This window comes from Lotus japonicus, chromosome 1 (assembly GCF_012489685.1).
Source record: "Lotus japonicus ecotype B-129 chromosome 1, LjGifu_v1.2".
Classification (NCBI taxonomy): domain Eukaryota; kingdom Viridiplantae; phylum Streptophyta; class Magnoliopsida; order Fabales; family Fabaceae; genus Lotus; species Lotus japonicus.
In genome coordinates this window covers 113798174-113938996 of record NC_080041.1, presented here as the reverse complement: position 1 = coordinate 113938996, position 140823 = coordinate 113798174, and the positions used below count along the sequence as shown (strand labels likewise).

The 140823-nt window shown below is 37.1% G+C and overlaps 16 protein-coding genes and 3 long non-coding RNA genes across 30 annotated transcripts in view; 8 read left to right on the top strand and 11 right to left on the bottom strand.

Annotated features, from left to right (window-relative positions):
- Positions 1 to 1451, top strand: part of LOC130729466 (uncharacterized) — an 8484-nt gene extending 7033 nt beyond the window's left edge. Inside the window, exons 4-6 of the mRNA XM_057581243.1 lie at positions 471 to 629; positions 740 to 848; positions 1054 to 1451. Coding sequence (XP_057437226.1) covers positions 471 to 629; positions 740 to 848; positions 1054 to 1250 — 465 coding nt within the window. The 3' untranslated portion in view covers positions 1251 to 1451. The remainder of the gene's footprint in view (positions 1 to 470; positions 630 to 739; positions 849 to 1053) is intronic.
- Positions 1452 to 1545: 94 nt separating this feature from the next.
- LOC130729467 (uncharacterized) lies at positions 1546 to 4441 on the bottom strand. Of its 2 annotated transcripts, none has more exons than XM_057581245.1 (3): positions 4130 to 4438; positions 2167 to 2237; positions 1546 to 1931 (listed from the first exon to the last, which is right to left on the bottom strand). In XM_057581245.1, the coding sequence occupies exons 1-3, from the start codon at positions 4328 to 4330 to the stop codon at positions 1913 to 1915; spliced, it is 291 nt and encodes a 96-aa protein (XP_057437228.1). In that variant the 5' UTR covers positions 4331 to 4438; the 3' UTR covers positions 1546 to 1912. The 2 variants fall into 2 exon arrangements, with proteins under 2 accessions (XP_057437228.1, XP_057437227.1); XM_057581244.1 differs by having other exon boundaries at positions 1684 to 1934; positions 4130 to 4441.
- Positions 4442 to 5627: 1186 nt separating this feature from the next.
- LOC130729465 (putative pentatricopeptide repeat-containing protein At5g43820) lies at positions 5628 to 8544 on the top strand. The gene is made up of 3 exons (XM_057581242.1): positions 5628 to 7501; positions 8006 to 8072; positions 8174 to 8544. Exon 1 carries the CDS (start codon positions 5711 to 5713, stop codon positions 7403 to 7405), a length of 1695 nt encoding a protein of 564 aa, XP_057437225.1. The 5' UTR covers positions 5628 to 5710; the 3' UTR covers positions 7406 to 7501; positions 8006 to 8072; positions 8174 to 8544.
- Positions 8545 to 9654: 1110 nt separating this feature from the next.
- Positions 9655 to 11721, bottom strand: LOC130720008 (B3 domain-containing transcription factor VRN1-like). Its single transcript, XM_057570595.1, has 4 exons — positions 11629 to 11721; positions 10996 to 11302; positions 10004 to 10143; positions 9655 to 9912 (listed from the first exon to the last, which is right to left on the bottom strand). Exons 1-4 carry the CDS (start codon positions 11719 to 11721, stop codon positions 9655 to 9657), a joined length of 798 nt encoding a protein of 265 aa, XP_057426578.1.
- Positions 11722 to 31291: 19570 nt separating this feature from the next.
- LOC130732471 (uncharacterized) lies at positions 31292 to 32112 on the top strand. The gene is made up of 2 exons (XR_009017045.1): positions 31292 to 31532; positions 31750 to 32112. It is a non-coding gene; the product is annotated as an uncharacterized LOC130732471 (long non-coding RNA).
- A 14838-nt stretch (positions 32113 to 46950) lies between these two features.
- LOC130732470 (histone-lysine N-methyltransferase, H3 lysine-9 specific SUVH5-like) lies at positions 46951 to 48628 on the bottom strand. The gene is made up of 2 exons (XM_057584511.1): positions 47864 to 48628; positions 46951 to 47335 (listed from the first exon to the last, which is right to left on the bottom strand). Exon 1 carries the CDS (start codon positions 48620 to 48622, stop codon positions 47885 to 47887), a length of 738 nt encoding a protein of 245 aa, XP_057440494.1. The 5' UTR covers positions 48623 to 48628; the 3' UTR covers positions 46951 to 47335; positions 47864 to 47884.
- Positions 48629 to 48635: 7 nt separating this feature from the next.
- LOC130719994 (histone-lysine N-methyltransferase, H3 lysine-9 specific SUVH5-like) lies at positions 48636 to 49543 on the bottom strand. The gene is made up of 2 exons (XM_057570582.1): positions 48695 to 49543; positions 48636 to 48641 (listed from the first exon to the last, which is right to left on the bottom strand). The coding sequence occupies exons 1-2, from the start codon at positions 49541 to 49543 to the stop codon at positions 48636 to 48638; spliced, it is 855 nt and encodes a 284-aa protein (XP_057426565.1).
- Positions 49544 to 68938: 19395 nt separating this feature from the next.
- LOC130729464 (uncharacterized) lies at positions 68939 to 74515 on the bottom strand. Of its 7 annotated transcripts, none has more exons than XR_009015998.1 (12): positions 73981 to 74515; positions 72991 to 73095; positions 72562 to 72695; positions 72406 to 72477; positions 72076 to 72294; positions 71588 to 71692; positions 71426 to 71508; positions 71094 to 71164; positions 70743 to 70939; positions 69953 to 70018; positions 69664 to 69865; positions 68939 to 69549 (listed from the first exon to the last, which is right to left on the bottom strand). It is a non-coding gene; the product is annotated as an uncharacterized LOC130729464 (long non-coding RNA). The 7 variants fall into 7 exon arrangements; XR_009015995.1 differs by having other exon boundaries at positions 68939 to 69663; positions 69791 to 69865; XR_009015999.1 differs by having other exon boundaries at positions 69791 to 69865.
- A 1081-nt stretch (positions 74516 to 75596) lies between these two features.
- On the top strand, positions 75597 to 78409 carry LOC130729463 (PKS-NRPS hybrid synthetase cheA-like). The gene is made up of 4 exons (XM_057581241.1): positions 75597 to 76555; positions 76642 to 76949; positions 77022 to 77890; positions 77985 to 78409. The coding sequence occupies exons 1-4, from the start codon at positions 75642 to 75644 to the stop codon at positions 78177 to 78179; spliced, it is 2286 nt and encodes a 761-aa protein (XP_057437224.1). The 5' UTR covers positions 75597 to 75641; the 3' UTR covers positions 78180 to 78409.
- Positions 78410 to 79626: 1217 nt separating this feature from the next.
- On the bottom strand, positions 79627 to 82447 carry LOC130729462 (protein MAINTENANCE OF MERISTEMS-like). Of its 2 annotated transcripts, XM_057581240.1 has the most exons (4): positions 82362 to 82447; positions 80843 to 81829; positions 79997 to 80757; positions 79627 to 79908 (listed from the first exon to the last, which is right to left on the bottom strand). In XM_057581240.1, the coding sequence occupies exons 2-4, from the start codon at positions 81822 to 81824 to the stop codon at positions 79642 to 79644; spliced, it is 2010 nt and encodes a 669-aa protein (XP_057437223.1). In that variant the 5' UTR covers positions 81825 to 81829; positions 82362 to 82447; the 3' UTR covers positions 79627 to 79641. The 2 variants fall into 2 exon arrangements, with proteins under 2 accessions (XP_057437223.1, XP_057437222.1); XM_057581239.1 differs by lacking the exon at positions 82362 to 82447 and having other exon boundaries at positions 80843 to 82202.
- Positions 82448 to 88681: 6234 nt separating this feature from the next.
- LOC130719985 (uncharacterized) lies at positions 88682 to 89689 on the top strand. Its single transcript, XM_057570572.1, has one exon. It carries the CDS (start codon positions 88682 to 88684, stop codon positions 89687 to 89689), a length of 1008 nt encoding a protein of 335 aa, XP_057426555.1.
- An 8207-nt stretch (positions 89690 to 97896) lies between these two features.
- On the bottom strand, positions 97897 to 99001 carry LOC130719964 (FBD-associated F-box protein At5g38590-like). The gene is made up of 2 exons (XM_057570554.1): positions 98501 to 99001; positions 97897 to 98328 (listed from the first exon to the last, which is right to left on the bottom strand). The coding sequence occupies exons 1-2, from the start codon at positions 98999 to 99001 to the stop codon at positions 97897 to 97899; spliced, it is 933 nt and encodes a 310-aa protein (XP_057426537.1).
- Positions 99002 to 104027: 5026 nt separating this feature from the next.
- LOC130719956 (F-box/FBD/LRR-repeat protein At4g26340-like) lies at positions 104028 to 105955 on the top strand. The gene is made up of 4 exons (XM_057570550.1): positions 104028 to 104606; positions 104720 to 105108; positions 105222 to 105264; positions 105641 to 105955. Exons 1-4 carry the CDS (start codon positions 104028 to 104030, stop codon positions 105953 to 105955), a joined length of 1326 nt encoding a protein of 441 aa, XP_057426533.1.
- A 922-nt stretch (positions 105956 to 106877) lies between these two features.
- Positions 106878 to 114433, bottom strand: LOC130729461 (uncharacterized). Of its 4 annotated transcripts, XR_009015988.1 has the most exons (6): positions 113965 to 114424; positions 113722 to 113791; positions 112694 to 112874; positions 110191 to 110310; positions 108065 to 108134; positions 106878 to 107215 (listed from the first exon to the last, which is right to left on the bottom strand). It is a non-coding gene; the product is annotated as an uncharacterized LOC130729461 (long non-coding RNA). The 4 variants fall into 4 exon arrangements; XR_009015989.1 differs by lacking the exon at positions 112694 to 112874 and having other exon boundaries at positions 110191 to 110919; positions 113965 to 114433; XR_009015990.1 differs by lacking the exon at positions 112694 to 112874 and having other exon boundaries at positions 113965 to 114422.
- A 2799-nt stretch (positions 114434 to 117232) lies between these two features.
- On the top strand, positions 117233 to 118095 carry LOC130719947 (F-box/LRR-repeat protein At4g14103-like). Its single transcript, XM_057570540.1, has 2 exons — positions 117233 to 117931; positions 118048 to 118095. Exons 1-2 carry the CDS (start codon positions 117233 to 117235, stop codon positions 118093 to 118095), a joined length of 747 nt encoding a protein of 248 aa, XP_057426523.1.
- A 4641-nt stretch (positions 118096 to 122736) lies between these two features.
- On the bottom strand, positions 122737 to 124089 carry LOC130732469 (putative FBD-associated F-box protein At5g38570). Its single transcript, XM_057584510.1, has 2 exons — positions 123407 to 124089; positions 122737 to 123308 (listed from the first exon to the last, which is right to left on the bottom strand). The coding sequence occupies exons 1-2, from the start codon at positions 123971 to 123973 to the stop codon at positions 122859 to 122861; spliced, it is 1017 nt and encodes a 338-aa protein (XP_057440493.1). The 5' UTR covers positions 123974 to 124089; the 3' UTR covers positions 122737 to 122858.
- Positions 124090 to 125721: 1632 nt separating this feature from the next.
- LOC130719930 (probable FBD-associated F-box protein At1g32375) lies at positions 125722 to 126854 on the bottom strand. Its single transcript, XM_057570526.1, has 2 exons — positions 126270 to 126854; positions 125722 to 126171 (listed from the first exon to the last, which is right to left on the bottom strand). The coding sequence occupies exons 1-2, from the start codon at positions 126852 to 126854 to the stop codon at positions 125722 to 125724; spliced, it is 1035 nt and encodes a 344-aa protein (XP_057426509.1).
- Positions 126855 to 128362: 1508 nt separating this feature from the next.
- On the bottom strand, positions 128363 to 131900 carry LOC130719922 (bifunctional protein FolD 4, chloroplastic-like). Its single transcript, XM_057570518.1, has 6 exons — positions 131789 to 131900; positions 131197 to 131633; positions 130908 to 131069; positions 129168 to 129251; positions 128916 to 129083; positions 128363 to 128787 (listed from the first exon to the last, which is right to left on the bottom strand). Exons 1-6 carry the CDS (start codon positions 131898 to 131900, stop codon positions 128617 to 128619), a joined length of 1134 nt encoding a protein of 377 aa, XP_057426501.1. The 3' UTR covers positions 128363 to 128616.
- Positions 131901 to 136218: 4318 nt separating this feature from the next.
- LOC130719913 (sm-like protein LSM3A) lies at positions 136219 to 137724 on the top strand. The gene is made up of 3 exons (XM_057570510.1): positions 136219 to 136341; positions 137020 to 137115; positions 137644 to 137724. The coding sequence occupies exons 1-3, from the start codon at positions 136231 to 136233 to the stop codon at positions 137722 to 137724; spliced, it is 288 nt and encodes a 95-aa protein (XP_057426493.1). The 5' UTR covers positions 136219 to 136230.
- The last annotated feature ends 3099 nt before the right edge of the window (positions 137725 to 140823 follow it).

The window sequence follows — 140823 nt, the reverse complement described above, 5'->3', positions numbered from 1 at the left end:
AGTTTGGGATGAGATTTGTTCATAAGATGAAGTGGTTGTAGGAAGACTGTGTGTCACTTGAGTTTAGTCCTTCAGGGGTCAGCTCATTGTCCCGTTAAAAATATAGGGGTGAAATTCAGTAATGAGTTTTGTATGAAAAGGAAAATGTTTTGTACTCACTTAGGCAAAGGGTGAAAGGAGGAGAAGATAGATGAATGATAGTTGTGATATTTTCTATGACGTCATAAGAACTGAAAGACATAGAGATAAATGAGGTGTATGTAGGGTGTCGTTACTGTCTGGAGAATGGGATTCATATGAAATGTTGTTTGAAGAACCAACCCATTGACTACTGCTGGAAGTGAAACTCTGATGTAATGTGGTATATGCGGATTTGATGATCAAATTTGACTGACAAGTGCTGATCTCTTGTGTTGCACGACTGCAGTTATTTAAGTTGCTAAAATTCTCTCTCATTTCCACTACTGCAGGTCTCTGTTGAGTATGGACTATCTGAAATGATGAATAGCGAGGCTATCCGCAACAATGTTGCTCCTAAAGATGGAAATTGGGGTTTTGATGTATCAGAGCGTGAAGCCTTGCTCCCAGCTGGGACAGTGGATAGTAATGCTGAAAAGGTTTATAAAAAGGTATAGAACTTCATCTCAATTTTGTTATGAACTTTCTTGCAGTTAAATATGCTTACAAACATTGCTGGAGCTGATGAATTAAAACTTCTGTTTCCTGATAAAAATTTCAGTTGCCCCAGTGGGAAGAGCCAGTTCTTGAAACAAGGGCTAGGTATCACAAAACAATCAAGGAGCTTGCAGATAAATATCCTACTGAGAACTTGCTGTTTGTTACACATGGTACAAAAATTATTTCCTGTCTATGTAACTTTTAATCTGAAAAGGCAATTTTTAATTGTGATACTGCTTTCTAACCTTTGTCCCTTGGTTACATGAATAGGATCAGGAAAAAAAATTTAAACAAAGCAACTAAGACCATCTAATTATTGTGTTTGATCTATATGGAGTTGCATTATAAGTTTGTAATTGAATTGAACCTTTGCAGGAGAAGGAGTTGCTGTGGCTCTTACTACGTTCAAAAAGGATGCTGCAGTAAATGAAGTGCAGTACTGTGGATATGTAGAATTTAGACGTCCAATTTACCAAGAAGATCACACATTTACTAGTGGAGACTTCGATTTACTTACTCAGAGTGGTCAAACTGGTGTGACCTATTTCACTTCCTCCCAACAAGGCCTTTGAGTGAAGAAAGATATCAACCAAAAACTGATCAGGAATTTCAAGTTTATGAGCTTTTACTTTGGAGTTTGAAGAAATAACTTTGTTGTGGACACAATGCAATTAATGAATAATATGGAAAGTGGGGTTTAAAATGTTGGGATAATATTTATTATTCTTTTATGCAAAATTATTTATAAATTTGTCTTTTTTGTTTGTTGTAAAGCTGTGCTACAAAAAATCGTTTTTAGTTCCGTGGAATGCTAAGATAGGCTTACAGCATTATGCCACATAGAATCACATTTTAGAAGCGGTTACCTTCCTTTTAAATTTTAGTTAACTTAAAAATATATTTTTTGATGCGGTGAAAATCAATAAGATATATGTGTATACAAAATTTACACTGGCTCATGAATTTATGAATTAGGCATGTCTAACTATATTTTACAAACTATCGAAAGGAATGTTGCATTTTCATTCTTCAAAAGGTGCCAAAATGCATTGACACACACTAAGGCATATAAAAATTTACCAAGATCTCAAAGCAATTCATTTCTCCCACTCCACCCCCAAAATCAAGATAACATCAATGAAAGATGGTCTGCATCCCAACTGCTCACTCTTTATTTGTATGAATTCCAAGGATATTGCTAACTTAAGCCCATGTGGAACTGATTTGCAAGCATTCAAGACCCCTCATCAAATCTGCTTAAAGAAGAAAACAAAAAATGCTTATTGAATTAGATGTTATTTTCTTTCATTTAATGCTTCCATCCAGCAACTAGAATCCTTAATACTCATTAGCAAATTCAAAGTTTTAACACAACCAACTGTGAAAACCCCATGGTTGGTAAACTATGAATTATACTTTGGCAGATACTGTAATTTACACTATTCAGATTGCAGATACTTTTTCTTTGTAAACCAAAAACATGCTTACTTATTCTGTGTACGTCGAGGTAAACCTAGCTTTGCTCTTAAATTTGCACCTGCTTTGATGAGATCTTCCACCTATATGCAAAAATATGAAGTGCATCAGAGTAGTAATATGTGCATATAAAGCATCTGAGAATAACAAACAAGTATGAAGAGCATTAATATAGTTCTATTGACATCTAGAATAAGATTTTTCCATTTCCTATTCCGACAACAACAAAATTATCTTCAAAATAAGAATGCAGATACTGGAACATGAAATGGGTTGTGACCTGACTTCCTTAACACATCAATCATAACCATCTGAAGTATCATCCATTACAAGCTCCCAAATAACTGAGTTATGATACTTTAGGTGTCCAAATTGGTTACACTATCAAAATACAAATTACAGGTTTGGGGTGTTTCCAAAACCCCTCTAAAACCCTCTTCTAGTTATATACTTTTAGTTCTCCCACATTAGGGGGTTTTGGAGCATATGGAACTCCCAAACAAATGAAGGACTTACCCCCCCCTCCCCCTCTCTTGCCTTCCACTCAAGCCCGGCTTAAATGCATTCTATACCTTCCATCAACTGAACTAATCCTCTCAATTTAATCTGTTTCACATAATTTCCTTGTATTTTTAATAAAACTCATCAAGCTTTTCACTTCGAGGATAAACATAATACTCGGTGACATACTTACATTTTGCCTTTAGTCATAGATTTGTGTGTGTGTGAGTCCATGGCTATCGGTAAGGATAACTCAAACTTTTTGGCATTCATCACCACACATTTCTATTATGCCCAACGCCTTCACGATACTTCATATTGAGAAGTGCAACATGGAAAAACTAGCTTTGACATCAATATTATTACATGTGCACAGTATTTAAGTCAAGGAACTCTTTGATTGTTCCAAAATACCAAGGAGAGACTCTTAGGCTCCCATACTTAGAATCCCTGGAACAAAAGGAGTAGTAATATATCCTAAACTATCACCATATTTAGGCCCCGTTTGGATAAACAGCTTAATTAAGCGCTTATGGTCATAAGCGCTTATGACATAAGCGCTTATTCATAAGCTATTTTTAAAAATTTACTGAAATAAATTAAAAATAAGCTGTGTATAAGCATAAACTGTTTTTCATAAGCTATCCTGAGTAGCTTATGAAAATAAGCTGAAAATAGCTTATGGCAGACCATAAGCTGTTTGCATAAGCTCTCCCAAACACTGGCATAAGAGCTTATGCTGTCAGATAAGCTCAAATAAGCTCTTCCAAACTGGACCTTAGTGTAGAGGTTCAATAAGATTTAACTGGTTTGATTTCATTTATAACTATAGTTAATAATGGCTATGTTCCCTTGAAATAATTCTTGTCTACTGTTTTAACCACATGAACTTGGTCAACAAAGAAAGATCAACATTCAACAGCGGTTCAATTTGGCACGAACTACTCAACATGATACTAGAATAGTTTCAACTAAGCCAACATTACCCATTCCATCCTGTTCATTTTACAAATTTTGTTCAAATATCATATCATTCGCCAATAACGAGGCAGTTAATCAAGACCTAGCTACAATGGATACCATCTCTAAGATTTTCATGGAAGCCATTGCAGAACAATGCACCATCATGATGCATTCACTACTACTACTTAAAAATTATGCCAAACAGTGCTTAGTGCAGGGTTAGATAAATTGATTATGGTAAAAAACAAGTTGCAAGTAAAGTGATTTATAAGGTAACATTGTGAAATCAAGTTGTGAAATTCCACATTATAACACCATCCCAGAATTGATATTGGAGTTAGAATCAATTGCCCCAAAAATTGATTATGACAATAGAGAATTAATTTTGAAGCTTCAATTGACAAGCCTAATGTGTATACCACTGTTACAAACACGCACACAGAAAAATCCCCAATATCCATTTCAATAAGTGATAGAAACGAAGGTGAGAGAGAGAGAGAGAGATACCGACCCCGTTGATGCCGTTAACTTGGAGGAGGAGGAAGGAGGCGGAGGCGGCGCTGCCGACGAAGAGAGAGGCGACGGTGAAGGCTTTGAGTGGCATGAGGCGAGCTGAATCTTCTGCACATCCTTTAGCGAAAGAACGCACAGCCAATCCCATTTGAGCTGCGCTTGCAACACCCCACCACCATTGAATTCCGGCTTCCTCCATCACGACTCAATCACCCACCACGGTTTCTGTTCTCTATCAGATCCTTCCAAGGTTACTTAACGGTGCATTCATCTTGTTTTCATCCTTTTTCACTATCTTTTTTTCTTTTCTTGATTTCTTTGTTTTAATTTCTTTTAAGGATTTCTTTGTTTACTTTGTTCCTAATTAAAAAATATTTTAATGTCTCGTTATATAATACCTCTATACTTTTCCTCTTGTAAAAAATATAAGACCTCTATAATTCTACTAAATCTTTGTAGTCCAATGTAGGGTTGTTTGTGGTTTTGATTGATTCGGTTTTGAAGGAAAAAAACCATTCGATCCAATTTCACTATTTTTATGATTTAATTATCCAATGAATTTGTCTCAAAATTCAAATTTGGTCCAATTTATAGTTGTTTGGATTGGATTGAAAAAAAGACTCTTAAGTTATGATTAATTCACACTTTCACTTAATTTAATTTATATTTCACCTTCTATTTATCTACCATCCTTTTCAATCATATCATTTGTTCAAGTTGACTCTAAAAGTTATACGACTTTACGTCCTCATTGAGTTACGCTCTTAAGTAGGCACCGTGCGGTCGGCTAGCACGATTTGGTATAGAAACGTACCACCTGACGCAACCAACAAACTGTGCGACCGGTCTAGAAAAGCATATACTTTAACACCTATTTGATTTGTCCATTTTTGTTTTCATAAAAAACAGAAAATATAGCTGAAAACACATTTGGTTGATATTTTGATAATGTTTTCTTTGAAAATATTTTGTAAAATATGACCAAAACAAAACAAAAAAAGGCGTTCAATGAAAATGAAAACAAGTTGTCACCACCTTCACCTTTACCTTCACATTCACCACCACTGCCACTACCATCATCAAAGCCAACACCACCATCATCGTCGCTACTACCTTCACCACCACCGTCGCTGCCCAGTGTCGTCATCGCCACCACCGCAGTCGCTATTATCTACACCTTCGCTATCACCCCACCATCACCGGTGCTAATCTCACCACCGCCACTACCACGACCACCAACTAGTGAGATGGAAAGCGATCATGATGGAGGTTGGTGGTGGTGGCGATGGTGGTAACGGTAATGAAAGTGATGATAGCAGCAACAATAGTGGGTGCGACTACAAAAGGTAGTGGGGAGGCAATGAAGGTGGTTGGGCCGGTAACCACGATAAAAATGAAAAAAAAAAAGTCAAAGCAAACATGTTTTTCAAATATTAAAAATTTAAAAATGAAAATTATTTTAGAAAATATTTTTTCACACCAAACAGATCATAAACGTTCCATTGAGAACATTCACTTTGGAGCATCTCAATTTTCTTACCTCCATGGTAGGAGTACTCTGCCCCGCACCACTTCATCCATGGCATTTCGATCATTCCAATTTCTCGTGCGCTTTGCAAAACCCAGTTACCCTTTCTCCTCCACACTCGCTTCCATTCCCTTTTCCCCATTCTCATCTCTTCACGCTCCCCCAAATTCTTCACACCACGGAAACCTCATCCACAACCAAACAACCACCCATTCCAACCTCGACGAACGCTTCATCCTCGACCAAATCTCGGAGCTTCTACCAATACCCAGTTCCAAATCACAGATACCCATTTCCAAAAACCGCGAATCACAACCAGAATCAGCACCAGAAGCCAAAACCGTTGATGGGTTTTTGTCTCCGGAAGAGAAACTCCGAGGAGTTTTCCTCCAGAAGCTGAATGGCAAGGCTGCGATTGAACGAGCTTTATCCAACGTGGGTGTTGATGTTGATCTCGATATTCTTGGTAAGGTGCTGAACTCTGGAAATCTCGGTGGTGAAGCCATGGTTACGTTTTTCAACTGGGCAGTTAAACACCCAGCGTTGCCTGAAGACATTGGTAGCTACCGTGTGATTGTGAAGGCACTAGGAAGAAGAAATTTTTTCAGTTTCATGATGGGTGTGTTGCGTGACATGAGGGTGAATGGCGTAGAAGCTGATTTGTTGATGTTATCTATTGTTGTTGATAGTTTTGTGAGGGCTGGTCATGTGTCTAAGGCGATTCAGGTGTTTGGGAACTTGAATGAACTTGGGATGAATCGTGACACAGAGGCTTTGAATGTGCTTTTGAAGTGCCTTTGTGAACGGTCTCATGTGGGTGCTGCGGGTTCTGTTTTCAATTCAATGAAAGGGAAGGTAGCTTTTAATGTTGCTACATACAATGCTGTTGCGGGTGGTTGGTCTAAGTTTGGTAGAGTCAATGAGATTGAGAGGGTTATGAAGGAAATGGAAGCTGATGGGGTTGCTCCTGATTGCACCACGTTTGGCGTATTTCTTGAGGGTTTGGGCAGAGCTGGTAGAATGGATGAGGCTTTTGAGGTGTTTTGTTCTATGAAGGAGAGAAATTGCCAGCCAGACACTGCTGTCTATAATGCAATGATTTTCAATTTCATATCGGTTAACGATTTTGATGAGTGTATGAAGTATTATAATGAGATGTTGAGTAATGACTGTGAACCTAATCTTGATACGTATACTAGAATAGTCACTGCTTTGCTAAGAAGAAGAAAAGTGGCAGATGCGCTTCAAATGTTTGATGAAATGTTAAGGCATGGAGTTTTGCCTCCTACAGGGACTATAACCTGCTTCATCAAGCATTTGTGCAGCTATGGTCCACCGTTTGCTGCTTTGGTGATTTACAAGAAGGCGAGGAGATCGGGTTGTACGATATCGATGGAAGCTTATAAGATACTGCTCATGCGTCTTTCGAAGTTGGGAAAGTGTGGGACATTGTTAAATATCTGGGAGGAGATGCAAGAGGGTGGGTATAGTTCAGATGTTGAGGTTTATGAGTACATCATCAGTGGCCTTTGCAACATAGGACAGCTGGAAAATGCTGTTCTTGTTATGGAGGAGGCTTTGCACAAAGGGTTCTGCCCAAGCAGGCTTGTATATAGTAAGCTGATTAACAAGCTGCTTGATTCAAACAACGCAGAGAGGGCTTACAAGCTGTTTTTGAAGATTAAACATGCCCGTTCTCTTGAGAATGCGAGAAATTATTGGCGTTCCAATGGTTGGCACTTTTGAACAGGCATGCTAATCAGCAGCTCCAGCGATAGAGCCTCTTGCTTGATTGTCACAAAGCTGTTCTTTAGCTACTTCCTTGAAAATATGACAGAACTAGTATGTACTTTTGATTTTTAACAACATATTGCCTTAAATGATTTACCGTTCACTTGCTAGATTTGTGGTTACCGTTCATTATTCCTCTATATGGGTATATTCTCACAAGATTTGGGTTTCTAGGAATTTTAGATTTGAATATAGCTCTTGTGTTTAGGGTGAAGAAGAAGAAGTTGTCCTAGTAATTTTTTAGGCATAGCTTCCTCACTTATTAATTGTATATGGAAGGTATCAGGAAACAAGAGTAAGAGAGTAAATCAAAGAGACAAAGAAGATGAAAAGGGAAGAATTGTATTGGATGACTTACCTACATCATGTAATACAATAAATCAGATATATACACTCATGTAAAGTATTTACAATGTTGGTAACTGTATCATAATTGATTAACAACAAACAACTAGAGTAGCTTAAACTGACTTCAAACTGAATAACCAATCTTATAACTAACTTCTTATGCTGTCAGTTTACTTTGTGTAATTGATAACTTTCTTCTATTTGCAGTATGAAAATCGTTCTTAGGAAGTGGAAGCATCACAAACTTATTGTAAAGGGCCCTTCCTTCTCAAAGGTAGTATGTTTTCTTTAATCCAATACTTGCTATTTTTTCAAGTAACATCCGGTTTTCCAAGTCAGATCTATCTTAATCTATTTCTTTCATACCAAACTCAGCTATAAGAAGCCTGGAGAAACCAAAATGAGATCCTTTTGTGGATCTGGAAGGAGACATCAATTTTCAGGTATTTGTTTTGAAGAGGTCGGTTGAAAGATATTCTGCATTAGAGGGAAGCCCTTGTTTTTTGTATTATGTAAGTAAAGTTCTGCCATGTTCTTCCTAATGACTGCTAATATAGTATTGAATAGTTTGGTGTAAGATAGCCCCCACAATTGTTCTGTAGTGCATTATTTCAAAAACAAAAGTGCCATGCTTTCTGCATGCGTGTAATTTATATTAAATAGTATTCTCAGGAAGTATGAATACATTATTGTAGTTTTACTTTTATAGCTGCACTGAACTATATAATCATGTCACGTATTATGCATGGGAAATTGCAAATTTGTAATTATATGTGATCCTTGAGAAAATTTCACATCATAAGCTTTTCTATTTTGGAAATATTTTTTGCTTTTGTTGAGATTATTTTCTGATGTTTCCTGCGCTTTGCTTCTAAAGTTACCAGTCCATATAAATTTTCTAAAACCCAAACAAAAAAATAAAAATGAACTCCACACAACAGAAAGACTATCTTACTTGGTGGCTTAGCTATAGAAAGTAGAAACTGACTGATTGCGAACTTGAACTAATTTTCAAACTTAAGCATGGCCCCTCGTAGTTCCAAAAGGAAAATTAAACTACAACATGCTTTAAACTTACTGCTATATGTGTATGACAGCCACTATAATATGGATCAGTAATGGCTATGCAGATGGTTTGTTGTTCTGAATTCCATTACATTTTATTTAGGGTATATTTGATTGTAAATAGTTTTTAGTTTTCACTTTGCTTCGAACATAGGAGTTGCTAAGAGTAAAATTCGGGAAAAAGTGTATGTTTGAATACTGTTTTGTAAATAGTTTTTGGTTTTCACTTTGCTTCTAACATAGGAGTTGCTAAGTGTAAAATTCGGGAAAAAGAAACGATTGTATGGGAAATACTTCAAGAAGTTATGCGGGGACATCCTATATTGCTGAATAGAGCACCACCCACTTTGCCTCTGCTATCTTCTCTTGCTTTGTCTGCATTTTCCTTAATTCTGGATCCGAGGATTTCTCAGATTTCCAGCACAATCCAATACTTTAGTGTTTCTGTTCTATTTCCTTCTCTGTAATGTCTGGTACCTATCAGAGTAGTATTGGGTTTAAGCACCCCTCAGCTTTTAGCCTTTTCCCACACAGATTCCGCATTTCAGACAAAAATAACCTTTGGCAAAGGAATGTGAGTGAAATCCTTTTCATAGAAAAAGAGAACATATTGATTTCTTCTCTGTTTTTAATCTGGATGTGATTCAAGTGAATGTGATAGCTGAATCAAGACATTAGATAATTTCTAATTGTGCTTAACTTGATGATTCAAAACAATATTAGGATTTATTGCCATTTCCAATAAAGCTGCTAAAAACTCATGACAGAGCAGTTAAGAAAAAGTAACTACATTATGACATTCCTTTCTTATGACGTATGGAAACCTTCACCACCATGTCACCGCTACCTTTTACTACCTTGAACAAGCAGACATCTCCTACTTTTAAGTTGTTTTCCCTTGCAAATACTGGCCAACCTGCAGAAAGCCAAGTAGAAGATTTGCGTGGGTAATAGATCATATTAACCTTCCATTCTTTGTCCCCAACCAGCAGTGTAACATTTTGTGCTCCAGGTTTCACATAGCCCTTGAGTGATCCTCTTGGCAGGCTCTGCATGACATTTTTTCACCTCATCATTCAGTTTAGTTAATGAGATTGGATGCATAGATTATAAATATAATTGTATTGTTTGAGAAAATACCATGCAGTGGCTTCTTTTTATTGTTAGCATGCAAGAATCAGCAGGGCCGGCAGCTTCATGAGCATCACGATTTCTTATGGGTGACCTTTTAGTATGATGCTCAATTTTTCTCTTCCCTTCATTGGGATTCATCAAAATATCTAAAACAGGGAAACTGATTTAAGTGCCAGTTTGGATAAGTATCTATCAAAATTGATATTGAAAGGAATTGAGTTTGTAAAATTGCTTTGGTGAAAAGTAAGTTAAAGCTAAAGTACAATCAGTACAATGACTTGTACATTTATCAGAAAAATAATTTCTGCAATAAGTTATACGGAACAGATTCACGTTATAAGTGAAAGCTACTAGAACTCAAACTTTTGTAATCATAATCAATTCTCAATTGTGGAACCAAACATGTATTATTTTTATATATAAAGTCACATTTTGATTCGGTACACCATGAGACTGTTTGGATACCGGCAGGAAGTTTATGTACTAGAACATGTACAAGCCCATTTTGGACTTGGATGCGGAGCACTTACTGGAGCTTATTTAGACTCAATTTGAAACGAATCAAACAATACTTACGGGAGCTTCTCTACTAAAAAAAGATCTACATAAGCTCTAATAAGTGCTTTATGGTCCGCATCCAGATAGGCTCTTCGTGAATTTTTTAGTAGAGAAACTCCGAAAAGTGTTATTTGTTATGTTTCCAAACGGGCAAATAAACTCTAATAAGTGTTTTTAAGTTTGCCAAACGTGGCTCCAAACACATGCTAATCCATTGGGTTTCCACCTTAAAGCAAGCTAAATTTTGAATGAAGTGGTGGTTATAGAAATAGAAGAAACTAAAAATTGCTTTCTAACCAGACACTAATTGAAAAGAAATCAATAGCACATGGAATAGAAAACCATGCCTTTGAGGACATTCCCTCTTTGATGAAATGCAGTGTCATGCGACTTGAAATTGCTCTGATTTTTGTCATTTCCATTTGTTCTCCGTGCCTTACGTTGTTCAACTTCACAATTGTTGGCTCTTTTACGATCAACCTTGTTCACAGAAGGGTAATCTATCTCCATTGCACTCACACCAAAGATGAGTACATGAAAATAGGATCTTCCATCATACCTGAAAACCAATAAATGCCCATGTGCTAGAGAATGATATTCCGCAAACTCTTTCCAACCATGGTGAAACCAAATGCTACCATCACGTTTCTCCAAATTCACTTCCCATTCAGCACCATTTGGAAGCTTAAGAAACATTGTGTTGGACAAGCATTTTCCATGTTCCCTCACAAACTTTCCAGGAATCCTCTGTCACGCAGATCAGAAAAATAAGCATATATTATATAAACTATGCTACTCTAATTAAGTCCTGAACACCGCACAATGCAGACCATTACTAGACACCTCACTTTTGTGAATGTTTTTTAACACCAATACACTTCGTGACAGTTAAAAACCTCCATAAAATGGGTGTACAATACTAGTCAACTCTGTTTGGTAGTTCACAGATATTTAGAGACTCCAATTTTGGCAATATGCATCAATAAACTTAATTCACCATGCCCATTTTACAATTTCGTTACTAATTGCATGAATTGAACAGTAAATTAATAAATTGGAAAGAGGATTCTTACCAGCTTTCCTTGCAAAATGGTTTCGGGGAGCATGATTTTGAAAAAGTGGATTGGCTTTGATTCATTAACACAATGGTTGAGATTAGAAGTCATTACCAGCGTCCAACAGCACAAGTAACAGAAATGAGATTTTGGGTTGTGATCAAGAGTCAATAGAGAGCACCAAGTATTGCTGTTTCATATATGTTTACTTCATGTGTTATTAATTGAAAATGGCAAAACCATGAAAAGATATAGGAAACTGCACTCAAAGGAAATTAATTTTCTAGGAGAGGGTCTTGCTAACTGAAATTAATACATAATTAATTAAAATTCGGTTAAAAACATTAGACAATATATAACGTTTGTAATATGTAGCCGTTTTGACGGACCAGTGAAAGCAGTTGAAACATTCAGCAGCCCCAAAAACCAATGACTTATCCTTGTATACCATATAAGGAGGATCTTCAGCACAAGGATGATAAACAACCAATGGGTAAGGGAGAATTTCATTTTTCCAATAAACTTCCGTGTCTATCCTATTTATAATGTGCTTATTTCCTTTTCATCATGGTTGCCACCCCAAGTCCCCAACCGAAGATTTAAGTAAGTGAATTGAAATGAATTGAGATAGAGGTTCAACATTTTATCTCTTAAGTATGTGGTTGGGGAATCGAATTGTAACTTTAGTAAATGGAAAAAACTATTTAACCAACCCCTATCGCATAGACTTTTTTAATAACATAGTGTAGTTTTGAAACATATTTACCATTATAGTCTATGTTGAAGTACCCCTTGTACTTCTCTTCAATATATACTAAGTTTTTTTTCCCGCGCGTTGCACAGGGAATATATTTATCGTATTTGATACGTCTATTAATACCTTGATTATTAAAATATATTAAACAACATACGAAATAGAAGAATCTGAAATGGTAAGTAAAGTGGACAAAAAGACTTCTCTTATACGCCTGATTGAGATTAACAGGAATTCGTTTGACATTCGTTATTAACATAAAGACAATAACACAAATCATAGATATAAGGAATTACCAACATATTAAACAAAATGAAGACAATGAAATAACGGGAAGCATTTATAATTTCAAAAAAAGTAGGATATGACAAATATGGAAAAATGGATTTGCTTTATTTATACTCAAAATAATAAATACATTAGTTTAAATTGAATATTCACACATAATCTATGGATCATTCTTTTTTATATTTATTTGTTAAAAAAGTAAAAATAAAACCATTAATTATTTTGAAAGGATTGACAAATGATTTATGATGAAAAAAAAATAGTATTAAGTGTTTAAGAAAAAGGTTTTAAAATCAGAGAGAAAATTTGGCTTCAATTACTATTATTTAGTACTCATTTTAAATTTCAAACTCAAATATCATATTATTTTGTACAATTTTAAAAATAAAAAATGCATTAACTAAAATTGGATATTCACTCCTTAATCTATGTGATTATTCCTTTTTTTATATTTTTTTTCTAAAAAAAGTATAAAAAGAATCCCCAATAATTATTATGAAAGGAAAAATAAAAATTTGTTTCCTTTAAAACATAGTTGATTTTTTTAATTTATTTTACTTAAACATGATATGTTTTTAAAATATAGTTGAATATTCTTTACCTTTTTCATTAAAAAAATGGATTTTGATTATTTCTACTCATTATAGATCCTCAAAAAAAAATTACGACATACTTATTATTTTTTTTTGAACTCCATATTCCGATTAATTAACTAAAACAGACTTTCATAAAAAAAATTAACTTAAACAGAAAAGGGTCAGATATATATTAAAGATGAGCTGAGATTCTGAGAAATCATTAGCGACCTTCATTGTCATTTATTACTCAAAATGGAATGCAGTGAAGTCAACCAACTAATGTTTATTACATTGATACAAAATACATCTCATGAGCTAAGAGTGACGTACAATGGTACATATGGGCGAGGCTCACACACTCCTCATGCCCTTATAAGCCAAAAGTAAGGTACCCATTTTAAAGTTAAATAGTAACCTAAACTGTTTGTAACAATCAGAGCACCCTACTTTACAACAAAAGTCTATTGAGGAGAGTTAGATAATTCAATTATGAAGCTTTATAACATCATGCGTATTTTAACTTGCATTATGATACTAAAACACATTTTACCATATACTCACTGAGATGGATAACTATACATAGCATGAAAACCCCTCATCATATTGAGATACCTCCTGATGAAGGAAAAAAAACGTAGAAGAAAAAAAAGAAGCGTGCCTGCTGAATTCCTCTTCTGCCAAGCTCACCCTCATCATAAAGTAGAAATGTTGGACAGACCCGATAATGAAGGAAATTGCAAGCTTATGGATCTTCCTTCTTCTCTCCATGGTAGAATGGAAGAAACCACTTTATTTTCATTGCAACCGGACGGCAACATGCCTGTTTTTTCACAAATTTGAAGTAAAATTTAGAAACCTAATATATTCATTGAAAAGCAACATAGATGCCTAACCCCTCCAAATGGAGGTTATAGACTAATAAATGGTGATGATGACCCTCCAAATAATTCACTGATTTAGAAAGAATCAAACCGAAAAATCGCATTGAGTTACCATATGAGACAATTGCACTCCATAGATGCCTAACCCCTCCCTCCCGTTCCTAACAGCTCTAATTTCAGATAACCCTAACATAATTTTCCTTAAACTAATGAAATCCAATATGTTTCAGAGAAAAAACCCTAGTCTGGCAAGTCAAATGACAAAAATCCCTTTTTTTGTAGTTAGGTTCTGAGAAAGAGTGCAAACGTAGCATTTTGAGGAAGACAAAAAAACTCACAGGCCAAGGACACAACAGGTAAGTCGCGGGCTTGATCAAACCTCATAGGATTGATTAAAAAATAAAGGGGAAATTAATTGAGTAACCTATATGCGTCACTATTGCTTGCGCCATAGAGATCGGTGTCGAAGGTGAGGGAAGCGAGTTCATGCTCCATCTTCTCAGCTACAATTACATATAAGTTTTGATTTCTCAGCTACAATTAATTAGATTTCTGTTCATACAATCAAGTATGAAATCAATCCCACGACCCACTCGAACTGAACATATATATTGATTAAAGTATGAGGAAGAGAGAACTTACACTTACAGAAGACGGTGGGATCTAAATGTCTTTTGCTTCTCTTCAATCTCACAGCACCGCCGAGAGGAAATCATCCGGGAGAAGATCGCTGCGGCGGTGGGGAAGACAGTGAGTGTGATGGTGATGGCGGTTTCAATGGCGGATGCGAAGGAGTGCGAGTAGGTGCTGCCGAGTCTCCCGGATCAGACGGTGGTGAGATTGTTCGTGGTTTTGATGAGGATGGTGAATATTACAGTGAACGGACAATGAACAATGAGCATGAAATCGGGGAAAAAGGGAAATACCTGGCTGGACGATGGAGAATCAAGAAAGGATTTGAGGGGGGGGGGAGAAGAGTATAAAAGGCAACCTGTCAAAATGTATGATCCATGAATCAGCCTGCCAAAAGCAAAAAAAAGGAGAAATTAAAATAGAATCTCTTAATTGAGTCAACCTACCTGATCAAGGTGCGTTCGTTGGAGGAGGATGAGGGATTCTTGTCAAGAGACCTTCGAGGTGTGGGAGTGGAACGACGAACGCGAGGGGATTGAAACGGCGTGGACAGTGGTGGTAAAATCAGAGGAACAACAATGGTGGCTCGACGGTGATAGAGAAAGAGGCTGGTAGAAGGTTGGGGAAAAAAATGAAGGTTGGGGTTGAGATTGAATTGAAAACCTAAAAAGGTTGATGGCAGCTCACACATGGAAAATAGGTTTTTTTAGGAATACTATCTCATAGGATTTTATTAATGATTTTTTAAGCAATTCAATATTTTTTATTTTTTTATGGAGTTCAAGCTCACAAGTAGGAAATAGTTTTTCAAATCTAAAATTTAAAATTGTACTAAATAAATATAGATAAAAATGATCAAAATCTAGCAAATCACAATAAAAACTCATAAAATTATGAATTAATTAAAAATCCGAAAATTCAATAAAAATACCATAAAAGTTAATGAATACTCTAAAAATAAATAAAAAATAAATTAAGATAAAATCAAAAAATAAACAACCTAAATCCTAGTCAAATCTAAAATTTAAAAATGTATTTTTTTATGAGAATTAAACTGAGAATTACACGTGGAATTTTTTTATATTAGAATTAACGTGGGAATGACACGTCACTCAGAATTTACATGAGAATGACACGTCACTAAACCAGTTTTTGAGAAGTTCTTCTTTTCTAATATATATTGATTGATGATTGATATTGATATATATAATCCATGGCTTATAAAAAAAACCATTATAGTGTATTTTTTATTTATTTACCAAAGTAGTATAAATCGCCAGTACTCTAAGTGACATATATATATATATATATATATATATTTTAAGAAATCACCATGATTAGTGGCGACACCTTAAATTATTTATATTTTTATTTTTTAAGAAACGCCACTGTCAGTGGCGACACCATAACTTATTTTTACTTTCTACTTTAGTGACGGAAAAAAATCCGTCACAAAATCCTAGCATATGATTTAAAAGAATTAGTGACAGAACATGGATGGAGAAACTATCTGTCACAAAAGAAATTCCATCGCTAACCCTTTTGCGACGGAAAAATCCCTTCCCAAATTTCCGCCGCTAACCCTTTTGTGACGTAATACACTTCTTCGTAAATAAATTTCGTCATTAAGTCCTTGGCGACATAAAACTTCTTTCTCCATATTCTACCATTGATTCCTTAAATTATTTACCAGGAGTTTGTGACGGATTTGTTTCCGTCACTAAAATAGAATGTCAAAAAAAAATTCTAAGGTATCGCCACTTGTAGTGGCGATTTCTTTAAAAATATATATATAATTTAAGGTGCCCCTTGTATATATATATATAGGATGTATCTTATGAGAAAGATGTTCTTATATGAGAATATAAGAATAAATCATGATCGTTGGATCTAATAATGGATGATCAAGATTAAAAGGTGAAGTCATGTGACATTTTAAAAAAGTCACATGACATTTTTAAGTGGTCATGTGACCATTAATTAGTTTTTAATCTTGACTATTCATAATTAGATCTAACGGTTGTGATTTATTCTCATTTTCTCACATAAGATCACATTTCTCATAAGATACATCTCATATATATATATATATATATATATATATATATATATATATATATATATATATATTTGACTATATATTTATATCACCACTTAGAGTGACGATTTACACTAGTTTATAAATAAATAAAATAGTACACTATAATCGTAAATATGTTTTAAAACTACACTATATTGGTAAAAAAAAGTCTACCGCATAGTGTGCTAAACGAGGGGCAAAACATTAGTCTAACACTTGTCGGATGTCATATAACTTCAACCAAAAGAAAACTACAATTATATTCCCAGAGAATATTAAATCACATTTTTCTTTTTCTTTTCTAGGTTAAAATTACAGTAATATAAATTACACACTTAAATTTAGTTTAATATAAACAAACTTCTAAAAATGGTGGATGACTTCAAACTATTTCAGTTTTTATTTTTAAATCTATTCTCTATAAGGTCAGAAATGAATGTTCAAGGATGAGACCTATGTGTTAAAAGGAGAAGCTGAAGTAACTAAAAGGAAAACTGAAAATTTGGGACAAAGTGAATGTGGAGGATCTGCAAAGAATGTGTTAAGATTTGGTGGGGAAAGTAAATGAACGAGATCTAAAGGAGGAGGCTAGTAACTTAACCATCGAAGAAAATGGGAGGAGAAGAGAGATGCTTGCGGAGTTTTGGAGACTACCAACTATGAATGAATCATTGCTTCATCATAAATCTAGGGAGAAATGGATTAAGGAAGGAGATATGCCAACACATAATTATTTCATGGGGGGGGGGGGGGGTGAATTGGAGGGGAAGAATGAATGCAATAAGGGGACTGGCAATTAAAGGAAGGTGGTTTGAGGAACCAACAATTGTTAACAAGAGAGTGAAGCGGTTTTTTGAAGAGTGGTTTAAAGAAAAGGCTTGGAAAGTGATGGGGCTTGATGGGGTTCCGTTTGATATCATTTCAGAGGATGATACTGTGATGCTCGTGGTAGAATTTCAGTTGGAAGAAATAAAAGATTCTGTATGGGAATACGTAAGCGATAAAATCCTAGGTGAGGACGAGTTTAATTTTAGATTTATTAAGACATTTTGGAATATGATTAAGAGAGATTTTATGAGACTGTTGAAGGACTTCAATCAAAATGGCATGTGGGCTAGGGGAGGAATAATGTCCTTTATCACCCTTATGCCAAGGTTGCTGTGCTAGTTTAATTCCAATGTCTGTTGTGAGCCAGGTGTGTTAAGGAGTATGTCAGGTCCAGATTCAACATTGCAGCAATTATTGGCTGGTATAGTCATGTAGTGTGGGGGAACTTTGCTAATTTGATTACTTATAGTAGCCAGACTTTGTTTTAATTGTAGGGTGGGGTTTGGCTAGTCAACTTTTGTGGGAACTTTACACTAGCTTCCTACTTTCTTTTCTCTCTTTTTCATTTCTCTCTATGTATATGGGTTAGCACCCTTTGTGCTTAATCAATATATTCTTTGCATATAAAAAAAAAACCTTATGTGAAATGTTGAAAATCCGTCGGAGCTTAATGAGTTTAGGCCAATATCTCTACTGGGATGTATATTAATTTTTTTTTATCAAAAGGGCTGTCTAGGAGTTTGAAGACTGTTTTGGGGAAAATAATCGATGAAAGTCAATTGGCGTTCATTGGAAGAAGGACCATGTTAGATTGGGTATAATGTTCAAAATGGACTTTGAGAAGACTTATGACTTTTGAAATTTCCTATATTACATAATGAGAAGGATGTGCTTTGGCTAGAAGTAGATTAAGTAGATCAAAGACTGTATTCAATCTTCTTTGGTGTCAATTTTGGTCAACAAAAGCCCAATGAAGGAATTCCACCTTGAGAGGGGTTTGAGGCAATGCAATAGCTTGGCTCCCTTCTTATTCTTGCTAGTGTCGGAAGGATTAAGTGGAATAAGGAGACAAGCTTTGGAAAGGAATTTGTCAAAGGGCTTAAGGAGGGCATGGGGATGTGGAGGTTGCACTACTCCAATTTGTAGACGATACAATGTTATTCAGGGAACTACTAATCATAATATGTTACTGATGAAAAGCATGACATTTTGTGGTGATGTTGCCTAATGGTGAACTCCTCCAAAATCAAGCTAGCTAGAATTTCAATGGAAAGGAGAAAAATCCAACAATCTGCTATCATGCTGAATTGCAAGGTCATGAAAATCTTTTTTGCGTCCTTGTGAATTATTGTGGGAGTTAATCCGAAGATGGAAGCAACATGAGGACCTGTAATTATAAAAATGAGGAGGAAATTTGCACTGTGGAAGCACTAGACGTTGTCCTTTGGTGGCAGGTTATGCCTTATATTGCGTGTTGTGTATCTTCTCTTCCTTTATCCTACTTATCATTCTTCGAAATCCCCAAGCAAATTGCTAATTAATGTTAGAAGATTGAGTGTGAATTTTTGTGTGCAGGCAGGAAAGGGAAAAAGAAAGTGGTGTGGGTGAAGTGGGATGTTGTATGTAGATCAAAGGAGGAAGGGGGCTGGGAGTGAAGGATCTGGTTGTATTTTATAGGGCATTGTTAGCTAAACGAAAATGACGAGCGATACAAGACCACATAAGCTTGTGGTGTAAAATATTGGAGACTAAGTATGAGACATTGTAAGGAGACTGGGCTGATGCAAGGGTAGTGGTAGGGTCCAATTGGTGACGGACTTGTGGAAGATTTGTGGGGAGGAAGAGGACTGGTTCGAAGAAAATATCCATAGAAAAATAGGAGATGGGAGGAATTTTGGCATCATAAGTGGATTTGAGGGGATAAGAATTTTAAGATGAAATTTAAGATGCTTTTATTGTTTGAAGATGAAATTTGAGAAGCTGAGGAAGACTCATGGTTATGGTTAGCAGCTGCTGACAGAAAAATCTCAGTGAAATCAGCGTACAGGAAGTAGTCGTGGTTGTCATGGACAACATGACAAGCTTGGCCCCCTCCCTCATCAGTCGTATCAATGACTTCCATATACGAGGGAACGACTAATGCGGCTACCATGGAAACGTTGTGGCTTGCGGTATCCTGCACTTGTCTGGAGTGTACTAACAATGTCGTGGTACTACACCAGACAAGAGGTGCGATTGCTACATTCTCTACGATTGTTATTAGAGTCCATTTTGCATCCATACCTTAGTTGCATGCTCCAACTTAGGATATGAGATGGAGATGGAAACTTCTCAGTAGCAAGACAAGTCTCACTAGGTGTGCCAATTTGTTGGTACAAATAGATTTAGGTCTAGGGTAGTTGTATGAATTAACTAAGAAACCAACGTAGCGATTCCATAACCAAGCGATTATTTGAGGAATGAACTAAATTCTTCAATGCAGGTTCCTAATTAAGACACTTCAAAAAGCTCTTAGTGATTACTATTGAGAGGTTGAATGATAATATAACAGGGAAAAGTAAGGTGCTGACTGAAATTGATAAACAAAGACTTGAAATGCTAAAAAGTAAAAGCTCAAAATGTAAATCAAATGATAAAAAATAAATAAAAGGCTGAAGATAAATAAAGTACTGAAAAGGTAAAGGTGGAAAATTAAGTAAATGAATAGAAAAAAAATATGGGAAAATCGAAGGTTGTATCAATTGTTTTATTATCTTTTTTTTTATACAAATGACACTCTCCATATTTATAGGGAATTATTAAGCTAGCTACGACAATTAATCTGCCATCATACCACTAAGCCACGTTCTATATCCTACAAGCCCTCATACATCATGGAGTGTTAGTGCCTGATCTACCATAATCATCCAAGAAGTTCTATCATGCCGATATTTATAATATCACGGTTGGTTCAATAGTAGAAAACCATTTTCCATATTATTAAGGAATTAACCACTTTAGATCTCTCAATTGTAAAAAAACTTGATCATGTAAATTTTCATCATCTCACCTAGTAGGGGTTGTCTAAATGACTCATGAGAAATGTTGGGTTAAATAACTCATCATCCAATCACATTGGAGATAAGTGAGTTGAAATTTCTATATTTTATTTATTAATTTATTTCCAACTTAATTATCTCCAATATGATTGGATGATGATTTATTTAACTCAAACTTTCTCATGGGTCATTTAGACAACCCGTTTAGTAATTAAATAAATAAATGAGAACTAAATCTATGGTGAGAGTGAGATGATGGTGAAACTTACATGATCAATTTGTTTTTACAATTAAGAGGGGTCTCATTGCTTGGTTTGTGCACACGTGAGAATATCCTAGAAGTTCTAAAATATCTTTCCTTTAGTTAATCATCTGTTTCTATTCACAAATCTTGTCAAGTTTATGATTACCCACACTCGGCTCTTTTGCTTTACCATGTAAATGGCTACTCATATGCCCTCAAATGTTATTCCAACAGCTAATCATATACTGCGATTAACTTGTCTTTTCAGCTGCTAAAGTGACTATTACGGATTTTTTGGTGTCATATTATTCATCTTGTTCTTAATTAAACAAAATGAGGATGACCGTAAATCAGAGCCACTGCCACAAGTCACAAAACCAACGTAGACATTATCAACGAATTTACAGTCCGTCCCCATTAACCGCTCGGGCATCGACCCAGGAAGAATCGACAAATTGTTGAAGTTGAAGGGAAATGATAATAATATATACACCTAATTTATAGGTGAGTAAGTATATATCCTAATCAGAATTTTATTCAAGTCTTTTATGCAAGTCTTCGTCTGTCTTTAGGGACTGTCTATATATTCATGTTCCTTTCTATGTTTCTAATTGCTAAATTTCTTTTCCACATGCATTTCCAAATATTCCACAAGTTGAAAACGAAACAAGAGGAAGAAATTATTAAAATTTGCCATTTCGTTCAATAATTGTTCTCAAACAAATACTATTTTTCTTCAATAATAATTTATATTTCTCCAAAAAAAGATTTAGCTCTTTCAACGAAACTCATTGAAATTGTATTTATCATCCAAAGTCAAGTCAATGACGTCGAAAGTGTTGAAAGAGATCAAATATTGATTTGAATACAGCCCTCCTTAGATGAGATAAACGCACCTCAGCCCAAAAATAAAAACAACCAGCCCCCTCCCCAAGAATTGTATTTTCCCCTGACTATGTGTAATTAATTTAATTAAATAGCAGATTTAGTGTAGATGCATTTGAACTTCTTAGACTTAGTTCTGCTTTAAATCCTAAAACAAAAATTATTATTTGATGATGAGAAAATATGTAAGTGAGTTAATGGTCTAATTAATCTCTGAGTTTGAATTTAGTTTCTTTAAGGAAAAATGACGTGTACTGTCAGTCATTTTTATAATTATTGGCTGTTTTTTATCGTCACTAAAACATAATTTTTTCTCAAAAGGGATTAAAATCAAACTCGTTTACCAACTCATGGACTAATTTGACCATTAACTCTATGTAAGCTTGTTGAGAAATTTTATGCCGATGATTTTTCTGAATTAGGAAAAATGAGTTAGTTGTTTCAGCTAAGACATTAGCATTAAAATGTTTCCTGAGCTCTTAAATAAAGAAAATGTAACTGAATTTTATTAGATCGATTAGTTGAACCTGGAAAATCAGCAATATTTCCGCTTATTGATAGATTGATACATCTTATTTTAACACTTGTGCTTCAACAACATCACAAAGCGAGCTAGAAGCAATGAAAGTTATTAAACAAGATTGAAGATAACCTTCTCATAAATACATTAATTGTATATATATTGAGAGAGAGATTACGGAAAGAATCATTATAATACAAGAATAGATATATTTAGTAATATGAATTTTGGTGTCCTCTAAAGTCAAGTCAATAGTCAATTAGCAATTGGTTTATGATCAATTAACCTGTCAAAATTCTTTTTGACGTTTCTTTCTTTTCAATTTCTCTTTACTCTCTCAGTTCCAAAACTATTGTAGTTTTAGTTTTTTCACTAAGTTTAAGAGTTCATTAATTGATGTTATAATTTGACTGAAACACCCTTATTTAATATGAGTTATATGAAAGAGAGAGAATGAAAATCATTGGTTAACTAATTGGTGAGAATTGTGATTGGTGGAAATAAGAGGTGGTACTTGAGAGATACAGTATTAAATAAGGGCATGGATGGAAGAGAATGAGATAAAGTGCTTTGAAAATGTAAAACAACAATCATTTTGGAACAAAACAAAAAAGCTAAAACTACAATAGTTTTGGAACGGAGGGAGTATCATTTAGTATTTTAGTCTGAGATACCCAGCTAGTAGAAACTCTCTCATCACTTCACCCACTATTGATAATTTGAGACTATATGTATAAATATGCATGATGCAAGTCACTAATTGTATCCAAGGCTATAGGAAAATTAAGCTACGTACACGCAATTATGAAGGTCACTCTTATTGCATTCTTACTGTTGACTTCAGTTGTCTTCCTTCCCATTTCAACTCTAGCTGCGCGAACACTAACTCATCAGAAGCAGGGTCGGTCCCAACATTTTAGAGGCCTTGGACAAATAATAAAAATGGATTCCTAATAAATAGAAATATCTCTTGGAGATACAACTGTCAGATTTATATATTTAAAGTTCGAAATTTCATCAAAATCATTATGTTGGTTCGTTTGGCAACTGACCTCTTGCAACCCTGAGTAACATAAACAGTTACTAACCACTAGAATAGCTAAAGTCATTAATAACATCTTGAATATTATATAATTATTATAACTAAATTGTTTTTTGAGAAAAGTCTAATGTGAATTTTTTTTTTGTCCTTCTTTTTGGAGGCCTTGGGTTGTGGGCCCCAGGACCGGCCCTGATCAGAAGGGTAAGACTTATACTAGCTAGCTCCTTTAACTTCAAATATCATAGAAGATACTTGTGTTTCTTTCAGTTGTCTTAATTATCATGGAAGATATATATACCGATCGACACCAATTATCATAATTTGGTTCTTGATTAAATTCATCGGTTTATTTTGTCCTTACATATACCAATTTTGATGGTAATTAATCTGATCATTATATTAATTAATAATTATTATGTGTAATTGTGAAGGAGGAAAGTACTATGACGCTGATTCTGTAACAAGTTGCACTCAGGACCCTACTAGACCTTGCACTCCACCAAGGGAAACGAGGCCCATACGTACGTACGTAATTGCTCTCCTCCAAAGCAACCATGAAAGGGTGCATATAGAAAATTATCACACTTTCAATATTCAAGGAGAGAAGCTTCAATTTCCTTGCCCAACAATGTCAATAAATTAAACTATGTAGTTTGAATAATTGGTATATACCGCATCTTTATTGTAACACAACTTGTGCTACAACTTTCTGGTATATATCCGTGTGCTTTGGTTGGTTATTTTAGCTGGTTAGTTATCATTGTCATCCATGAACTTGTTTCACATGTACGTTTATTAAATAATATAAATATTGATTTTAACATTAAAATTACTCACTTTGGTTATTAAATAATATAAATATTGTTTCACATGTTTTTTTTTGGTAAGCCAAAAATTAATTAATGGAACGTTTATTAAATAATATAAATATTGATTTTAAAAACCCAGAACCTAGAAACTCAGCCCCATCTCAACCACTAACCCACCAAAATCAAACCCACAAATTCGAACCCCTTCATCTTTTCTCGATTTTTAGTTGGATCTAGTTGCAGGAAGAGAAGAGCATCATGAAGGAAGAATATCATCCACGGGTTAAAAAAATTGAAAAGCTAAAATCTTTGGGTTAAAAAAGTTTCTATGGAGGAGGAGATAGGGGAAATGGGTGGAGAGAGGGGAGGTAAGGATTTGATGATGACGGGGTGGGAGAAAGCATGGATGAATTTTTTTAACCCATTCAATCATTTCGGGTTTATTCTGAATGAATGAGAGAAAGCAAGAATGGATTTGATGGTGATGGATGAAAGAAAGCAAGAATGAAGATGGATTTATTTCTGAAAATTCTAGGTTTGTTTTCAAACCCATTTAATCACTTTCATTGTGTTTTTATTCTTGTTCTGGGTTATGGGTTTTGGGGTCTGATAAAGGAGAAGAAGAAGAAGAATGATGAAGATGAAGATGAAGAGATGAAGCAAAACAATTTAAATATTTGAATTCAATTTAACATCTAACGTTTACATAAATATAATTGAATTCACATTATATGCATCATTATATGCATAAGATTGTGTGGCTCAACCGGCAAAAGACATGTTTTGTCACCCTCAGGTTCTGATCGAGTTTGAATCACCTCACACCCATTTTTTGTAAGACGTTTGCCACATTCGGGAACTAATTTGTCTAACGTTTGTCACGTCAACATTTAACAGCCACATCATCTTCGTTAGTTGACCAGGGACTAACTTGACCGAAATCTGCCACTTTTAGGGACCGTGAGATGAATTTTTAAGTTTAGGGACGAAATTGACGATGAGTGATACATTCAGAGACCAAAGTGAGTATTTACCCGAACTTAAAATTATAATCAGAAAATCATATTTTGTGATTTTAAAAATTAGGCTAAAACTATTATGAATTAAGTAAAAGAAACCAAATCAGCTCAATTTTTTCGAAAAACTTTTCGTTTTAGAATTTATATTTGAACTCTAAATACCGAAAATTACCAACTACCGCTAGAATGATCCTTAAAAACTCTGTTTGGTAATGTTAATCTAAAAGTAATTTTGGTAATAAAAAAACAAACTTTTTTTTTCTTGCAAAATTTTGTTTTGAGAAAAATCATAGTTTCTGCAACAGTTCTTGATGGTAGATGGAAGCCGGTGACAGTCAAAGGCACTGATCTCAAGCTTTCTCATCTTCTTTTTGCTGATGATCTTCTTCTGTTCACTAGAGCTTCTGTGGGGCAGGCTACGGTGGTCAAGGAAATCTTAGCATCGTTTTGTAAAGCCTCTGGTCTCCGGGTTAATGAAGGCAAATCAAAGGCAATGGGCCAGCGTAACTTATCTACGTTCATGAAGAACAGGATAGCTGATATAACCGGGATCCAGTTCTCTCCAAATATTGGTAAATATTTAGGCTTCCCTATATTTAATTAGCGGGCAACAAATATGGATTTTCAGTTTATGGTTGATCGTGTGAATGCTCGGGTCGCAGCTTGGAAACACAATATTTTGAACAGAGCTGGTCGGGTAACTCTTGCACAATCTGTATTGTCATCTATGTCTACCTATTGTATGCAACATGTTTGGGTCCCTACCAAAATTTGTAATGATATTGACGTTGCTATCCGGAAGTTTATTTGGAAGGGTACTGGGAATCATGGTATTCATCTAGTAAAGTGGGATGTTGTTGCTCAACCAAGGAGGTTTGGCGGGTTAGGATTGAGGAAAGCAAGGGACCACAGCGTTGCTTTGTTGGGAAAAAATGTTTGGCAAACTATCAAGGGTGAGTCAAAGACTTGGGTCTCTTTGATCAAAGGTAAATATGGTGTAAATGACAACCTGCTTTCCATGAATACGACACGTGGGTCAGTTGTTTGGCAATCCATTCAAAAGACAAGAGATGTGATCAAGGGTGGGTTTTCGTTCAAGCTAGGCAATGGCAAATCCTCTTTCTGGTTCACAGAGTGGCTGGGAAATTTTAAAATTTGTGACAAAGTTCTTGCTGTTGACATCCATGATATCCAGACTACTGTCAGGGACATGATCATTGATGGGCAATGGAGCCTTCCATCGTTGTATACGCAGCTTCCAAACGAGGTTACGAGTTTGATTTTACAGCAAGATTGTATGTTGAATAACCAGGTGGTTGATTGTTTCGTGTGGTCTTCTGCGTCTTCTGGGTTGTACTCCGCTCGGGTTGGCTATCAGTGGCTTATTGAGGGTCGACGTGCGTCGCTTGAGGGTGGGGAAATGTCGGTCGCAGCGGCAGACTGGTCTTGGATTTGGCACCTTCATGGGCCTTTCAAGGTGATCTTTCTCATCTGGCTTTGCTTCCAGAACGCCCTTCCGGTGAATGACTTGCGTTTTTCATAGGAATATGGCTCCCTCGCCTCTGTGTTCGAGATGCAATTTATACCCGAAAATCGCTCTTCACTGTTTGAGGGATTGTTTCTTCGCTCGACGCATTTGGATGCGACTTGGCCTTAACTTGCAGCATGTCTTGTTTAATAACATGGATCCTATCGCCTGGTTGAAGCGTATCATGGCAGAGGCAAAGTTCACTACACTAGTTGTTGTTAGGGGAATTTGGACCGCCAAAAATCGTGCGTGTTTTGATCATTCAGTGGTTCCGGATGAGGCACTTGTGCGTTGGATCATGGAGCACAAGGTGTTGTTCCAACATGTCTGGATGAAGCAGCCTTCTTAGGTATCTCCGCCGCGGCTTGTGTCTTGGGTTGCGCCCACTGCGTCGGAGATTGCAGTAAACTACGATGGTAGTTCCTTGGGCTCTCCGGCGCGCTCGAATTTTAGAGGGTGTCTGCGCGATGCGCACGGTGCTTGGATCATCGGGTTTGCTGGGTATGGCGGTCAGGCATCTGTTCTGCATATGGAGCTCATAGCTCTGTTCCATGGCTTAGAGATAGCGTGGGGTCGTGGGTTCCGGAAGGTGGTTTGCTATTCTGACTCCTCCTTGGTTGTTGAACTTGTTAATTACCCTCCTTCTCATTATCATGTGCTAGCCGTTCTAATCTACAACATCGTTGATCTGCTTCATCGCCCTTGGGAGGTGCGTGTCGTGCATACGTTGCGAGAAGGCAACTCTTGTGCTGATTTTTTACTGAGATGAAAGCTAGACAAGACTTAGATTTTCTCCTTGTACAGGACCCCCCTCCTAACTTGGAACCTTTGTTGCTAGCTGACTCTCTAGAAACAACCTTTGTGAGGTTGTAGGTTTTTTTCTTTTTTCCTGTTTTTTTTTCTTTGTCATTAAGCATAAAAAATTATTCTTTTAATTTTCCTCAATGTTTTCTATATCATATTTATATATTTAGAATTTCATACTCTATTCAATTATGATATTAGTATATTACAATTGAAAATATACCAAACACAATTGAGAGGTTTTTCTTTTTTTTTGAATTGTGAGTTGTTCGAATCCATTTTTTATCATAAAAACAATAAATAGTAAACAATTTAAAAATTGTTTAACGTTTTTTATAAAAGAAATATATAATTAAAAGCCACGAGAATCGCTCAGTGCGCTGACCGCGGGACGAGGGATTAGTCTCACGGCTGTCGACTATCAGGATACTTTGATCAACACAAAAAAAAAGCCACAAGAATAACCTTCTCATGAAATAGGTGGTTATAAAACCAGCCCACTCTAAAGCAATCAATGAAAATTGAAAAGCATTAAGGTCTAAGGCTTTTTTTTATTGGTCGAAAGGTCTAAGGCTAAACGGTAAACGCACAATAGAAACAAAGCTAGCAGTAAAAAATGATAGCCTAACACATGAGATCCAGCTCAATGGGCCAGCAACAACCAGCCCCAAGGAAGATAGAAGCACCATTATTTCACCAAACAGACACATGGTTGACCGCACAGTCTTGAACTTTGATTGGCCCAAGAAAACCAAAGCAGCATATTTATCACGATTGAGAAAAAAATGAAGGGTTAAGCGTCATATTAGTCCCTGTCTTTGTGTCACCGTCTGATCTAGGTCCCTCGTCGGAAAAATTATTGCAAATGGTCCTCGTTTTTGAAATATTTTTGGAGCGGATCCTCGCCGGAGGGCGGAGCTCCGGCGAGTGCTTTGTTGGCTTGCTGACTGTGTCAATAATGCCGACGTGGATTAAAAAAAAAATTAAAAAACAAATTACAAGTCAGAATTTTAAACCTAATTAACATATTCCTAATTATAACCCTAACTAAATCAACTAAATTAAATTTCCCCCAAAACTTATCTCAATTCACCCCAATTAACCCAAATCCCCAATTCAGACTAATCCCAATCTTCTCCTTCATCCCAACACGCCACCCACCACTTCTTCACCCCACCACCGTCGCTTCTTCACCTATCTTCTCCACCCCACCACCGCAATGTTGAAGAGAGGGGCAAGGAAGAAGGGCTCACGATCTGGAAAGAAAGGAAGAAGTGAAAAACCCAGATTCGTCCCCTACAACAGCCAAAAAACCCAAATCGACCAGAAAGGAAGATGGAAACACGTCCATCACTTCAAATCGAGATTCACGCTTCTGAGTTTGTATGCAAAACGGTGGTATCCCTTTCTCTGAGATTCACGCTTCTGGGTTTGGCTTGGCTCTTCAGTGGTGGGTATGGCACAATCTGGGCCCGTTACGGCTGGATCTTGCTTGAACTCATTGAAGCCAGAAGGATCTGGGTCCGTTTCGTCTGGTTGCTGCTTGATCTCTTGTCTCTCTATCGCGCTTCTGGGTTTTGGAAGTTTAGGAATTTTGTGTTTTGTGTTGTGTTCTGGGTTGTTTTGGTGGTTGTGGGATTTGATGGGTAAAATCTGGTTTCTATAGGTAGATGATGATGATGAAAAGGATGAAGTTTAGGACTTTTGGGGTTTGATTTTCTGGGATTTGAGATGTGAAATCTGGTCTCTCTCGGTCGCACTACCCCTTTTTCTTCTTCTCATACTTAATCATAAAAAACCATGCTTTTTCTCCTTTTCTTAATCTCATGCTCTCATCGCCTTTCCTGATTCAGTATCGTGATTATTCTTGATCTAATTTTGCCTCAAATTGCGTTAATTTTAATGGGTTCTTCTTGTTTTTGCTTTTTCTTTTCCCGATCACTGATTTTATTATTACCTCAAGTTCTAAAACGTGGATGGCTTTGAAGTTCCTTCTTCATTTTGTTTAAAGAAATTCAAAATCAAACTCAGTGGCTTCTATTTGGATTGTAATGTTCAAGAGATATGTGATTTGAGAATTACAATATTTGGGTTAGAATGATGAAGATGATGAAAATGGACCAGAGTATTAGGGTTCAATTGTGGTAATGTTTCTGAGTTAGGGATTTGGGTTAATTGGGATAAGTTTTGGGGGAATTTAATTTAGTTGATTAAATTAGGGTTAGATTTGTTAATTTGTTTTATTTTTCTTAATTAAATTAAATTTTCTGATGTGTTATTTATTTTTTATTTTTTTAATTCCACGTCGGCATTATTGACGCGGTCAGCAAGCCAACAAAGCACTCGCCGGAGCTCCGCCCTCCGGCGAGGATCTGCTCAAAAAATATTTCAAAGACGAGGACCATTTACAATAATTTTTCCAGCGAGGGACCTAGGTCAGACGGCGATACAAAGACAAGGACTAATATGATGCTTAACCCAAAAATGAATATAGAGATCATTCTAATTCAGCTAAATCCCAACACAGCAGTACATGGCATATCAAGAAAAGGATCCATCTTACACAGATGAGGAAACCAGAGGCCCCAATCCATCAAGTTGGAACTCATAGAAGTCATTTACCGCATATGGACACTCTTGCCACCAAGCCTCCACCTACCATGAAATCCGCATTATATGTATGTTTCAAACAAAATTAAGAGAATACACACCGTTTTAGAACACTACTTCGTTATGAGCAAGTCACAAGGACTAACACAAAACATAAGAGATCAACTCCCAAAGCACAAAATACTTCATAATTAAATAAATAAATGGGAACTAAATCAATGGTGAGAGTTAGATGACGATAAAACTTGACATAATCAAGTTTTTTTTACAATTAAGAGGGAGGTCTCATTTCTTTGTTTGTGCACACGTGAGAATATTCAGAAGTCAAGTGCATGATTACCCACACTCGACTCTCTTGCTTTACCATGTAAATGGCTAATTATATGCCCTCAGATGTTATTCCAACAACTAATCCTACACTACGTACGACTAGCTTGTCTTCTCAACTGCTAGCTATAGTAACTATTACGGATTTTTGGGTGTCATATTATTCATCTGGTTCTTAATTAAACAAGATGAGTATGACTGTAAATCGGTGCCACAAGTCACAACGACAAATTGTTGAAGTTGAAGGAAAATGATAATAATACATACACCTAATAATTTCTAGGTGAGTAAGTATATATATCTTAATCAGAGTTTTACTCAAGTCTTCTGTGCAAGTCTTCGTCTGTCTTTAGAGATTGTCTATATATTTATGTTCCTTTCTATGTTTCTAATTGCTAAATTTCTTTTCCACAGGCATGCATTTCCAAATATTTCACAAGTTGAAAACGAAACAAGAGGAAGAAATTATTAAAATTTGCTATTTCGTTCAAAACAAACACTATTTTTCTTAAAAAAAAAAGATTTAGCTCTTTCATAGAAACCCATTGAAATGTATTTATCATCCAAAGTCATGTCAATGACGTCGATTTAAAAAAAATGACGTCGCGAAAGTGTTGAAATAAATCAAATATTGATTTTGCCCGGCTATGAATATGTGACACCAGTGAAAAATCTTTTTGTCATTTTTTCCAATTGGTGTCCTCACAAATTTTGGTGTCTTCTCAAGTCAAGTCAATAGTCATCAATTAGCAATTGGTTTATCAATTAACCTGTCAAAAATATTTTTGCCATTTTTTCCAATTTATATTTATAATTTAGCCTGATATACGTGACTATTAAAAACTCTTTCACTTCACCCACTCACTATTGATAATTTGAGGCTATAAATATCGATGATGGCAATCATAAATTGTATCCAAGGCTATAGGAAAATTAAAGTTTATCTAGCTACACGCAATTATGAAGGCCACTCTTATTGCATTCTTACTGTTGACTTCATTTGTCTTACTTCCCACTTCAACTACTCTAGCACGATCACTATCTGATCAGAAGGGTAAGACTTACACTAGCTAGCTCCTTTAATTACTTTCAAATATCATGATACTTGTATTTCTTTCACTTGTCTTAATTATCATGGAAGATAATCAAGATATATATACCGGTCGACACCAATTATCATAATTTGGTTCTTAATTATCTCATCGGTTTATTTTAATGGTAAATCTGTTCATTAATTGATTATTATTTATCATGCATGTGTTATTGTGAAGGAGGAACAAGCTGCGCTAGTGACCCTTATCTTAGAGGTCGTCGTTGCTTTCCAGCTCCACCGAAGCCATGCGATCCATACTACCGTAATTGCGCTCCACCCGAGCAACCATGAAATGAGAGAGAAGAATATCAATAAATAAATTAAACTATGTAGTTTGAATAATTGGTATATACCGCATCTTTATTGTAACACAATTTGTGCTACAACTTTCTGGTATATATCCTTGTCCTTTGGTTGATAAAGTTGTGTGCTTTTCCAGTTTAAAGTTTCAATATATAAACATGTACTGTTGTGAAATTAATGTATTCAAGGAATGCCTTTTATATGTCAATCCAATAAATGAAAACTCCAGTAATGAATATTGATTGGATTTATGTCCCTCTTAGTTTAATGCACCGAATCTTTACACGATCAATTAATCAGATTTTAAAGATATGAAAAAATCTGTATTTTTATTTAATTTTATTATTGGACATGACACATTCTTACCATATGCATAGTTGACGGTAAAAAAAACTTTAATGTATCATCCTTTTTCACATGTAAGTTTATTAAATAATATAAATATTTCATTTTAAAATTAAAATTTTCAACTCAATTCGTACATGTTTTATTTCAGGTTGAAATACTCTAGAGGTCCCTGAAATTGTATGGCGTATGAAAATAAGTCCCTACAAAAAAAAATTTCGATTCCGGATCACTGGAATTTTATTTTTAATCGAAATAGGTCCCTATCCGTGTTATGAGCTTATGTGTCACAAATTTTACCTTATCATCATGTCCACGTGGCTTTTCATATTTATTTTTATTTCCACGTGGCTTTTATAATTTTCAAGTCATACATATATTTATATATTTATTTATTTAAATTTTCTATTTTTCACATCAACATTATAAACACTAATAACCCTAAATGAATCACTAACTTAATTTTAATCATTAACTTAATTATCACCAAACTAATTACTGCCCCTACTTCTAGTTTTAGAGTAAAACCCATAACCTTGCTATAATGTTCAAACACAGGCTACATTCTTCTCCATCTTCAGACTATTAATTCCAAAACATGCTCACACTAGAGCATCCAAAACCTTGCTCCTTCTCTGTCACCCTCTGCCTTCTGTCGAAGCCACCGCCATCACCTTCTTCTTCCATGGTTGTGCATCCCTTGTTGTGGAGAAGCACCCATAGCCGTCCACGAGACCAGCCACCACCGGAGATCTTTCTTCTGTTTCCAATGAACACGAGGCAGCAACCACCATAGTCTCTACACCCTGGTACCAGCGTGTACCGTTGCACCACCACCATCCCCCATGGACGAAGTAAAACAGAGAAGACAAATCCCTAACCACCGCCACCTTCAACCCTCGATCTCCGGCGAATCACTCATCATTTGGAGAAACCAACACCATCATTGCACTCCCCTCATCGTCCGCAATAAAACCCCTCAACCAATTTACCGTGAGCAGCCCTCCGCCGTGAGCCGCCGCCGGAGGCGATTTCCGACGAGCATGCCGACCTGCAACTGTGTCTCTCACGATTTCCCTTTCTCTCTCTTTCTCAAGTGCGGCCAGGGTTTTATGTGAATGGAGAAAGAAGAAGAGGTAGGATGTGGTGGCTGGTTGGGGGAAGAGGAAGAATCCAGGTGCAGGAAGAAGAGGAAGGAGGAGAGGGTCTGATACTAATATGTGAAGGTATAGAGGGTGTATTTTGTGGGTTTTGTGACGTTGTTGTTGCTGTTGGTGAAGGTTGTGGGTTGGTTTTCATGTTGTTGTTTGTGTTCAAGTAGGTTGTCGATGAAGGGAGAGAGGGGGCTGGTGTTGTTGGGTTTCTGGATTAGGGGAGATGCAGGGGAGAGGGAGAAACAGGATTTCTGGGTTTAGGTTAGTTCTGATTGGGCTTAAATGATTTAATTTGTTAGGGATTAGGAATTAGGGATTATTAGGAATTAGAGATTATTAGATTTAGGGATTAATTTTAAACTTAAAATGTTTAATTATTATTTATTAATCCATGTGTAATGAAAGAAAATTATAAAATCCACGTGGCATTGATGACTGTGCAAAAGTAGAGCCACATAAGCTCATAACACAGGTAGGGACATATTTTGATTAAAAAAATATTTTCAGGGATTCGGAATCGGAATTTTTTTTTTCAGGGACTTATTTTCATACACCATACAATTTCAGGGACCTCCAGAGTATTTAAACGTTTATTTTATAAGCAATGGAATATGAAGCTCTGAATATATAAGCAATGTTAGACATAATCAAGAGAATACCCAAGAGGGGGTCGGAAGCAGAAGGAGGGGGTTGAGAAGAGGATTAAGAGAAGTAGGACGCCACCACGGAGGGGCTTTTTGCAGAAAATTAAATTGCAGAAATTAAAAACAAGAATTAATACAGGAGGCTCAGCCTTCCATAAACAGAAAAATAAAACTTGAACAAGATATAAACAGGAGGCTCAGCCTTCCATAAACAGAAAATAAAACTTGAACAAGATATATATTACATAAACATAGATTACAAAACTGAAACTTAAAAACTGAAAAACTGAAACTTAAAAACTGAAAAGATTGAAAGAAAGGAAAACTGAAGGAGAACTTACAGAAGGAATTCTCTCAGTGTTTCTCTCTCTAAACTCTCTATCTAAGCTCTACCAAACTCTGATTAACAAGGTTCAGAATGAGCCTATTTAAAGAAAAGATTGGACACTGTTTGAATAGTTCCGGTTGAATAGTTCCGGTAGACGGTACTATTTGACTGGCACTATTTGCTACAGTAAAAAGTCAATTTTACTGTTGCTACAGTACAAAAATTGAATTATTACAGAATAAAATGATTACAAGACGACAAACTTAGCAGAAGTCATCATCATCTGATTCTGTGGTTTGGACAAAATCTGACGACCCAAGAGAGGATGGCTCGGAGACTTTGTGTTGGGGCCTTTGAAGATGAGGCCTGCTCAATTGGCTCCTTCAATAATTGAAGAGCAGATTGAAGATTTCTTAGCAAGTCTTCTTCTGTTGAAGCTCCTGCAAGGGCCGCTGTGATGTGGGCCTTTTGATTTAGCAAGAGGCTGGTTTGCGGACTTGCATGCTTGAGATATTTCTGGTTGTTTTTGAACCATTGAATTACTTTATCCTTGTGAGCTTTGGAAGCATCAAAAGCCTTCCACCACTTGATGAGGGCATGTTTGTTGAGAATTGGTTGGGGTTTGGCTTTAAGACCGTACCTCCAAGAGAATACCCAAGAAAGGGAAAAGATTGTATAAAAGCTTAAACAATCAGGATAATTGTTAAACTCTTTGTCCCAATGTTTCAGGAAAAGATTGTATCCCTCCAGAACTTCAGGGGGAAAGATTTCAGTAGTTGGACCAAAGAAGCTCCACCAGGAATGGAACCAAATTGGAAAGGAATATTTGTTGGTCCATTTGAAGTAAATGAGCCAAGAATGCTTGAAATTTTGGTTTTGCAGGCCAAGGATTGTAAATTCCCAAGCTTTGATGTAATCCCAATAATTAAAACCTATAGGGTCAAAATTCTGGGAAAATTTTCTGTAGGTGTTTGGATTAGGTCCAAAGTCAGTGGGACGAAGGACACGGAGAATTTGGAGTGTGGAGTGGGTAATTAGGGAGTTGTCATTTTTATCCCTAAAATGCTTAATATCCACACTGTTTGTATCAACCAAGATAAACTCATAGAATCTCTGGGTTTTGTTTGGGTGGATTGGATCAAGATAACCAGGGAAAAGTTTAGTACCAATTTTATTGGCGAGGTTCCCTCCTGAATGGTCCCACCATTCTGGTTCAATCAAGGTTTGGAATTTGGAGATAGTTTTGGTCAAATATTCCGATTTTGGGTTAGATTGGGTAACTGGGCTAGATTGGGCAACAACAACAGGTTTCTTTCCATCATGAGTTGCTAAGCTTTTTGTTCTTTCAATAAAAGATTGGAGGGATTGGGGATCTAGGTCATCATCTTTATCAGCGATGTTGGCCCAAGATTTATTCGGAAGTTTAGTGAGGCCTTGAGGTATTTCATCTAAGCCTAATTGTTTGAAGGCGAGGAATGTTTCAATGGGCAAAGCATAGTCAGCTTTGGTTTGCTTTGGTTGTGAAGATTGGATTTGAGCAGTGGGCTCAGATTTTTGGACAGTGGGTCCAGATTGGTGGGCAGTGGGCCCAGATAAGATTAAAGAGTCAGAGATTATAATACCTTTGCCTTTTTCTCTGCCTCTTCCTTTTCCTCGGGAGGAGGATCCTCCTCTGGAGGACATCTTAAGACCTTCCCTGCAAATACTCACGAGTAAGAAAATCAGAGAGAGAATTGGTAGATCCTTTTATATATTCAATATCAAAGTCAAAAACACTTAATATAGCTTGCCATCTGGCAAAGATATGTTTTGAAGCTAAGTTTTTGACATCTTTTTGTAAGATTTCTTTCGCAGATTTGCAGTCCACACGGACCAAGAATTTTTGATTGATCAAATCAGATTGAAATTTTGAAATAGATAAAACGATTGCTAAAACTTCTTTCTTGACAGTAGAATAATTCTGCTGAGCAGGATTCCAATGTTTTGAAGTAAAAGCAATAATTTGTTCTTTGTCAAAAACCTTTTGTTTCAAAATACCACCAAAGCCAATATCAGAGGCATCAGTTTCAATAATTTTGAAAGCTTGAGGGTTAGGGAGATAAAGACAAGGGAGATTCTTGACACGAAGTTTGATTTGTTTGACCACATTGGTATGAATATCGGACCAAGGTGGAGGATCCTTCTTGAGTCTATCATGAAGGGGTTTGATTATGGTACTGAGTTGAGGACAGAAGTCCGCAACATAATTGAGACAACCCAGGAATCTTTGTAGTTGGGTTTTGTCAATGATTTGATCAGGGAATTTATCAGTGAACTCGATGGCTCTATTGATAGGAATGATTGTTCCTGGGTGGATATTGTGACCAAGGAATCTAATTTTGGTTTGGAACAAGCTAACTTTGGTTTTGGAAACAGCCAGGCCATTTCTTTTGATAACAGAGATGAAAGTATTGAGATGTTTGAAGTGTTGATCTATGGTTTGAGAAAAGATAAGAACATCATCAATGTAGACAATCGTGAATTTGGAATATGGATTGAAGATTTCGTTCATAATCCTTTGGAATTCAGAAGGGGCATTCTTTAGCCTAAAAGGCATAACGTTCCACTCATATTGTCCAAAAGGGACAGTGAAAGCAGTTTATACCTATCCTTTTCTTGTAATTGGATTTGCCAAAATCCAGACTTCATGTCGAATTTTGAAAAGATCTTGGCGTCATGAAGCCTAGCCAGGAGATCTTTCTTGTTGGGAATAGGATATCTAATCCAACAAAGAGCTTGATTGAGAGGTTTGTAGTTGATGACCAGCCTAGGGGTTCCACGTTGTATCTCAGCTTGCTTGTTGACATAGAAGGCTGCACAGGACCAAGGACTCTTACTCCTGCGAATAAGCTTCTTTTCAAGAAGATCATTAATCTCCTTTTGGCAGAAATGAAGAAGTTCTTCATTCATTTGAATAGGCCTAGCCTTGGTTGGAATCTGTTTGTCTGAAAAATCTTTTTCATAAGGAAGTTCCACCATATGGCTCTTCCTTTCCCAAAAGGCGTTGGGTAGATCAGAACAGATGTTAGATTGAATATCTTCCAAAATATTCTCAATCCTTGATTTGACAGAAGGTTGTTGCAATTGAACCTCAATGGTTTTGTAAGAGATTTCTTCCTTGAGGAAGTTAATCTGCTTCTCCGTGTAGGATATGACATTCAAAGTCTTTTCTATGGGGGGTTCAGAGAATTTGAATAAAATCGGCTGTCCAAGGTACTGGACAGTAATGCCATCTACGTCAGTATTATAGGGGAAGAGCTTCTTAATGAAAGGGGTCCCTATAATGATTTTTTGACTCAAATTTCTGACTAACAGAAATGGAGTTTCGATTTCAAGACTACCATTTTTTATGATAGATGAGGGGATTTTATACTTGATTTTTAGTCTAGATCCTTCGGCAGCGCTGAGCTTCTCAGTTGTTTTCTCAAAATATCTGGTGGGAATGAGTCCCTCCGAAATACAACTGGAATCTGCCCCTGTGTCAAAGAGGGCAGGGATTTCGAGAATAAAATCACCTATGAGGATTTTGACATGGATGAAGAATTTCTGAATGGTGACCTGGTTAATATTTTCCAGAAAGTCCTCGCAGTTGTCGTTAGGAGCTGGATTGGAATCAGGTACAGAAGAATCATCTTCCTCATAATTTCTAGTCAGTTTCTCCAAAATAAGCTGCTGACTGCTTTGGATTTGTTTGAGGCTTTTAACCTCAGTCTTAAGGGAATTGACTTCAGATTGGAGGTCTTGAATAGTGACGGGCTTGACCGTAGATTTCTCAAGACGCTTGAAAGTATCCCTAAGATTGAATTTATTAGTGGTTATAGGACTTTTGGGAGGCCTATCTTCAAGAGTAGACCTGAGGCGTTCCAAATAGATTTTCTTTTCCTCAGGATCAGGGATAGAATTAATGGCCCTGAAGAGTAGATCTTGTTCATTGGTCAAAGTGTTGATAGACAAGGTATTGACGGAGGATGATGATTGAGAATCATCATTCTGAATTTGATTTAGGTCTTCAGAGACCTCATAATCCGAAGGATTAGATTCTTCTTCATCAGAAGTTTGAATGAGAAGATTGTTGATCTTGTCTTCGATCTCAGGTTCAAGATGAAGCTCAGAGATTCTCTTTTTGAGTCTGCAATACCTGCTAATATGGCCCGGCTTGCCGCAGTTGTAGCAGGTAACATCTTTTCCTTGAGAGGGTCTAGTCTCAGGAGGGTTCTTTGGGATTTGCGAAGATTGGGGTTTTGATCTAGGCTTGGGTTTCCTATGATCATTCCTGCTAGATCTCTTTCTCCATTGTTGTTTGGGAGGAGGATCTTGCTTTCTAGGTTTAGGTTTCTTGGGACAACCTTGAATACCAAATTGTTCGCAGAAAGTACCCAAATCCCTGCGATTCTGAGACTTCTCCTTAGTGAGTTGCTGTTGGATTTTGTCGTCCTGACAGATTTTGAGAGCAACTCTTTGAATGATAGCTATGAGCTGTCCATAACTAAGGGTATGATAAGGGATTTCTCCCCCCGGATTTTGGCTTCTAAGTTTCTCACGAACTTTGTCGCCAAAAGATTTAGGAAGACCGGCCAGGAATTTCTCTTTCCAGAAAGCTTGTTGGCTGTCTTCTCGGGTGTAAACCCTGGTCAAGAAGGTATCCTTATACCATCTAAAATCACCCAAAGATTTACACTTCAGATTGGACAAAAGATCACCAGATCTATCCTTGATGAGGGAAGGATCTCCAACAAAATGTTGGGCTATGGTAAAGATTAAGGAGTTGACAGCATCAGAGATGAATTTGCCATCTTCCATGATAGGATTACCTTCTTCATCAGTCTTGACAGCAGTCAAGATCTGATCCTTTTCGTCTTGAGTGAGATAATTATCCCACCAACCTTTGAGCTGGCCACAGAAACCAGCAACCAAAACTTCAACTATAAGAGATTCGGGACAATTGTTGGCGGTAACATAGGCAGTGGCTACCATAGTCATATTTTGGAGGATCTTGGTGATACCATACTCATTTTCACCATCAATGTTCCATTCATAGACATTGTTGGCACTGAAGCTTTTGAAGTTTGAAGACTCTTCTAAAAGAAGATCAGGAGCAGTAGCTCTAGGATAATAGAACTTGGTTTCTTTTCTCCACTGATTCTTAGAATTGTGAATGACAGTGTTGATAGGAACACTTTTGACAGTTTGATCATCAGATTGATATCAGAATCAGACTCAACCTTACCATCTTCAATATTGTTTAAAGAAGTAGAGGTATTACGAGTAGAAGTTCGGCGGATTAAAGTCTCTTTAGGAGGAGTAGGAGCCGAAACAGTAGGATCGAAAATAGTTTCAGAAGTTGGTTCCGGGGTTGGTGTTGGCGTTTCCGGGACAACTTGTTTGAGAAGCTGAAGTTGCTCAACCACCTTTTGGAGGAGCTCATTGTCAGATTCCTTTTTAGCCCGAAGAGTTTGAGCCGAGTGTCTGGAACGGCTACTGATTTGAAAAGGTTTGAAAAGAGGTTTCTCAAGTTGACATCCTTTAGGGATTTCAGGATTAGAAGAGGAAGGTTCGATCTTGACCTTTTCTTTACCTTTCCTGGAAGAGGAATCCTGCGATTGGGATTCTCCAAGAATTTGAAGATACTTATTGGTATAGTTGGATTGTTCCATAAGGTCTTTGATGTCTTTACCAGTGACATCACCTTCTTCTTTCCTAGTCTTGAAGGGAGAAGCTAGGACAGGTGTAGATTGGGCTCCTTTAAGAAGAAAAGGAGTTTTAGGAGGTAGATTTGAAAGGGTTTCTTTTCCATCCTTATGCTGCCATTTAATCATGCCAACTTGGAAGGGGTAAGATTTCCTATTCTTATTGGCGTAATCTTGAAACCATTCAAAAAAGAAGATGTTTTGCTGGGTTTTCTCAAGGAACCCATAGAATTTTTCTTGGATCTTCTTTCTCTTTTCACCCTGATACTTTGCCAAAAACCATTTTCTTTGCTGAGTCCATTGGTCAGAGTAAAAGTCTGCTCGGATACCTTCTTTGTTAATGACAAATTCGGAAGTAATTGCTCCAATGAAATCAGAAGTCTCTCCAGGGGTTTCTAGAGAAGAATACGTTGGAGATAAGGTGGATTGATGATCTTCATTACTCTTGTCATAGGTAGTTTTGACAGGAGTAGTATTGACATATCCAGCTAAATGGATAGTAGATCCGTCATGAGAGAGGGAAGGTCGAGCACTAGACTCAGGCTGGTTCCTTCTAGTCATAGAAAAAGATCTTCTAGACATGGCGGATTGGAAATCATTTGAGGATGTCCTAATAGATCTAGGGATAGAGAAGGAATTTCTCCTATCAAAGATGAGATCTACTTGGCCAGATTGGTGTTGGATGATTTCACGAAACTCAGGAGTTTCAACAGGTTGGGCTGGAGTAGCCTTTTCCAAAGACCATTTTTCTGGAAGGGTGATATCACTCCATTGGATGGTTTTGGGAACAATAACGTTTGCCTTATCATAATCTGTAAGGAAAAGAGTTGTTTCCCCGGATTTCTCACAATTGGTTCGCAAGAAATAAGATTTGATGGAGTTCATTACCTTGTATTGAACCCTGTAGATTAAGGAGATGGGAATGGAATCCTCCTTCATATCAAGGCCGTGAAGCTTGATATTTAGGAAGAGGACATCAAGGATGTTTTTATCTTCCAGACTAACAGTTAGATCTGGGAAGCAATTGAAAAAGATTGGTCCATTACTTTGGCTGGTTTCAACCGTTCCTAAGAGGGAGTCATGGAATTGATTATGTCTAACATCCCTAAGACAAAGGAGTACAGCGATGTCAAGAGATTTCCTGGTTAGGGGTTTAAGACCAACTTGAACACTACCTATATGAAGATAGTTGAAGTTCTTGCTGATATGTTCTTTGATGCTTTTCTCGGAAAGCAGATGGATTTCTTCATCATCAGATCTGAGCTTGTAGGTTTGCTCAACGGTTTTGATAATGAAATCTGATCGTTTGAAAAAGGATCCGTTTGGTTTGTAGATCTCAGCATGAGAAATTTTTGGAATTTCCCAGTTGTCAAGATCTTGATTGATATCTTCAAAATGAATTTCTTCTTTGAAGACAGATTTGGATAATTGATTGGATTGATGAGGATGATCGATAGAAGAAGAAGAGGGTTGGGAAGATCTGAAAGAAAGCTTAGAAGAGAAAGAGCGAAGCATCAAGAAAGATAGATCTTCCTCACCCGTAAGTATCATCGCCATCACCTGGTTCTATAGAAACAGATAAATAAATTAGAAATATAAGTTAGGTTCTGCGTTGTTCTTAATAGTTGAGCAGTATAGATCTGGATCAGACTTAAGCCACCACAAAAAGAAACTAAACAAGGACATTAAAAATATTCAGAACTTAATAACATGTCTGTAGTATGGCCAATATAGACTTACTGCCACACAGGGACTTACTGCCTTCAACGCCTCCGCTGCAGAGATGATCATAAGTCTGAATAGTAATAATCCTAGAAGGTTTTCAAAAGAGCTTTCATTTTAGTTTAGTTCAAAGTGTACTACCAGTCCAGATCCCGACCATAGTGCTTAATTATATAAGAACAGAACAGAGAAATAACTTATATCTAACATATTTAGCATGTTCCTACTTCCCCATCAGGCTCTGATACCAAGAGGGGGTCGATAAACGTGTATATATATATTTTGAAATGAAGCACAATAGGTGCTTCAACCCAATATAATAAGAGATAGAAAAGAAAAGTTACAATAGCAAGATCCGAATTATGGCAAAAGAAGGAAACCCACCCCCACTCAATTCGTACATGTAATTAAGATTAAGCCCCCTTAGAGCATCTCCAATGCAAGGTTCTTAGTTATTATTTTGGAGTTAAGAACTAAGAACTAAGAACTTTACCATTGGAGGTGCTGACATGGACTCCTTAGTTCTTAAAAATAAAAACTCAATTCTTATATAAGAAGTTTTGCTTTTTGAGTGCTTAGCTTAAAATATAATTATTTCTCTCTCATCCAAATTACTTTATTACTTTATGAGTTTTGTTTTATTACTTGTTTTGTTTTATTACTTTATAAAAATAAAAGGCTTAATTGCACTTTTGGTCCCCCAACTTTCGCCTTCATGTGAAAATCGTCCCCAAACTTCAAAATTAGCAAAAAACATCCTCAACGTTTACATGCGGTTGCAAAATTGGTCTTCCGTTAGACTTCCATCCAAAACTTAACGGATTCAGGGTTAAAAAATGAATTAAAAATTAAAAAAAATGAAACCCAGGAAATTCATGATGTTCTTCATCATCTTCTTCAACTTTTTTTTTCCTGAACCTCAATCAAACAAGAAACCTAGAAATTTGAAGCTCTCCCTCAATACATATAGGAAATATTTCAATTCTTCATCATCTTCACATGTTCTTATGAAAAGCCAAGAAAAATCCACAGATTCATCATATTCATCCTAAACTTTCCATTAAGCAAAAGAAACCCACTAAAAAATTACTTCTAGAACCTCTATCTCTTTCACCTTCTAGTAGTTTTTGCTCCTGCATAACATTGGAAATCCAATTTTCTTCCATCATCAACTTTTGCTTCTTCCACCAGTTCTATTTTTTCATCTCCGTCTTCCATCACCATCAAAGAAATCAGAAGATAGGGACGTTTGAGGGAGAGATCGAGATATCCAAATCCAGCGAAACCCACCCCACCACTCCCTCTCACAACCCCAGATCGAGAACGAAATTCACCTCAACACTCCCTCAACTCCTCATCTTCCTTATCCTCCTTTCAAATCTTCAGATCTATGCGAAAGGTCGTCGCAGCGGTGGTCAGAGCTTGGCCAACCAAGAAAGGAGATTGAACGTCAGCAGTGAGGGATTCACAGGACGTCAACGACGGGAGACTCAGAGAAGTGAGTCGATCTTCACGTGCAACCCAGAGTCTATTGAAGCCCTGAATAGATTGAACCCATCGCTCGATCTGCTGTTGCTATTGATGTTGCTGTCGTTGTTGTTGCAGTGTTTGTGTTGTTGGGGTTGGGGTGGGGTGGGGTGATGTGGCTGTTGTTTGCTTGTGAATAATAGTAGTGGCTTGTATCGTTTGTCCTCTGGGATTTGATCTGCAATCTCATGCTCTCAAGGGGATCTTCTTTTGCAGGGGTAGGTGGCTTTGTTGAAATATATGACATCAGGTGTAAGGTGGCTGTGATTTTGGCATTGAAATTGAAATAGTTCTGTTGGAATTCTTGTAGCATTTAAACTTGTCTTTTGTAGTTTTGTTGATTTCATTCAAATGAGAGGGATGAAAATGAAGAAGATGTTTGAAGAAGATGAATAATGAATGAAGGTTGTTGGGTTTCATTTTTTTAATTTTTAATTCATTTTTTAACCCAAAATCCGTTAAGTTTTGGATGGAAGTCTAACGGAAGATCAATTTTGCAACCGCATGTAAACGTTGAGGATGTTTTTTGCTAATTTTAAAGTTCAGGGACGATTTTTGCAGGAAGGTCAAAGTTGGGGGACCAAAAGTGCAATTAAGCCAAAATAAAAAGTATAAATAATGTGGTTGGTGGGACCAAATGAATAGTGATAAGAATAAGAACTAAGAACTCATGATTGGAGTAAAATACGGGCCCACTTGAATAGTGCTAAGAACTAAGAAATTAAGAACTAGCATTGGAGATGCTCTTATGATCCACTCATTTATGCAAGCAGGGGAATCCAATCGAGTCTTTGGGGGAAGAGAAGGAGAGAGAGAGAGAGAGAGAGAGAGAGAGAGAGAGAGAGAGAGAGAGTTTTACAGAGATCAATGAGGAAATGTAAGGATGAGAGAGAAATTAAGTTTTTTTTATATATTTTAAAATGTAAAAATAAAATTATATAAATATCCTTCTTTTTAAATTGGATTTAGGTTTTCTGTCCAAATGAAAAGGTGTTGACTGTTGAGTGCTAACTTACTCCTTCACAAAATTTAGTGGGAGTAAGTTAGCAATATATATATATATATATATATATATATATATATATATATGTATAACCCTAAGAAAGAGTGTAACATCCTGATCTGACGACTGGTCTCACGGTAACAACACGAGTCTTTTCAGCGCGTTTTATCCTCACTCGCGCGCTTCCCGGGAAAACTTCCCAGGAGGTCACCCATCATAATATTTCTCCAAGGCTAGCACACTTAACCATGGAGTTCTTATGAGTTGGGCTCCCGAAAAGAAGTTGCAACTTGTTGTTATGAGTAGTACCAATCAAATCTCTTATGCCCTCCTCAACTATATAGTCCATCCCTTTACAGTCTCGGAATACCTCCTGTTCGGGTGTGAGATCGGTTCATTCATGTGCCCCTCCGCCTAGAAGCCTTCCAGGAGTCGCTCCTTGTTTGTGCCTCACTGCACCGACGATCACTCCCCGCCCTCGTCGGCCCTGGGCGTCACAAAGAGCATGATATCTCAAACTGAAAGTGTACAATTTCTTCCGGGCTTTTAATTATCGAACATAAGGATTGTGCGAGTTTACTTCTAACGTTATTAATTCAGTTGCAAGGACTAAAAGCAAAGATAAACATGAGGGGTTGATTACGAGGAACAATAACAGATTACCATTCTCACTGACAGATTACCAAGAATTGGTAACAGATTACAGAAAATTAAATGACTTAAAAATTGTGAAATTGTAATTTGTGATTGTTTTTGAAAGCCTAATTATCCTCCCCCCTCCCCACACACCTTAGGTTTAGCCTATTCTAGTGTTTACAACAATGGTAGTGGACTAGTGGTGGTGGTTGCGGTGGTGGTGGTGGCGGAGGTAGTGGTGGAGGTGGAAGTGGAAGTGACGATGTTGGAGGATGGTGATGACAGTGGTGGTAGTGGTGGATGGTGGTGTTGGTTGCAGGGGTTGCAAAGTGCTGTGGCGACGACGGAGTAAAGATGGCGGTAGTAGTGATGATGCTACATATTATTGAAACTAAAAATTATAATCATGATTTTAAAAATTAGGTTAAAATTGTTTGGAATTAAGTAAAAAATCATTTTGACTTAGTTTTTATCGAACGCGTTTGCATTTTATAATTTATATTTGAACTCCAAATACTGAAAACTGCCAACTACCTAGCTAGAATGACCCTTAAAAAACTATGTTTGGTAATAATGTTAATTTAAAAGTAATTTTAGTAATAAAAAACACAAACTAATGTTTTTTCAACATAAAAAACAAACTAATTTGCTTGAAAAAAATTGTTTTCAGAAAAATCGTTTTTTTTATTTTTCTCAATGTTTTCTATATCATCTATATTATATTTGTCTATTTTAAAATTCATACTCTATTCAATTATGATGTTACAATTGAAAATAAAAAGTAGATAACAAAGTAACAAACACTTTTTTTTGTTGAATTGTGAGTTGTTCTAATTCATTTTTTATTATAAAAACAAAAAATAGTAAACAATTTTAAAAATTAATTAACGTTTTTTAAAAGCAAAATATATAATTAAAAACCATGAGAATAGGAATGGCAATGAGTAGGGTCTGGGTAGGGTACTATAGTACTCATCCCCATACCCGCGTTTTAAAAAATTACCCTTACCCGTCCTCATACCCGCGTGGGTAGCAACTTGAATGCCCGTCCTCGTACCCTCTAGGTACCTATATGCCCGTACCCGTGCCCATTACCCGCAATTTAGCTAACCAAAATATATTTTTCACTATTTTTTGTTAATAGAAAATAAAAAATACAACTAATTTTTTAAATAAAAAATACTAATATAAATACAAAAGATTATCTACGTAACAAATAAAATCATTCAACTAAGAATATATTTTTTTAGAACAAATAAGCAAGAAAGATATAACTTAATTTTTAATTTTGGATTTATAATATAGTCCTAAAGTTGTAGGTTATTAACTTACTAATTTTAAAAATTAGTGGGAGTAAATTAGCAATGATTATGAATACTTTAAATAGTCACCTATTTTTTAAAATAATTAAGTTTGAAAGTTATAGCTTAAGTTAATTTGTTCATATAATAATAATAATAATAATAATAATAATAATAATAATAATAATATGTGTGTGCGGGTATGGGGCGGGTTGGGTACTATAGTACCCATACACGCACCCATACCCATTACTTTTTGCGGGTAATTACCCATACCCAACCTCATACCCATCTAGCGGGTTTTTACCCTACCCATAATGAGTATTTTTTGCGGGTAACCTATGAATCCAAGACTCATTGCCATCCCTACATGGGAACAACCTTCCTTCCTATGAAATAGGTGATTATAAAACCAGCCCACTCTAAAGCAATCAATGAAAAGCATTAAGGTCTAAGGCTAAACGCACGATAGAAACAAAGCTAGCAGAAAAATAGATACTCTAACACAAGAGATCCAGCTCAATGGGCCAGCAACAACCAGTCCCTAGGTTCCAAGGAAGATATAGGAGCACCATTATTTCACCAAACAGACCCACGGACCACACAGTCTTGAACTTTGATTGGCCCAAGAAAACCAAAGCAGCATATTTATCGCGATTAAGAAAAAATGAATATAGAGACCATTATAATTCAGCTAAATCCATTAACAAAAAAAATCTGCTAAATCCCAATGCAACAGTACATGGCATATAAGAAAAGGATCCATCTTACACAGATGAAGAAACCAGAAGGCCCCAATCCATCAGGTTGGAACTAATAGAAGTCATTAATTTATGGACACTCTTACCATCAAGCCTCCACCTACCCTGCAATCCGCATAATATGTTTGTTCCAAACAAAATCAAAGAAATACACACTGTTATAGAACACTAGTTCGTTGCGAGCAAGCCACAAGGACCAACACACAACATAAGAGATCAACTCCCAAAGCACAAAATCAGACTTGGCTTGGACAATAAGAAAGCCTAGTTCCCATCTAAAGCGCTGCCTACTGAAATCCAAAGTCCAGGACCACCTGCGGGCAACAGAATGAATAAAATAAACAATATTTACTAACAAGTAAAATAAACCTTGATTCATCTGCAACACTTGGACAATAAGAAATAGAAAAGTTCACCAAATTAAGTCATTATAACAATGAAAAATTATTGTATACCGGGGAACAAATCTAAATCATATATGTTCATTTGCAAAGAGAAAAATATATGAAACGAGCAGTTATGTTTCTTGTGTATAATTAATCACATATTTTTTAGTTGTATATCAATATAAGAAAGATAAAATCTACAGTAGTGCACTTTACTATTACAATGAGAGTAAATAGAAAACTGATTGTTTTGACTATTTTTATTTCCTCTGGATCCTAAAATCAGCTACGTACTGCACCAGAAATTGCATTTGCATTGTCTACCATTCGTCATTTCTTACAATTATAAGGAAACAACACAAAGAGTCATGCATATAAAAAAGGTATATACAGAGAAAAAAAATGACCATGAACGAAACAATATTGAATGAATGACAGGACATGAAATCAACTCACCATTTTTGTAGAAGTGCTCTGTCAATACATCCTCCCACGACACTCCATAGCACCACAAAGACAAACCTTTTTCCTTATATTTCCATCTGAATCTTCAACTTGATTCACCTTGTAATTATAGTTGTAAGTAAGCTCCGTCATGGGAGGAATGTTCTCCATCGCAAATAGAACCATGTGGGGAATCCTTTTGTCACTATGATCATATAGAACCTTTTGAGCAATAAGATTCGGAGAGCAACTGTGATTGATAAACCTAGCAAAATTACCGACGCGGGCAGCATCGATGGTGAAGCCACGACTGTCAAAACCATTAGCGGAAGAACTCTTCCTCTTCTTAGATCTTTTATTTTTAGTGGTATCATGAGAGTAATTCCAAAGATCAAATAGATACTCATCATTCTCCGCCCTCTTTTCAGCTTCTTCAAAATTAATGAGCATACCTGTATATTCACAGATGAAACTCCGTTTAGGTATCATATCACGGGACCTCACACCCCATCCCTTATCCTTTGTCTTGAAAACCTCAAACCGAAATTGAATACCACTCTGACTAACCCTATTGCAACAACTTGGCAGACACTTGCAATGAGGACCACACTCATAAATAAGAGTTTTTGTACTCACAATAGCCTTATTTTTATTGAACGAGAACTTACCCCCATTCCTTTTAGCACATGAACATTTGTTCAAGTTAGAACATCCACGCACACAACCACACCCCACAGGAGGAATGCGTTTATACCAATCAGGATACACCATGTGAGGCTTGTACTCAAAACTAAATGGTATTTTCTCTCCATCGACATCATTGACGACATGAATAGGAATTGCCTCACTCCCATTAGAAAGATCATGGTCAATAACATGTGGATGACCAGCTTGAGATTGCGACTTCTTCAACTCATTCCCAATAACTTGTGGTTGATCAGCTTGAGATTGCGACTTAATCTTCAACTCATTCCCAATAACTTGTGGCTGATCAAGCTTCCTTCTCAACTTAAACTTGTATACATTGTTACCATACTCCCCACGCTCAGGACAATAACTATCAACCTCATAAATCCCATAATACACAAAAACATCACGACTTCCATCTTTAGACATGCGCTTATGTATCACCCTAACCGGGTTCTTCACTACGTAACTATTCTTCAAAGCAAGATTTCCCCTTGTAAGCTTCTGATCTTTGAGAGGCGCTCCATTCTTATATTTATTTAAGTTGCCTCCCTCCCCTATATAAGTCAACAACTCCTTATTCTCTAGCTTGTCATCATAGGAACCTGAAGAAACAACGCTGACAGCAAGTGTCCTACCGTCACGGCCAGTGACATAATCAATGCCACGCATGATCTGGCCATGAAGACCAACAATGCTGAGCTCTTTTTTGCTCTGAAACTCATCTCCTACTTCAATCCCTGGGACAGCTCCTAAAATTACTTCTCTTGCATTTTTCTTCATTTTGGATTTCCTGATTGAAGAGTTTCTATTGCGCTTCATGCTTCTTTTTGGCTTTGAGACTCCAAATAATTCTTTACGTCTAGAAATATTTCTCTTGTGATCTTCTCCCATTCTTGAAGACTGAGGTCTGCCTCGTACAAGTAATCTCCCACTTCTAGGCCCGACTTGACCCCAGGAAATGGCATTCTTCCTGATAACTTGTTGAATGTCGTCACTGCTCATAACTGCCCAGGTCAATGAGTGGTTAAAGTTGAACTTGTCCTGTCTGAGTCTCTTAATATCCTAAACGAAAACAATTTGAATTTCCCAAACAATTTAGTGATTGATTTATTATATCGTTTTAGCCCCGTTTGGAAAAACAGCTTAATTAAGCTTTTATGGTCGGTCATAAGCGCTTATTCTTAAGCTCTTTTTGAAAAAATATTAAAATAAATTGAAAATAAGCTATGTATAAGTATAAGCTCTTTTTCATAAGATACTATGAGTAGCTTATGAAAATTAGCTGAAACCAGCTTATGGTAGGCCATAAGTTATTTGCAAAAACTCTATCAAACACTGACACAAACACTTATGCTATCAGATAAACTCAAATAAGCTATTCCAAACAGGGCCTTAGTTCATAAGAAAAAAAATACACTTGTAATACAATTCGATATTATTGGTTTTGATCATAAAGAGTTTATATGATATAAATTACCTTGATGTTTGCTTCGGCGTATCAGGTGCTCAGGAGATCAGTCGAGAAGCTACTCATTGTACCTTTATTCCCATCAGTATGCGATTTTGCAAAAAGGTTCAAAAGATTTACTGCAGTTTGGGAAAATCAAACCTAATTTTCGTTAAAAATAAATCAGATTTTTTAATTTTGAAATGAGATCAACAAATACCATAAAACAAAAAGAACAAAGGTGCATCAGGAGAGAAGGGATATAAGTGATGATAAAAAGAGTGTGGTGACTATGATACAAATCGATCGAGAGAGAATGATGGATTCTCTTACCTGAGTAACGAAGAGGAGCAAAGAAGGAATTAGAGTTAAATCCAAAGATTGATTTATTATATGGTTTTAGTTGATAAGAAAAATAATTTACACTTGGAATACGTACGACTTGATATTATTGGTTTTGATCATAAAGAGTTTATATGATATAAATTACCTTGATGTTTGCTTTGGTGTATCAGGCGCTCAGAAGATCAGTCGAGAAGCTACTTGTTGTACCTTCATTCCCATTTGTATGCGATTTTGCAAAATGGTTCAAAAGATGCACTGCAATTTGGGAAAATCAAACCTAATTTTCGTTAAACATAAATCAGATTTTTGAATTTTGAAATAAGATCAACAAATACCATAAAACAGAAGGAGCAAAGGTGCATTGGGAGAGAAGGGATATAAGTGAATATAAAAAGAGTGTGGTGACAATGATACAAATCGATCGAGAGAGAATGATGGATTCTCTTACCTGAGTGACAAAGAGGAGCTCAGAAGATCAGTCGAGAAGCTACTCGTTGTACCTTCATTCCCATTTGTACGCGATTTTGCAAAATGGTTCAAAAGATGCACTGCAATTTGGGAAAATCAAACCTAATTTTCATGAAACATAAATCAAAATTTTGAATTTTGAAATGAGATCAACAAATACCATAAATCAAAAAGAGCAAAGGTGCATTGGGAGAGAAAGGATATAAGTGAATATAAAAAGTGTGTGGTGACAATGACACAAATCGATCGAGAGAGAATGATGGATTCTCTTACCTGAGTGACGAAGAAGAGTAAAGAAGGAACTTGAGTTAAATCCAAAGACGATAGAAGGGAATAGGGTTACAACCACAAAGGAATTGGGGCAAAATGTGAGCGGAGAAAAAAAGAGTTGAGCGTTAGAACTTTTATGAGGAGCGTACGTATGACATTATTGAAATGAAAAGAATACTTTGAGCGGGAATTTTTTCATGAGGAGCGTACAAGAGACGATTCTTTTCTAAATTATAAATAGATATTCGTTCAATATCAAATTTTAAATTTATATATCAATAATTATTTATCTCATTACTACATCATTCATATGTCAATTTTAATAAATCTATCTTTTTAAATAATATCACTTCATACTATCTAAGCAAAATTCACGCTTTAAAGTTTAAACATATTTTCATAATATTATATCTAAACATAAATCCATTTTCTACAATTATTTCACGATGTGAATGATGAGGCATTGGAGAGTGATAATTGTTGTGCGGAAGATTTCTTTTCTTCTTCGTCCATTGTGTTTGGTTTGGATGAAACTATTCAATGCCTCATGGTCGACCATCCCTCTCTTTGGGGTACAGAGAAGGGTGAAGCTCTTTTGGTCAAGGGTTCCCTGAAAACTTCTAATCGTTGGGGCCAAAGTGTTGCAAAGTAAAATGAATGGGGGAGAAAATCCCGGGACCAAAGTGTTGCAGTGTCAATATGGGATTTTAACGCGTGCTAGAAAGACTAAGTTATTGACTATAGGTCTGGGAGTTGTTTTTTTAGATTTTTGGAAGTTAAGGAGTTTTGAGCTTTTTTTTTTATATTTTGGAAGTTAAGGAGTTTTGAGCTTTTAATTGCAGTGGGCTATTAGTACCCGATGCCTTAGTTTTTTGTGGTGTCTGGGTTTTTTTGGTGGCATTTTACAGCTTGAGGTTTTTGGAAGGTTTGTGAAGTTTTGCTTTGGTTATGCACTTGATCTTGCTGATTTGTTTGTCGCATGCGCTGCTACTGATTGGAAAAGATTTCCTTCTAGAACTTCATGGGGGAAGGATGGTGGTAGAAGGATGTTTGAGATTTTGGCTGCGGAAAGTAAATTGATATATATCAGTGTTTGGGAGAGTCACGGCGAGGACCCATGAGTCAAGGCCAAGGGGAGACACCAAGGAGATCTTTGACACCACATCTTAACCCAAAACCTTAAGGCATTAGGTTTATGAGTCCATCTCCTTATAAACTTTCCCTCTTACCCTGACATCTCCAATGTGAGACTTGACTCTAACACTTGATTCCAACAATCTCCCCCTCAAGTGTGAGGAGTCCCTCAACTACATCACTCATGGTCCTCCCGTTTGCGGAAGCTATCCACCTTGTACCGTCGTTCGCTGCCAACGAAACTCGCCGCCTAGCCACACTTCTAGGAAAGTCTTTCGACACAAGGAGTCGTTACCATGGCCCCACGAACCATCGGCTCTGATAACACTTGTTGCAGGAGACAGGGGAGCCCATTGGCCGAGGAGCAAGACACCAAGAGATATCGACGCCACATCTTAACTCAAAACCTTAAGGCATTAGGTTTATGGGTCACATCTCTTATAAAGTCTTCTCCTCACCCGAACTTAGCCAATGTGGGACTCCAACTTCGCACTTGAATTCTCAACAATCTCCCCCACAAGTGCGAGTCGCCTCCACATTATCATGGCCCCCCTCCGCGCCTTAAGGTTTTGGGTTAAGATGTGGTGTCCAAGATCTCCTTGGTGTCTCCCCTTAGCCTTGACCTATGGGTCCTCATCCTGACTCTCCCCCAACAAGTGGTATCAGAGTTGATGGTTCGTGGGACCATGGTAACGACTCCTTGTGCCGAAAGTCTTCCTAGCAGTGTGGTTAGGCGGCGGGTTCCGTTGATCCAGCAAATGCGGTACAAGGGTGGATATGCTTCCGCGGAGGGAGGTCTTTTATCTTGAGGTTGTTAAATGGAATTAGGAGCAATGTTTTCTTGGCCGTGTGGACTACGTCCACTACAATAGGTGACCATTATGAGAAGTGTGAAGAGGTGGAAGAAGAGAGAGATAGAAAGAAAGGAGAGAGATAGAAAGAAAGGAGGGAGAAAGTAAATATATGATAGATGATTTGATTGATAAAGAAGAGAGAAATAGATAGAAAATAAAGATGAAAAATGAGTGGAGGTGTGTATGAATCATAACTCTTGGTTGGCGGAGGGTTGAATCAAGCTTACTTCCGATAGGGCTTACTCCTCCCTATCTCGCATGGCTGCTTGCGGTGGCATAGCTAAGGACCACTTTGGTGCCTTCGTAAAGGCTTACACGGAGCACCGAGGCTCTTGCTCAGTTTTGCATGAAGAACTTTGGGGTATCCTTTGTGGTGTTTGTCTCCTGCGAGCAAGGGGGTTCCAAAGAGTAGTGTTTGAGATTGATTCCCACTACAAGAAAAAATCATTTTTAGCGACACTTATTTTGCAGCAATAACATCATTGCCGTTAATTTAATTAAAAAATTAAAATATTTGTGTTAAGTGGTGAGTAGTCGGTAATGATTTCGAGCACAGGAATCATTGATTTGTGTCAAAATGGAATTCGCAAAGCTCAGGTTAGTCTCTTATGTTCCGCAATCAGGCCACTACCTTTTCTCCTGAAACTTATCTTTTTCTCTTGAAAGAAATATTCTGAAAAACCAATTCATGGTGTAGTGTGTATAATTCATGTGTTAATTATAAGAGTGGATTTTGATTCTTATTCGGGTTGTTGTTGATGTCATTGTGAGCTTGAGATCTGAATTTTCCAGAATTTTGGCTTAAAAATTGAAATGAAGATTTGGGTTCGTTTAGGGACAAGTTAGTAGGATCAAGGAATTTATCGTTTGCTGGGAATGAAATAGTGATGATAGGTAATGGCCTTTTATGTTTAGTTTCGTTCATGATTCACTTTACTTTTTCTTTATTTAATGATGAACAAATTCACATGTGATTTGTCTGGTACCTTCTTGAAAATCATTTTCCTAATTTTACCCCTTATTACTATTCACTATACTAGAATTTGATATTAATCCTATTCTTAACGGACTCTTGTGAAATGCAAATTAAAGTTCCATATACTACCCATTACCAAGGGCAGATACTTATTCAATAAAAATTAACATGATGCAACCATTATTGCTTATCATGCTTGGTCAACATGGTTAGGTTAGGGGAACATTATTGCTTATTTGATAACAAGTGATTCCAATGTGGTTATGTTATATATGGCCATTATCTTTGTTAGATAATTGTTTGTGTACATTTTGATTTCTTTTTTATTATTGCAGAAAATGTTGATTGACTTTGGCTTCTTGTTAGTATGTCCACATGCTTTATTCTGTTGATCCAGACCATCAAGCCTGGATGCTGTTAAGACTTGTAATTTTCAACCTACCAAACTTTTCACTCTGTAGTATGATGTTGGTGCTTTAAGCACAAGACCAAAATCCACACTTAATCTATGTGTTGCTTCTCCACAGCTTGTGATTGTTGTGTTTCTATCTTGCTTAGTTCAGTTAAGTTATATTAATCATGGTTCTTCTTTCAAATTATTTTGCTACTCTGTATTTTATTCACCTGCATATTTTTCGAGTAATGTTTAATTTTTAATTTAAATATGATGTTTCTTCTGCCTTTGACAAAATGCTTGATCTTGTTACATGAGGTTCTAATTTGCACAGTGCTTCCGGGTCATAGCTGGGCCCATTTTCTCCAACATGGTTCTGATTTCAAAACACAGAAGCAGATGGGAGGAGCGAAAACGATATGGATGGCAGTAGCTTGGTCATTGTGGCTTGTTGGGATTGGCTCATTATCTTATCAGTTATTTGAATTTGATTTAAGGGGATTGTGATATGAGGTTAGAGAGACTCTATCTTATCTTATAGGTTTAAATAAGACTCTATCTTATTTAATGGGTTTAGATAAGATTCTATCTTATCTTATGGGTTTAGATAAGATGTTTAGATTATCTTATCTTGTAATACTAGAGTTAGTAGTGTCCTATAAATAGATAAGACCTCTAACAATAAAAGTGTGCCATGTGCTAGTGTGCACCAGGTGTGTGCGGAGTGCGCCGCAATTCGACGCTGTGCGAGGGTACACAACAATTGGGCAGTTGAGAGAAACTCTATTGCAGATGTGTGAGACAATTAGGCAGTTGAGAGAAATTGCTATTGTAAACACAATTGATTATTGAGAATCAATAAAGGGAGTTATAGCTACTCTATAGCCGCAGAGGTAGGCATAATTGGCCGAACTGCGTAAACAAAGATTCTGTGTGGTTTATTCGTGCTTTCTCGCTCTATCGTACTGTCTGAATCAAGTTGTGCCATTTCTTTCCCTTCCCAACAATTGGTATCAGAGCGCTTGGTTCGCGGGACCGAGGCTGGTGTGCCGAAAGTATCCTTTGACGGTGTGGTCAGGTGGAGTGTTCTGTTTCTCACGGTGGAGCAAACGGCGGTGCAAGGTTGGATATCTTCCGCTGCGGATAAAGGCCATGAGGATTGCAGAAGTCAGCGAGAGGAGAAACTGACGGATCTAACAGGCACAGAACAAGGTGTTGAGTAAGGTGGAGTTCGAGTGTCAGAGTACAGCGAACATGTTGACCAAGCCAGTCACCACCAATCCCAAAAAAAAATCAAGATTCAAGAAACTGAAGCAACAAATCATCACAAGGGAGTTTGGAATTCGCCAAGGTGGAGATTGTTGAGAATTGGCTCATTAGGAAAATCTGGGGCCCACGGATTTTATTTTGAGGCCAAATATTCGGTTTATTAGGATTTGATTTAATGGGGAACACAATCCCGAAAATCAGGATTCAGGAGCTGAGCAGTTGATCTTCACGAGGGTTAGAGAATTCGCCAAGGTGGAGATTGTTGGGATTGGCTCATTATCTTATCAGTTATTTGAATTTGATTTAAGGGGATTGTGATATGAGGTTAGAGAGACTCTATCTTATCTTATAGGTTTAAATAAGACTCTATCTTATTTAATGGGTTTAGATAAGATTCTATCTTATCTTATGGGTTTAGATAAGATGTTTAGATTATCTTATCTTGTAATACTAGAGTTAGTAGTGTCCTATAAATAGATAAGACCTCTAACAATAAAAGTGTGCCATGTGCTAGTGTGCACCAGGTGTGTGTGGAGTGCGTCGCAGTTGGGCGGTGTGCAAGTGCGCCGCAATTCGGCGGTGTGCGAGGGTACACAGCAATTGGGCAGTTGAGAGAAAGTGCTATTGCAGATGTGTGAGACAATTAGGCAGTTGAGAGAAATTGCTATTGTAAACACAATTGATTATTGGGAATCAATAAAGGGAGCTATAGCTACTCTATAGCCGCAGAGGTAGGCATAATTGGCCGAACTGCGTGAACAAAGATTCTGTGTGGTTTATTCGTGCTTTCTCGCTCTATCGTAGTCTTCTGATACCAATCGATCTCTTCCATTCATAGGAATTCAATGATATTCAAGAATGGTCAAAAGGATGCACTACGAGTTATAGAGATAGCTCAATTACGATCTTGGAATTGGCTAAGAGCAAGGAGTAAAGGATTCCAAGCCTCAACCTATGAGTGGATTGCCAATCAGAGTTTGTGTCTAGGGAATGTGTAAGTACTGCTATGGATCCTGAGGTATATTGGGGAGTTACAAGGATTGCTCTTTGGCTAGTTTATGAGGTGCAGCACTGATATTAATTAATTGTGAAGGGGCAGATTTTGGCTTCTTATGCAGAGAAAGACACGGGCACTCGTTCTGGTGCTGGGAACAGGGGTGGGTACTTTGATGTTGGGATTTAAACTTGCTTAAACTTGTACAGATTCTAGTTCTAATTTCTTTCTCTTTTCTTCTCTTGTACTGGTTTGGTGTACACCTATTACCTCTTATTAATACATATTCTTTTGCTGATAAAAAAAAAATTCTTGCTTTTAAGACTCTCATAAGAAGATCCTTTTGTCAGTATTGGTTATGTTTTAGGGGAAAATCTAATATGCACAAAAATAGCTTTGTGCAACCTTACACAACCAAATAAATTGTCATTTTTACCCTTACTTCAAAATTTAATTCCATCTCCATCCTTTCCATCATCTTCAACCCAAACTCATACACCCAAATCTTGTTTTCAGTTAGTTCAGTGCTATATGCATCGATCCCCTTTCTCGCCATCAATCTCTTCCTCTGGATCATCTTCCTCCTTTCTCCTTCTCCGCTGGTGGCAGAGCCCAGATCTGGGTTGTGGTGTCATGAAGAAGACAGTTCACTGCTCTTCTAGATCTGGTCGCATGCCTTTCCTTTCGTGTTTCTTCTCCCCTCAATCAACGGTGTAAGTGGTGGCGGATTTGGTCCGGTTGTCTACCTCCGGCGAAGGGACCACTTGTATTCTAGGCACTGGTGAAGCCACAAGCTCCAAATCTGCAGAGGGAGGCAGATCAGAGTGGCGTAGTCTCGAAAAGTTTCGATTTTTCCACTCTAATCCCTTATCTCTTTCTTTCTTCTGGGTTTTGGGATCGAGAGTCTAGGTTTTTGGGTTCTCAAATCTAAGTTTTTTTTATTCTGCTGAGCTTCTTGATGGGTTGAAAAGCTTCAAGCTCCGGCGAAAGGACCGACGGAGGAACTTGTGGTGAAACCGTGGGGGTTGGGGATGACTGAAAAGAGGAAAGGTTGAAGGTGGTGAAGGCAGATCTGGGTTTGGGTAGAAGATGATGGAAAGGGTGTAGATGGAATTAACTTTTGAAGTAAGGGTAGAATCAGAGGCGGATTGAGCGCCTGGCCACCTAGGGCAAATGCCCAAGCTCTAACCAAAAAAAAAAATTTCTTGGACCACATCATCTTTTGGGCCCAAAAAAAAATAAAAAAGGGCAAAATTTAAAGGTTGGGGTAAAATTGAGGGACTATTTTATAACAACAAATTTCCTACTCAAATTTTGCCCAGGTTTTACAAAATTTCTGGGTCCGCCTCTAGGTAGAATGGACAATTTGTATGGTGGTGCAAAGAAATCTTTTCCTATATTAGATGCGCCCATGTTTTAGGCTTTATATTTCTCCCTCATCTACATATATTTAAAGAGTTAAATGCGCATATGAAGATTAAAGCAACTGCAAAAGTGTCACTTCCAGGTAATATGAAATTCACACATGTATCCCTCAAGAACTTGCCCGACTCCATCTTTCTTGTCATGATAGCATTCTCAGCAAATTCATTAAATGTTTGTATTGATTTCCTCTGTTTCCTTTCCATGCCCAAGTTGAGAAACCTCATGGCCTGCCACATGCATGCAAGGGTGACAAATCTGAACTACACTCATATTGCGAGAATTTGAAGACCTTGAGGCAAGGTTGACAAAATCGCAAAATGAGTGTAAGAGCATGGATCACAATTCAGGTATGGAGGAGTATTTGGGTTCGTGTCCTGCACTTGAACAACTACATTAGTAGAAATGCCAATTCATGAGATAAGAAAAGCATTGCAACTATGTTTCATGCATTCAAGGTTTTTAGTGAGATTATTCTTCAGCTCTGCTGTGGATTGGATAATAGCATGTTCTTTCTTGCAACTATTTGTAGGTAATGTCATCTTCTAAGTTTCTATTGGTTGCCCTGCCCAATTATGCAACCATATACTCTAAACTTGTACCATACTTTTCTTGTTTATATGTACTTCTACGGGGGGAGGGGGATCCATGATGATTCAAAGTGGAAAAAATGAATTAATGATGAGATTTTTTAGCTATTCCCAAATTATGAACCAAAAAAAAAACATTTACTTTTAGTTGAATTTGCTTTTCTCCATTGTCATGCCTGGTTGGTTGATGTGTCAATCTTGAACTGGGTCTATACTAAGCTGATGTAGCTTGCTGATTATGATTGGGAACAGAACATGTATCATAATAGTTTGAACAAAGTAAGAGAAGAACTCGTAAAGGTACCATCCTCAAACCTCAACTCTAGATGGCTCCTACCATATTCCTTCATAATCATCACTAATTCACTATAACTAGACTCTTTGGGTGGGTAAATTTTTATGGAGCTGTTGTGCAAGCCTGATGCAGATGAAGCTGACTCTTGGCCATCTTGAGCGTCAATAGTGGCTTCTTGCCTCATCAAGGTTACGTTAGAAATTTGTACACTCCTCAGTTATTCCTCAAATTTTCTGATAGTGCCCACAATACATGTAAGATTTCTTGTGGTTTAAATTTGACTCTGAAATGTCCTTTACCCTTTGACAGTTATGAATGAGGTTGAAGCTTTATTTAGCATGTTTAAGAAATTAAACAGTGCAAATAATTGATAATGGCTTCATTCACAAGGTATCTATTTAAGTTAGTCGTGGTACTACGGTTTCCATATTTTTTTCCCTCATAAAATGAACTGATCTTACTTTTCTTTCACATTGACATGGTTTATTTATATTACTGATTTGTCATCATAATTTAGTAGAATTTTGGTGAAACATAATTTTAAGTGCTAGACTCTTCGATCAAGATTTTCATATGCTGAAGGAGCTCGAACTTGCACTTTAATGTTTGCTCATTTTTCCTTGAAATATAAAAATTTCAGCATATTTCTTGATATTTCAAGGAATCTATTAATTTTGGCAGCTATGAAACCAGTTTCTGGCGGTCTAAAACCACCAACAAATGGGTTTACAAAGCCATTGCATATATTGGCTTTTAGCAGCAATAGTAAATACCGGAAATTACCCAAGCATCATATTAGGGGATCGAAAGTGCATCTATTTTTTTTTAAGTAGCGGATCAATATATTAAGTTGAACGCCCGTCAAAAAAAATATATATATATTAAGTTGAACGAGACATAGAAGGCAAAACATCAGCATCAAAGTGCATCTAAATCTATCATAATCTTTTATAATTGATTCAAAAACATTACCTAATCAATATATATTAGAAAAGAACAACTTCTAGCATGATGTGTTGCTCTCACAGGCCAAGTTAGTGACGTGTCGCTCCCAGATTAATTCTCACCTAATATTTTACATGTAAGTTCTTTCTCCTTGGCCCCACTTGCCACATGTGCCCTGATTTTTCCATACCTTATTTCTCCTTAATAAAAAAATACATTTTTAAATTTTAGATTTGATTAGGATTTAGGTTTTTTATTTATTGATTTTATCTTAAGTTATTTTTGATTTCTTTTTAGAGTATTAATTAATTTTTATGGTATTTTTATTGAATTTTCGGATTTTTAATTAATTCCGGATTTTATGAGTTTTTATTGTGATTTGCTAGATTTTGATAGTTTTTATCTATATTTATTTAGTACATTTTTAAATTTTAGATTTGATTAGGATTTATGTTGTTTATTTCTGGATTTTATCTTAATTTATATTATTATTTATTTTTAGAGTATTAATTAATTTTTATGGTATTTTTATTGAATTTTCGGATTTTTAATTAATTCTGGATTTTATGAGTTTTTATTGTGATTTGCTACATTTTGATAGTTTTTAGTTTTCTCTTCTATTGTGAGTTTCTTATTTTATTTTTGAATTATTTTAAGAGTATTAATTAATTTTTATTGAATTTTCGTATTTTTATTTAATTCAGGATTTTATGAGTTTTTATTGTGATTTGCTAGATTTTGGTAGTTTTTATCTATCTTTAATTAGTACTCTTTTAAATTTTAGATTTGATTAGGATTTAGGTTGTTTATTTCTTGATTTTAAAAAAAAAATTCACGTGTCAATTCGTTAGATAGAAAATTCCACGTGTCACTCTCAGGTTTATTCTCATAAAAAAATTTCACGTGTCAATTCGTTAGATAACTTATCTTCTATATTGTGGGTCTTTTATTTTATTTTTGAATTATTTTTAGAGTATTAATTAATTTTTATAGTATTTTTATTGAATTTTTGTATTTTTATTTAATTCAGGATTTTATGAGTTTTTATTGTGATTTGCTAGATTTTTGTAGTTTTTATTTATCTTTAATTAGTACATTTTTAAATTTTAGATTTGATTATGATTTATGTTATTTTTTTATTTAAAAAAAATCCACGTGTCAATTCGTTAGATAGCTTATGTTCTGTTGTGAGTCTTTTATTTTATTTTTGAATTATTTTTAGAGTATTAATTAATTTTTATGGTATTTTTATTTAATTTTTGAATTTTATTTAATTCAGGATTTTATGAGTTTTTATTGTGATTTGCTAGATTTTGGTAGCTTTTATCTATCTTTAATTAGTACCTTTTTAAATTTTAGATTTGATTAGGATTTAGGTTGTTTATTTATTAATTTTATCTTAATTACTTTTTTAAAACTTTTTTTTCTATATGTTTACCAAATTCTACTTCAATATAGAGCTTTCATACAATAGTCCTCCATCATATGATGAATTTAGGCATACCTCAGATTTAATTAAAAAATGATTCAAATTTTCCCTATAATTTTTATAACTATATAAAAAAATTCAAAAATATATAAAATACGAAATATGTATTATATGTCATGCTTGGAATATTTTTTATATTTTAAGTAATTCAAATTTTAATTAAAAAATAATTAAAATTTTAAAATTAATATTCTCTATAATTTTTATTACAATATAAAATAATTCAAAAAAGTACAAAATAAAAATTTCGAACATTGACTTGACTGAATGTAATAAATAAAATAGTGAGTTTTCATGCAAACACTGAAAATAGTGATGTTTGCCCAAAAGTTGATTTTTCCACACCTTACACTAAATAGATTATATAGAAATGATTCTTACATGAGTTTTTCATCAAACATTGACTTGACTGAATGTAATAAATAAAATAGTATATAATTGTTGAAAAAACCACTAATACTTTATCCTTCATTCCATTCTCCCATTCCTTTTATAATTATGCAGATTTAACTTGACAAACCAAGCATTTGAAAGTCATTTTTCCATAGGAATATAAATAAAAGGAGACCATGTAAAAAAATACACAAAAAAATCTACAACTTCTTCTTCCTCTCCCCTCAATTCTTTCACTCCCTCAATCCACTTCATTGACAATGATTAGGTTAATCAAAACATACACAGATCAATGTTTCACCTCCTATAACATAGGACACAAATTTTAGATGCAAATTAAGAAAAACGAATAAAATAGAATCACATACAAAGGAGAATCAGAAAACATAAAAAACAAATCAAAATATTGCAAAATTCCATATAGAATATAAAATGGACTCACCATCCATGGCTTCCAAAGAATCTCTTTTGGTGGAATATCTATAAAAAAAAAACCTGAATAAAAGAATTTGAAATTAGCATGGCAAGTGATGAACGAAATTGACCTTGAAGTCAAACATGAGTGAATGAAAGTTAAAGATAAAGTAAAATAAAATTGAAAAAAACCATAACATATTATGCAAGCAAAGGAAGAAAATAATTTGAAACCTCCATCTGCAACCTTCCCAATCAGTCCAAGGCAGCAAATCGGAGGGATGCGATTCCAAGTCGATGGCAAAGTGGTTCCGTTGAGAGATGAGACGATTTTGTGGGGGTGGTTCCGTTCAGTGGAGAGATGAGATGAAAATTGCTTGGAGGAGATGAATTCCATGGAGGAGATAGTGGAGGTAGGCAGGGTTTTAAGAGGGTTTTTGCTGATGGGATATATTATTGATTTAAATCACTTATCACAGATTTTATATTAAGATAAAATCATGAAATAAACAGCATAAATCCTAATCAAATCTAAAATTAAAAAATGTATTAAATAAATATAGATAAAAACTATCAAAATCTAGCAAATCACAATAAAAACTCATAAAATCCGGAATTAATTAAAAATCCGAAAATTCAATAAAAATACCATAAAAAATAATTAATACTCTAAAAATAAATAATAATATAAATTAAGATAAAATACAGAAATAAACAACATAAATCCTAATCAAATCTAAAATTTAAAAATGTACTAAATAAAAATAGATAAAAACTATTAAAATCTAGCAAATCACAATAAAAACTCATAAAATCCGGAATTAATTAAAAATCCGAAAATTCAATAAAAATACCATAAAAATTAATTAATACTCTAAAAATAAATCAAAAATAAATTAAGATAAAATCAAGAAATAAAAAACCTAAATCATAATCAAATCTAAAATTAAAAATGTATTTTTTTTATTAAGGAGAAATAAGGTAAGGAAAAATCAGGGCACATGTGGCACGTGGGGCCAAGGAGAAAGAGCTTACATGTAAAATATTAGGTGAGAATTAATCTGGGAGCGACACGTCACTAACTTGGTCTGTGAGAGCGACACGTCATGCTAGAAGTTGTTCTTTTCTAATAAAGCAAGTTTCATTTGAATTAGCATGAGTTCATATTAATTCATGTTAAAGTTGGACAACAATCAGGAATAGCACCTAGGATTGCTGCTGATTTGGAAGCAAGTTTCATTTGATTTTTTAATTAGAAATAAATATGATTTAAATTCAAAATGTGATATCTTCTTACTTTATGAAGTGTTTTTTTATGTCAAAGAACAGACTCTGGTTGCAGTGAAAACTAAATTTGCATATGATGTTAGGTATTGTGTGGAACTTGTGAGTGTGTTTGTGGATAATTTATAAGAAAAGCGGGGGTGATAGTGAGGTAGAGAAATTTGAGAGAGATTTTAATGTAAATGAGGATTTTTCTTTCTTATGAGATTGGACTTTTAATCCTTATCCACACCATTCAAAATTTCCATTATTAATACTATTATTTTCGACACTTATGTCACTGACAAATAATAATTAGGTTCTGATGTAATGTATATTCTTTGTAACGGAGAATTAAGTAGTTGTTTTTAAGAGTCTTTTGTATATAATTCAGATGCAAACAGTATGCACTCAGCTATCACTTGAGCACTAGAGCAAGTAAAGGGAGCATACTACGATTGCTTTACTATTCTGAATTTTTTTTATCGCAGAAATGCTCCGGTAAGTACAACAAGCTCAAAAGCAGAATAGCATGATGAAACTACTAGATATTATTAATGAACCAAACCTTTCAGTTCCAAACTGTCAAGACCTTCGCTAGAAATTTGTTCTAAAGTACGCCCATTAGTACTACTATAAGAGCAAAGCAACATGCTTCTTATATTGGGAGATAGACAAAAGCAGAGGTTGCCTTAGTAAGCTTTCTCACCTGGATCAACAAAAAAACCACTGAAACTCGATCGATGAAAGTTGGAATGGCAAGGTTTACTCTTAAAGTCTTCGGCAGGAGGAGGATACAAGAGATCGACCTTGAAGCAAGCAAGGTATGGTGGGTGTCATCATCTTCATCGATATTACCCACCAGATAGACTTGAGAAAAGACTTTCAGGCATCCTGAGAGTAAGGAGAAGCTGGATCTAAATGTATTAGAAATAGCCTAAAAGCTTTTATATATAGGAAGAATATTTTACATGAAAATACTTCTACATAAAAATAAATGTTAATAAGATTTCATCGGAATTTTTTTTGTTACAAGAAAAACATAATATAATATAGTTTGATGTTAATTTTTTAATACATAATAATATAGTCCACTTTAATTTTTTTGTACAAATTATTATAGGAGTTAAATTCTCCTACGGGAAGAAATATATTTTAACAAGAAAGTACCTTCATTAAGTATTAATTAATGTATCAAATACAATAACAAATTTCGCGGTACATTCTTTTTTTTCTAAGATTAAAATGTGTACTGAATGCTTTATTGGTGATTCTTCATATCTATAATTTGTGTTATTGTCTTTAGGCTCATGAAGAATGTGAAACGACTTCATGTTGATATCGGTCAAACTTAGTTTATTTTATTGTGTAAAAAATGAACTCGCATAATCACGTACATAAAGTATCTTTTCTCTTTTTTTCATTGTAGATTAAATCAGCTATTGTTTATTAGCCATCATTAAACCACATCCCCTAATATATTTTGCATAATTTGAGATTTGGTTAACCAATTTTTTTATTAGTTATTCAATTGTACGAAGTTCAATCTATGCAACAAGGGTTTTAATTTAAGACTTTTTGTCCACTTTGCTCATCATTTCATACTCTTCTATTTCATCAGTTGTTTATTATATTTTTAACTAGGAATTTAGCCCGGTTCCGTGCAATGCACGGACGAGCAGTTCTTCAATTTATCATTTTTATTCAATAATTTTATTTAAGTCCATAATCTAATTAAATCACATACCAATTATTGTAACCTTTACTGTATTTAGAAACCATAGCCAACATTGATGCTAACACTTTTAAAATATTCAAGGAAAATATAAGCTAGCAGAAAGTACAACAATTAAAGAAAAAGTCTTTAACATAGCAAAAAAAGGATAGATAAAAGTAACACGATCTTCATGCTAGACAACTACACGGTGAAAACATGAACCCTAAAACTATTTGACTGCACCATCCTCCACATCTGCATCTTATGCTTTGCAACATAATTTCCAAGCCTCTCAAACTAACTCTTGTAGAATTGATACCACGATGCACGGACGAACAGTTCTTCAATTTATCATATTTATTCAATCAATTTGTTTAACTCCATCTATTTAAATCACATACCAATTATTGTAACCTTTACTAATCACAACACAAAATATGACTTAACCGAAACATAGACATCAACGACTAAATATAAACATTAATATGTATAACAAAAGTTGTATTTTCATTTATCTTTATCAAAATAACTTGAACACAATTACAATGTTAAAGTTTCTGTTATAAATATACGAAGCCTCATAGTGAAAATGATGAAAATCTCTTCACAATAGGGTATGGTCAACAATATACATATATTCAGAAAGAAATTTCAGTGTCAAATACACATCAAAAAACACAGAAAGTACTAATTTCCTTATTGTACAAACAGACTCAAGCAATTGACCTACTTACACAAGAAAATTGCCCCACGCTAGTCATGTAAACAAATGATGATCAAGTGAAAAAATTATTTTAATCTAGTTCCAAGTATGATTACCTTTGAGAGCAGTTGAGGATGGGTACATGAAAATCATGATTACTGTTACTTTTGTAGTACTAATTAGTACATTATATGTACTGATAAGTTAAATAAGTAAATATCTTACCTGGATGCACAAAGAAGAAGAGATTAGAAAATAAAATTTGTCAAATACCTACTTGTCACATGATATAAGATATACAAAGAGATTGGGGTAAAGGTCTTTTCTTTGTGTTCGGCAATTAGCAGCAACAACGACACTGACGCGAAGCCTAACTGCTACACAAAGTGGGACGAACACAAGTTTGTCCATTGTTGAACAGGAAACAAAACAAAGTTCAGATCACAAACAATAGAAGGCTGAAAAGGGAAGGGGAGAAAGTGAATCAAATTAAAAGGGAGAGAATAAGGAAATTAATTTTATTATGACAAATTCACGTCTCTGGGAAAAGAAAAACAAAGATCATAGACCTGCCCTAACATTTAATAAAACTTTAAATTTCCTCATTCAACAAAAAATATTGGGCCGCCCAGAGTTTCAGGAAATTAATTGGTCCACAGAGCTAATTTCTAGTTAACCAAAAAAAAATTAACATACTTACGAAAAAAAAAAGAATAACATAAGTTTCATAAAAAAAAACTCAACACAATTAGGACAAATGAAAAAAAATCATGCCTCACTCAATCCACATGAAATAAGTGGACCATCACAACATTCAAGTAAAATACCTATCTTACTTTTTTTTAGAAATATCCTAGTTATCAAATAATGTTAATACATAATTTATCCACAAGCTTCGAACCCTGTACCATTCACACTTAACCCTTATGATCCCCTACGTCAAATTAGTCCTATCACTTCGGCTAACATTCGAAGAAAAACCTAACTTTCACTTCATATTGAATTCCAAAGCTAAATAATATCAACTCTAAAATACTATGACATATAATAAGAAATATATTCCAATCTTCAAAGTGAATCAAAAATATACTCTTAATAGATCTATTTGTAACAGTGTTTAATCCACAAACTTCGAACCCTGTATCATTCACACTTAACACTTCCGATCCCCTACGTCAAATTAGTTCTATCACTTCGGCTAACATTCGAAGAAAAACCTAACTTTCACTTCATATTGAATTCCAAAGCTAAATAATATCAACTCTAAAATACTATGACATATAATAAGAAATATATTTCAATCTTCAAAGTGAATCAAAAATATACTCTTAATAGATCTATTTGTAATAGTGTTTCATCCACAAGCTTCGAACCTTGTACCATTCACACTTAACCCTTTCGATCCCCTACGTCAAATTAGTCATATCACTTCGGCTAACATTTGAAGAAAGACCTAACTTTCACTTCATATTGAATTCCAAAGCTAAATAATATCAACTCTAAAATACTATGACACATAATAAGAAATATATTCCAATCTTCAAAGTGAATAAAAAATATACTCTTAATAGATCTATTTGTAATAGTGTTTCATCCACAAGCTTCGAACCCTGTACCATTCACACTTAACCCTTCTGATCCCCTACGTCAAATTAGTCCTATCACTTCGGCTAACATTCGAAGAAAATCTAACTTTCACTTCATATTGAATTCCAAAGCTAAATAATATCAACTCTAAAATACTATGACATATAATAAGAAATATATTTCAATCTTCAAAGTGAATCAAAAATATACTCTTAATAGATCTATTTGTAATAGTGTTTCATCCACAAGCTTCGAACCCTGTACCATTCACACTTAACCCTTCCGATCCCCTACGTCAAATTAGTCCTATCGCTTCGGCTAACATTCAAAGAAAATCTAACTTTCACTTCATATTGAATTCCAAAGCTAAATAATATCAACTCTAAAATACTATGACATATAATAAGAAATATATTCCAATCTTTAAAGTGAATCAAAAATATACTCTTAATTGATCTATTTGTAACAGTGTTTAATCCACAAGGTTCAAACCCTGTACCATTCACACTTAACCCTTCCGATCCCCTACGTCAAATTAGTCCTATCACTTCGGCTAACATTCGAAGAAAAACCTAACTTTCACTTCATATTGAATTCCAAAGCTAAATATATCAACTCTAAAATACTATGACATATAATAAAAAATATATTCCAATCTTCAAAGTGAATCAAAAATATACTCTTAATAGATCTATTTGTAATAGTGTTTCATGCACAAGCTTCGAACCCTGTACCATTCACACTTAACCCTTTCGATCCTCTACGCTAAATTAGTCCTACCACTTCGGCTAACATTCGAAGAAAAAAATAACTTTCACTTCATATTAAATTTCAAAGCTAAATAATATCAATTCTAAAATACCATGACATGTAGAAAATACCATGACCAAAAGTATGTAAAAACATACATATAGAAAAATCAATGAAGCTAACCTTCTCCATCTCTAGAGTCCTTTGCAAATCAACGGTCGTGACACCACATTGTCTTGAAAATGCTCTATATCGTTCAGACTTCGCCAGGATCTCAAAACCCAAGATACGAAGAAAGAAAAGCTGATCTTTTTTTCTTAAACTAATAACATCGAGTGAATTATACCCCAAAGAAAAAAGAGAGAGAAGAAAATGGTCAGGAAATCAGCTGCAAGCCCACAACCCAGAATGAAACACTTAATTGTGGAGGAAACAGAAAATAAATCAGTTTGCTATTGTCTACAAAATTTTGGACCAAGCAACAACTGAATTATGGGAGTGCAAAGATAATCCACATTGGCTTTTTATATTCAGACAACCAATACACATGAGGACTCGATTAGAAAAGTAGGTAACCTGGACACCTATGATATATTTTACCAATAAACAGCTACCATTGAAAATTTTGCTATAGAAACGTAGATTCGGCCGTCAAAAAGTAAAATCAAAATTGCAATCTGAAAAACAACATGAACACATTTCATTTAATCACAATCTGTTACAGAGGTGGGCTGCTAAATAAGTTAGCTTAAAAAGTCATTCCCAAATATAAAAAATCATCTCTTTTGTGACTCAGAAGTATTGGTATTGGGTAAGTTGACTTTTAGCATAACATCTTCTTGGGATGAATTTGCAGGTCTTTGACTCATCAAACTCCAACAATTGCACAAGTAAAAGCGAAAAAAGTTGTGAGAAATTAGCTTTTCAGAATCTGCTATCTCTGCATGCATTCCTCAAAGCCAAGTATGTTGCAGCCTTTATTTCTTCCTTGTGTTGATTACTTCCACCTGAACCATGGAAGCTGCTTATGTCGTCTCAAACAAATCTTCAGATTCCTTGATTTTTCCACTTAGAGATGCAAACCCTTCTGTCAGTATCATTTGAATCTGAAATTGAGACTTCTACCTTTTTCATGTGAGACATCATTCTCAATGGCTTTTTGCTCTACCGCTTTTGCTTTTACAGCTTGTTTGCAAGAAAAGCTCTAGCTTCTGCTCCATTTCTTCTTCTAATTTTTCCTCAAGGGAAGCCCAGGGACGTTTCTTCTTCAGAAACTTGTTGTAGTGTCTCTACAGTTTCACAAAGAGAGAGAGAGAAAAAGAAGTTCAAAAGTTCAGCAAATGAAAAAAAAAACAATGGTGACAACTATATTATTGAACTAATCCACCATGAGCAAGCTCCACCTGTAGAGATACAAATTTCAACAATATCAGCAATTCATTGAAGCTATCTTGTTTTTCCCCCAACTTTTGGTAGGAGTAATTGTAGTTGTCAGAACAATAAAGCTTGTAATTATAAGATATAACCAACCCATAAACGGTGACCATCAAAATCATAACCATTGCACCCACGAATTGCATCCTCAACATCTTGAGTGTCTTCAAACTGCAATACAATGCCCTCAATTAGGATAAACCAAAATATAAAGAAATAGACAGAAATTCATATCAAACTTTGTAGATGCAGACACACCTCTACAAACGCATAGCCAGGAGGCCTTGGCGGAACATTTAGGTCAATATGAGTTATTTTTCCATACTACAAATACAAAGTGAAATTTATAAGCATATAACAACCAGCCTGATAATCAAGAAACAGCGTAGAAAAACCCAATATAAAATTAATCGCGCAGTAGACAGACTACAATAAACAATTAATAGTCATGCATCAATAATGCATCCGACCTACACTATCCCAAAAGGGACCCGGTAAAATGGTATCTAACAGCAATCACCATGCATTACGAATAGTGATTCTTACGAATAGTGATTCCAAGGGATTGTTTTAATAAATAGTAGATGCGCAAAAAGCTCCAACCGTCCAAAAGTTATCATTTGCCTAATGAGAAAGTGAATAGAAATGAGTTCATACTTGGACTTTGTGTGGTAAAGGACAAAAAGAAGCCATAAGAGTGAAATAGTATAGTCGTCAAACAATTTGGTTTACTCATTCAATTCAAACAAAACCCGCCAACCATCTTGGCCTATTTAGAATGGGGCTCCACAATGCAATTATCATAAGAAAAACCTAATGAACCTCCCCTTTCAAGTTTCAAAACTCGCCATAGAAACCACTGCTCTATGAATGGTCAGCAATTCGAGTTCATAATGACTTTTTTAGAGCTAAAACTAATGAGCAAATGCAATAGCAATATTAAAATGTACATGGCAGAAGACAAAATTCAGGCATATATATTCGGGCAAGAATTTTAGGCTATTAAACTCTCCTCAGCATAATGCAATCAGCTCTTGTAGAATAATACCGATGGAGTGAGATGCAACTATCTCATTAGTCAGATCCGGTGCGAGCAAAAAGTAGGGACAAATTTGTTCTTCCAAAACCAAATGAATTTGGCATAGCTACTCCAATTGGCATCTCCTCGGAAGTAGTCAATGGCATGAAACCATCACTGAATACAGGATGTGGCTTAGTTAAATTAAGAGTTAATTGAGCAATTCCCTGCGATATGAACATCATAGGATACTCTATTAGATTAAGCATATAGGGTCTCTGGCTATAGCATGTAGATTAAGACAAAAGTAATAGTATGTGCAAAAATGCTTCGCCACAACTTCAATGATTCAAGTACATAAAACGCGAAAAATTTCATTACATGTCGTATTGCCAAAACTGTAAATATTGCTTCAACAGCTCCAGCAGCACCTCGAAATGACCAATAGCCCCCTGAAAACAGATTTTATGGAAATGTCATGGACATGATCCAGCATGAATTGAAAGAAAAGCTTACCAAAAAAAATGTATTGTAAGAAAAATGAATTATCAATGTATCATTGTTCACTCCATCCAAATAAGTTAAAAAAAAAAAGTAAAACAAAACCTCCATCCCCATGGATGAGTTTCATCTAAGAGGGACAACACTCAGATTAGACCGCTAATCAGATAAACATATAATTTATTTGTCATACAGTTTGCAATCACATTTACCTTGGTGGAAGAGAAGGCTAAAGAAGATGAGTTAGCATGATTAGAGAATATGGTTTTGATAGCATTTGCTTCTATTGCATCACCTGTATAGAGGATTTTGGTGAGATAGTTGATGAAATAACCACAAACATCAAGATCTTAAGTATCCAAAATAATAAATACCCAGGCTTAAATTGCTGGAATCAGTGAGGGTTCACTTCACTTGCCCAAAGTAGTAGGTGTAGCATGCGCATTTATATAATGTACATCAGAAGGATGGAGACCTGACTGCAATTTATGAAAAAACAAACATTTCAAATAAAGATTTTCAAGACTGTGGCTAAGCCATGAATGAAGAGAGCAAACAAAAGTACAATGTGCCAGAAGAGTTGAACACTTAATGATTAAGACTTAATTTATGCTACAGGCATCTAGAACAGTCTCAAATAATAAATGCCAAAGGTGCGGAAATATCTACTCTTGAATATGATAATTTGATTTACTTTCAAAATTAGTTAACATCCCACCAATACTGATTCTAACAACGGTTTGGTCATCTGGTGTACAAACTTATTGCAGTGAGAGTGAAAGTGAAAAGGGATTATATCTCTACATTTATATTTATATGACAAATCCTGAATACCAAAAAAAAAAGGTGGAGTAACAGATACCTGTCTTACAGCGCGAGTCATGGCCAAAATAGCATCTCTTCTATATATAATGGCCTTTGAAATTCGCAACCGGGTTGCATTTCACGAAGCTGGTACCAGGTGACTGATTTTTTCTCTGCCCAATAATTTATGTTGTGAGGCCCTCAAGTTCCCCCCTCCAGAGTCTAACCTTGCTCACCCTGCAACAGTCTTGATTGCCATCCTCCTAGAAGGAGAAAGCTATGATCATTTCAAAACCAAAACCAAAAAATCAAAGAGCGAGAATGAGAATCACTATTTAAAACAAAACACCAGAACCGTCACTAAACAGAAAAAGTATAGAAAACATACATTGGCAATGTTGTCGCGCTTCCAAAGAGGTAAGAAAAGTCAATTTGCGAATTGAAGTAATAACTGGATTAGCTGCCAATATAAGTCAAATGAAGAAGGATTAGGCACAATGCATAAATCAAGCCACAAGAAAGTTAGTATAAATGCATTTACTACCAAGTTTTACACAAGTTTCTTTCCCAAGTAATGATCAATGTGCTAAATCTGTGGCTCCTCATACAACTCTCCAATCTCAGTACTAAGTTCTTCTGCAGATTGAAAATCCTTACCACAAGGTTTCTCCACAACATCTAATAAAAGGAAGCAAATGAAATCATTAACAAACAAAATCAGATTCAGGATAATAACCAGGAATATAAATTGCAAAAGAGATTAGTAAATCCAGGAATGCTAAAGGCACAAACAGTTGTGAGCATATGAGAAGCAAGCAATTGCAATCACTTAGGGGAGAAAAAAATGGTTGGAGAGAGACCTAGAATGAGCAACCTATGGTGGTCCAGTTGAAATAGTTGAAACACACAATTGTCCTAGAATCTAAAATCCATATAACAAACAAACTAATCCATAAAAGGCATGGAATATTACTTTTGAGAGAGGTTGGTGGTGACGGAGTGAAGGAAGAGAAAATCTCCAAGTTGGAGTACCACATGCCAATACCCGCACGCCATTGAGCAAGCCCCAAAGCAAGAGCTGCATCCAAAGAGAAGAGACAATAAGAAAATGTAAAGCAAAAATAGAATTAACAAATTGGGGAGGTGAGAAATGAGAGAAGAACATCACTTTCATTTACACTCATCATTGGAATAAACTATATTCTGATATAAGAAAATGAATGAATTTCCTTTATTCATAGCTTCACATCATTAAAGCAATCAATAAAATTAGCAGCCCTTGAGGAGAAATTCTTGACCCAAGGAGCATAGAAACAGAGCCAATAGAGCAAGGCTCCCACCATAACAGTTTGGTATGATGTATTAGAGCAATACCAGTAAGAAATTACATCTTAGAATACTGATCAGATAAAAAGTGAAAGCACAAGCAGAAATACAACCAGCCAGTATTAAGTTTCCATTAAAGTGAAGTGGTTGAGTTTAAGAGGACTCAAACTTCAAACTTTAGTTTTTCTGTATTTTCGCGTTTGTGTGCCTTTCAGCAGCAGCAGTAGCAGCCTACATACAGAGGAGGACCAGTCTATGACCTTCTTATTTGTAATGGTCAGACATTGCATCTATAACCATTTTCTATTTCAATCAGTCAAAACATACAGAAACGTGGAATAAATGTGAAGCAAATGTGTATAAGTGGAGAAAAAAGTAGTTTATTTTAACCAAATACATACAAAGAAAAAAGTAGTTTCTTTACAAATTAATTAGTCCCCCTTCCATGATCATAAATTTAATCCACGATAACATTGACATCCCCATAACTGATATTGAGGAGCTATTTTCCCAGTACAATAAAAAAGAAAAAAGGTAAAATCAAATAACTCATTCATCTATGTATCAATGAATTTCTAGGTTGCATCACCAAAAAAATGGGAAATTGAATTGAAAGAAAACAATAACAAAAACGTACCTGATACACTAAAGCTCTGGAGGGGAAGACATCAGGGTAATGAACAAACATAGGGGGTATTTATAGAGATTACAAAGGGAAAAGGCCATTACACTATCACTCTACAGCTAGTAGGAGGTTATTTAAATTTTAATAGGGTAACTATTTGAAGGATGATGGAAGTCTGTGATCTTACTTGAAACGTGATGAATTGAATAAAAGAAGCTAACTTGTTGCTACACGATTGGCTCCACCGTTACATCCGTACAGTCCTCATCTGACATAAACCAGCGCCGAGCAACACCTTCAATGACGAAATCAGCGAACAGAAGGCGCAACCTATTCAACACGCTTCTCTTCTCCTTCAGAGTCTACCCACTGCCCTTACACCCATGATCTACTCTCAACCTAACCCATACAACAGTGAGAGAAACCTAACATCATGACGATACACTGGTGAACGGAAGGCACAACAAACACTCTTCCCCTGTAACATCTCCATCTTCTGGGAGTTGGGTTTGGGGTCTCCCCTATGGGGCTGCGCGCCCCACCCTTTTTTTTTAAACCCAAAAGTGCCCTACGGAAAGGTACTTTCCGTATTTAATTTAACTGAATACGGAAATGTACTTTCCGTATTATATTTTGATGACTACGGAAAGGTATTTTCCGTATTTAACTCTGACAGGATTCCCCCTTTTTCCACCATTACTCCTCCCTCACCAACCTTCACCAACCCCTCACCAGCCCCCCTGAACCTCCTCAATGCCTCCAGACCACCCTCTCTCTCACCCTCTCCTACCTCACTTTCATTCCCAAGCTCTCCACCACCATCCACTCCTTCATTTCCCAAGCTCTCCACCACTACAACAAGTGTTGTAGTAGAGGTAAGTCTATGTGTTTATTTGTTGTTATTTTGTAGGACTAAGTAGTGGAAGTAGTTAGATTAAGTAGTTTAAGTAGTTAGATTAAGTAGTTTAAGTAGTTAGAAGGATGGGTTTTTGAATTCTGAGTCGTGATATAATACGGATTGTTATCTTCCGTATTGAATATGGAAAGGTACTTTCCGTATTCAGTATGGAAAGTAACAATCCGTATTCGGTATGGAAAGTAGATTTCCGTATTGAGTATGGAATGTAACTTTCCGTATTCTCTTCCAGGGATGACAGATTCATTTTTCTTTGGTGAGTCACAATTGATTGAAGCTGGATTTCACAATGGTCAACCTGAAGAGGCCACTACAGAGGTGCCACCACCAGCATTTGTGCCCCCGTGTATAAGTATAGATGTCTCGCATTTATTTGCAACTGATCAGGTATTCTTTGAACATATTTTTGCATTGTTTTGAGAGTGTAATATATCAATTCTTATTATGTCTTGATCACCCTTGTAATCAATTCTTATTATTATAACAGATTTTCCCTACCCGTGATGATCTTATCAATTGGGTTCATGGAATTGCGATTGAAAATGGATATGTTACGTTGATCACAAAGTCAGATTATGGTGGGAATGGAAGCAGAAAAGCTTATGTCATGTTGGGGTGCGAGAAGCATGGTAAATATGTTCCTTATAGAGACCCTGACCTTGTTGAAGGGACGAGATCACAAAAGACAGGTTGTCCTTTTAGACTAAAAGGACGACCTAGGAAAAATGGCATAGATAGAGATTGGCGGCTAAAGGTGATGGAAGGTATACACAACCATGAACCAGCTAGGTCACTACTTGGGCACAATTTTGTTGGTCGTCTAAAACCCGGAGAGAAGGAGCAAGTGGGAAAAATGACAAGGAGTTGGGTTCCACTGAGAAAGATGTTGTTGACTTTGAAGGAAAACAATCCTTCAAACTTGACTACCATATCTCAGATTTATGGTGTTTGCAAGAGGTTAAGAAAATCCCTCCGCGGGGGATTGACAGAAATGCAACACTTGTTGAAGAAGTTGGACGGTGACAAGTATGTCCACTTTGAAAGACATGAGCCTGGATCGGAAGTCATTAGGGATGTATTTTGGGCTCATCCAAATGCTATCAAACTGTTCAACACATTTCCATATGTAGTGATTATGGATTGCACATACAAGACAAACAAATATGCAATTCCCTTGCTTGAGATTGTTGGACTGACTTCCACAGATAAGACATACTCCATAGCCTTTTGCTACATTGTTAATGAGGGCACAGATGACTACGTTTGGGCACTGGAGTGTATGAAGTCTCTATTAGCTGATCAAGCCATGTTGCCTAAGGTGATTGTTACTGACAGGGATCTTGCCTTATTGAGTGCTGCTAAGCAAAGCCTTCCTAACACTACACATTTATTATGCTTGTGGCACATCAACAAGTGTGTTTTGGCAAAGTGCAAACTCTATGTTGGCACAGATGATTTTGCTGAGTTGGTTATGATGAAGTGGGCAGAGGTGGTGGATGCTGCAACAGTTGAAGAATTTGAAGTGAAATGGATGCAATTGTTTAATATGTGCAAGGCAAAATACAGCAACTTTACCTCCTATTGTTCTACTACATGGTTGGTTCACAAGGAGAAATTCGCCAAGGCATGGACAAATCATGTGATGCACTTTGGAACAACAACAAGTAACAGGTAAAAAAATTACATGAGCTTAATTTATGCGTTGTTTGTTCATTTGATAGATTGTTGTTAATAAGATATCTATTTGTTGTTTGCAGGGCTGAGGGTGCACATGCCAGTTTGAAGAAGATGTTACGGGATTGCAAGGGTGACCTGGCCACTTCATGGGATGCGTCGCATAGTTTGACATGTAATCGACATACTGAAATATTAGCATCGTTTGAGCGCAGTATTCACAGAATTGATCACATTTTCATGTTCCCATTTTACACAAATATTAGAGGATTTGTGTCAAACAAATGCCTGCAGCTCATCGACGATGAACATATAAGAATGAAGTCCTACGGCGGATGCGATTGCTTGTTGAGAGAGACTCATGGACTACCTTGCGGTTGTGAACTTGCAGGTCACCGGTCAACCACTCTCTTGTCAATTAATTCTATTTGTTATTGAAAGTGACACTTTTGTGAACTTGCAGGTTATGAAAGAATTCCATATGAGTCAATTCATCCATTCTGGAAGAGACTGAGTTGGGAGCATGTACCTGAACCTGTTGCAGATACTACCAGCAACCATATTTGCGGCATGAACCATGGAGATATGAAACCAGAAGTTGAGGCATTGACACATTATTTCAGTTCTTTGGATACTGGAGGGCAGAGTATGGTAAGGAGGAAGCTTCAAGCGATCTATTGTCCTGAAAGCAGTTCACTTTGTACTCCTGCGGTTAAGATAAGGTCCAAGCGCACTCTTAAGGCGAATGAGAAAATACCACCTAAGAATAAAGCAATAGGATCCTTGACTCGTGATCTTTCAGGTTTTGAACATGTTGATAGGGAGATCAGAGAGGCAAAGAAGGTTTCACAACCACCAAAGAAGAAGAAGCGTGTGAAGAAGTCTGATACAAGCTATTTCATGGGTCATTTTCCAGCCTTTTTCCACCCATATATACAAACAGTTCAGAATGTTGAGGATGATGGTAACTGTGGCTATAGAGCCGTTGCTGCATTACTCGGACTACCATCAGGTGAGGAAAGTTGGTCATGGGTTAGGGCAGCGTTGATAGAAGAACTTGAACGACACAGAGGGTTGTATGATGAAATGTGGTCCAGACATGTGGTTAATGCCTTACATTCCCGACTCACTCTTCCTCCTGGTGATCCGGCTACCGAGGATAAATGGATGCAACTGCTAGAGATGGGATACCTTGTAGCAACCAGGTTCCAAGTGGTTTTCATATCCATCTCCTCTACGGGTTGTTGGTCATACCTTCCACTAAGAGGAGAAGGTCCACCGGATGTACATCCTGTTATAGCTGTTGGTCATGTGATTAATCACTTTGTACAGGTATTTTTTGATTGAGTACACTAATATCCAATTGGTGAATTGATTTGTTGTATTTGCAAGTTATCTAATTTTATTGTTATTCTCTATAATGTAGCTCCATCTAACTCCTGGACATTCTATGCCGCCAATTGCTCTCCAGTGGGAACGGTATGTTGATCCTACATCAGTAAGCTGGTGCGCCCCATATGGTACACGTTTAGGAAGATTCACATCAGAATACGAAGCTTGGCTTGTTACTTTTGGTGTTCCTCTTATTCACCAAAGCTATGTAGACATCACCTCAGATTGACACCACACTTTTGTGTGATATTCATTTGTAAACGCTCTGTAATATTAATCTGATGGGCCTTGCCTTTATGATGTTCATTTGTTGCTTTTAATAATATTAATTTGATGGTCATTGTTATATTGATGGGCCTTATTATTTTGAATCAGCATCAGGGATAATTAACATAGACAACCACTCTGTCATCAGAGTCCTGTCATTTTCATCCACCCCATCATCAGAGTCCTGTCATTTCCAACCACCCCATCATCAGAGTCCTGTCATTTCCAACCACCCCATCGTCAGAGTCTTGTCATTTTCATCCACTAAATGACGAACTTGAAACCTGACATTACTATCTACCACCAACCAACCCCAACCACACTTGTATTATCCACCAAACACCATAAATCTTTTGACCATTCTGCTATAAATCTCTCTGGGTTCTTTATTCTTCTTCATCCTTTTCTTCATGTCTTGCTTTCGAAGATAAAAAAAAAACAATGGAACAAGACTGGGATGCATTAGTCCGCCGTTGCAAACGTCAAGGCAGCACTTCTAGCAGCTCTCGTCCTCTCATTCATGGGCCAGCTGGCGCCGTCCAGGCTGCCATGTATGGGCGTAGATCCAACCCTAACACACTACTCATTCCGACCCAAGAATTTGTGAGGCGTGCGCTCGAAGATAGATCAACCGAAACCGATCCTGATTTCAATTCAAATGCTTGGCTTACAGCCCTGCAATTGGTGGAATCTGCCACTCCGCTGGGCACAATCACAACGAATGTTGAGAGAGTAGAGAGTGTTGTTGCTGTTATTAAAGCATGCACTCCCAATGGTTTCGGAGATGCCAAAGTTACCCTCAAGGTATTTGCTCGCTTTTGTCCAGCTTCTTTAACCGTCAATTTGTTGTCTCATTTTCTCTCACGATTGCATTGATTTAGGACCCTACGGGCACCGTTGACGCTAGCGTCCATCGCAAGGCCTTCACTGACGGGGAATTTAGGAATGTCATAACTGTTGGATCTGTTCTTGTTCTCCAAAAGGTCTATTACCTTAAACATTAATCTTGCTTCCTTTGAACAAGTACGCATTAATCTTTTAAATTTGCAATTTACTTGCAGGTTGCTGTGTTTGCACCGAGTAAATCTGTTCGTTATCTGAATATAACGTTGCCCAACATAGTCAAAGTATTTCCACAGGATAGCGGACCCCACGACTTCATCGATATCACTGAGGATTAATTTTGTTTTCGTGTTGCTTCTGAATAATTTCGTGTACCCTTTAAACTGTTTGCCATGAATTATTTATGTTACTTATCCTGCCTTTGATTATTTACGGTGTAGTTATACGGGTTTTTTTCAATACAAGAGTCGGCATATAATGAGTGAAAATAGAAAGCATGATTAATATAAAGAGAGTCTTAATACAAAGAGTCACATGTCATAATATAAAAATACAAAAAAAATATACAAATATACAGTCAATCACTCGCCCCGACCCCTACCGGCCCCTCTACGACCTCTAGGTCCACGGGCTCTGCCTCCACGCGCTCTGTCTCCACGACCTCTGCCTCCTGCAGCTCTAGCTCCTCGGACAGCAGCAAAGGCTACCCCCTGGGTACCAATGAAGGCATTGGATCTAATAAGATCCAGCGCCCTCTCAGTGAGGGATCGGGAATGCGTGCCCTCTGCAGGAGCATCTGGCACCTCGAGTGACTGCTCCAACAAGTCCACGGCCCGACGCATAACAGTCTGCAAAAATAATGTAGATACATTAGATACAAATAAAATATCATGAACAAAAAATCACAATTGAATGGAAAATAAAATTCAAACTTACCACTGCACTGAACTCCTCCCTCCTATCATCAGGGATGATGAACCGATGGGACACAGCGCTGTACCACCTCATGTAATCCTCCACAGCCTCTCCCGGATATGTAGCGGGGATCCCCTGAGGGCGGAGGTGCGGCGCAAACTCAGCAAAGGCAGCATCTGCGGTCTCAGCAAGGGACCCAGACGTATGGATCTCAGAGGGGTGTCGAGGGACATCCTGTATGAAGCCAAACTGGCGCAGAACCCTCTCTGGTAGATGCCGTCGAACAACACGGCCAAATGGCGACCGGATGTAGCCAGAATACATGGCCCTCGGATCCCATGGTCGATGAGCCCGATGGTCCTCAAATGGGGTCCATATAACGTCATCCACCGTCAGCTCATCGAGCATGACTCGCCTCTCATCAAGGCCTGCATGCCCGACCCGGGACATAGCCCACCGCCGCGCCCTAGGCTGGTCCTGCGAGTACTCCGGATCCGCCCTACGGATAATGACGCGGTCAGAAAGGTACTCGTAGACCCATCCTAGCAGGAGCGAGCTAAAACCTCCCATCTGGGCCGTCCCTCTCCTGGACGCTCGACTAAGCTGGTCGTATAGCGTAGCGAGCGCAATCGCGCCCCACGCGTACTCGCACACTCGACCAAGATCCTCCAACATCCCTATCCAGTAGACGGTCGTATGGTAGCCTCCGCTCTTGCTAGCAAAGAGCGTGGCGCCTAGCTGGTTCACCAGCCAAATCCGTGCAGCGTCCTCATATCGGTGCTCTACAATGAAGTGAATTAAGTTAATAGTTTATAACAATACAATAATAATAGATACAAAGACAATACAATAATAATTAAGACATACCCGCCAACGCAGCCTCATACCGGGTCTGCAAGACCCCAAAGCGAATAGTCTGGGACCTATTCGTATCAAACTCAGCCTCATAAATACCAACAGATCCTCCCATCAACTGAGCACAGAGCGCTGCACACTCGTCCCTCTCCCCCCTCCCAGGCGTATAGAACCTCGACCCCATGGGGAGATGGAGAAGAGCCGACACGTCGTCCAAGGTGATAGTCATCTCCCCGAACGACATGTGGAAGCTACTAGTCTCCTCATGCCATCGCTCCACAAGGGCCAAAATAAGGCCTGCATCTGTCACCGGGTAGCTGCAATAGGGTAGCTGATGAAGACCCGTCTGCTCAATCAACTCTCGAACCCGCCTGTGACTGTCTGAATCACCATCACAAGCAAGGTTCCAAACCTTCCCCCCAGCTGTGGCCACCTTCAACTGTCGACGGTCCACATACCGCTCGTCTGTGCGTAGGAGTGCATGCCACGCCCAGGGAGCCTTGTGATCAGCATAATGGGTGAGGAGCGATAGCTCAACAGGCCCCCCCGGAAACGGCGGCAACCTCTGGATCAGGTCCTCCTCGCCACCCTGTGCCCCCTGCTCTGGCGGCAGGACATCAGCATCAACAGTAGGCGGAGGAATACTATCCTCGTCAGATCCTCCCATGCCGGATGAGGCCTCGCCTGATGACTCCTCGCCGGAAGACTCCTCGCCTGAGGACTCCTCGCCTGAGGACTCCTCGCCTGATGACTCAACCATGGGAGAGGGCGGAGAAACAACTGTAGGTATCTCAACCGTGGGAGACGGCGGATAATCAACCAGAGGAACCTCAATCATGGGAGACGGCGGAGAAACAACTGGAGCTGAAGCCTCCACCGCCTGAGAGGTTGCAGCATGATCGCCGCGCCGGCTAGAAGCATGTAACCGCCGGTGTCTATCCTCAGTAGCCCCGACATCCTCACTAGAAGCATGAGACCTCTTTCTGTTCTTCATTCTCACTATATATTCAGAGCAAACATTCACTATATATACCATTTCAGCCATAGACAGAAACATGATGCAAGCAAATGGAAAATTCCTAGAATTTTATAAGTACATAGATGATAATCGGATCTTCTGTGGATTATGCATGCTTGGATCAACTTTTATTTTCCTAATAATCAATTATGGCATCTAGAAACTACTCACAAATGCTTTGGAAACCTTCTATAATTGATTCTGAACCCAGAATCAATTATAAGTGTTGGGTTTGGTTCTGAGATGAATACGGAAAACGTTTTTCCGTATTCAATACGGAAAACCATGTTCCATACTGAATACGGAATACCATTTTCCATATTCAATACGGAAACCTGTGATCCGTATTTACCCAGAAACGTCATTAACGACAATGAGCTATCGGCCCTAAACCCAAACCACATTCAAGACATTTCAGCCAACAATACCTCTACACAAGCAACAATCGACTACCCTAGGGTTCAATGATTAACATAATTTCAAGTTAAATGGGGAAAATCCAAAAATCCTTACCTCTAGGTTTCAATTCTGAGAATGGGGTTGTGAAGAGCTTTGATGGAGATGATGGAACCTTTCAAGTACACGGTTCAAGCAAGGGGAGTGACAGAGATCGAAGGTTGAAGAGGGGAGAAGAGCTTGGCAAAATACGGAATGAAGTTTGAAATGGGTTTGAATAAACCCTTGCCGGTTTACATACTAATATAATACGGATATAAGACTTCCCCACTTTAAGTGGGGCGGGGAGCCCCATAGGGGGGGCCCCAAACCCAACTCCCCCATCTTCAGCATAAGAAATGACCTCAGCCAGAGAGAAATTAAGTGCTACAAAATACTGGTCTGATCTCTTTGGGTCATAGAGGAAAGATCAATGGTCAAAAATAAAGGAAGGCAAGTGGGGCCACCAAAAAATAATTGAACGGCCAGGATTGAGAGCTTTCTTAGGAACAGTGTTCCTTCAGGCTCTCTTTTCAAGTTTAGTAGATGATCAAGGTATTAATTGACCTATCAAATATAATAGATGTATTCCCCGTGCAAAGCGCGGGTAAAAAACACTAGTTTATAAATATTTAAATAAAATCAATCCAGTAACGAAGTAATTGTGGATTGATTTACTAAATGATATATATCTTGCATTTCGAATATATAGATGATTGTTTTTTTTAAATGGAGTTGATGATTGTTAAAATAACAAATTTGCATTAAAAAATCATCTAATCTAATCTAAATATAAATATCTATACTTAACTTCCCCTTTTAAAAATATTGATATACATCAATTGTTTAGATTCTGCCGTGTGAATCTATAAGTAGACCAACTTTTGGGATGTTATCAAATAGAAACAACCATACATAATACAACATTGAATCTTTTTCTGTTCGCTAAATTTTTCCGGTTCCTCACGCGCAGCCACTATGGCCATCACCATCACTCAAATGTCTCTGATTGTTTCGTTGCCTGTTCTGCTGTCTTACGTACTTGGAATAACTAGAAATTCGGCTATTTCCTGCGCATTTTCCTGCGAATTTAGCTCAAAAATTCGCAGGAAACGTGTTTCCTGCGAAATTTTTCGCGAATTTTCAATACCCAGCTAATACCTTCGTGGATAATTATTGCTGCGATTTCCAGAAATCGCAGGAAATACCTGCGACATTTTCTGCAATTTTCCCTTCCAAATGCGCTGCAAAAATCACAGGAAATACCTGCGACATTTTCTGCGATTTTCACCTCAAATATCGCAGGAAAATTCGCAGGTAAGAGAATATTCCCTAATAAATTCGCAGGAAATTTCTAGAGGTAATTTTGTTTTAAATCCCAGATTTTGCGTTGAAAATAGATTTAAAAAATTTTTGAAACAGAAGCAAACAAGTGTGGAATAATGGGACATAATAATAGTAATCAAAACTTAAAAGCAAAGTAAATAAGATTGAAGTTCCATTTTTCATAAGCCAAATGAATATTGAAATGAAGTACAACCCAATACAAACAAGAGTCAAGTTAAAACCAGAAAAAATCTGTCAAAAGCATGAAACAGATAATTGCTTCAGCAGACAGTCAAAAGCTACATAAAAATCTCACACCCAACCCCACTAAAAATCATTAACTGATACTATAGCTAATATGCACCCTACACTTAATTACTATGAGAAAAGCTCACAAATGTCAATTTAATTAATCTCAGTTCTAGACGTCTAGCCATTATACAAAACAGCCGCTGCTAGGATTTTCCTTGCCAAAGCATACTCCTGCATTAGCCATTACTTGATGTAGTTACTGTGAAACTCAACATTCTCTCTCCCTCTCGGCATATTGCTTCTGCCATCATAGAAGAACAAGGAAAATTCAAGTGAGTATCGAGCGCAGGTGAATTCAGACGCACCACAGTACTAAGTTTCAAATACAAATCAAAGAGGGATCGCATATCCTGAAATCAAGTTGGAAAAAATATAATTCAAAAGATCAACATATCTACAACAGAAACTGTCAAAAGTATCCTACCAGAGCTCTTTTCCCCCTTTATCTAAATCCATGTTATGCATATAAAAGGTACCTTTAATGTTCAGTTTTAGAATGAGTGTTTAAACTAACTTCATGCATTTATGCATATCACTCAATCAAGTTCCTCAAAATAAAAAATAAGCCTTGAGCAGAATATTGGGTTGAGATTTAAAATAAGTTTAATGAAGAAAATCATACTATCAGATCAAAGTATCGCCTTTCCCTTAGGAGAAGATAATCTTAGTCAAATCTACCATCAAGGAGATTCAGAAAATTGTCTGTTTGTCCCTAGAATCCTATTCAAACTAGCAAACTTGAAGGTTTCATACTTTAGAAGCATGTGACATATTCACTGTTCAACTTATGAGCAAAATGAACCTTCAGAACCAAGGGTTGGTTATATGCATGAATTTACATGTTCATGAAAAATCAGCAAATGGTGCAGTGAGGTACCTGTTGCCAAGCAAGCCATGAAGTTGAATAGTAGTACTTTCTTCATCAGTAAATGGGCCACGCTTGATGCCAGGGCTACGATAGTTAATCCACCGAAGTCGACAACCGTTTCCACATCGTAGGAGACCTAGTTGTAATTATACATTCATTAAATGAGTTAGATTTAGGGCCTGTTTGTCATTGAGTTTCAATAGATAAAATCAGTAATCCACCAATCCTTTGGGTTAAGTTAGATTCATGTCTTCTTCACCTTTCTTCTTAACAGTGTGTCAACTTTTCCCTTTTTTCATTGCATTTCAAATCCCTCATCCAACAAGGTTTTGCAGTTGTAAATTGTAAGAAAACAACAACACAAACTTTTGCCCTATTCTCACCTATCTTGCAAATTTCCAAAAAACTTATAGAAAAGGAAAAAAGGATGGGGTAATTAATACCTTTAGCTGCTCATGAAGACCAAAAACCTTCTCTAATTCTCTAATTTGCATGCCACTGCAAATCAGAAGTACTATAAATATAGTAGTTTTGTAGTGTTTCTGCATCTGAGTTCAATATGAAATGAACACAGAAACTTAACGAAAGTGCTCTAGAAATATAAGCAAAAGAAATAGCATTACGTTTTGACATCAAGATGATGCACATCTTCTGTATGGACTCTTTTCTCAGATATCCCTGAATCATGATACTTTTTAAGTTTAAGTATGAGGAGTGAAAGGGATTATTATGACATGAATGATAGTAAATAGAAAATTCAAACACCAAAAGAAACTGCACTGCAATTCTGCTAAGATGAAAGAAATTACCTTGAGCTCACTCTGGCATGAACTTCAAAAGGTACCTGAATGGGAATGAAAGGTATACAGATGAAGCAACCAAAAAACTGATATACTATAGTATCTAATTTAAGTCAAGTGAGGAGGATGAAGAAGGACAACATGATGCAGTAGCTGATTTTGAGTCAAGTGTTTTAGTAAACTAATGTCATCCTGTAGCTGCTGATAAAAACTTGAAAGGCAGGAAAACATCTAATGGAAACACCAGAAAGCATCTAATAAAAATTTGATATAGTAAATGCTCTACTCTTCAACTGTACCATTGTTGATATTAGTGCAGAATTCAATAGTCAGATCACCTTTAGAGCTAGAAAAGCGCACTCTACAAGATAAGTACATAAAAGGAAAACACTAGAAGTATCACGAAGCCTAAGGACAAATGCAAACAACATATTTACTTAGTCACATGTTTTTGTTTCAGTTAGAGAAATGAGGGCCCCCTAATTGAGCTCATTTCTTTGTTATAGTCCTCTAGTTAGTAGGTAGTTTGCATTTTATGCAGATTTCCAATCACTTTTAGATGTCTACAAAGATGTCCTCACTAGACCCAATTTAAGGCTACATTACTATTTGTTCACCAATTTTGTTATATTTAAAATGCTTCCTTTTTAGCACTGTTGAAGTTCCACTTCCAGACTCTGCTTTCTCTTTCCATTAAGAACCCTTCAAGCACAAGATACAACATTTAACTCATCAAGCCAGGTTAATTTTCAATGTAATAAATACAAGGTAAGGTTTTCTGGTTTTGTGTTTTCAGGAATGAGATAAGAGTGACTAGTGTTGCCAAAGAAACATGAATGCTGAAAAAGAGAAGAAAAACCTGACATTAGGCTTCAATTGAAAACCCAACCTTTGCATTACTGCAACATTAAAGCTTTTGAAGCATTGAATTTATATGTAGAGCTACACACAAAGTCACAAACACATAAGATTGCATGAAACGGTGGATAATCAAAAGCAACATAAAAACCTTTCACACCTAACATTAACTGATACTATAGCTAATATGTACCCTACACTTGATTACCATGAAATTCCCCAAGTATATGAAACCCTAAACCAAGCCACAATAGATGTCAAGAAGAAAATTACCTTGGGATGGAAGAGTATGAACGAAGAGCTTCAAAGAGGAAATCCACGAATCAGAGAACTAGAGAACTTCAAGAGAGAATAGTTTCTGAAATTACAATCGTAGCATCAAATCACAACGTTAAACCCTAATCAACAATAGAATGATAAAAGGAATCAACACCCTGCGAACTTGCCTGAATGGAAATGGAAGCAGAGCCGCAGCCTTGCGTCGCCGTGGAAGAGGTAACCGCGCCGCTGTGGACGCCATGGATTAGCTTTGCTCTCCAAGGACAGAGTCACGAACAAGAACAGATGAAGAGGTGCGAGCGATGGCGGCTGGAAGAGGCGCGCGATGAAGCGGTGGCGGTGGCGGTGGCGGTGGTGGAGGCCGAGCGGCGGCAGAGTAGTTGTACGACGCAGGGACTCAGGAACCCTAGCAGAGAAGTTTCAAAACTCCTATTGCTAAAATGAAAATGAAATTTAACTAGAGACGAAAATCTAAATGATTTAAATTTTACACTCTTTACATTTTAATTTTAATTTTATTTAAAATGATTTCCTGCGAAATTTGCGTAGAATTTATCCTGCCATATTTCCTGCGCATTTTCCACAGCAAAATCCCTATGAAATTTCAGGTTTGCTGCGAAGTCTTTAGCGAATAGTTGCCCGTTGGTAAATTCGCAAGAAATCCTATAGTTACCTGCGAATATTTCCTTGAAAAATATATTCGCAGGAAAAGACACCGTAAATGCAGCAAAATTCGCAGGAAATGCCTGCGAAAAAAAATTGACGAAAAATGCGCAGGTAATTAGCACATTTCTAGTAGTGGCGAATGATAGCTTATTTCATGAAGGTAAACAACCCCACCATTGATTATTATTCTCTAATAGTTTCTCAGAATTATATTTCTTCTGAGTTTGATGTAATATATACATATTGTGCGCGCGCTCGTTTCAAATTTGTTGTATATATATGAACTTTTGGTGTGTTATTGAAGATTGTGTGACTGAAATTCTAAATATGTGTTGTAATTTTTTGAATAAATTGCAGCCTGATTTTGGAACGCCAGTAATTAGCAAGGATAGTACTGCTGTCACATGCGAGTTCTCATATGATCCAATAATTTTAAGTTCAGTTTCTTTACTTGTTTCATCCACGGTGTATGGATGTATTTCTCTGTTCTACCCTTACAAGCAACAGTCTGTTCCGCCAAGGGTTTTGTTTAAGAGAATGGATTTCCTGCAATCCTTCATTGTTTCATTGTAAATACCTTCATTCTTTTCCTTATTCTTTCTTTTCCCAATTTGATGATTAGTTTTCAAGTATCTAGGTTTCCCTTTCCCTTTCCTTGTTCATAGAGAAAATATATGAACTGGTGTAGCTGCAACTTGGATGTTATGGCCAACAATAACTGAACAACTTCACCTTTCACACAAAGTACATCCTGATCTCCACTATACTTGCCCTACAGCTGGACCTGGTCTCATTGTACTCGGTGCCCTTTCGGCCGCTTACTCAAGTATATTTTGGTTTTTTACCGTCATGGCCCGCGAGGATGTTATTGATGAAGACAAATATGTCAATAATGGTGCATGTTAGGCCATATAGGAATTAATTATGGAATCGCTGATCTACTTTTTCTTTTTTTGGTTTAATTTGTTTTCGTTAAGTGGTTGTGAATGTTTGCAATTAGAGTGTTTTTTAACATACTCATTTGAGAGAGTTCCATTCTAGAGATTTTATTTCAATATAGTTTTTGCTTTTATATTTTTTTTTATGGAAGTCTCTAAGGTCTAGGGTGTGTTGCTAAACATAACATCACACGACAGATTTATTTTGTTATCCACATTAATATATTGAATTTGAATTTGCGAACTCAATCTTGTTTCTCTTGAAACTACATCATGGAGTGTGTGACATAAACTTTTTTTTTTCGAATGTTAGTTGTTACTTTTTAGTAATGTTAATAAGTGGAGACTTTTATGGAGTGTGAGTCATCGGCATTCTCTCCCCCTGGAGAAGGCAGCCCAAAGCCGCCGGATGACGGCATCCAACCGCAACCGCAGCAAAGCTCTTTCAAGGATAAACTCATGGGCGGGGCTACTGCTCCACCACCACAGAAGTATGTTGATTTGATTGACAATGACATGATGAAGGTGATCTATGTGAATGATAATCCGCAGCTACCAAAAATAGTAGTGGAGAGGGAAGTGATTGAAGGTATGTGCTCACCATGGAAAGATGCACTAGTCATCTCGCTGCTAGGGAAGAGGCTAGGGTACCGATTGATGAAGACGAAGCTAACAAGCCTATGGCGGCTCTCTGGGGAGTTTGACTTAATGGACGTGGACAATGGCTTCTATATGGTCAAGTTTGATAGAGAGGAAGATAAGGAAAAGGTTATGGGTGGAGGACCATGGATGATTTTCGACCACTACCTAGCGGTGGCCACTTGGAGCCCGGAGTTTATATCTCCTGCAGCAAGAGTCAAGAAAACACTTGCCTGGATTCGTATCCCGGGATTGAATGTGGCGTTTTACAATGAAAGTTATCTGATGTCCGCAGCCCGGGCTATAGGCAAACCAGTCAGGCTGGATAGAGGTACACTACGAGCAGAGAGGGGAAGATTCGCGAGGATATGCGTGGAGCTGGACCTGGACAAGCCAGTGGTTGGAAAAATTTGCTTAGAAGACTACTGGTATAATATTGAATATGAAGGCCTTCATGTGATCTGCACTAAGTGTGGCTGCTATGGCCATAGGTTCAGAGAATGTACTACTGAGATATCGCCGGCTGCAAGCAAGACACAGAACCAGAGCTTTGGAGGAGAGGCGGAGGCTCAGGGGAAGACGGCGGCGGAGAACGGCCAGGTGGGGTCCATGGACAACCATAACATGGAAATTACGTTATCAACGGAAGCAGTAACGACAGGAAACAAAATTGAAGAGGGAGCATTAAAGATGCGATTCTGGTGGAGAAACCAACAATAAATGCCAATGAAGAAGCTGAGGTGGAGCCTCTGGGCCAATGGATAACGGTCACCAAAAAGAAGAGAAATAAAAAAAAACCGGTGGCCACAATGACGAAGACTGCGGCTGAAAAGCAACAGGTTAAGAAAAATCCGTTGGAGAAATTCAATGGGAATAATGGGCCAGCCAAGGTCAAAGATTCAAAGGGAAGAGGGAACGGAAATAAAGGTAGCAATAATGAGGGGATAATTACAAATGATGAGGTAAAGAAATTGAAGGAGGATAAAGGAGATTCTGCCGTTACCAAACCCAATAATAACAAGGTTTTCCAATTTGGTAGCACAAGTGGGCCCTCCAATCATTTGATGATGATTAACAAAAAGAGAAGATTCCGTGTTGATGAGTGGGACCATGGACCGGTCAACATCAACCATCAAGCACCACTTCGAATCTTGGGAGTACATGACAATAATGATGACATTATGATGGCATCAGGAACGGTTTTAAATGACAAGGAACCGATCAACGGGAATGAGATGAAGGAAGACCAAAGATTAATAGCTAATGTTTAGCTATAATTCTCTGAACGGATCCCAAGGGGGTTGCCCCTTATTTTCAAAATTGTTTTTAATGATTGGTTTTGATGATTTTAAAATAGTCTCTTGGAATATTAGAGGTGCATTGCATGACCATGGTAAACTTGCTATGAAGGATATCATCAGATGCAAGAAACCTGATGTTGTTATTCTTTTGGAAACTAGATGTCAGTTCGCTAAGGCTAGGCGATTCTGGAACTCTCTGGACTTCTCTCCTATCTTCATTGAGGAGGCTAGAGGGTTTAGTGGAGGAATTTGGGTGCTCTCTAACAGGAGCTCAAATGCATCATTTCATCTGGTGGAGGCTCATCAACAAGCAGTCACTTTTGAAGTCTGGAAGGCAAACCTGTCCTGGGTTTGTAGTGCGGTATATGCTTCCCCAGCTCCGGCACATAAAGATATGTTGTGGGATCACCTCTGCATGCTTAGGAACTCAATTCACTTACCTTGGCTCCTCTTGGGTGATTTCAACGAAATTATTCTTCCTTCTGAAGTCAGGGGAGGAGACTTCCTACCAAATAGAGCTGCTCGCTTTGCATCGATTCTGGAAAGGTGCAATCTCATTGATCTGGGATCAGTGGGGCGCAAATTCACTTGGTTCAGGAAAATGAATAACAGGCTCACGGTGTCGAAACGATTGGATAGAGCGGTGGGTGATGCTGAGTGGCGAGTGGAATTCCCTGATGCTTTTGTGGAGGTCCTGAACAGAGTCCATTCTGACCACAATCCCCTTCTTCTCCAATGCGGTAACACAGTTCACTCAAGAAATAGTCAGGATCGGCCTTTCCGTTTTCTTGCTGCCTGGGCGGACCATTCTGAATTTGAATCATTAGTGGAAAATGCTTGGAGGTTGAGCGACGAGAATATCCACCATAAGCTGAACCGGGTGCGGGAGGCTGCACTGGTTTTTAACAAGGAAGTCTTTGGGAATATTTTCAGGAGAAAGAGACACGTTGAAGGGCGCCTAAGAGGAGTTCAGCGAGAACTTGATCATAAGGTGACTTCAGACCTGGTTCTCTTCGAAGCAGACCTGCAACGAGAATACAGAAACATCTTAAAACAGGAGGAACTGTTGTGGTATCAGAAAGCAAGAGAAAATAGGGTAAAATTTGGGGATAGAAACACAGCCTATTTCCATACCCAAACTGTCATCAGAAGAAAGCGAAACCATATCCACCATCTTAAAATGGGAGATTGTAACTGGTGCTCCGATGAGGATGTTCTCAAGCAGGAGGTGCAAGGTTTCTTTATGAACTTATTTGCTACTAGCTCTACAGCGGAAGAGGTAACTTTTAGCCACGCAGCTTTCCCGAGTCTGACAGAGGAGGCTAAATATCTTCTAGTACAACCAATCCAAAAAGAAGAGGTTAAGGAGGCGTTGATGAGTATGAAATCTTTCACTGCACCAGGCCCTGATGGATTCCAACCTTTCTTCTACAAAAAATATTGGAACCACGTGGGGGATGCCCTCTGGAGTCTAGTAAAGGAGTCTTTCCAAGAAGGGCGTGTTCATGAAGACGTGTTGGAGATTCTGATGGTCCTCATCCCTAAGGTTGATCATCCGTCTATGGTTAAGGAGTTTCGCCCAATAAGCCTATGTAATGTCACCTACAAGCTTATTACTAAAGTGTTGGTTAATAGGATCCGCCCGTTCCTTAATACACTGATTGGGCCAATGCAGAACAGTTTCATCCCAGGTCGGGGAACTATGGATAATGCTTTTCTGGCACAAGAGATCATTCACCACATGCACCTCTCCACTGCTAAGAAGGGTAATTTAGCATTCAAAATTGACTTGGAAAAGGCTTATGATAGTGTCTCGTGGTCGTTCTTGAAGGAGACTCTAGTGTACTTTGGCTTCCCTGAGGTAACCATTAACCTGATTATGTGCTGTGTAACCTCTTCCCAGATTTCTATTCTCTGGAATGGATCCCGTCTTCCAAAGTTTAGACCTGGGAGAGGGCTCCGACAAGGAGATCCGCTTTCGCCGTACTTGTTTGTACTTTGCATGGAACGCCTCTCTGTCTTCATTCAAAGTAGGGTGGATGCTGGACTATGGAAGCCAATAAGGATTTCAAAAGGAGGTCCTCCGATATCCCATCTTTTCTTTGCAGACGATGTTCTCTTGTTTTGTCAGGCTACGACTTCCCAGGTTGATCTCCTTGCTACAACCATGAGGTCCTTTTGTGAATGCTCGGGCCTTAAGATTAACATGGGAAAATCCAAAGCTATCACCTCAAAGGGCGTTAGGGCGGAGGTGAAGGCAGAAATTTCTAACATTGCTCCTATCCCCTTTGTTAGAGACTTGGGCAAATATTTGGGTTTTCCACTAAAAGGGGGTCATATACATCGAAGAAATTTTGAATACCTTATTGAGAATATCCAAAGGAAAATGGGCACATGGAGAAGGTCAATGCTCAATCTAGCTGGAAGAATTTGTCTGGCGAAGTCGGTAATTGCTTCCATTCCGACTTATTCCATGCAAGTTTTCTATATACCCCGAGGTATCACAAATCGCATAAATAAGATGATGAGGTCATTTATTTGGGGTGGCAGCAATGAAACAAAGGCGTGGCATCTGGTTGGGTGGGAGAAAGTATCTAGCCCGAAAGATCAAGGAGGTTTGGCGGTGAGAGACATGAATTTAGCCAACACAGCTTTGCTTGGCAAGGCAATTTGGAACATTATTCACAAACCTCAAAAGTTGTGGGTTCAGGCAATGAAACACAAATATTTGGGGTCATCTTCTGTTTTGCAGGTCCAAGCCAGGGTGCGAGACTCGCCAGTGTGGAAGGGGCTTCTCAAGGCTCGGGACCAACTAAGAGAAGGATTCAGGTTCAGATTAGGCACAGGAGATTCATCCATTTGGTTTGATGATTGGAGCGGCAGGGGAATCATGGCAAACCAAGTGCCATTCGTGGATATCCATGATATTCAATTAACATTAAAAGATGTCATGGTGGCAGGGAGGTGGAATATGGAGAGATTATACACGCCTGTACCTGCTGCAATTTTGGAGCACCTACAGCACATAGAACCCGTGATAGTGCAGAACCGCTGAGATATGTGGGTGTGGGACAGTAACGACATGGGTCGCTTCACCGTCAAGGACGCTTATACATGGTTACTGGAGCACAATCAAACGCCAGTGTCGCTGCTGGATTGGCGTTGGGTTTGGCGGCTCAAGGTTCCGGAGCGTATACGCATTTTCATCTGGTTGCTGCTGCATAATTCAATTCAAACAAACAGCCACCGCTTCCGCTGCAATCTATCATCATCCCCGAGTTGTGCCCGGTGCTCAGCGGCGGAGGAAGATGCTTTACACTGCCTTAGAGATTGTCCGCACTCAAGAGAAATTTGGATGAGAGCAGGGGCTCTCGCTTGGCCAGGATTCCAGGTGAGTGGATGCACGGATTGGGTGTCTCGGCATGCACAAGGGACGAATGGAATCAAATTCATCGCTTGCTTGTGGGGTGCTTGGAAGTGGCGCAATAATATGATTTTCGAAGACTCTCCGTGGCCAGTTCATGAGGCGTGGCGTCGTATTTGTCATGAGCATGATGAAATCATGAGATTCACAGAGGAAGATCAAATAGAAGATGATCAAACTATGATGTCCACTAGGTGGAATCCGCCTGGGGAAGGAACTGTGAATTTGTGCCTTGACGGAAGCTTTAGCAGGGAGAGGATTTGCATGGGCTCGGGCGGGTTGGCTCGTGATTCCCAGGGTAGGTGGCTCGCCGGGTTTTTCAGTCACATGGGCGGAGGAAACGCGCTGCTGGCGGAGGCAATGGCGCTGAAGATCGGGCTACAGATCGCGTGGGATAAAGGGTGGAGAAAGGTACAGTGTACCGTGGATTGTGGCACGTTGGTTCAAGCACTGAATGATGTTGACAGTCGTATTTTCTTGCCCATTCTTGATGATATTTTGGAATTAATGGCTAGGAATTGGTATGTTTCCCTAAGTACTATCAGCAGAGAGTGTAACCAGCCCGCGGATTGGCTAGCTAGGAAGGGAGCCTCGTCTCCAAACGTTGATCTTTGCATCCTTGAAGTTCCTCCCCCGGAAGTTGAGATCCTCTTATTGAGAGATCGTTTAGCTTTGTCAAAGTTTAGTTGTTTTGTTAGTTTTCCGATATATCAAAAAAGTAATGTTAATAAGTTAGTCCCTTCACAAGGGGTTTGAACCCTGAATCATTCATCATTCATCTCACTCAACCCCTTATGTTATCTAATTCTTACTACTTGAGCTAACTCTCGGAAACGTGTGATACAAACATAATTACCTCTGAAAAAAGACACGTGTCTCAAATAAAATAAAATAAAAACTTTATTGAATTGTTGTGACATTTTCGACTCCTTTTTCTTCTTTTTCCTAAAAAAAACAAATTCAAATTATTTGTGGAAATATATAGGCTAGTCTACTATCTATCATTGTTGGATTTTTTTTTGGTAGAAGTGGTGGTTGAAGGTTGTGTGGTTGCGGTGGCGATGGCGGCGACGGTGATGACGATGGCGGTAGTGGAGGGTGGTAGTTTTAGCGGTGGTAGCAACAGTGACAGAGGATGGTGGTGGTAAAGACGAGGCAATGATGGAGGGTGTTGGCAAAAATGTAGCAATGGTGGAGGTTGCTTGTGGTGGTGGTGGCCATTGGTGATAATGGGGGTATTGGTGGCATCAACAACATCACAACTCATGACCCATAAGGTAGCGTTTGGTCGACAGGTGGGAAGGGAATGGAACGGGACATATGAGTTCCGTTCTATGTTTGTCATGTTTTTAAGATGAAACGGAACGGGACAAAAGACTCTAGGAACGAGACACTTTGGTTCCCTGGAAAAGGGTGGAACGGAAGGGAACAGAACGAAACACTCTCTTAAAACTTTTGCAAGTTCAAAAATACCCCTGATTTATATTTGAAATTTTATGTATCTAAACAGTTTAAAATCACTTCTAAAATTGAAAGCACCTATTATATTTGTAGACAAAGTTAAATGAAAATCTACTTTTTCAGAAAAATCACTTAAAATAAAATCAATGATAAACGAGCCAATTAGAGTGTGTTTGATTCAACTTATTTTAGAAAAAAAAATCACTTTTTAATCAAAAAATCACTTTTAAAATTAAAAAATCACTTTTTAATCAAAATATCACTTTTTGTGTTTGTTTCAGCTGAAGTTGAAAACCGATTATTTGAAACAGTTACTTTAGCTTATCATGAAAATCTATGATGATAGATGAGAGGAGATAAAAAAAAAAAGTGATTTTAATTAGAGTAGTCAAACACGAATCAACTTAATAAAAATAAAATCAATTATTTTTTCAAAAGTAAAATCAGTTTTTGTAAGCAATGATAAACGGGCCAGTTAGAGTGCTTTTGATTCAACTTATTTTGGAAAAACCACTTTTTAATCAAAAAATCACTTTTAAAATAAAAAAAATCACTTTTTGTGTTTGTTTCAGCTGAAGCTGAAAACAGATTATTTGAAACAGTTACTTTAACTTATAATGAAAATCTATGATGATAGATGAGAGGAGATGAAAAAAAAGTGTTTTTAATTAGAGTAGTCAAACACGAATCAACTTATGCTTTTCTCAAAATCTCTAAAAATAAAAATTATAGTAAAAATCAATATTTTTTAGGCTTAATACATCAGAAGACCCCTGTAATTGTAAAGGGAATCAAATCCATGACCTAGAAATTTTTTGCATCAAATTGGGTCCCTAGAAATTTTTTTTTGATTCAATTAAGGCCAAAGTGTGTCAGCTCTCAATTTTATCCCAGTCATCAATTCCACGTGGCTTTTATTATTATTTTTTAATTTAAAAAATAATTAAAATTTATTTTTAATTCCAACTCAATTAAATAATCAGAAAAAAAAATTTAAAAACTTAATAAATAACCTAATCTAATAATCATTAACTAAACAAACTAATAATCTAACTAATAAACTAATCTAATAATCTAACCTAATCTAATCTAATAATCCCTATAACAAATCCTCAAATTGAACTCAATCCCATTCGAAAACACCAAAAGTCCCTTTCTCCTAGAACAATTTGGCTTTTAGAATCGCAGCAGCTTCTGCTTCTTCATCACGTATTGCAGCAAGGTGGCCCCATAACCCATCACCATTCTTTTCAGTCCCACACCACAACCTTCCTTTGCCACTTCCTATTCGCAAACTCGGTAAACCCACCCACACATCTCTCTCTTTCGAATATCTCTATTGTTGTTGCTGTAATCCTCAAAATAATGCTGAAATATTCCCCATATGGTTAATTTTGTGTGGTTAATTTGCTTGCAGGGTCTCAGTGCCACATTCGAGCTATTAGCGAGGCAGCTGCTGTGGAACCTGCAATTTCTAAGAAAGAAGGAGATGGAAGAGATTGGAAGATCAAGATGCTTTATGATGGAGATTACCCCCTCTGCATGCGCGAGGTTCACCTTTAAGACTGTGTTTGGTTCAATTTGGAATTGGGTTCAATTGTCCTCAGTTAGGGTTCAATTTGGGATTGGGTTCAATTTGGGGATTTGTTATAGGGATTATTAGATTAGGTTAGGTTAGATTATTAGATTAGTTTATTAGTTAGATTATTAGTTTGTTTAGTTAATGATTATTAGATTAGGCTATTTATTAAGTTTTTAAATTTTTTTTTCTGATTATTTAATTGAGTTGGAATTAAAAATTATTTTTAATTATTTTTTAAATTAAAAAATAATAATAAAAGCCACTTGGAATTGATGACTGGGATAAAATTGAGAGCTGGCACACTTTGGCCTTAATTGAATTAAAAATTTTTTTCTAGGGATCCAATTTGATGCAAAAAATTTGTAGGCCCTGGATTTGATTCCCTTTACAATTACAAGGGTCTTCTGATGTATTAAGCCTATTTTTTAATCTAAATAAACGCACTTAAAATAGCTTAAATAAATAATTAGGTTTCTGCTTTTTTCAATAGCATACTGAAACAACTTAAACAATATATATGTGATTATTTTAAAGAAATAAGTGATTATTTCATGAAGTAAGCAATAACAAACGGTTTCTATGCAAAATGTTCAATTAAGTTCAATTTGTTTTCATCAATCAAATATTAAACACGCATGGTTATATATGTAATTAAAATCATGGTTCTGTTCTATTGACTTTGAGTTACCAAACATAACACACAGAACATTATTGTCATGTTCTGTCTCGTTCTGTCATGTTTCGTTCCGTCACCAAACGTTACCTAAGGGTTTGCATTTAAGAATACACCATAAAAGCGACTTACATGACCTAATTCAAGAACGAAAGAACCACTTCGATTCAACCAGCAAAGAGTCCGAACTAAAATGAGTAGGAACAAGATGCGTGAAAAACATTTTTTGTTTTTCATTTTCTGATTGAATTAAAATCAAAAGACTAGACTTACCTAAAAAGCATTTTGTTTTCAAAAGACAAGGCTAAAGAAAAATAATGAACAGAAGCTAAACACATTTTCTCGCATAAATATATCGCAAAATTTAAAATTAATAACCCTCATTTTCTCCAAAATTGCAAAACGAGTACAACTCCATAGGCCCTAGCAGAATAGCACATCAGTTACGAACAATTTCGTGCTAATAAAGTACAAGCCAATCAGTTTTCATTTAAATAAAACCACACATGCTGCAGATCTTCTTGGGCACATGGACAAGTCTTTTAGCATTTGAAGCTTTTCTCTGGATTTAACCAAGGCAGACACTGAATTGTCATAGTTTGTAAAGACGTTGAGTTCTGCAAATCGTTTCTCATTATTCTCTGCGGTATAATCTACAAGTGTGCACTTCTTAGACTGTGAACAAACGCACTCAGCAACAGCATCTGGATAATGGAAAACCTCATCATCTGCATTAGTTAAAGTAACTGGACAGCACCAAGGTATAATACGATCTAGTATCACCACAAGATTTTGAAGCTTGGGGCAATTCTTGAGAACGTCAAACACCGTCAACCCAAAGGGATCTCTCATAGTCTTACCGATAATAAGTTCCAAATGAGTTAAATTGGAAAACACTGGAACGTAATTGACAGAACACTGCAATAGTAATAAAGACAACTTATTAATATGACGATTAAAATACAAATATGTAAAGAAAACCAATAACAAATCCTTTTTCACAGATTCAAATCTCTTCAAAGCGCAGAAACTCAACATTACAAAAAACACTAAGGGGGGAAATCGTATAATATAGTCCAGAAATACTTGCCCAGACCAACTCAGGTATTTTATATGTACAGTCATCGTATGACCTGCAAAGAAAATGTATATGATGTAGTTCCAAATCCTCAAGAACTGGACACCCACTTAAAAGCTCAACAAGATCCCAGTCTTCAGAAAAATCGACATCATTCAAATGCAGGGTTTTAAGCGACGGACAATCAACAGTATGTAAACCATCTACATGTATCATTTTTAACTTGAGAACAACAAGGCCTCTGCAACTGAAAATGGAGAACGGCACAAGTTTGTCTAGGCACTCGTACACGTCTCTTAATTCTTCGGATGACACTATCTCGTATTTCAGAGGGCCTAAAATTGAAGCTATACCACTGAAGCTGATCCTTTTGATGGGTTGGAGGTGCACACTTCGTTCGGTAAGTGTTGAATCTAGCATCTTCTTCAAGGGAGAACAGGATTTGAACTTCTCAATATAGCTTAGACAATCTAGGTTGAGATTGGTGAGTGAAAAAGCCAGAGAGGCCTCCATCTCTTAGAAAGAACACTTGTCGCAACAGCTTCTTCTGTTTGGAGGAAAGACAGGATGTGACAGAGGATTTCATCTGGCAAGGTGCTGATTCTGTCATCCATTGTCTCTTTACATACTTTGAACTTCATCTCAATGGATATTTATACCAAATTTATTTCCCTAATTATTCTTTGGTCTCTAACCCCTATCAAATTTTTTTCTTGGTTAACTGCACTTTTGGTCCCCCACGTTTACCATTTGTGCGAAAATCGTCCCCCACAAAAATCATTAGCAAAAGACATCCTCCACATTTACTACCGTTTGCAGTTTTCATTTTCCGTCTATTTTCCGTGAAGAAACTAACGAAAGGAAGCTTATGTGTCATTTTTTAATGACATGGCAGAGAGAGATGGGAGAGGGATGCCATGGAGACAAACACGTGATTGTCACGTTCTGTGAACCACACCCAACGGTCAGATCGTCTTCCTCAACGGGAAAATGGAGGTTGGAACCCTACAAAAGAGGGGTTTTGTTGTTCAGATGAAATTGACTTGAGTTGAAGCAAAATCTGAACTACACAAGGGTTCTAATCTGAAACGCGAAGTCGAGGTTTGATCCGAATGGGTGGGGTGAGTAAAAATTCATGCTCTTCATCTGGTTCCTTTGGGACATGACTTTTGTATTGAAGGGAAAATTTTGAAATATACACAAATCCACTACTACTCCCTTGCTTTAATTTATTATTGGAATGAGAAGAAGCACATTGGAAGTTGATTCTTTTGTTTCTTCCAATATCCATTATTGCATAACGTAACCAATATCCTTCCATTTATATCGTATACATGCATTTCCTTTGCTTTGTGCAATCATGAAGCAATAATGTTATCTTCAGAATCCATTTCCACCTCCACCTCATGTAAAGAAGAAGAAAAAAGAGAGAAATGAATGATATGATTTGTGATGTAACAGAAAATGCAGAGAGAGATAGAAAGAAAAATATATGGAAATGAGATGGAAGAGAAAGTGAAGTGTGTATATATCATTACTCGCCTCCGAATAGTCTTTCATGGCAAGTTAAATTAGAAGATCCTTTTACCACTGAGAGCGTTTCAATGTAAAGTCATGGCATGCTGTTTCCAATATTCTATTAAACTTTCCCGTTTCTTTATCTTACAATTAAACTTAGAGTATATTTGATAAGGCCCCTTTTGGAAAAACAGCTTAATTAAACGCTTATGACATAAATGCTTATTCATGAGCTATTTAAAAAAAATTATTGAAATAAATTGAAAATAAACTATACATAAGCATAAGCTGTTTTTCATAAGCTATCTTGAATAGCTTATGAAAATAAGCTCAAAACAGCTTATGGTAGGTCATAAGTTGTTTGCATAAGCTCTCCCAAAAACTGGCATAAGCGCTTATGCTATCAGATAAGCTCAAATAAGCTCTTCCAAACGGGTACAATGAGAGAGTATGAAAATAACATATTCAGAGTTGCTACTTCAATTTTTTTTCCATTTTTTGTTCGGAGGAGCATAGAACATGGTCCGGCTGTTTGACCCACTTTCGTTTCGCCTTCTTCAGTTTTCAGTTTTCACTTTATGCTCTGCATAATGACTCTGTTTGCAGACTCATCACATTCATCGTTTGACGGTGCTCGACGGAGTTAAAGTGTTGTTTGAAGGGGAGCCCTTCGACAATTGTCTTAAGTGTTTGTCTATAAACTGGGTGTCGTTGTGCGTGACTACGACACTCGACACTAAGAATCTGCTTGTGACATTTTTGTAGAAAAAGTGTTGGATTCTGGTTGAGGAGATTGCGGCCAATGACTCGACCTCCAGCCACATTGTCAGGTAATCCATCGCTATGACTGGGAACTTTAGATGCCCTAGGGCAGGGGGGAAAGGGTCGGAGGAGGTCCATCCCCCATTGTTGGAATGGCCAAGGGACTGCCAAGCTCGAATGTTGTTCGGGTTGAGCGTTGTATATATTGGTGTGGCGTTGGCACGGATCATAGTGTCTAACTTGCTATGTGCCCTATTATTTGGAGTTCGGACATTAGTAGCCCACCCTAAGAACTTCTCCTGCTAGTGATCGACCTTCTAGGTTATGGCTGCAATTGCCCTCATGTATCTTGGCCAGCAAATATGTGGCCCTTTTTTTGTGTAGGCACTTCAACAATGGGGTGGCAAAACCTCTCCTATACAATGTATTGTTGATTACAGTATACCATGTTGCATTTCTAACTAGCTTCTTTGCTTCAGTGTGACCATTCGCTAACGCTCCTTGAGTAAGGTATCTCCTTATCGATTCCATCCAACTATCGGTAAGATATATTTGCAGTGTGGTTGTTGGCGCTTGGATGCTTGGGGAGGAGATGGTTTCCAACATGATAGACCGATTGGTTCCTTGTCTCTTGGTGATGGTCAGTCGGGACAAGGGGCCAACTCTCTCATTATGACCTTAGGAAGACATGTTTGAATTCAATTATGGGGAAAGTTTTTCTCAGTTGTTTCATCCTCTCGAGGTATTGTTGAAGTATAAGTTCCTTTTCTTGATACTCTCTATTTACTTGGCAAGTGACTACCTAAGTGTCGCTTCACACCACTATGTATGATGCTTCGAAATCTGAGGCTGCTAAGAGTCCCACGATGCATACTTTATACTCTGCTTAGCTGTTGGTGGTAGGGAAAGCAAAGCACAAAACTATTCGACCTACATTCTTGTGTTTCTCTCCAAGAAGATGCCCTCCTCACCTCCTTTCTTGTTGCTTGACTCGTCAACGTGGGTTGTCCAGCTCACACAGTCGGTTGGAGCTTCTCCATTGGTAATTTCTACAAAGAATTTAGCTAACACTTGAGCATTGATTTCCTGGCGTGGCGGGGTTAATAGTGGATGTCATGTTCAGATAGATCGATTGGTCATGCTATCATGCGACCGAACGGATCTGTCCTTTGGATGATTTGGAAAATGAGTTGGCACGTTCGGACAATAAAGACATGGGCTTGAAAGTATTGCCACAATTGTCGGTCTATAACCAGTAGATTGAAGGCTACATTTTCTACCTTTTGGTACCAAACGTATACTCCTTGTAAGGCTCTACTTACAAACTAAATTTGTTGTTGGCCCTCCTCGTCCACACGAACAAGGACTAAGCTAATTGCCTTGTCCTGGACTGCCCGGTAGAGGTACATGGATTCTCATATCTTTGCGCTAGTGAGCACTAATGGTGTTGAGAGAATTTCTTTGAAGTGTTGAAATGCTTGCCCATCCTCTTCTGTCCACTAAAAATATTTTCCCTTCCAAAGTATGGAGTACAAGGGAAGGAACTTGAGTGCTACTCAAGGTAAGAAGCAACCAAGGGCAGCTATTCTTCCGGCTAGTTATTGGACTTCCTTGATAGTTCTTAGACTCTTCATTCTCTTGATGGCCTCACATTTGTCCAGGTTGACTTATGTTCCCTTGTGTGTCTGCATGAATCCGACGAATTCCCCCTCGAAACTTCAAATGTGCACTTCTCCTGGTTGAGTCTCATGTTGTTCTTTCTTAGTTGTTTAAAATGTTTGATCGATCGACCACGTGGTCTCCTCAATTGAGGGTTTTGACGATGATGTCTTCGATGTAGATTTCGATGGATTTCCCCATCAGTTCCCCGAAACTTTTGTCATCATCCTTGGATATATTTCCTGTGCATTTTCAAGGCCGAAGGGTAACATGGTATAATAGTACGTAACTTGTTCGGTGATGAAAGTCGTCTTCTTCTCGTCCTTATGGTACATTGGGATCTGGTTGTACCCTAAGTAGGATTCCATCAGGGACATGTACTAGTAGGCTACGCCATAGGCCATAACGGTAGTTGGCCTACCTCCATCCTTAGTGCTCGACCAACTCTGGTGCTAGGGTTCCTGTTTTCGTGTCCAGGTAATTCTAGTTCTCGAGATCGTGGCGCGATCTGCTTAGTGTGGCCATCGGGAATCTCCTCCGGTATAGTTGCCCTCTAGCTCTACCCACATTAAGTTGCAGGGCAACGACTACAAGTATTAGAGTGGACGATCGGAAATCTTCGTCGGAACAATTGCTCTCTAGCTCTAATCCACAATTAGATGTGGGGTAAGAGGTATAAGTATTAGAGTGACGATTAAAAATCTCTGTCGTAACAATTTATTGTCCTCTTGCTCTGGCCACAATGAGTTTTAGGGCAAGAGGGTACAAGTATGAGTTGACGATCCAAAATCTGCGGCATAACAAGAAATTACTCCATATGTAACGTCCGACATTGGGAGCAAAAAAAATCTTAATCAGGAGGTAGAGCAAGAGCCAAATGATGTCGTTCTATCATCTATGTAAGCAAAGGGAAGCTCTCCATGCGGTACAAAGCAAATCTAACATAATGAATATCGGAAGAAACGAAATCAACATTAAATGCGGCTTCTCATTGGAATTAAAATATTTGTTGCAATAATGAATCAAAGTAACTGAGTTTTTATTCAACACAGGAATATATCCATCGTTTCACCTTCGGATTGTGAGGTTATATTTTTCTGGAGATTTGTGTATTAAACTGTTACTCCCTCCGGTCCTATTTATAAGCAACAACAAAAAATTCACATAGTTTAAGAAATGTAGTTAAACTAGATAAAATGCATTAAATTTGTCTTAAATTAAAATGAACTTCCAAAATTACCCTTTGTTATTAGTGTTGGAAAGTGGAAAAGAGAGAGAATAATTAATGAGACACATTTTACAAGTTAGAATTAATAAGGGCATCATTGGAAAAAATTAATTAATATAGCTCAAACTTTCATTTGGTTCTTATAAAAAGGACCAAGATTTTTCTTCTCTTTCATGCTTATAAATAGGACCGGAGGGAGTACTAATTTGTTATGATATTTTTGAAGAACTAAACATGCAGCCGGAGTAAACTAATCGTTTAAATCAAAGTCTTCATAAATGATGCCTTGAAAAAACGAACAGGTGGGAATTAAAATTTGGTATAAATACCTATGAAGGCAAGTGCAAAAGTATGCAAGTATGCAAGTAAACAATGGATGACAGAATTAGCACATTGCCTGATGAAATACTTCATTACATTCTCTCTTTTCTGCCAGCAGAGGAAGCTGTTGCCACAAGTGTTCTATCGAAGAGATGGAACCCTCTCCGGCTTTCACTCACCAGTCTCAGCCTTGATTTAGGTCGTCGGCATCCGTTGAATGCCGCACAACAACAAGGGAATATCGAGGAGGCTGATGATACTTACCTCTACGTAGTGTTGCTCCGAAAAATTAGCGTGCCCCGCTCCATTTTCAGCTGCAAAACACTTGTTGTTCTCAAATTGAAAGGAGGAAATGTGAGGAACTTTTATAATTTTGACTTTCCCTCGCTCAAAGCCTTGCATTTGAATGAGCTTTTCTTTTCTGAAAATCGGTGTCTAGTGGAGCTTCTTTATGGTTGTCCTGTTCTTGAGCATTTGGAAGCACATTACATATATTTTGAGAGCGATTCATCTGACCAGAGTGAGTATAAAATCTTACCCAAGTTGGTGTGCGCAAGTATACGTGGAATGCGTAATCCTCTGACTCCCCTGATAGCTTTATCCAATGCCAAGTTTCTTCAATTAGTACAGGTTTGTATGTCTGAAAATTTCAGTTTGATTTTTTATTTGCTTTCTGTACTTTTGTAATAATTTCAATTTTCATCTACATTTGAATAACTTGTTTATGTAACTAACTATTGCAGTGTGTTAACACCGACTTTCCTGTGTTTTCCAACTTGATTCATTTGGAGATTATCTTCCCAATGAAAATAGTTCCTTGGTCCTTTGTATTTAACACACTCAAGAATTCCCCCAAGCTTCGATTTCTTGTACTTGATATGCAAAGAATAATCAGGCCCTCACCTTTATTTGGAAATGGCGTTAATGATGAGGTCTTCTGTTATCCAGATTCTGTTGCTGAATGCCTTCGTTCACAGTTTAGAAAGTGCACCCTTGAAAATTATAGTGGAGTGCAAAATGAGAAACAATTCGCAGAATATATCATGCTCAATTCAACATGTCTACATACTATGGAAATCCAGTGTCAGCCTTCCATGAATCCTGAGGAAAAACTTGAAATGCTAAAAGAATTGTCTATCTGCCCAAAGAGTTCTGCAACATGTGTGGTTTCATTTATATGAAAGCTGAATGACTTGCATGTACTTGTATTACTCTGAAATTGTTCCTCAATGATTGGTTTTTCAGGTTTGAGATTTTGTACTCATTTTGCAACTTGGATAAAATGATGGTTATTAATTTTGGACTTCGACTGTCAGTCAATCATTTTAATTCTAGGAAATGTTTTAGCAACAATTTAGCACAAACTCTGGATTGTCTCTGAACTAAGTGCACCACAAGGCTTCACGGTCTTAGATAATTGTTCTTGATTTGTGTATTTATTCTAATTCTAATGTTATCACTTGAAAGTCATCCAAATAGACCTATATGTTATTTGTATTATTGTTGTCACTTGGAATTTATTTAAATGTCAGAGTCGGCTTAATCGATGCAAACCGTACAGGAGGAAGTTCCTTGGACCATATGATTTTTGAGGAAGTTCCTTGGACCATACAGGAGGCGTGGCGCAGGCTGTGCTTTGAGCATGATGATTTCGTGAGGTTTAGGGGGAGCATGGGGGCAGTGATGACAGTGTTTGGATGGCAAAGAGGTGGATACTGCCGCCGGCAGGAACTGTCAACCTTTGCTCGGATGGCAGCTTCAATCCAGTGAGCAATCAGATGGGGTCGGGTGGTGTTATTAGGGACTCTCAAGGGGTATGGTTGTGCGGGTTTCACAGCTTTGAGGAAGGAGGTAACGCCTTGCTCGCAGAAGCAAAAGCGTTGAAGATTGGACTTCAGTTGACATGGGATCGAGGATTCCGGAGTGTGGAGTGCAACATGGACTGCAGAACATTGGTGAGCGCCTTAGAGGATCCATAGAGCAGGTTGTTTATGCCCATCCTTGATGAAATCCGGAAGCTACAGGGACAAAGATGGAGGATGCAACTAACAATTATTAATCGGGACTGTAATCAACCAGCTGATTGGTTGGCTAAAAGGGGAGCAGCATCTCAATCTTTGTCTATCTGCTTGCTGGAGAGACCTCCCCCGGAGCTGGAGACCCTCTTACTGCAGGATCGTTTGGCTATTTTGTAGTTTTTTGTTTTGCCGTTAATTTTCCGATGTAGCAAAAAAAAAAATCGATGCAAACCGTAAAAAACAACACTTAATTATTTAAATGTGGCGTCGGCTTTCATCAAGTCAGTGTCGTGAAAATCACCAGCAAATTTAGGCCCCGTTCGGGGTGGTTTTAGGTTTTAAGTTTTAAAAATTTTAAAAACTAAAACTTGTTTTTGGTTTTCATTTGGTTGTTTCAACTTTTTAAAGTTTTGAATTTTAAAAACTGTTGCCAACTAAAGATGGAGAAAGTTGGTTAACCAATTCCTACATATCTGCATCTACGTTACCATGTCGTTAGTGTGCTTATACTTGAAAAAAGAAATCATGTCGTCTGCTCCTCTTAATTTTATTTGTAATTTACTATCAATCTTTTACTAAAATTGGAGTTACATTGATATTAGAGACGATGGACAGAGTAAGTGTGTGTTTGGAAAACTTCTGCAGATCCACGTTTGGCCCTGATCCACGTTTGCAGAAGCAAGAAATAGTTGCTTTTGGATTTCTTGATCCACGTTTGGCTCCTCCAGATTTGAAACCAAACACACACTAAATATTGGAAAATTTCCAACCTGAAGTATTGATGCAGTTGGCAACAACAATAGTAAAATCCCAAGCCGTGACCGGCGCACAGACTATCACCCAAGTCCGGCAAGCCCTTTACACATAACCAATTTATAACCAATTCACCACGATAAATACGTCCGCATAAATTTATAAAAAAAGACAGAGTCTCCTTTGTATTTCAGTAATCTCAAAATAACATAACTTGCTAAATAATATTCTCCAAATCCAAATTTCAAGAAAAGGTACAAAACCAAAATTTGACGCTCAATGTCAACCTTTAAAATTAAGAAGATACCTTCAACCCCAAACTAAATTCACTTATGACTCCCTATAGCTGCAGATAACTAGAATCAAAGAAGTAACATAGCAATGAGGCCACCAGCTGATGGAGGCCTACCAGCAAGACAACTGACAATCTGAATCCAAGAACAGCTTGCTACTCAGCTGCTGAAGAATCTGTGGATGAAATAATAAAGGGGTAAGTCACAAAGACTTAGTGAGGATTTAACAACCACCATGAACAGGAAAGGGAAACATATGAAGCACGAGTTTTTCACTATCAGTTCAGAGTGGATAAAATATATCATATTAATAAAATTAATAAGCAGCATTTCCAATAAGAGATGATCAAACTGCCAAGTTTATAAATAACTGTTTCAATGAAACTGAATAAAAATCATGTCAGTCATATGAAAGCATTTAAAAATCAGAAATATAATTTAATAGGGTCACACATGTAGAACCGTGAGGCGGCTCCATCTCGTTGATAGCCCTCTCCTCCTAAGGGATAGCCTATCCGATAGGGGCGGCTCCATCTAACGGATAGCCATTTCCTCTCTCGTATCACATGTCACATCGTATCATATCATCGGGGGAAGCTACATCTCGTTGATAGCCCTTTCCGTGCACTGGCAGCTCCATCTAACGGATAGCCCTCTCCTCCCGGAATCAAACTAGCTAGGTGCACCTAGGTCGTTACCTCCGCTAACGGCTACGGGGTTCTATCAAGGATCCCCAAAACCGTTTTCTCAAACCAGTTCAAGTCTCATCAGAAGTCTCAAAATCAACTTTCCAATTTCACAATCTCAGTTTCACATAATTTCCAAAATCAAAACAATATAAATATATTTCTCATGTCAGTTCAGAATCAGACTCAGATCATTTTCATAAAACCAGCTTTCAGATAATTCACGAATTGTAAAGTATGTTTCCCCAATTTAAATAAATATGCAATATGCTAAAATAATCAAATCATCAGTCGTATAATTATTAAAAGTAAGTCACAGTGATTGAAAAATCACTCACAGCTATAACGAGCCAACTGGACCGTCCTCAGCAATTTCGCGACAACCCAACGAACCTTCACCCGTCAAATCTGAATCACTAAAATTAAATTTCAACCTTCAGCAACTATAATCTTATGTCGTACTACCCGTGAGCAACTACGAAATCCCAATTGTATACTCAGAGCCCTAAATAATTTTACCTTAATCTAACATACAGATACGATACAATGCCGTTCTCCAAATTCATGGGTTGAGAATATACCTTAAATAAATTGAATTGGACAATGCTGAAGGGCTGGATTTACTTCTCCTTCAAAGCACCACTCCTACTCCAAACAGTTAAACCAGGTTTGTTCCATTTGAAACCCCGTCAACCTTGTTCGTGAATGGATATATATTAAAGGGGAATTGGGGCTGTTTTCCTTTGGAACAAGAGTAAAAGAAGAAATTGAAGAAGTTCTGTGGGAGAAGTAAGGAGGAGAATATGTCGAGAAAGAAGAAAGGGAGGTTACGGCTGGGAAAGAAATATTGGGAGTAGGTTCAATGGTTTTTCTTTAAACAATTAGGGTATCTTATTTTCAAAAACAAAAGGTGGGTTACGTGACCCCACCCCCTTTTCAATCAGACCACGTTTTTTTTTTCCTCCCCCATCCTTGCATAATCACTTTTATATAATATAATATGATAATGACAATTATAATAATTAAGCTCATAAACATTAAACGGGTCGTTTCAATCTTCCCTCCTTATATAAAATTCGTCCTCGAATTTTAAAGTCACACTAACCTTGAGATTCGAACAAGTGGGGATACTTTTCCCGCATGATATCCTCGGCCTCCCAAGTCGCCTCTTCACTCGATGGTCCTTTCCAAAGAACTTTTACTGAACCAACATCTTTAGAACGTAGACGTTTCACTTGTCTATCAACTATAGCTACTGGATGCTCCGTGTACATCCTCATGATGGATGATGTGAGAAGGATCATATAGGTACTTCCGCAGCATAGAAACATGAAAGACTGGATGAACTGCAGAAAGATCTGGCGGAAGTGCCAAACGATAAGATACAGAACCAACCCTCTCCAATACCTCAAACGGTCCAATGAACCTTGGACTCAGTTTTCCCTTTTTACCAAACCGTAGCACTCCTTTCATTGGAGAAACACGTAAAAAGACATGGTCACCAACTGCAAACTCCAAAGGGCGTCGCCTCTTATCAGCATATGACTTCTGCCTACTTTGAGTTGTAACCAAGCGGTCTTGAACTATCTTAATCTTCTCTATTGCGTCCTGAATAAGTTCTGAGCCTACAAGTTTAGCTTCTCCAACCTCGAACCAACCTATAGGTGATCTTCATCTCCTACCATATAAGGCTTCAAATGGTGCCATCTTAATACAAGACTGATAATTGTTATTATAATCAAGCTTGATCCGGGTTAAATAATCATCACAACTATCTCTAAGGTCTAAAACACAAACACGAAACATATCCTATAAGATTTGAATAGTCTCTAAGAATGGCCACCTGTTTGGGAATGGAAACCTATCCTCATTGTCAAGTGAGTTCCTAAAGCAGTTCGAAACGATTTGAAAAACTAAAAAGTGAATATAGTTCCTCAATATGAACACATAACTAAGGGTACACCATGCAAGAAATAATCTCATCCAAACGACACTTAGCATATTGAGTTGCAATGTAAGTAGTGTTCACTTATAAGAAATATGCAAACTTAATCAACTAATCCATGATTACCTAAATATAATCATAACCTTTGATCCTAAAAAAACTTGTCACCAAATTCACAACAATACTTTCCAACTTCCATAGTGATATCTCGATAAATTGACCTAGCTCTTCTAGTTCTTAGTGCTTATCCTTCAATCCATGTCATACTAAACATTTATAAACAAAATTCACTATGTCTTTCTTCATTCCTTCGCACCGACAAAATTCCTTCACATCTTGATACAGTCTACTAGAACTAGAATGTATGGTTTAAAAATAATGATAGAAGTCCTCTAATATTTCCCTCCTCAAACTCTTTTTTTTTTTTATAAGCAAATGAATTAATAGGGAGCACAAGGGGTGCCCTAACCCAAGTACAAAAGGATCAATCTAGGAGACAAATTAAATGGAAAATTCTACCTTAGCAATGTAGAAGACACACTTAGATATTCCACCTACAGACCCTTCCAACCCACAATGCGGAACTTATTCATGGTGCTATTAAAACCATCAACACATGCCCAGGGAAATGAATTGGACCTGCTACAGAACAACATGTAACCAATAAGAGAAGTAACAATGATCTCCAACCACCAATATATTCAGAACCAAGGAAGATTTGTGTCCCTAATTAATTTTATGGAAGCCACGTTCCCCCAGCAGAAATGGACCTTGAATTGGATCACTATAATCCCTACCACTCTACCAGCACAATCAAATTTAAACTGACAACAGCACTAAACCAGTTTCACAGCAACACAACGAGAGACCAAACGATCAAAGTTCTTGGCTGAATTTATGTAGTTTCTAGAAAACAGAAAGAGAGTCCATGCTCCATTCAACAAATGAAGCGCTAAACCATTCATTCCTGGCCTTAAGCCACAACCATGATCTAAACTTGATATGATCAAGAGGTCCTGAAAATTCCAACCCCCCACCTTTGAACAGCACAAAGTTCCTATGAAACATAGGAACTGTGAAACTGTGAAATAGAGTTCCTATTAAGCACACACAACCAATATTAAAATTGTAAAACATCATCAAAGTCTATTGGAAACTGTGAAACATAGCCACTTTAAACATCACCAAGTCCCTTTCTTTTTTTTCTTTCAAAATGTTGAGCTCCTTATCATCAATCAGACCATTCATCTAAATGAGGTAAAAGAGATTTGTTAGGTATTGTCACATAATCCAATTGCATGTAGTCATCACATAACTGCATAGTTAACTGCATAGTAGATATTTCTTCTTCACAAACAAAACTAGTGTCAAGAACCAGATTTATGGAAAACTTTATGGTACCTTAGGAAATTCTCCCAAAATGCATTAAGAATTTCACACACTACGAGAATCTCTTTTGTTTTTATTTCAACTGCTTGAGTATCCTTTACCCAAAGTCAAGTATCCATGACAACCCTTCGTTAGTAACCTTCTAACTTCGACACTAAAATTAGATTACATGGTTCCCAACTTCACTCTCCCTAAATAAGAAAGAAACTCTCTAAGTAATTCAAATCTCATTACTTTGCTATTCCAGTCCAAAACATCATGATACCCAGAGATCACATCAAAATAAAAAATGTTTAAAGCTATCATTCCTACCAACAACTCTCAATCCCTAATGGATGCCTCAAGTTAACAATGAACATAATCATCTATAAAAACTCTCTAAGAAGTGTAGCAACAATCAACGTCATGTTCAAGAAGGATATAATGTATTAAGTTAAGAAGTGAACAACAATTATACCAAAGAGAGAATAGCTTCAGGATCAAACAAACATGAATATCTCAAGGACATATCGAACTAATCTCGTGACCACTGCATTGGTTTCCTGAGTATCCTGACGAGTAACAATAATGACTCAAGCTTGGCTTCTAACCTCGACTACCAAATCCTTTACCGCTCTCGTACTCACAAAGTCATCAAGGCAATCATATTCTACAACCTTCAACTGGAATGATGTTAACTCTATTGCATGTGTGAGCATCCAAGTGCTCTCCACAGACTCTCAAAAGCATCAATAAACCCCTATGATCCACGATTGCACTAGTACTAGAAAAAACATGAGAATTAAGCTTAATGTGAACAACCAATATGACATCAATCTCTCCAATGACACCTACTTGTTGTTTCTCCTTTTGTCTAACCCTTGGTCAACGCTCCTAAATTGTCTCGAGTTGGTTCTCTTGTTGCTGCTCAATAACAACTCCAATACATCGTTTCACATCATGTAGTAATCCCTTCAAACCAGTTGCAAACTCTATCATTCATGAATTTCATTGTCTCGATATAAACACCTTAACTATTCCTACATCAACGAACAACCAACGTCTTTATGCGATGGTCTTTACCTTGTACTACACTGTCGAACACTGCCGACCATAAATGCCTACAGAGGGACCTAACAAGCTAATCGTCTTCGAATAGAAATCCTAATTTAGGTGGTATCCTCACAGAACAAAGAATATTCATCAAACATAACACATGACTCAGAATTCAGTGAATGAGGAACAAACTCAAATCACACTTTGGAAACAACTTTAGGACTCTCATGGGGCGTTAATAGCATCTTTGAAGTAAGTTGTGCCGCGGTTCACAATTTACTAGAAAGATTATATCACTACCTCATGTCTACAGCTAATAGGACCTACAGCCAAAGCTCTGATACCAACTTTGTCACGACCCAAAAATCTCAAGCCGTGACCGGCGCACAGACTATCACCCAAGTCCGGCAAGCCCTTTACACATAACCCATTTATAACCAATTCACCACGATAAATACGTCCGCATAAATTTATAAAAAAAGACAGAGTCTCCTTTGTATTTCAGTAATCTCAAAATAACATAACCTGCTAAATAATATTCTCCAAATCCAAATTTCAAGAAAAGGTACAAAACCAAAATTCGACGCTCAATGTCAACCTTTAAAATTAAGAAGATACCGTCCACCCCAAACTAAATTCACTTATGACTCCCTATAGCTGCAGATAACTAGAATCAAAGAAGTAACATAGCAATGAGGCCACCAGCTGATGGAGGCCTACCAGCAAGACAACTGACAATCTGAATCCAAGAACAGCTTGCTACACAGCTGCTGAAGAATCTGTGGATGGAATAATAAAGGGGTAAGTCACAAAGACTTAGTGAGGATTTAACAACCACCATGAACAGGAGGGAAACATATGAAGCACGAGTTTTTCACTATCAGTTCAGAGTGGATAAAATATATCATATTAATAAAATTAATAAGCAGCATTTCCAATAAGAGATGATCAAACTGCCAAGTTTATAAATAACTGTTTCAATGAAACTGAATAAAAATCATGTCAGTCATATGAAAGCATTTAAAAATCAGAAATATAATTTAATAGGGTCACACATGTAGAACCGTGAGGCGGCTCCATCTCGTTGATAGCCCTCTCCTCCTAAGGGATGGCCTATCCGATAGGGGCGGCTCCATCTAACGGATAGCCCTTTCCTCTCTCGTATCACATGTCACATCGTATCATATCATCGGGGGAAGCTACATCTCGTTGATAGCCCTTTCCGTGCACTGGCGGCTCCATCTAACGGATAGCCCTCTCCTCCCGAAATCAAACTAGCTAGGTGCACCTAGGCCGTTACCTCCGCTAACGGCTACGGGGTTCTATCAAGGATCCCCAAAACCGTTTTCTCAAACCAGTTCAAGTCTCATCAGAAGTCCCAAAATCAACTTTCCAATTTCACAATCTCAGTTTCACATAATTTCCAAAATCAAAACAATATAAATATATTTCTCATGTCAGTTCAGAATCAGACTCAGATCATTTTCATAAAACCAGCTTTCAGATAATTCACGAATTGTAAAGTATGTTTCCCCAATTTAAATAAATATGCAATATGCTAAAATAATCAAATCATCAGTCGTATAATTATTAAAAGTAAGTCACAGTGATTGAAAAATCACTCACAGCTATAACGAGCCAACTGGACCGTCCTCAGCAATTTCGCGACAACCCAACGAACCTTCACCCGTCAAATCTGAATCACCAAAATTAAATTTCAACCTTCAACAACTATAATCTTATGTCGTACTACCCGTGAGCAACTACGAAATCCCAATTGTATACTCAGAGCCCTAAATAATTTTACCTTAATCTAACATACAGATACGATACAATGCCGTTCTCCAAATTCATGGGCTGAGAATATACCTTAAATAAATTGAATTGGACAATGCTGAAGGGCTGGATTTACTTCTCCTTCAAAGCACCACTCCTACTCCAAACAGTTAAACCAGGTTTGTTCCATTTGAAACCCCGTCAACCTTGTTCGTGAATGGATATATATTAAAGGGGAATTGGGGCTGTTTTCCTTTGGAACAAGAGTAAAAGAAGAAATTGAAGAAGTTCTGTGGGAGAAGTAAGGAGGAGAATATGTCGAGAAAGAAGAAAGGGAGGTTACGGCTGGGAAAGAAATATTGGGAGTAGGTTCAATGGTTTTTCTTTAAACAATTAGGGTATCTTATTTTCAAAAAGCAAAAGGTGGGTTACGTGACCCCACCCCCTTTTCAATCAGACCACGTTTTTTTTTTTCCTCCCCCATCCTTGCATAATCACTTTTATATAATATAATATGATAATGACAATTATAATAATTAAGCTCATAAACATTAAACGGGTCGTTTCAAATAGGTACAAGCACTTGAAAACAAAATTGTGGCTGGTCAAGATATGGGGTGATTGTGGGACTATATGTTGCCACAAAAGGGGGCGCTTTGGGTATGGTAGATGGGTCAAGTGGAAGTGAATAAGAAAGATTAGGGACGATGGTGGTGGAGGTGGAAGTGGTGGTGTTGGAGGGTGGTTCAAGCGGTGATGTGGTGGCGACAGTGGAGATAGCGGTGGCGCAAGTGATATTGATGAAGGGTGGTGGAGGTGAAGGGTGGTGGTGGCGGCGGCGGTGGCACGGGTGGAGGATGCATGTGGAGGTGGTGACGTTGCGATGGCAGTGAAGGTGGTTGTGGTTGCGGCGGTAGCAATGGTGGTTGTGGTGATGGCGATGGGCGGTGATGGTGATGAAGTTACATGTTATTGAAACTAAAAATCATAATTACAAAACCATATTTTGTGGTTTTGAAAAACAAGGTAAAACGGTTTTGAAATTCAATAAAAACTCATTTCAGCTCCATTTTTGCCGAACACGTTTTGTTTTCAAATTTGCATTTGAAAACTAAAAACTGAAAACTGGCAACCACCTCGAACGACCCCTTAGTGTTTGCCCTACAGTGTTCAAAAAACCCAGTCAATTAGAAGTGTTTATAACCGAAACGTATTTAAACCGCACAAATTGATCTAGAAAATTGAAAACAAAAAAAAAACCGAAAAAATTGAAAACCATTTCATTTCTAATGTATCAATTTGGTACTTCGGTTTTCGATTTTAGTATTCATAACCGAATCAACCTAAGTCGAATTAAAATCAGTTTCTAGTTTTTTTAATCTAATTGGTAATTCGTGGTTAACGCTTTTTGTTTTAAGCAAGTGGTTGATTTTCACGACCTAATACGTTGACAGGGAAGTGAGTGATTAGTTCGTGTCTATTGACTATGAGAATATACCAAAAAAATTAATTACACTTATAGAGCATTTGATTTACAAATAGATGAGTAATGATATACACATATCTTACTTTCTCTTTCATTTCATTTCCATATATTTTTTTTCTTTCTCTCACTGAATTTCTTGTCACATCACAAATTATATCACTAATTTTTCACATTTCTCTTCTTCTTAAGCTAAGGTGGAGGTGGAACTCAATTGTCCATGTAACATTATTCGTAAATCTTATTTAGATTTGATTTCCCTTGTGCTTGATTTGATTTGAGTGAATACGTTGATTTAAGCTATTTTAGACCATTTTACTTCACTTTAAAAAGATAGAATTGGTTAGGGGTGAAAATATGGATTGGCGGGCGAGTTAGACCTAACCACTCATAATGTGGGTTTGGTTAGACTAATCCACTTTTTTTATTTGGGTTCAGAGTCTTAATCCAACGCATATTTTAGCGAACCGATAGGTTGACATGCTGGTTCACTTAGAGAATGTAAGGAAATTAAAAAAAAATGGTTAAAAATGGTTGTGCAATGACCAATTTTTGCATGTCGTTACATGTAGAAATTAGAATTATCACAATAAAATACTTGTTTTTATATTTAAAGGTTATGAGCTTAACAAGAAAGTCTCACCAATAGCAATATCAATCATATTTACCAAGTCTTTGTTATCAAAAATTGTAACTGTCAAGGGTAAGAGCATCTCCAATGCTAGTTCTTATTTCTTAGTTCTTAGCACTATTCATGTGGGTTCGTATTGCCACATGTGTTTAAGCAACTCTCAAGCAATTTTGCTCCAACCATGATGAGTTCTTAGTTCTTACCACTATTCATTTGGTCCCACCACCTTATTTATACTTTTTATTTTCATAAAGTAATAAAACAAAACTCATAAAGTAATAAAGTAATTTGGATGAGAGAGAAATAATTAATATTTTGAGCTAAGAACTCAAAAAGCAAAACTCCTTATATAAGAACTGGGTTCTTATTTTTAAGAACTAAGGAGTCCATGTCAGCATCTGCAATGGTAAAGTTCTTAGTTCTTAGTTCTTAACTTCAAAATAAGAACTAAGAACCTTGCATTGGAGATGTTCTAAGTGTTAATGACGTGTGCCAAATCATTATAAGTAAATGCCACTTTTTTTAATGCATACACTCATTTAATCTTCTTTACATTACTAGATGCGTTCTACGTATGTGTTCCACCAGCATCATCAAAAGTTTATTTCAGCCATAATTATCAACTAACAATAAACATTAATGTCAAGCAACTATGAGAGTCTTAGACAAAACCTAACTTGCAAATAAGAGTGAAAATATGGATTGACAAACTCAACCCGCCATTGACATGCCAAAACGTAGGTTTGAATTGGGTTGACCAACTTTTAGTATTTGAAGTCTCAATCCAACCCACTAATAAAGTTGAGTCAAAAGGGTTGGCCCAATAGGCCAAACCCATTTTTTTCACTCCTAGAATTGTTATCATCGTGGATAGTAGAGGAGGGAAAGATATTACTACTTCAGTATTAGTTCAGCTAACACAGATTTGGTCTGGCATTAGGGAGTACAATGGAATACAAAATTTAGTTGTGAGAGTAAAAGAAGTATTATAAGCAATTTCTTTTCCTTTTTAAACTATTTTAGACAATAGAAAAATGTGCTAGTATTTATTACTATACTATCGAAAATTGAAGAGCATAAAGGATATTGCAGCGCATGGAGCCGCAGTAAATTAAAGCTAGCTGCTTCTGATCCACATCGTTTAAATTGAAGTCTCCATAAATGAGTACTTGGAAGAAAGAACGACAGAAAGAAATTTGGTAGTATAAATATCCCTTGAGAAGAAGTGCAAAAGTATGAAAGCAGACATGGATGATGATAGAAATAATAGCACATTGCCTGATGAAATCCTTTACAACAGTCTCTCTTTTCTACCCACAGAACAAGCTGTTGCAACAAGTGTTCTTTCAAAGATATGGAGACCTCTCTGGCTTTCCCTCACCAATATCAACCTAGATTATGAAAGCTATTTGGAGAGGTTTAGATCCTATTCTGGCTTGAAGAGTATGATTAAGAAAACATTTTATGAACGTGGTGTGCACCGCCGTCCCATTGAAAGGATCAGCATCAGAGGTCTGCCTTCATGTAAACGGCCTGACTTCCTTGCCATGAAGTTGGAAGACGAGACTGGCCTTGACATGCTGTTTTTCTCGCCTTTTGTGATGCCACTCCCTATTTTTAGCTTCAGAGCCCTTGATTTTCTCAAATTGAAAGTGATTTCCATAGAATTTGGCTTTTATGGTCGTACTATTAACTTTCCCTTGCTCAAAACCCTGCATTTGAATGATGTTGCTTTTTTTGATGACTCGCATTTTGTGAGGATGCTTAATGGTTGTCCATTTCTTGAGGATTTGGAAGCACATGATATACTTTTCAAAGGCTGGTCATTTGAGCAAGAGTACTGTAAAGATTTACCCAAGTTGGTGAGGGCAAGTATCTCTGGAGCTTCTAATTCTTATATTCCCTTGAAAGCGTTACGTAATGTGAAGTTTCTGCGCTTTGAACAGGTTTGATTTTGTGAAAAAAGATTTTTTACACTTACCGCGCATATCCGTTAAACTATTTTCTATATATATTCTTTTGTCAGACCCATTTAAATTATTTGTCTTTGTGACTATTATAGGGTGCTGTGGAAGTTCCAATGTTTGGCGATGATAAGTTGGGAGCTTAACATTCCTGTGTTTTCCAATTTAACTCATTTGGAGGTTATCATTATCGAATATTATTTTTCGTCATTGGTAAAGTGGCTCAATAATTTCCCTAAACTTCAATGTCTTGTGGTTGATAATCCCGGATCAGATCATGAGGTTTTGCATTCGCGTTATCAACGTTTTGTACTTGATTATGATGTGTTTGGTTCACAATTTGCAGCTGATGAGGCTATGGTATATCCAAGTTTTGTTCCTGAATGCCTCTCTTCACAGATTAGGAAGTGCACACTTATAAACTATAGTGGAAGGAAATATGAACGGCAATTTGCAGAATACATTATGCAGAACTCGACATGTTTACAGTCCATGACAATCTATTGTCTTCCATCCTTGAATTTACAGGAAAAGCTTGAAATCCTGAAAGAGTTGTCATTGTGCCCAACCAGCTCTCCTACATGTGTGCATTCATACAAATGAAAACTAATCGGCTAACTTGGTTAGAGATTTTGTACTGGTTTTGTAGTTTCGAGCACATGATAGTTGTTTATCAATTTTACATTTTTAATCTTACCTTTTGTATGCAACGAAATGACTATGGAGCACTTGGTTGCCACCTTTAAGAATTCAACTTCCTAGTTCCATTTACTTTACTCATTGTATTTCACTATTTCCTACCAATGATTAATTCTCCTCCTTCCTACAGGAGCAGATTAAATACATGTTCATCACCCAAAATTAGAAGCAAATTTCATTTATAAAATTCAGTGCATTTTTCTCTATTTTTCTCTCAAAGTAAGGTTTCTCAATCCCTATCTCTTCGTTTGGCTAGAAATTGGCCATTCTATGTTCCTCGACCGTGTAAATTCAGCCATTACCTTAAAAATAAAAAATTCGTTCTTTTATTTAAAAATAAATAAAATCAATGTTGTGGATGTTGTAGGAAGGGCCATAAACCTTAAGAAATTAAGTTTCGCATCGGACGAAGGTTTGTAGAGTGGAAAACATCCTGATGAGGAAAATTGTACATACTACTATGGTGCCTTAACTCACTTTTTCTTTAGAACACAAACACTCACTTAATCTTCTATACATTTCTAAATGTGTTTTACCAACAGCATCATCAAGAGTTTATTTCAGCCATAATTAACAACCAATGATAACAATAATCACATATGACATCACGAGAGTTTTAGACAAAACACAACCTACAAATCAGGGTAAAAATATGGGTTGACACTCAACCTGCCATTAGGCCGCCATATTGCAAGTTGGGTTGGGTTGACCAACTTGTAGGATTTGAAGACCCAATTCAACCCACTAATATAAAAGTGAGCCGAAATGGTTCGCAGCACTTCAAGCCCATTTTGTAACTCATAACATTGCTATATCATGAACACTTTTGTCCAACATTATCAACATATCTACACTAGTGTGGCCTCCCAAGGGATAGAGGATTGCATTAGACACATCAATGTGGTTGTACCGACAACACTCAATGAGGACTTGTGCATGGAGGTTACGGATGAGGAGATCAAGCAGGCCATTGATTGCTTGGGCAGCCTCAAGGCACCGGGCCCTGATGGCTTGAACGGGTTGTTCTATAAGAATCAATGGGACACAATCAAGGGCACCTTTTGTCAAGCAATAAGAACGTTCTTTACCACTAGTTATCTCCCTCCAGAGGTCAATGAGACGGTGGTCTTTCTAATCCCCAAGATCCCCATCCCAGAGGCAACAACACACTACCGTCCTATAAGTTGTTGTAATTTCACCTATAAGGTGATTTCAAGGATCATGGTGACTAGACTAAAAGGAGGTCTCAATCAAATCATCACACCCAATCAAAGTGCCTTTGTGGGAGGGAGGATGATACAAGACAATATTATGATAGCTCAAGAAGCCTTCCACAACATCTTGAAGAAAGGCAAGGAGAGCAAAGCACATGTGGCTCTTAAACTTGACATGAGCAAGGCCTATGAGAGAGTAGAATGTGATTTCTTGGAGAAAACACTCACGGCCTTTGGTTTCAATGACGGTTGGATCAAGCTTGTTATGCAACTTGTGAAGGGTGTCACCTATAAGATCAAGATTAATGGTTTCATGTCACAAAAGATCACTCCCCAAAGGAGACCCGCTTTCACCTTACCTATTTGTTCTACGTGCAGATGTTCTTTCCCACATGCTCCGCCAAGCACAAGCTACCGGGTTGATTGAAGGCATCAAGCTTGCTCCAACAACCCCACACCTCACACACCTATTCTTTGCGGATGACTCCCTCCTTTTCATCAAGGCATGCCCAAAGGAAGCCTATGACCTTGTCCACATTCTCAACACCTTCTCTCTTGCCTCTGGACAACGTATTAACTCCCAGAAATCAGGCATGGTGTGTAACAAATTCCTGACTACAAGCATCAGCTCACAAATGGCAAGCATTCTCAACATTCAAAAGTGGGATTTACCTGGTGTCTACCTTGGCTTACCTGCAATTTGGGGGAGGAACAAGACCCACTCTTTGGGTTGGCTAAAAGATCGAATCATGGGTAAAATGGCAGGTTGGAAGGAGGTGTTGCTCAATCAAGCTGGGAAAGAGATCCTCATTAAGGCGGTCATACAAGCTATCCCTACGTACGTCATGGCTATCCTCAAATTTCCTAAAGGATACTGCAAATCTCTCAACTCTCTAGTGGCACAATTTTGGTGGCGTGGGCAACACAATCAGCGAGGAGTACACTGGAGAAGCTGGAACTTACTCACAAAAAGGAAGCTTGATGGAGGGATTGGCTTTAGGGACTTCCAGCACCAAAACATGGCCCATCTTGCAAACCAAGCGTGGCGAATTCAATGCAACCAGGATGCCTTGTGGGTTCAGATATTAAAGGCTATTTACTTCCCTAGCCATGAATTCCTAGAAGCCCCCGCCCCACGCAACCCCTCCTGGATGTGGAAAAGTTTAATGGAAGGAAGAGACTTCCTCAAGACTCATGGAAGGTGGGCAGTGGCAACTGGTGAAAACATCAGTGTCTGGAATGATATATGGCTATGGAACGGAGTGTCCCTTCAGCCTTGGAAAAATGGCCATGACATGAAGGTCAAAGACCTGATAGATGCCTCAATGAACAGGTGGAATGAGACCAAAATTAGAAGGCTGGTACCAAATGTTGAATCTACAATGATACTCCAAACTCCTAGAGGCATCATTGAATCAAAGGATCGCTTCTTTTGGCCCCATCACCCCTCTGGCATTTACAATGTACGATCAGGGTACCACACCTCCAAATACTCCACCACAATAGAGCTGACAAATGCCGGACCTTCCCATACAATCCCTGCTGATCTCTGGACTGCGATTTGGAGTAGTCAAGTTCCTCAGAAAATTAAACACTTTGTTTGGAAGGCCTGCCACAACGCCCTTGCGGTCAAGAGCAACCTCTACAAGCGTAGGATCTCTCCAACAACCCTTTGCCCAATCTGCCTCAGCGAAGAGGAGACCATTGAGCATACCCTGCTCCTCTGTCCTTGGACAAGAGCAGTGTGGTTTGGCTCCCCTCTACAACTAATCATCAGCCAAACCATTACGAGCTTTGACCGCTGGCTTCTCAACACCTTCACCAGATTCAGAGCAGTTAACAGTCAATGTAATGAGATTCCAACACTCCTCTGTACACTGTGGGGAATTTGGAAAAACAGGAACGGAGCAATCTTCAACTTGGAAGAACCAAACCCAGCTCATGTTATTAAGCAGGCTCAATTGCTAATGCTGGAATGCAGATCAAGTGAGAAACCCAATGATAGCAGGACATCACGGATGGGGAGTAGAAGTGGAGAAATGTCAAGGAATCAAACATGCTGGAAGGCCCCTGGTAGGGATGCGATTAAAATTAATACTGATGCTGCTTGGAAGGAGAACAATGGCACAAGCTCCATAGCCTTGATTGCTCGAAATCACCAAGGTAGAATGCTAACAGGAGCTGCTATGAATTGGCCTAGCCCATCCCCATTAGTTGCGGAGGCCTCTACCCTAAGGGAAGCTCTCATCCTTGCATCGAACCTTGGTTGGGATAGAATTGTGATAGAGTCAGATTGTCTTCCACTGATAGTTGCATGCGAAAGGAAAAGGACAATTGGAGAAATCCAGATGATCGTGGAGGACATCACCAAGCTCAAGTCGAATTTTGCCTGCTGTAACCTCAATTGGATTCCCAGACGAATCAACAAAGCTGCCCATTCCACAGCCCATTTGCATGCATTGAACCAGCTCCCCAGTAATTGGTGCATGGCTCCCCCTCCAAGTCTAGCTGCCATCCTCCGTCTTGATGGAAGACAGTTTGCGCTGGAACCAGATTGATCTCCTTAGCTCTGTTCTTAGGCCTACTGGGAAACCTTCCTTGTTGTTAGTGTTTTCCCTAGGTGTTAGTGGAGCTCTAGTTGTGGTGGGACAGGTTTGTTCCCTGGACCCTAATATCCCCACCACCCATGTTTTCTTTGTAATCTCCGCCAATTCCTTATGGCTGCTTATTATTGAAATCATTTTCATTTGACCAAAAAAAGAAGAGGAGGGAAACAATTATTAGTTCAGCTAACACAAATTTGAGTAAAATAAGTATAACAAGCAATTTCTTCCCCTTATTAAACTATGCTAGACAATACTAATTTCCTTGCATAGAAAAAATAATTTTCAAAATCTGACATTAAGATCCATCATATTCTTCAAATTGCACAACTACAAAATCCATATGCTAAAAATTAAAGCAGACAATTAGCAACAATTTTCGATTACAACATGTCATTTAAATGAAACCACACAGTTAGCAGAGCTCTTTGGGCACAGGGACAGTTGATTAAGTATATGATACTTCTCCGTTCGAGGCAAACAAGCAACACCACAGATTGTCATGGCCTGTAAAGATTTTGAATTCTGCATAATGTATTCAGCAAATTGTTTCTCATTTTTCTCTCCACTATAATTTGTAATATTGCAGTTCCTAAACTGTGAACAAAGACAGTCTGCAACAGCATCTGGATAACAAAAGACATCATCATCATCAGCAACTCCAGACCAAAAAAAATCATCAGCAACTATGTTCCTTTGTCCAATCTTATCAACCACAAGATCTTGAAGCTTAGGGCAATTCTTGAGCATGTCAAATAGAAAAGACCAGGGAACCGTTCTCAATGGGAAGATCAAGTCCAAATGAGTTAAATTGGAAAAAATCGGAATGTCCCTTATATCACACTGCAATAGTTACAGACACAGATTATTGAAATATGCATATGAAATTCATTATAAAAATATACAAAGAGAAAGAATAAATGAAAAAGTATTTTTCAAACCTGTTCTAATCGAAGAAACTTGGCATTGGATAAAGTTATTAGGGGAATACCAGGTTTAGACACTCCAGAAACACTTGCTGTGACCAATTTGGGTAAAATCTTATACTCACACTTAAATGAATTGCTCTCAAAACATATATCATGTGCTTCCAAATCCTCAAGAACTGGACAACCACCAAGAAGCTCCACAAGAAACCGATTTTCAGAAAATGTGACTTGATTCAAATGCAAGGCTTTGAGCAAGGGAAAGTCAAAATTGTAATGGCTTTTCACAGATCTCCCATTCAATTTGAGAACAACAAGAGCTCTACATTTCAAAATGGAGCGCTGCACATTAGCCTTGAGGAGAGACAGCAAGAAGAGGTAATAGTCCTCATCCTCATCCTCACTTTCCCACGGTGGATTAAACCGTGGGATAGGAGGTTCGAGGATGAGAGTGGTGAGGGAAAGCCAGAGAGGCCTCCATCTCTTTGATAGAACACTTGTGGCAACAGCTTCCTCTGTTGGCAGAAAAGAGAGAATGTGACCAAGTATTTCATCTGGCAATGTGCTAACTCTATCATCCATTGTGCTCTTTGATACCTTTTGCACTTCGTCTCCAAAGTTTCTTATAGTACCAAATTTATTTTCTGTAATTAATATCCATGAATTGATTAGTCTCACCTGTCCACTTTTCCTTTCAAGTAATCATTTATTCGAAAGCTGCTTTAATTTACTCCACCTGCTTGTTTTGTTCTTCAAAAATGTCATAATACCTCTACATTCAAAGCAGTTCTCATTTAAAATTATGCATACAGTTTAATAATAGCTCATTAATGATTAAACGGTGGTGTTACCACTACCAGTATAAGTCTTCCTCGTCTTTTCAGTTTCTTCAGGGAACATACACTTATCCACCACTTGATATATAATCTGTAATGTTTTTAATATTGGATGTAGATTCTATAATAAAAATATTGACCAAATAACACTACAACATTTTAACATTTTGGTTACCTTCAGTTATCTATTCAATAGTTTTAAGTAGTTGAACCTGTTCAAATTTGTTCATTGAGGGCAATGCATTCTAATATTTTTCGTTATTGTATTTTTTTATTTACTAGTTTACCTAATCTTTTGCAGAACATTTCATATTTTCTTACAAAAGCTTTTCCATTAAGTTTGAAGGTTATCCTCCGATATGTGAGTCCCTTTTGTTTTCACCACAAAAAAAACGCTCAATAGTGTCAATTATGATGTGCATTGTGTGTGTAATGCTTCTAAGACTGCTAAGTTATATAAGGAGCAGGGATTATATAATCCGATTTCTTACTTGATTGCATGATTATTTTGCTGTGGTTATGTCTCAAATATTTATAATGGATCCATTACCTTCAAAAAAAATTAGTTTTTGCTCGTCTTGTAACACGAGAGACAGTATAGTGATGTGCAAAGTGAAGAATAGGGAGAAATAATGGTAGGATCAGTTGAAGGGAAAAAGACTTATGGTTGAGGAAGAGGTTATGCTGGAACTGGAAGATGATATAATAAGTCAGGAGAAATCTGCTCATATTGTGGCAAACCTGATCACACAGTAAAAACATGCTATAGAAAGCATGGATGCCCCTGTACAAACAAAAGTTCAGACTTCGACAGTCAACATGCTATGAAACCATTGCCAGTTTCCTCTACTGATCAGGTTGCTGATGTTTTTACCAAAGCTTTGCTGCCAAAATTCTTCCTCCAGAACATTTCCAAGATGCCACTGGTAGATATCTACAACCTTTGAGCTTGAGGGGTATTATATACTTGAGGAGAGAAAGTTCAATCCTCTAGTTCTAGCTCACAGTACTTAGTTTTAGTTACTATATTTTACCACTCACTATTTTACAACTCCTTTCTACTTATGAATTAGACAATTAGTAGTTAGTAGTCATGTAGTGTAGAAAAGTATTAGATTACATAATCACTCTCATATATAAGCAACAGCTATCATGTACTGCTACAATCGATGATTCAATTTCAATAGAATTCAGTTCATTCACTATCAAAGCGTGCCTATTTTAAAAAGAAAAAATAAATCATGTGTCGTGTAAAGTATGAACAACTCAAGAAAGAATTATGACGAGTACAGATTGCGGAAGAAAGTTACTTAACGCAGTAAAAATGGTGACAAGTGACAACCAGCTTGATAATAGTACTAATTTCCTTGGCTAGAAATATTAATATTCAAAATCTGACATTAAGATCCATCATGTTCTTCAAATCGCAAAAAGACTACAAGATATATAAGCTAGAAAGCAGCCATTTAACAATAATTTTCTGCTACTACAAAGTCATTTAAATTGAACCACACAGTTTGCAGACTTCTTTGGGCACAAGGACAGTTGATCAAGGATATAATGCTTCTCCATTGGACGCAAAGAAGAAATACCGCAGATTGTCATGGTTTGTAAAGATGATGAATTCTGCATAATGTATTCTGCAAACCGCTTCTCATTTTCCTGTCCACTATAATGTGTGAGGGTGCACTTTCTAAATTGTGAAGAAAGGCAATGAGGAACAGCATCTGGATAATAGAAAACCTCATCACCAGCATAAATTCCAAACAACAGAACATCATCAAGTAATCTGTTCTTTTGTCCGAGCTTATCAACTACAAGATCTTGAAGCTTGGGGCTTTTCTTGAGGAAGTCGAATACAAAAGGCCAAGAAATAGTTCTCGATGGAATGGTAAGCTCCAAGTGAGTTAAATTAGGAAATGCTGGAACTTTCTCATTACCGCGCTGCAATGGTTACAAGACAAATTATTAGAAAATTGAAAACAGTTTTATAAAACTGTACATGATCATACGGATCCTTAATAATTTTCAAACATTCAAACCTCCTCTACTCGAAGAAACTCCACATTGGCTAAAACTATGAGGGGAATATTATGAGTACACGATGCAGAGATACTTGCGCTCACCAACTTAGGTAAGCTTGTATACTCAGCCTCAGATAAACCACCACGCTCGATATCTATATCATGTGCTTCCAAATGCTCAAGAATTGGACAACCATTTAAAAGCGCCACGAGAAGCCGATTTTCAGAAAAGGAAACTTTATTCAAATGCAAGGTCTTGAGCAAGGGAAAGTCAAAATTGTAAAAGTTTTTCACAGTTCTCCTTTGCAATTTGAGAACAACAAGGGCTCTGCATCTAAAAATGGAGCGAGGAACCTCATGAAAGTTAACCATTTCCATCATCAACATGTAGAAAACAAAGTCCTCATCTTCCTCAACATTGTCGTGTTGTGTTGGTGCAGGATCAATAAACCGACGTTGTTTCAGGGTGATACTGGTGAGTGAAAGCCAGAGAGGTCTCCATCTCTTTGAAAGAACACTTGTAGCAACAGCTTCCTCTATTGACAAAAAAGAGAGAATGTGATGAAGTATTTCATGTGGCAATGTGCTAATTCTATCATCCATTGTGCTCTTGGATACTTTTGCACTTAGTCTCAATGGATACTTATAGCAAATTTCTTCCTGTAAGAATTTATTAGTCCCCGCTTGTTCATATTTCTTTCAAATACTCATCATTTATTGAGACTTTAATTTAAACGAGGTGCATCAGAAACTGAAACGGTGGCCTCGACTGTTGAATACCAACTGTTTTATTCAAATGAGCTGCAACATCATTTAATGTTGATTTTGTGTCTTCCAATTACTATTCATTCCATAGCATGGATTTGATTTGTGCAGCGTGAAGAGCTTCCATAGCTTACATATATATAGAAAGGCATCTTTGGCTCTTGTTCTTCTTGTTTAGGTAACGAGAAAGAAGTGTTGTCTAAAAGTGCATCAAAATTCAAAAAATCAGTTTGCGTCAGTTTCCATATATAAAGGGTTCGTTTTAGATAATACTCTCTCCGTCTCTAATTATAAGCTAAAGTTGTAAAAATTACATTTATTAAGAAAGTCTTAATTGATACATTGATTTTTAAAAAAATGGTACAATCTTTCATATTTACCCCTATTTAAGTTGGTAGTAGTAGGAGGAAAGAGAATAAAAGTGGGTTTTAATTTCAAATTGTTGGAATTAAAAAGCCAATAAATGCAAGGGTAAATATGGAAAGAAAGATTAGCTTTTACAACTTTAGCTTATATTTAGTGACAAAACATAAATCTCAACTTTGGCTTATAATTAGGGACGGATGGAGTACATTTTTTAACAACAATAAATAAATCTGATAATAGAGATAATTTATTGTGTTATAATTGCTGCATCCTCACTATAGGTTACATTTTTTCACAGTGTTATCATAGAGTATGATAAACTGTTGCTAAAGGGAATTGTAACACCGAAACATGATATAGTCAGAAGAAACAGTTGCGTAAAGTTTATGAAACATTTTCTATGTTTATGCCTACATTTTTCCGCAGCTGCGAAAAAAAATGTTGTACTGATTTAAACTAATAAAAATTTGCGTGGACCCAAAATTATTTAAATCGGACCAATGATCAAAATATAAGGACACTGGTTCAAAATTCATTGTTTCAACCGTAGTTGAACTGTGATCGGATCCGTATGACCGCTATAAATTAAATAACATTGTTTTGAAAAAATGTATGATTGACAGAAATTTGTTGTGATATCAAGTGAGTAAGTCTCATATTGAAAAAAGAGGATAACTTTGAGCAGTTTATAAGTGAGTAAAATATGTAATGTCCAACTCACTTATGGAGTTCAAATCATCTCCTTTAGGCCCTCTTTGGTGGTGCCATGTGCCTTGTCCGTGAGAAAAACAATTCTTGATGGCTCCACATCTTCAAAATAAGGGTTTATTTCGTTTAAATAAGCCACCTGCGCTACCACCCATTAAGCAATTTTTTTTTCTATTTCGCTTTAAAATAAAACAAGTTAGTGTGGTCCACTAAGGAGGGAATCATCCAACAAAATTCACAAGGGCAAACATGATCTTGTTTTCTAGTTTTTATTGACTGGTTCACTACTCATTGTAATCAGGTTAACACCACTTTCTGCTGTTGAATGCAATGTCTTGACTTATAAAAAAAAGGTAACATGGTACTACTTGTTTAAAAAAAGTAAAAAACAACATGGTCTACTTTATGATCTGCCATCGACAAAAGTAAAATAAAAAAAAAATGGATTACTCATATCTAGCCATGAAATAAAACCATATTATTAAAAAGTACGAAAATAAAATCCAAGACTCCCTAGACAAAAATGTTATTCGAAGTTGTGCATCCTCTTTGCAGATAGGAGCGTATTTTGGAGAAGCATTGCCATTGTCATAGAGCCTACACCTCCGCGAACCGATGTCATAGCAGAGGCAACTTCTATGGCTTCTTCATAACAAACATCTCCAACCCATCTAATAACTCCAGGGCTATTTGGATCCTGTTAATTAATTACAAACAATGCAATATTGGTTCATTCAATACCTTGTAGTTGAAACTTAAGCAATGAATATGAAATAATTTATAACTCAAAAACATTAGTCCTTGATATAACTTTAATTTACTCACCTCTTCAGGGCTGAATCCAACATCAATAATTACAGCACCATCTTTTATCCAGCTTCTCCTAACCAAGTTTGGTTGTGCAGCCGCACTGATGACAATATCTGCCTGCCTTGTAATCTCTTTAAGGTTGCTGGTTTTGGAATCCACAACACTGACACTAGCACCTTCCCTCTAGCCAGCCAAGTCAAAATAACAAAGAGTGAGCAAGTAATTAGTAATTACCCTCAAATAAATCATGAGATCTATCTATCTTACTTGCAGCAAGTGAGCAGCTGGAAATCCTACGATACGTTTCCCACCGATCACAACAGCCCTCTGCCACAAATAGGAACATTGTATCTATGCAGTGTTGGGGTTGATTGTCAAGTCCCACATTGCCCAAGTTTCTAAAATAAAGAAGGAGGTTAAAAATTAGCTATTGGAGAAGTCCCACATCACTTAGTGTTGTGAAGCAAGGGGGAGACCAAGGCTATATATTGGACCTAGGTTCTTTGTTTTTAGATGCACCAGTCAGTAGTACTTTAAGCTTATATCTGACTTAGTTTAATATTTGCTTTGTGAGAGTGTGGTTGTACTGGGGCATTGGGGTGAGAGTGAGAGAAGTCTATGTGTTGTAACAATTTTCACATAGTGATATTTCTCTGGTTATGCTCTGTGGTTGCAGAATTATCTGATCTTGCAAATGTGCATAATTTGTCATCAGCCAAGGAGCTCTTGGAGAAGCTTGAAGGGTTATATCAGGCAAAGGGCATCTCAAATCGGTTGTTGCTGAAAGAGCAATTCCACAATCTACGCATGGATGAAGGTACGAAAATATCTGATCATCTGAGTACTTTGAATAATATTATCTCCGAGCTGGAATCTATCAAAGTAGAGATTGATGATGAAGATAAAGCGTTAAGGCTCATTTTGTCCCTTCCATCTTCCTATGTTCATCTGAAACCTGATTTGATGTATGGGAAGGAAAGTTTGAGTTTTGAAGAAGTTGCAACAAAAATTATTTCGGAAGAAAGGAGAATGAAAAATTATGAAAGCACTTCATCAAGCTCAATATTGCTAACTGGAGGTGGGGCAAATGGGAAGAAGATCCTTGCAAAGAATCTGGCGTGCTGGAAATGTGGAAAGTTTGGGCATGTGAAGAGAAATTGTCCAGGTGGAGCAGTATCTGAAAAAAGTCTTTGAGGTAAGTGCTAGCACTGTCTCCCTTGTTTTGGGAGATGATGGTGATGATCTCATATAGAAGATAAAGTTTGTCCTTATGGTATTTCCGTTATACCATGGAAAAGGACAAGTTATTGCTAGCGGATTCAGAAACAACACACGGGCATTGGTTGGCATTGATGCAAGGTGTGTGGTGAAAGGTGTCGATGGCTGAAGAACTTCCTGGAAGCCAACATGGGAGTTGCACCATAAAATTTCAGCAAGGTTTCGACATGTGGAAATTCTTGGAATGGTTTTCTTCCAAGTGAAGAAAATTCTTGGGATGGTTTGTTTCCAAGTAAAGTGTACTCTTTTATGGTGGAGTATGATTGTCGGTATAGACAATGCAAGCGGAAGATGTGTAACTCTTACAATCAAGGTGGAGATTGTTGGGGTTGATTGTCAAGTCCCACATTGCCCAAGTTTCTAAAATAAAGAAGGAGGTTAAAAATTAGCTATTGGAAAAGTCCCACATCGCTTAGTGTTGTGAAGCAAGGGGGAGACCAAGGCTATATATTGGACCTAGGTTCTTTGTTTTTAGATGCACCCGTCAGTAGCACTTTAAGCTTATATCTGACTTAGTTTAATATTTGCTTTGTGAGAGTGTGGTTGTACTGGGGCATTGGGTTGAGAGTGAGAGAAGTCTATGTGTTGTAACAATTTTCACATAGTGATATTTCTCTGGTTGTCGGTTTAGACAACGGTCGTGGTTTTTTCTCCGGTTTTGGAGTTTCCACGTAATTTTCTTGTGTTATGATTGTGTTTAATTTTTCTTCAGCTCTGTTGTTTCCCAACATGCAGTAGCTCTATGCATCCCAGCGCTGTACAGGGAACAAACATGGGTTCTGCTACACTTGGCGCCACGCGAAGACTAAAAATATTGAAGGGATGAAGACCAACTACATCCTTCTCAATTCTAACCGCCTTCAAAAAGTTTTTCTCCTGCATATGCTGATTGTTACAAGGCCAAGAAATTAATAAATTTAACTTCCATGAGAAAACTAGTTATCATAACTGAAAAGCTTATATGTATAGAACTTAATTCCCTAAGAAAAAGAAAATGAAGTTATGTAGAGATTTACATATAAGGTATCTGAACAATAGTGCCATGAACTGAAGGGTCATCATTCAGTATCGAAATATATTTCAAAACTTGATTTTCTGTGGAATACTCAGGCAAATGTATTTCCAAAAAATTGATTCCAACAGTTTCACAAGCACTCTTCTTGTTTTGCACAATATAAGTTGCACACCGCTCCCTATCTCCAACAAGGATTGCAGCTAGCCCTGGAATCACACCAATGGCTTCTTTCATCCTGTGGACTTCAGCTTTAATATCTTGTCTGATTTGTGTTGCCACTGCATTTCCATCCATCACCTTAGCAGAAGCTTTAGTAGTCATAGCAGCTGTATGTACATATATAGAAGAAGATATGATAAATCCACATGTCAGACATTTTAAAGAAATCCATTGTGGAAGAATTAAAAAAAATGCACTAATTAAGAAGAATGTCCCAAATTCTTCAATGGATAAATAATCATCTTATATCCTATAAGGTGACAACAACCTTAACCAAACTCACATAAATTGAATGTCCCAAAATCACCCCATAGCTAGCTACATAGTTTGTTCATATAAAAGCCATATTTTAAAAAAAGGTGAGAGCAATTCATACCAACATGGGATGATGGAGAAGAGTGAAGGCCTAAGAAGCAGGGAGAGGGGCGGCTGAGGCGGATGGTGGCGGTAAAAGGGGAAGAATGACAGTTGAAAATAGAAGAAGACATTGAGGGGATTACTGTGATTTGTTCCTCTAAGGGTGACTCAGAAGAAGAAGAATGAACTTGAGTTTTGGTATGTTTCGGGTGCCTTTAAACCCTTTCCAATAACGTGACCAACCAACTAACCCTGATTTTGGATATCATCAAAATACAGGCTTAAAAAAAAAACTAAAACGGATGAGAAATACGTATAATCTATATAATCTAATTTTCAAAAGTTTTTTTTTTATTTTACCAACCACATATTTTAAAATAACTTACTTTTAAAATTCTATCAATTAAATAATTTTTATACAGGGTTGTCTAAATGACCCATGGTGAAATTTGGGTTAAATAACCCATAATCTAGGTGGACCAATCACATTTAAGATAAATTGGTTGAATTTTTTATATTTCATTAATCAATGTATTTAGGTTAAATATGTTTTTAGTCATTGACTTATACAAATAAATCTAAAATGGTACCTGAAAAAAACACAAAAGTTTTAGTCCTTGGAAATTTTTATTTAATCTAAAATGGTCCTTATGTCATAAAGCGTACGTAACAATTTTGATTCCTCAAAAATTTATTCCATCAAATTAGTCCTTCTTCCTTCATAATCTTTCAAGACCCAAAAATTCATATGAAACTCATAGTTCATCCCAATAAAGTGAAAGAATAAGAAACACAGCAAGTATGATTTAGTCCCCTATGATTTTATATCCTACCCCTAGGTCGTCCTTGTGATTTCATATGGATTACACCAAGCAATACGTCCTTGTGACTTGCTCTTGAGACTAGAGATACGTTTTCGGTGCCCACGACGGCTTCGTCTGTGTTGTTCCCATTCATGTAATCCGCGTAGAGCACCCGATCACCACAGGCCTGTCGGCACAACATTAATAATTTGCAAGCAAATGAATTCACAAAACATTAAAACCATTTGCCAAATTCATTATTCTATATTTCAATTTTTAGAACACAACAACACAAAACCAAGTGAGCTGAGAATCCCATGGCTGCGTTTGAGTTCTTTGAGTTTTGGGATGAGATATAAATTTTTAGGTTTTGAAATAATTATGAAGGGGAAGGACTAAATTTAATGGAAGAAATTTTGGAGGGACCTAAATTGATCTGAAAAATAATTTAAAAGACTAAAACCTTTGCTTTTTTTTTTTCAGGTACCATTTTAGATTCACTTGTATAAGTTAGAGACCAAAAACATATTTAATCATAAATAAGTTAATAAATAAAATATAAAAAATTCAATTAATTTATCTTAAATGTGATTGGTCCACCTAGATATTGGGTTATTTAACCCAAATTTCACCATGGGTCATTTAGACAATCCATTTTTATACAAAGAAAAATTACACATTTAAAATTGCGTGACCTTTTACTTAAAACAGATATTCAAAAAATTTATAATTAGCTGAAGAGTATTCATCCATTTTAAATTTAACAATCAGATTGTAACCAAAAAATTTAAAAATCAGATATTTAAAATTCTATCAATTAAACTATCATGTATTTTTTTTTTGACGGAATCTATCATGTGGTGTATACTATAACTAAATGAATTAATCGTGTACGAGTGACTTTATATAATATCTAATCTTTCAAAAATATAATATCTAAAATTTATCAAAAATATAATACACTCCAGCCACCTTAGGAGCTCGTTGTAGGATTCTTGATTTCTTGCCAATCGCCAAAGACCTTTCGGGCCCGTTTGGTGGTCAGGATAGAATATGATTTATGAACATGATAGCAACATGATATGATAAGAGCAGGATAGACTCTTATCATATCCTGTGTTTGGGGTGCACATGATAAGGACAAGATATGATAAGGAAAAATGTATCAAATTTATATTTGAATAAAAAATATATTTAAAATTTGAACATTCTATTAAATTTAATTTTTTATACATTTTCATGAATGAGTCTATATTTTAAAATAACTAAAATTAATTTAAATTTTATTATTTAGCTTATTTTATTTTTTTAAGATAGTTTATATTTTAAATAAAATTATGCAATTAAAAAATTGGTTTTAAGTTTTCACTTAGTTGTGATACGTGATAATTAGCAATAAAAGTTAATTAAATTAAGAATATTATTTCAAAAGTATTTTATATTTAAATTATAAATTATTATATAAGTAGACAAATAATTTTAAATAGTAGGAGATAAAAATAGAAAATTAGTCTATTACTATTAAAAAAAATCAATATTTGTAACCAATTGGTTTTCACTTAATTGTGACACGCGATAAATAATAAGAATTAACTAAATTTAAAATATTATAATTGTAAAATTAATTTATATTTAAATTATTATATAAGTAGATAAATTATTTTTAAATAATAGGAGATGAAAATATTAAATTTGTCTGTTACTATTAATAAATCAATATTTGTAAGTGAGTAATCTATTTTACTATTTATGAATAATAATTTTATTTATTTTTTATTTTAGTTAAACTAATATTTTTATATTTATTAATTAATATTATTATAAATTATATAAATAATAAAATAAATTAATTTGGAGCTAGGATACCGAAAGAAAATATATAACCGATATCCTATAATGTTCTATCCTAGCTCCCCCTCAGGATAACTTTTACACATGATGGACAGGATAGGATAGGAGACATGATAGTGTTATCCTATCCTGCTGGCGCAACAAACAACAAATAACAACATGATATGATTATTATCTTGTCATATCTTATCCTGTCCTGACCACCAAACGGGCCCTTCAAGTGTCTTTCGCTTGGCATTCCATGCTTTTATGTTAAACACTTGATAGTTAAGTTGCTTGCTGATCCTCTCCTGTGTGGAAGCAATGGGGACAGATGGTGAGCACTTAATCACTTATCATACCTACCACCTTAGAACAAAATGGGAGTTAATATTATTTTTAAGAGTAAGGATATAATAATCATGACAAGTATCATATCTAGTATGTAAGCGCATATGAAGTCAAAAGTCATTTTGGTGCAGTCCTTAGTAGTCATTGCATTGACGCATTTATGCGATCCTCCTCACCTGGATGTAACTCACTTATTTGTTTGTTTTTTTGTCTTCACGTTCCTTCATCTTCAAAGGGTAGTCATCTATGACATTCGGACAGTAACCAATAAAATATGTTAGTTTGGATTCGCCCACCATATATGTTTGATGAAGTTTGAAAGAGTAGTGCTTTAGGGCAACTAAATAGCTTCCTTGCTGTCAAAACGTAAACCAACATATAAATCATCACTTATCTGCCACAAGCTAGGCACATCCAGACCATGAAAAAAAAAAAACCTATCTCTTAATCTGGGTGATCCCAATTAATATATGTAGTGTGAAGAAGAATTTCAAAATGGGTGGTGTTTGGGACAACAACAAAAAATGATTTAAGTCAAACACGGTATATTCGGCAATGTAGAGATAAGTTGGTTGTACATACTTGTGCTCTTTGTATGTGTAAGACAAAGGAATGTTGTCTGGTTCAGTGACATACTCCTTCATTTGTCTAACGCCTTCATCACTCAACATCGGTTAGGTATTCATCGGACTCGTTGAGACTAGTACTGATGAACTTCCGGCCTCAACAATTCCAACGTATAACTCCAACATTGTCATGGCAGAATCTCACATCTTCAATATAACATATATCGTGACCTGTAAATTAAATTGGATTAGATGAAATCTTGAATCTGAAGTCCACGGTCGAAATAACGTGGTTACTTCAGAGCTTCAATTTCTCATGAATTTTCCTCTTTAAGTTGTTGAATGTAATGTTGCGTTTGAGATGCATGGACCTCTTCTGGACTTCAAAAATCACACCTTCATTGTCATTGAAAACTCTACCATTGTAATAGACAAAAGCAATTATGTTAAGTTTGACTTTTCAATGTGAAGATTGCAAGTTCGTAGTGTGGATTTATATGCTCTGAAACTCCATTAATGACGGTCAACGCGAAATCCGCCCACAATAAATTCGCGTTGGTCAACGCGAACTCCTTGCACCATCATGTTGTGTCACCCATCAATATTTTTTTTTATAGACAAATGCTAGTTGTTAATAATGTTAGTAAATTAGTCCTCCTAAGGATTCAAACCTGGATCATTCACCATTTATCTCACTCAACTCTTATGTCTCTAGTTCTTACCACTTAAATTATAAATTCGCGTACGATGCAAATTCATACCATTTTTCTCAACTTGTTTTTGGTAATTATTGTTTTTTCAACAGTACTCCAAAGCCCAACAGGCCCATGAGTGGAAAACTGGAAATACCAGATATGTGAAAAAAAACCAACAGAGTTTAGCCAGAGAGCCGTTGAAACCAAGAGGCAACAATGGAGGAAGAAAGCGCGGTGAAGGAGCCTTTGGATCTCATTCGGCTCAGCCTCGACGAGCGTATCTACGTCAAGCTTCGTTCTGACAGAGAGCTTCGCGGCAAGCTTCATGTACGTACTTGTTTAATCTCTCTCTGTTAATTTCACCTTCTACACTCTTTTTCACCAACATTTACGGTTCGCAACTTGGTTTTAAGATAGATAAATCCTATACATGATGAGTTTATTGGAGTTTCCATTAACATGTTTTTCTTTCTATTCTCATCTTTGCAAAGCTCAAACAAATGGACATTCTTTGATGAAGAAGTGCTCAGGTACTTGCCGATCAAACATGTCAAAACTCAAAACTCTGTACCTAAGTCAGTGTTAGCGGATTTTTGGCTAATTGCTACGCCGCTATTGCCCGCTATAGTGCTCTATTCCCGCTATTTCCGCTATTCGCCGCCAAATAGCAGCCGAAATAGCGGAATTTTGGCTCACCGCAGCCATGGTCCACGATCGCGATTTGATAACACTGGATAATACCATATATTTGACTGATCAATTGTCAAAGTATTATTCTCCTGTAAAATAAGCAAATGTTATTTTATAGAAAACATACAGTGTTTTGTATCTAGGTTGCATGAATGATATTTTGTTAAGGGAGAATTCTTTCAAAATTTCTGTATTGACTTCCTTTCTCTGCTCCTAAATAGGCACTTGGTGTTAATTTGATCTTTAAGATTTCATTGACTTGATGTGCTTTTTCCCCTATTTTCATTGGTGCTGTGGTTTCAATTTGAGTTTCAGGCTTATGATCAGCATCTCAATATGATTCTTGGTGATGTTGAAGAAATTGTTACTACTGTGGAAATCGATGATGAGACATATGAAGAAATTGTGAGGGTACGTTGTAATCAACGAAGATGTATATTCTTTTTCAGCAAAGCTAAATGGTAGAGTTGTGAATAATTGCTTGAAAATTTGATCAATCATAGATTATAGCTTATAAGCATTAATGAGGGCAGCATCCATATACATACTCCTGCAGTCCTGTTTAGGAAGAGATGGTTATAGTTTATAAGTTGAAAGGTAGTTTAAGTAGAAAATTTGAATGAATGAAATTTGGTTGTGGAAACATCATTTGAAAATAACTAACACCTAAATGAAGTGCTCATAGATGAGAACCTGTAAAGTAAAAGCTAGATACTTCTGGGTAGTTTATAGATTAGATTATTTTCCATTTCTCGCACTATTGGTCTTATTATTTCAGATCTTGGATGTCAACAAATGTAGGAAAATGCCAGATGCATATTTACTATCTTCAACCTGCATTAGCTAATCCACTTTGTCTTGTCTCACAAAGGAAAATGCATGCTACTTTTGATTTGAAGATGCTTTTCCTTGAGTGATTTTTTCGTATTCTGATTTCAGACTACAAGGCGTACAGTTCCTTTCCTGTTTGTTAGAGGAGATGGGGTGATATTGGTTTCCCCACCACTGAGAACTGCATGACATGGATTGATGAACTATGTGATCATTCTAATGACAATTATCACAACTTGAAGGAATTGTATAACTTCATAGCATATGATTATTGATTAGATTACCTTCACATTTGGCCAGTGGCGGATCCAGGACCCCCGGCCAGGGGTTCAAATTTTTCACATGAACACATCGGTAAAAATATAATTAAAAACAACTTTAATATGTTTATACATCAGAAATTATACAAGTCATAGTTGTCCTCTACGTGATTTCATATTATGAAATCGTTGAACAATTTACACTAACAGTAGCGATTCTTTTCTCCCCTCAATCGAAGGAAAACTAAGTTAAATCTTACATAAAACTTTCAGAAATATATAAAAACGACTTTCTCTTATTATTTTACTTACTAACGAAAATAGCAGCCCAAATAAGTAAAAACAGAGGAAAAGTACCTGTCACTTGAAAAAATTTTGTATCTGCAAATATTTATGTATATATGCACATGTATATGTATGTATGATTCATTAATATTTATGTATATATGCACATGCAAAATATCTTAGTTTAAATTGACCAACTGAGGTGAGAAATCTAAACTGAAAACACCAGAAAAATATATTATTCTCATTGAACGTTTCCAATTCAGTAAATATCAGATAAATGAATAATTCGATTGTCTTCAAGAATTAAGTAACTAACTCGAAACAGAAAAATTGAACAAAGGAAGTATAATTTGAGATTGAACTATTTTACATACGATGATTCTGATTGCAGTTCTCACATCTCAGTTGGGTGGGACTTAGGGTAGCGAGAGAAAGATGATGAGTGGCTGAGTGCGCGTGTGTGTGAGAGAGAGTGAGAGGAGTAAGTCTTTAGTGCAAATAGGTGCAAAACTTAGTCTACTAGTGTAATTTAAAAATTTCAGGGGGTTCAAAAAATATATTATATAGGGGTATAAGTGCAAAAAATATTTGTTCAGGGGGTTCAATTGAACCCCCTCACTTACAAGTAGATCCGCCCATGCATTTGGCATGTTTGCTAGTGATTTCTGTCAAACAGTCGGTTTTATGTTCTGTTTTAAGCATGGGAATCATGGCATGCTCATGAACAAGGCTTTTTGGCTCCATGCCTTGAATTGATGTGGTGTCTTTTTCTATATTTGTTTTCCCATTCTAGTTATGTTTGGAGAACCGTGAACTAAAAGCTTGCGGAACCCTAAGGCTTCGTTTGGATTGGGGGAAGGTGATGGAGTGGAATGGAGTGGAAGGTTTTTAAAAGGCCTCATCAAATATGTTATTTAACTCCTGGGAGAAACACTTAAACAGTGGTTTTACTTTTTGGTGAAAAAACAAACAATATTATAGAAATTTTAACAACACATTTTTAACTAAACCTACTACTTTGGATCAAGAGTAAATGTTGTTGGGGGAGACAGGGCGAGGACCCATGGGACAAGGTCGAGGGGAAACAACAAGGAGATCTTGTACACCACATCTTAACCCAAAACCTTAAGGCATTAGATTTATGGGTCCATCTCCTTATAAACTCCTCCTCTTGCCTTGACTTCTCCGATGTGGGACTTGACTCTGACACTTGATTCCAACAATCTCCCCCTCAAGTGTGAATCCTTCAACCACATCACCCATGATCCTCCCATCTGCGGAAGCTATCCACCTTGCACCGCCGTTCGCTGCCAACGGAACCCACCGCCTAGCCACACTGCTAGGAAGACTTTCGAAACAAGGAGCCGTTATGGTCCCACGAACCATCGGCTCTGATACCACTTGTTGGGAGAGACAGGGTGAGGACCCATGGGACAGGGTCGAGGGGAAACAACAAGGAGATCTTGGACACCACATCTTAACCCAAAACCTTAAGGCATTAGATTTATGGGTCCATCTCCTTATAAACTCCTCCTCTTGCCCTGACTTCTCCGATGTGAGACTTGACTCTGACACTTGATTCCAACAAATGTATATCATACTTTATTTTGGTGCTAAAAAATTGAAATTGGTTAGTTCAAAGGGACTCCCTAATATGCACCACTTTTCGAGTGGTGCAATTTTACACCACTTACTTTGACCGGTTATAACAGGTCAACACATTAATTTTTTTTAAAAAAAATATCATTAAAAATTTGTTATATATTAAATTTCTTTTAAAAAAATGTGTTGACCTATTATACAAGGTTAAAAAAAAGTGGTGTAAAATTGCACCACTCTAAAAGTGGTGCATATTAGAGGTCACCTAGTTCAAAATTGGATATGCCAAGCCACCCCAATAAGCTACTCATGTTCCAAGATGAAATTTGATATAATCCGAAATGAAATAAAATCCATACACAATCACAAAATTAAATAATTATAATACCTAGCAATCCACGTCAAACCACTCTCATGAGTAATTTAGGAATGTTAATATTATTTTTTTATAAATTTATTGCTAGTAACTACCTTTTTTATAATTGAGGACAAAAGAAAAAAGTTTCTTTATACAAATACAGGAGGTGGAAACAAGGAAGAGCTGTTGGATATCATTCTAGTTTGTGGGTTCCTCACTATTTTTTTTTCTCTCATGCTAAGAGTCCCCTTAATATCAAATGAGCTCTTGATCCCAATTTGTTAGGTATGAATGGAGAGGAATAACAGCAGATAATTTTCATTCATTAAAAGACATACTTATACAAAATACATTGAGTGTTAGATTTTCTGCTGTAATTATGACTGCGTTGCTAAAAAGAAAAAAAGTAAATCTACTGAAACAAGCAACAAGCAACATATCTAATTATGTTCTGCATTTCATCATTACATTACATCAAAAAGGCTACATACTAGCCTAACCTAGAAAAAGCATACTCAACACACCATCACATTTCCAGCTCCAAATTGTGGACGACAAGCTGACTTTAGGGAGGTTTGAATGCCCCCCTTAATTACACCATAAGCTGAAGCAACTGAAAAATTGCCATCCTTAGGATGAATCCACGTAACTGTATCATGAGAATTGCCATCAAAAGGAGGTTGGAGAGCAATAAACCTGTTGTACAGGGACCAATTGCGCTAATAAGTGAGAGTTCCACCCCCTCTCTCATCTAGGTGATTCTAGCTATTTAGAATTAATCAA

Bases quoted from the DNA above. Each gene is read 5' to 3' on its own strand.
- LOC130729467 (XM_057581244.1), bottom strand. From the start codon at position 4,330: ATGGAGGAAGCCGGAATTCAATGGTGGTGGGGTGTTGCAAGCGCAGCT. The intron at 2,238-4,129 runs GTCGGTATCTCT...TTTTGCATATAG, and splicing joins AAGTTAACGGCATCAACGGG to GTGGAAGATCTCATCAAAGC. The intron at 1,935-2,166 runs GTAAGCATGTTT...TTCTTCTTTAAG, and splicing joins CCTCGACGTACACAGAATAA to CAGATTTGATGAGGGGTCTT.
- LOC130729465 (XM_057581242.1), top strand. From the start codon at position 5,711: ATGGCATTTCGATCATTCCAATTTCTCGTGCGCTTTGCAAAACCCAGT.
- LOC130720008 (XM_057570595.1), bottom strand. From the start codon at position 11,721: ATGACTTCTAATCTCAACCATTGTGTTAATGAATCAAAGCCAATCCAC. The intron at 10,144-10,995 runs GTAAGGCACGGA...TCCCTGTTTTAG, and splicing joins CAATTGTGAAGTTGAACAAC to ATATTTTGATGAATCCCAAT. The intron at 9,913-10,003 runs GTATTTTCTCAA...AATGTCATGCAG, and splicing joins TAAAAAGAAGCCACTGCATG to AGCCTGCCAAGAGGATCACT.
- LOC130732470 (XM_057584511.1), bottom strand. From the start codon at position 48,622: ATGGTGTATCCTGATTGGTATAAACGCATTCCTCCTGTGGGGTGTGGT.
- LOC130719994 (XM_057570582.1), bottom strand. From the start codon at position 49,543: ATGAGCAGTGACGACATTCAACAAGTTATCAGGAAGAATGCCATTTCC.
- LOC130729463 (XM_057581241.1), top strand. From the start codon at position 75,642: ATGGAAGGTATACACAACCATGAACCAGCTAGGTCACTACTTGGGCAC. The intron at 76,556-76,641 runs GTAAAAAAATTA...TGTTGTTTGCAG, and splicing joins GGAACAACAACAAGTAACAG to GGCTGAGGGTGCACATGCCA. The intron at 76,950-77,021 runs GTCACCGGTCAA...GTGAACTTGCAG, and splicing joins TTGCGGTTGTGAACTTGCAG to GTTATGAAAGAATTCCATAT.
- LOC130729462 (XM_057581239.1), bottom strand. From the start codon at position 81,887: ATGTTTCTGTCTATGGCTGAAATGGTATATATAGTGAATGTTTGCTCT. The intron at 80,758-80,842 runs GTATGTCTTAAT...ACTTCATTGTAG, and splicing joins GTATGAGGCTGCGTTGGCGG to AGCACCGATATGAGGACGCT. The intron at 79,909-79,996 runs GTAAGTTTGAAT...TTATTTTTGCAG, and splicing joins GGGAGGAGTTCAGTGCAGTG to ACTGTTATGCGTCGGGCCGT.
- LOC130719985 (XM_057570572.1), top strand. From the start codon at position 88,682: ATGGAGTGTGAGTCATCGGCATTCTCTCCCCCTGGAGAAGGCAGCCCA.
- LOC130719964 (XM_057570554.1), bottom strand. From the start codon at position 99,001: ATGGAGGCCTCTCTGGCTTTTTCACTCACCAATCTCAACCTAGATTGT. The intron at 98,329-98,500 runs GCAAGTATTTCT...TTACTATTGCAG, and splicing joins AAATACCTGAGTTGGTCTGG to TGTTCTGTCAATTACGTTCC.
- LOC130719956 (XM_057570550.1), top strand. From the start codon at position 104,028: ATGGATGACAGAATTAGCACATTGCCTGATGAAATACTTCATTACATT. The intron at 105,109-105,221 runs GTCTATCTGCCC...TTGGTTTTTCAG, and splicing joins CTTGAAATGCTAAAAGAATT to GTTTGAGATTTTGTACTCAT. The intron at 105,265-105,640 runs GTTATTAATTTT...CGTGAGGTTTAG, and splicing joins GCAACTTGGATAAAATGATG to GGGGAGCATGGGGGCAGTGA.
- LOC130719947 (XM_057570540.1), top strand. From the start codon at position 117,233: ATGGATGATGATAGAAATAATAGCACATTGCCTGATGAAATCCTTTAC. The intron at 117,932-118,047 runs GTTTGATTTTGT...TGACTATTATAG, and splicing joins AGTTTCTGCGCTTTGAACAG to GGTGCTGTGGAAGTTCCAAT.
- LOC130732469 (XM_057584510.1), bottom strand. From the start codon at position 123,973: ATGGATGATAGAGTTAGCACATTGCCAGATGAAATACTTGGTCACATT. The intron at 123,309-123,406 runs GTTTGAAAAATA...TAACTATTGCAG, and splicing joins AGTTTCTTCGATTAGAACAG to TGTGATATAAGGGACATTCC.
- LOC130719930 (XM_057570526.1), bottom strand. From the start codon at position 126,854: ATGGATGATAGAATTAGCACATTGCCACATGAAATACTTCATCACATT. The intron at 126,172-126,269 runs GTTTGAATGTTT...TAACCATTGCAG, and splicing joins AGTTTCTTCGAGTAGAGGAG to CGCGGTAATGAGAAAGTTCC.
- LOC130719922 (XM_057570518.1), bottom strand. From the start codon at position 131,900: ATGTCTTCTTCTATTTTCAACTGTCATTCTTCCCCTTTTACCGCCACC. The intron at 129,252-130,907 runs GTTGGGAAACAA...AACACTGCATAG, and splicing joins GATGCATAGAGCTACTGCAT to ATACAATGTTCCTATTTGTG. The intron at 128,788-128,915 runs GTGAGTAAATTA...ATTAATTAACAG, and splicing joins TTGGATTCAGCCCTGAAGAG to GATCCAAATAGCCCTGGAGT.
- LOC130719913 (XM_057570510.1), top strand. From the start codon at position 136,231: ATGGAGGAAGAAAGCGCGGTGAAGGAGCCTTTGGATCTCATTCGGCTC. The intron at 136,342-137,019 runs GTACGTACTTGT...TTTGAGTTTCAG, and splicing joins AGCTTCGCGGCAAGCTTCAT to GCTTATGATCAGCATCTCAA. The intron at 137,116-137,643 runs GTACGTTGTAAT...TTCTGATTTCAG, and splicing joins CATATGAAGAAATTGTGAGG to ACTACAAGGCGTACAGTTCC.